The sequence below is a fragment of the Heterodontus francisci genome, chromosome 6 (genome assembly GCF_036365525.1).
Source record: "Heterodontus francisci isolate sHetFra1 chromosome 6, sHetFra1.hap1, whole genome shotgun sequence".
NCBI lineage: Eukaryota > Metazoa > Chordata > Chondrichthyes > Heterodontiformes > Heterodontidae > Heterodontus > Heterodontus francisci.
Genome location: NC_090376.1, coordinates 33442555 through 33586733, shown reverse-complemented (window position 1 = coordinate 33586733; position 144179 = coordinate 33442555). Strand labels below are relative to the sequence as shown.

General features: G+C 42.6%; 1 protein-coding gene across 3 annotated transcripts; it reads left to right on the top strand.

Moving 5' to 3' along the window:
* Positions 1-64354: 64354 nt before the first annotated feature.
* ufm1 (ubiquitin-fold modifier 1) lies at positions 64355-130488 on the top strand. 3 transcript variants are annotated; one of them, XR_010975195.1, is made up of 7 exons: positions 64355-64430; positions 65474-65530; positions 68456-68513; positions 85905-85944; positions 86741-86773; positions 100095-100212; positions 109657-110216. XR_010975195.1 is itself a non-coding variant. In XM_068033446.1 (6 exons), coding segments are annotated over exons 1-6 (417 nt in total). In that variant the 5' UTR covers positions 64355-64428; the 3' UTR covers positions 128397-130488. The 3 variants fall into 3 exon arrangements, 2 of the variants coding, with proteins under 2 accessions (XP_067889547.1, XP_067889548.1); XM_068033446.1 differs by lacking the exons at positions 100095-100212; positions 109657-110216 and adding an exon at positions 128170-130488; XM_068033447.1 differs by lacking the exon at positions 100095-100212.
* Positions 130489-144179: the final 13691 nt, after the last annotated feature.

Here is a 144179-nt window from a genome sequence, read left to right as displayed (position 1 = left end):
TCTGTGGTTTTTCTGAGTGACATTACCAATTATTGCCAAATTAGGGCCTGAAATTATGGCCATTCACCACTGATTGGAAAGAAACATTTCTGGTAATAAAACTATTTTTTCACAAACACAAACTACACCCTTTCAGAGAGTTAAAATTTGAGAGGGCCAGACTCCAGTCTTTGTCACAATCATCCTAGTTTGGAACAGAATTGACAGAAGCCTGGAGTAGGTTCTTCCAGCTACATGTCACGTGTTGCCTACACAAATTAAAAAGATTTGATATCCTCGTAAAAAAACAACAGCCTTTACGGTAGTATATGTTCTGAGACGCTTCACAGAGGAAAAACAGATGGCAAGCAGTACCAGAAGAATTTGGCAAGACAAGCACAGTCAAGAATATAGGGAGTAGTTTTAACCCCTGTAGGTGGATTGGGTACAGATGGGAAGTAGCAATTTTAAAAAATCTCCTACCTGCTCACTTCTGGTTTTAACGGAGGCAGGTCAGGAAACCCAGGAGGTAAAAGGAGGCAGGAAGGGCCGGATCGATGAGATAAGTGTATTTACAGCACTGCTTGTGGACCAGGAAGAGCAACAGTGTTTCCTCCAGGGCCAACAACCTAGCACATCCCGCATTCTCTGATTCCCCACACAACCCTGCGATGTCCGAGCGCTCAAACCCCCATTTGCGATTTCCCTTGTGCTCTCTGACTCTGCCTCCCCTCATCACTGAACCCCCCCCCCCCCTCCCGTTATCTCCTCCTCCCCCATCTCCCCCCCCCCCTTCAGCAATTAGCTGACACACCCCACCACTACTGCCCCCTCCTGATCTGCTACATACCTGGCATCTTCTCCTTGGCTGCTTTCTGGCCCAATCAGGTCAACTGTTAGATGGGAAACCCACTGAAAATATACAAAAGATGTCCTCCTGTTAATGCCAGCAGGATGTCTAGGAAACCTTTACTTCCAGGTCTCACATCACCCACCATGCCCCCAGATTTTCTTCATGGCCTGCAGCAATTATCGGGGCCATAGGTTTTAAGGAGATTTTTGAAGATGGGGAAAGTGGTAACGAGACAGAAAGGTTTAGGAAGAGCATTACAAAGATTAGGGCTGAGAAAACTGAACACTGTTGCTGCTAGTAGAATGAGAGAAGGGCAGGTGTGCAGGAGGCCCGAGTCAAAACACTGAGTGGGTGGGGGGTGGGGGGTCAGGGGGGGGGGTGGAATATTGGATAGCACCCTGAAACAGGTGAGGGGATTGTAATGTGTGATTAACCCTCAGCTTTACAACTTATACCTAACATTCATAGCTTCACCTCACCCTCACACACTTAGCACTTCTGCAAGCCTCACACCCACATCTCACAGCTTGCACAAAACAAACTGCCAGATATTTAACCATGACAGCCACAACACCCAAACACAATGCACCAAACTCACCACATATTTCCCTTTCTCTTTCAGGCAGCAGCATCTAACTGGTGGGAGACCAGCATGGCTGATGAAGGAATCAGTGCTTGCCATTATTGGAGTAGACATTACTGAGGCCACGGCCAGCATCAGAGCTGAAAGCATCAAAGATGACAGTATACTCATACCTAATCATCCTCTCACATTCCACTTCCCCCACATCCCACAATCTCTGCTGATTTACAAACTTCAGATGCTGTAGCATGAACCTCTTGTTTTTCACCTCTCCCCTCACCACAACCCTATCCTTTGAGATGCCCAAGTACAGCAACCTGGCCAGGTAGTGGTGCAGGAGGAGTCTGGCACCAACTTGGCATAGGGCTTTGCACAGAGCTTGAAGCCCATTCTTTCCAGGGTAGAAGTGGTGGATAGCTCCATGAGAACACTGGTGGACCCAACCATGATGAAGCATCTGGTGGCCAATATCTCAGCTTCCACTACAGCACAAGCAGAAGCCACTAGGTGCTGCAGTGGAAGCTCAAACTGAAGTTATGCATGCTCAGCTTGTTGCCATCATAGCTGCGAATCTCAGTGTGTAGAAGAATTTTCAGGGTCTTACAGCAGTCCAACAATCTGTCCTCCAACATATTGCTAGGATTGCTGAGGCAGTGCCCTGTAAAAGTGCTCTGTGCTCAGGATGATAGCATTTGTCCTGTCACCACTGCCACTCCCCCAAGTGCCCTTGTTGTTGCCTGTCAGTTAGCCAGCCCAGACTGCTGCCACCCATGCGAAGGTGGTGCAGTCCGAAGCCGAGCCTTCTAGGACCAGACCTGCTCGAGGTCATTATGCAAGGCCATCTGCAGTCTCCCCCACTGAAAGTCAGCAGCTTTCCACCAACTATGCTGCAGCCATTGGGGTAGCACTGCATTGGAGCACTAGGACAGGCAAAGGTACACAGAAGACAGGAACTAAAGAATTTCAGGCAGTGAGTTTCAGATCCCCACCACCCTCTGAGTGAAAAAATTCCTCTTCAACTCCCATCATATCCTGCTGCCTATTAATTTAAAGAAGTTTTCCCCCAGTTGTTGATTTTTCTGCCAATGGAAATAGGTCCTTCCTATCCACTCTTACTTAGGTCCCTCATAATCTTATATACCTCAATTAGATCTCCCGTCAGCCTCCTCTGTTTCAAAGAAAACAATCACAGCCTATCCAGTCTTTCCTCATAGCTTAAACTCTCCATTCTTGGCAACTTCCTTGTAAATCTCTTTTGTACCTGCTGTAGTGTGATCACACTCTTCTTGTAATGCGGTGACCACAATTGTATGCAATACTGCAACTGTGGACGAACTAGTGTTCTATACATTTCTGGCATAACCTTCCTGCTCTTACACTCTATGCCCCAGCCAATAAATGATAGTAGCCTGTGTCCCTTCTTTACCACTTTAGCTATCTTGCCTTCTACCTTCAGGGATCTGTAGACATACACTCCAAGGTCCCAATGCTCCTACATGTCTCAGTATTGTGATGCTGTACAGCTTGTGTTTGCATTTTGAGATGGTCCCTGATTTGTGGCTGGGGATTTCCAGGATGGAAATCAAACCCAGGTTAGACAAACAGTTGTTTTTCTTTGCCAAGGGCATGTGACTGGGAGGTTAAGTTTCAGTTTCAAGAAAACTCTACAGAGTGTTGGAGCCAGCTAAAAAGCAGTGTGTGCTTTTAAAAGAAGGCTTTCAGAGTGGTGAATTTTGACTTGGAGCTGAAGCAGACTACAAGACAACATTTTGTCTACAGGTAAAGAATCCTGGACTGAGGGTTGACCATTGGTGAATGACTTACAGCTACTGTCTTTGTTGACCAAAAGAGTTACCCATGATACCACACCATCGGGACAGTAGTGGACAAGGCTGAGGTTCTTCGTGAGGTGACAAGACCGAACCATTATAGGGGAGATTGCATCACTCGCTATCGGCGGGATCTCATTACTTCTGTATCCGCATCCTGGAGGACTGAACTTGAAAAACTACCTGAGGAAAATACAGATTTTGCTGTACTGTGGCACTGTGCAGCGCCAACTTGCTGATAAGACTGTTCAGCCAATCTGTAAGGACTATCTTGTTGCATTGTTAAGATATATATCGACCATGATTTAACTGTTAGTTAATGTTTAATATATATTGGTTTTGTTGGAGTGTTAAAGCAAAGTTTACAAAAGTGAAATCTTGTCTGTTTGTTTTTTTTTGTTTCCTAAATTGAGGTCATTTGGTGGATTTGATTGTTTTCATTTATTGGTGGTCTCCACGGGGATCATAACTGTATTTATTTGTCCTCCCCAAATGCATTACCTCATACTTCTCCAGATTGAATTCCATTTGCCATTTTCTGTCCATCTGACAAGTCCACTGATATTTTCCTGTGGTCTACAGCTTTCTTCCTCACTGTCAACTACACAGTCAACTAATTATGTTATTATATCAATTCATATCTTTCCATTCGTCAGCAAGCAACTGAAAATGTGAGTTGTCAGTTACAGTCAGAAATGGGCAACACGGGAAAGTGGTGCAATGTAATAAATGTTATGTCATTCTACTAAACAATGGAAACTTAACACCATAACATTTTCTCAGACACCCCTGTGCATGCTCTTGTGCAACTACAAAGCTTTACTCTTCCTTTTTCTATGGCTGCTACATGGTGCAACCCCTATGTTTTCAGCAGAGGTAGAGGCAGGTTCTCAGATCCTTGCTCTGACTGCTGAGATGTTCTTGGCCAATGGCCACTAGATTTTGGAGCCAATGAGGGCCCTGTCAAAGACTGCTCACCTGCACCATTGAAAACCTGGCCATCGGGAGAGGAGGCAGCATGTCAGGTACTGGCTGGTGTCAGGGCAACAGGTGAGAAGTGGGAGCTCTTTGAGTGGAGCTCTCATTTCCACGTTCCCTTTTGCCATCGTCCCTCTCATGGATCAGCTGCACTTCACTCCTATCACAATGCTGGACAGCAGCTTGCTGCAGATCAGTGTGGCTCTGTAGGCCAAGGCCAGACATGTTGGCATCCAGAGTCTGCAAGGTTGTGGTCAATGTGTGCATGCACTCATTTGATTGCCGCATTTGATGTTCCACAGAGTTGGCTACTCTCTCCATGCAAGAAGACATCATTGTAATGCCCTGTGACATCAACCTACTCATGCTTGAGCTGGACTCCATTTCCTCTGTAATCATGGGCAGTATGCATGGAAGGCCTACCAGTATGCTGCAGATTTTCTGATGCTGCTCAATAGTGGTCAGGGATACTGAAATGCCAGTGCTTCCTCCTACGCAGTTGACCACCGTGAGATCTGAGGAGGCCCACATCTGGTTCTCTCCTTTGTGTTTTGCAGTCTCTTATCCTGCAAACAGGAAAGAACAGACCTATGGATGGTTCAGCTGATGGATGCAGTGCATTTGGTGAAGGTAACTATTAGGGAGAGTATCAAATTGCATAAGGATGAGGGTGAGTGGCAATCATAGATGGATAGATGTGGATCTGAGGAAGTGCATAAAAAGAGAATGATGGATGCACTTAAAACGTAAGTGGGTGTGAGGAGTGATGTGATGGAATAGACTTGAGAAGGTAGAGTGGGCATTGGGACTAAGGGTGATGTAGACAATAGGATGTAGGTGAACGTGCAATTGGACACACCTTTTCTGACCTGGCTAGTGTTGTGTTATTGGGTTCTAACACATGTACCGACACTATCACAATGATTGGTAAATTAAACAAAAGGTTCTTTATTACAGAGTAACAGGATTCTCGGAGAACTCTTCAATATACGTGCTACCTGTTGACAAACACTACTCCAACTTCTGGATCACATGTTAGCTTTCATTACTTCCTGTGATGATGTAAACTAAACTATTTACATATTCAGCAGTATGTTAATTAGTATTAAAGCAGTTAAGAAAATATCACAACAGTTAGGTCATTAAAGTGCTTCCTCCACTGAATCCAGAAAAATGACACAGTGCTGCTGCTTCTGACGTCCCATCCCACCTCAAAGTTTCTTCCTGCCATTGCTGGGGAAGAGTATTTCTCTATGACTCATCACAGCTCCCAACTGTACATCATCAATGCATTGTTAATTCAAAGCACAGTTCTTGACCATCCTGAATCTATCATGAAACTTCTTGCACTCTTTATTCAAACACCTAACTCTTTTAAATTCCATCTTTCGATTGGCCCTTTAAATACTCCAGTGGAGATATCATCAGCACTACACCTACATTCATTGCCAAACTGACAAGTAATATTATGATGAAATTGCTCCATTAAAATACAGCAGACTGACACATTGAAACTTCTTCTTGGCTTCCCATCTGATAGTCCTTTACTCCCCACCCACCTACTCCAAATGCGCCTTGGAGTTATTATCAGGACTGTAGGCACTTCCATTTTTCTCTCAAGGATTGTATATTTCCATTTGTACATAGATTACTTGCTGGAAATCCTAAACTCATGATATCCAAATACACTGGAACATCTGCATCTGGAACTGTCAGTCAATACACCAACTATGTTTCTTCATCATGACAGTCATAGAATCATAAAATCATACAGTACAGAAGGAGGCCATTTGGCCCCACTCTCCTGCTCGTTCTACATAACCTTGCATATGCTTCATAAATAGAGGTATTGAGTACAAAAGCAGAGAGGTTATGCTAAACCTTCATAAAGCTCTAGTTAGGCCACAAGTAGAGTATTGCATCCAGTTCTGGTCACCACACTTTAGGAAGGATGTGAAAGCCCTTGAGAAGGTGTAAAAGAGATTTAGCAGAATGGTTCCAGGGATGAAGAATTGTAGCTACATGGTTAGGTTGGAGAAGCTGGGGTTGTTCTTCTTGGAGCAAATGAGATTGAAGGGCGATTTGATAGAGGTGTACAAGATTATGACAAGTTTAGATAAAGTGAACAAAAAAAAGCTGTTCCCATTATTTGATCTCACAAGGACTAGGGGACACAGATTTAAGGTTTTGGGCAATAAATGCAGGGGAAATGTGAGGAAAAACATTTTACGTGGAAAGTGGTAATGACCTAGAACTCACTGCCTTCAAGGCTCGTGGAAGCAGAAATGATGAATGATTTCAAAAGGAAATTGGACGGGCACTTGAGGGAAATAAACTTGCAGGGCTATGGAGGTACAGCAGGAGAATGGGACTGACTGGATTGCTCGATAGAGAGCTGGCATGGTCTCGATGGGCCAAATGCCCTCTTTCTTTGGTGTAATGTCTCTATGACTCTATGACATGCTGACTTTATCTCGTGAATGATGAAACGATAGGAAGTCTGAGTATGATGATTGCCAAGATTGTTACTTTGCCAGGAATATTTAATAACTGTTTCTTTTCTTTTCAAGGGCTTTCAAGAATAGAGTAACAGTCTGTGGATATGCATGACAATGATTTCTCAGAGGACCTATTTCCTTTTGAAGGTGCACCATCACAGGATGTACAGCCATAGACCAGCACAGATAATCACACTCGGTGAATCCACTTAGACAGTTCGGTTTTCACCTGGTGATTGCAGGGACAACAGTGAAGAGTTCGAATTGTGGCAGGGTGGGGGAGGGGGAACCGCAATTCTCTCCAAGCTCTGCTCAGCTGAACACAGATGCTGAACCTTGGGAGGCCATCGTTGAGAAGAAGAGTTATAGCAGTATGGCAGCAGTTTTGTGAGGTACTGACCGTCATGCTATTGCTCATTATCCTTGTCCTTTTCTTCAATATTCTCATCATCAGAAGATGATTGAAGAATGCCTTGGTCATCCTCCACCTCAAATCCACTCTGCTGCACACCACTGTCATTCATACCCCGCTGGTGGGTACTAAAGAATACATTCAGACATATCTGGGCAGCAGAAGCAAATGTTCAACATACCGATGGCTTGCTCTTTGACACACCTGGTTGTCACGTAGCTCTTGTTGCAGCACCCAAGCGCTGCATGGGTGGAGTTCCTCACAGGTATTTCAAGCCAAATTTGGAGGAGTATCCCTTGTTTCTTATGAGTCAGCCCTTAATTCTGGTTTCTGGTACAAAGAGATTTGGAATGGTGGACTGCCACAGTATAAAAGCATCATAACCGCTCCAAGGGAAACTGGTGCCCACCTGCGTGAACCTCTTTTTGTGGTTGCACACCAGTTGTACATTGATGGAATGAAATCCCTTGTGGTTGATAATAATCCTCTGTTGATCTGGTGGTCCTTGGATTGCCACATGTGCGCAATCAATGGCACCCTGTGGGAATCCAACCAAAGATACAAATCCAACAGCCTCCATATTCTGGCTATTGCTGTCATAGGGAAAATTGCCATAAGTTGACACCCTGACAAACAACCCATCCACTACCTGCCTTATTCGTTTATGTACAGCTGACTGAAAGAAACCTCGAGACGTCTCTGGTGGCGCACTAGAAGGAAAGAAAGGTCAAAGAAATTGAGGGCAATGCCGAGCCACCAGGTCCAGCAGGGACCAGCTCTTCCTGAAGGAGGCTGCAGAAGTCTGCGACCACCTGCCGTGTCAATTTGAGCCTGTGCAAGCACTGCTTTTCAGGTAGGTCAAGGAAGCTGAGCCTCTGTCTGCAGACCCTCTCACCTTCGTAGTGCCTCCTGCGAACTCAGTTTCTGTTGCTCTCCTCTCTGCTGTTCTCCACTCTGTTCTCCTCTATGCTTTTGTCCATTCTATTGTCCAGATTTGTGTTGTGCGCCTCTCGTGCGCCTGCAGATTCCACCACAACATGACTTTATTGCCGCAGATGGTGACATGTCTTTCTCGTTCAGCGTCCTATCAGAAACATCCATGTTGCGCACACTCCCGCCACCCCACTCATCCTGATGTTGTTTGTTGAAAGTCTCCAAATTTCTGAAACATGTCTACGATCATAAGAACATTCTGCATTACATTTGCCAGAGGGAACTGAGAAAGCAGCTGTAAGCACTGAGTCTTAATTCATATCGGGCAATCACAACTTTAAACACCCGCATGAATTGCCATTCAGTCCCACCTCCATTTCACTGGCGAGTTTCCCGAAACCCGTGCTGGAGGTGTTAAGTTCAATTCCCTGTTGAAATCTCTTCAAATGTGCCTCATTAGCATGGGATATGATGGACCTGCCTGTGAGAATGATTGATCCACCTTCAGCAAGCTGGTTACTTGAAGGTAGACTAATGTGCTGCCATTAAACCCAGAAGTGGGCACATTGGAGATGGTCTGGGGTTGGGTTCGAGAATTTTACTATTTACTGGCTCAACCTTGGAGGTTAAAATTCCTCAAATCGTTTCCGAGGACTCAGGGGTCTAGAATGAGGGGACGTAGATATAAGATTAAATATAAGAGATTTAGGACAGAAAGCATGAGGGCTTTATAGAGGCATTCTAGAGCAGATCAGGATCTTTGCTTGACTCAGTTAGTAGCAATCTACACCTGAAGTAGATGGTTGTAGATTCAAAGCTTCTTTATAAGCCTAAGCATGCAATCTAGGTTGATATAGAATTCTACAGTATAAAAGGAGACCATTTGGCCCACTATACTTCGAAAAAGATATCCGCAGTCTCATTTCCCATATTGTGGTGCAGCTCTGATGGAGTGCTACATTGTCTTTTGAATGAAATATGAAACTAAGGTCTTGTCTGCCTAGTCAGGGGAATATCACTATTTGAATGGGAAAATGTGCATGGTTATGAGGAAAGGGCAGTGAACTAATTGGATAGCTGTAGGATTCTATTATTGTATAGGGAGTTTGACTGGTGCCCTGACAATTAGACCTTCATCCATCTTTAGAATGCCTGCTCATTCATATATTTATTGTTTGTGAGACCATAATTTGTGCAAAGATAGTCTTCCATGTTCGCCTACATAACACCAGTGACTACACTTCAAAAAAGTAATCCAACATTTCTAATCTGCTTTGAGACTTTGAGGTAAAAACAAGGAATGCTGGAACCACTCAGCATTTCTTGTTTTTATTTCAGATTTCCAGCATCCGCAGTATTTTGCTTTTATTGAGACTTTGAGGCCCTGATACAAAATGTTACAAATGCTTGCCCTGTGAAGACATAGGAGGGACAAACATAAAGGCAAAGGCATTAGGTGAATGAGTTCCGAAGAAGGGTCACTGACCCGAAACGTTAACTCTGCTTCTCTTTCCACAGATGCTGCCAGACCTGCTGAGTGAATCCAGCATTTCTTGTTTTTGTTTCAGATTTCCAGCATCCGCAGTATTTTGCTTTTATTTAGGTGAATGTGTACTAATGGGCTTCATCATGATTCTCATTTACAGAGGAAAATCTAGCAAGTTTTCATTTTTCGGCGCATTATCTAGGACTGGGAGGAAAGGAAAGGCTGATAACAATGATCCTGAGTGGGGACATGTCCATTTACTACACCATCTGCTTCCACTTCTCTCAAGTTAATGCTGGAGCTCTATTGCCCTTTTCCTCACATGGGTAACTTTTGGAACAGCCCTCCTTCAGTAGCTATGGTCTGCCTTCAGTTCAATGCTGCTGAGATATTCATACAGCAGCTTTTGTCATAGAATCATAAAGTTATACAGCAGAGAAACAGGCCCTTTGGCCCATTGTGTCTGTGCTGGCCATTAAGTACCTAACTATTCTAATCCCATTTTCCAGCACTTGGCCCGTAGCCTTGTATGCTTTGGCATTTCAAGTGCTCATCTAAATACTTCTTAAATGTTGTGAGGGTTCCTGCCTCTACCACCCCTTCAGGTAGTGTGTTCCAGAATCCAACCACCCTCTGGGTGAAAATTTTTTCCTCAAATCCCCTCTAAACCGTCTGCCCCTTATCTTAAATCTATGCCCCCTGGTTATTGACACCTCCACTAAGGGAAAAAGTTTCTTCCTATCTATCCTATCAATGCCCCTCATAATTTTGTATACCTCAATCAGGTCCCCCCTCAGCCTTCTCTGCTCTAAGGAAAACAACCCTAGCCTATCCAGTCTCTCTTTATAGCAGAAATGCTCCAGCTCAGGCACCATCCTGGTGAATCTCCTCTGCACCCTCTCCAGTGCAATCACATCCTTCCTATTGTGTTGTGCCCAGAACTGTACACAGTATTTCAGCTGTGGCCTAACTAGCATTTTATACAGCTCTATCATAACCTTCCTGCTCTTATATTCTATGCCTCGGCTAATAAAGGCAAGTATCCCATATGCCTTCCTAACCACCTTATCTACCTGTGCTGCTGCCTTCAGTGATCTATGGACAAGGATACCCAGGTCCCTTTGACTGTCTGTACTTCCTAGGGTCCTACCATCCATTGTATATTCCTTTGCCTTGTGAGTCCTCCCAAAATGCATCATCTCACACTTTGAGAAGGAACTCTTCAGAAAGCTTCTCAGTGAGGACCCATGCTGCCTGTAAATTATTTTGAGAGTAATATTGGTAGGTTGCATTCTTTAGAATACTGGCTAATTCTCCTTACTTCCAACTGGTGCTGTTCTTCCTTTTCCACAATAATAATGATATGGAGAGCAATGCCCAGGGTCAAAGCTACACCTGCTGCTTTCATTTCATCAGCCCCTACAGTCTCTCCTTCACACAGAGAGTCTATTTCCATCCCTATAGTAACACTGCTTCCATCCTCTACAGCTGTCAGCCTCAATTGCTGAGTGTAGGGGCTTCGAGCAGTCTGACCCAGTATCATCAAGTGCAGGGTTCAGTAGAAAATTTTTAAAAAAGAAAAGAATGCGATGGAAAAACATCTTCAAACAGCATAAATCAGGGAACAAGTGTGCAGACACTTGAACAGGTTCCATACTTTTATATAATTAACAGAGTGCAATATTAGGGAGGACAGGTGGGGAGGTAAATCCAGGAATTTGCATCAACGTCACCACTGGATGATCAGCCCATCTATGTAATTAAGCTCAGTGGGGACTCAGGAGGGACTAAAAAGATCAAGCAAATCCAGGGGCAGTGATTTAAAGTATCCAAGTAATACATATCACATAATACTGAGTTTCCTCACTTAAAATCCTTCCTATAACATTCTAGTGCTGTTAATGCTGCCCCTTGGCAATATCATCTGAAGACATTGAATTAACTTCCACAAGTATGCTAATACAACCCAGCTTCAGCTTTCCACCACCTGTCACAACTCTCCACTGCCTCTGTGTTGTCTGACATCCAATCTTGGATAAGCCACAATTATCACCAATTAAGCATTGGTAAACCATCATCTTCAGCTCCCAACACCAGCTCTGTATCCTTGTCACTAATTTCATCCCATACTTGACCACTTTCTCAGACTTCCCAATCTCAGCATCCTGTGAACCTGAGCTAAGTTAGACCCTACATCCTCTGCTTTGAAAAGGCAGCCTACTACCACCTTCATAACATCACTGCCCTCATTCCCTATCTCAGTCCATCGCTGCTGAAGTTTCATTCATACTTTTTCATCTCCTGACTCAACAATTCAAATACTACAACTCTATTGGGAGAATGGGGACCTCCCCACAAGGAAATAGAATTAACAGAGAGTTGCACTTTTTTCCAGGGGTTTATAGCGATCTGCAAGCAGACCAAAGTTTTTTTGGCTTGGACGAACATGATTGTAAATCCTGAGGGTGTTTGTGTTGGCCCTTCCCCATGGAGAAAGACTATGCCAAACTTAGTAAAGTATTGGCACACAAAAAACAAGGGAGGGCAATGAACATTAAGATCTGAACATAATTATTTAGACATTATTTTTGACATGTATATTACAGTGTGAGTTTATGATCTTGTAATTGCATTGTGTATTTTTGCATCCAAAAGAAATTACAATTATTTTACAGATTTCACAGCAGCTTCAGAAGAGTTGAAATATCCTTACAAAGATTTTCTCCAATCTTGTCAATAACTTTCTTAGTTGCCTTTTATAGACAGATGGTATATTTTGACGATTCTGCTGTATTCTAATCTACATTTTTTCAGAACGTTGGAGGCTGTTACTTCTTGCTTGACAGTTGTAGGTACTTATAGAGACTTTAAAATAATGAGTCATTCTTGTCACCCTTCTAACACTGCTGGCCCACGCACCAGAGCTGCATGTGGTGCTTCTAGAGAAGTTTTGCTGCCTATTATAGCTTGTTCTATATTTAATAACCTACGATTGATTTTCTTGAATCACAGCCTCCTACTGTGTTTCTTTCCTGTTATTCTGCACATTTGCTGCCACCAATTTTCCTGGATATTTTACCCCAGGAGGCACACCAACCAAAAATATTGACAGAGACTCCTAATTCCCATCAAGCTGGCAATCACAGCAGGTTTCAGGCGAAGCAGGATTGAAGATTGGATCAGATAAGTGAGGAAGGAAGTGATGGGGTTAGGAAGTGGGTTGGGAGAGATTACGATGGCTGAGGAGCAGAGGTAGTGGGGGGACCGCCAGTGATTGAGGGGAGCGGTGGCAGTAGGAAGGAGCAGTGGCCAGCAATGGTTAGAGTTCATTGAATGTGGGGTCAGGAAGAGTACTCCTGCTCCACTTGCTTCTACATTTAGGTAAGTAAATTTTAAATACAAATCCTATTGGTTGTGGTCTAATGAGCAGTTCCTTTAAGGACTACATGTAGACCTGGTTTCCTTGAGTGCAGCCAGTATCAGTCCAGACTGCCTCAGGATAAACCAATCTCGCAGTGGAGGCCTCAAACAGATATTAGGCCCCTTGTTTGCACATGCAAAAGGCCTCATGCCTGATTTAGGTGTGGGCAATGCAAGCCATTTTTTGTGTTACTCCAAGTTGGCGACCAAAGTACTTCTGGCATACTGAGCATGTGCTCCCTGTCCGCCATATTGGAGGCTTAGGAGCTTGTTTGGCACTGAAGAAACAGGCGCTACATGGCTGAATTTCTAGGGTATAGCGTTGTCCCTGAATTTCCTGTGCTCATTTCAGAAGTCCCCGCCCCCTGCATCACCTTAAGCAAGCGCTAGAATGTAACTTTTCAGCACATTTGTGATATCAGTACAATTTGAAGTCTGATTTTTTAATGCTAGTTTCAGGTTGCATGCAAGTTACCTTGATAAAAAAGGTCCTTAGAAAATTCAAAAAAGCATGTTGCATGCTGTATGGACTGCAAGTTCCTGATTGTGAAGTTAAAGTTACTGAGATATTTGTTAACACAGTTCTCTGCACATTGATCATGATTTCTTTGTTATGAACACACAATAGGCCAATTTTCCTCTGTGTTTGGAATGAGACTTACCTCTGTGGTAGTATCGCCACCTCCGAGCCGGAAGGCTAAGTTGTAAAAGCCTGCTACCTGACCTGAACCCGACGGGACCCGATGACATGTGTCAGGTTCGGGCTGAGTCACACTTCCGGTTCCGGCATTCGTGCTCGGGTCGGGTTGGATCAGACACGCTCTATCACCACCTCAGATAAGTGACTTTAATGTTAATTTACTTTTTGGACTTTAAAGGTGGTTTTGCTACAATTATCTTAAGCTTGTGCAGGTAAGGAACAAAGTGAAAAACGGGAGGTAGGTTAACTGATGGTTGGGTCGGGTCGGGCGCGAGAACAAATGGAAGGACTCGGGCCGGGTCGGGCTCAGGGTCGGATTGGGTTCTGTCGGGCTCGGGTCGGGTCTCATTTGCAGACCCAAGCAGGCCTTTACTATGTTGTTCAAGACATTGCTGGCAAACTGACCAAGAGCTTCGGTCTCTCAATACTTGATTGACAACCAGCAGTGTTGAATTTGAAGGGAATGCAGGGGTCCCTCTCCTCCACGGTGGCTCTGGTGAGCTTTGACATCTGAATACTGGGTTGGCATCCCGTCCTTCGGGAGTGCGGTAGCAACAGTTCTATTGTATCTAGTCCACCCTACTAATAGGGAGTTTTGAGTCATGCGAACAACCTGTTCACATAAAAAGTATCTCAGTTAGGGAAACAACATACAGCATGATCTGCTAGATGTAAAAGCAATGTATGAAATGGATTGTCTTACATGTTAGCAGAGATGGAATAGAAAAAGGAAGCCAACACTGTAGATCATTAAAAATGAGGCAGTATGGGGACCAAAATCACACTGAGGATTTATTGCCGACTTACTGTTGGTTCATTACCCATTTTAATTTCTGTGCAGACCTCGATTTAGGAGGCTGGAGCTCCCACTGGAAACAGGCCTCATTAATATTAGGGGAATATAGGGACAGGTGGGGATGTGGTAGGATTAGTATAGATGGGTGGTTGATGGTCGGCACAGACTTGGTGGGCCAAAGGGCCTGTTTCAGTGCTGTATCTAAAATCGGTTCAAATGAGATAAAAGCCTTAAAAAGGGCGGCACAGTGGCGCAGTGGTTAGCACCACAGCCTCACAGCTCCAGCGACCCGGGTTCAATTCTGGGTACTGCCTGTGGGGAGTTTGCAAGTTCTCCCTGTGTCTGCGTGGGTTTTCACTGGGTGCTCCGGTTTCCTCCCACAGCCAAAGACTTGCAGGTTGATAGGTAAATTGGCCATTATATAAATTGTCCCTAGTATAGGTAGGTGGTAGGGGAATATAAGGACAGGTGGGGATGTGGTGGGAATATGGGATTAATGTAGGATTAGTATAGATGGGTGGTTGATGGTCGGCACAGACTCGGTGGGCCAAAGGGCCTGTTTCAGTGCTGTATCTCTAAATAAATAAAAATAAATATATGGAAAACAGAGTCAAATGGTACAGTTAAAATGCTGATGTATTTACTTCTGGACCTGTGATGCTCCCACCAGTTCTTTAACAGGCCCACAAACCACAAATAGTAGAAGTTAAGAGGCAGCCAATGATGGTGGTAATTATAGGGATCCTAAGCTTCAGTGGGGGATAGTTGGAAGCAGGTTTGTCTTTTAATTTTTATTGCAATCACTTGTGTATTTTGAACTTTAAAGGCTTCCCTTATTTAATAAGAGAATGGTGGTGGATTAGTAATCTAGTATACCTAGGCTAATGATCTGGAGATATAGGTTCAAATCCCACCACAGTAACTGGGGGATTTAAATTCTCTAATTAAATAAATCTGGAATTAAAAAGCTAGTATTGGTAATAGTGGCCATCTAATTACCAGATTGTTGTAAAATCCCATCTGGGTTCACTAATTTCCTTTAGGGAAAGAAATCTGCCATCCTTACCCAGCCTGGCCTATATGTGATTGCAATCCCAAACCAATGTGGTTGACTCTTAACTGCCCTCTGAAGTGGCCTAGCAAGCCATTCAGTTAAGGGCACTTGGGGATAGGTGATAAATGCTGGCCTTGCCAGCAAACCTGCATCCTGTGAGGAAATAAAAAAAATCCTTGTTACTGCAGGCACTGCTAAATTTTTCTATATCACTATAAACCACTGCCCCCTTAATGCTTCCATCCCTCCCCTTTAAGACGTTGCTGCAGACCCATTAATATTGACCACCCTGCCTGATTTCCTGCCCTCCCAATCACCAAATACTTGCATCTGTCATAACTCAGGCTGCAGTTTTATTAATATTTCAGAAATTTGTGATATATCTACAGCTGATATGTGTATAGTACAGTTATAGTCTTGCCACTGGATGCAATATCTATCTAGTGGGCAATCCAAAAGCATAACACACCTCTGTTTATTCTTGCTTAAGCATTTATCAATTTGATCTAACAATTGGGTAAGCTCTGAGTTTAATGTGTCCTCTGTGGTGAAATGGGAAGAGCAAGTTATAAAAACCATAACTCCCAAGAGAATTGTTGAACAAATGTGTTTTTAAGCTTTACCAATGGCTGGGGATGCTGAACTGTGTTGCATAATTACATTATTATCATTTGAGATTCATACACTTGCTGTTTTACAAAAACCAGTGACGTTCAATAGTAGATTAGCAGATGATGTGCAACCTGCCTACACAATGTGAATCAAAAACTGCCTTGATTTTGTATCACACATGACTCATACAAAAATGCTGTGATAATATAGTTTGTTCTTAGTTTAACAAAATACGTTAATGCATTCTTCATGAATCCTTGTTCAACTATACATGATTTCTCCCTCTGCTCCCTTCAACAAAATAGCAGATTTCCAGCATATGCAAAAGCGGTCAGTTTAAGTGAACATATTCTACTATTGTTATAATTAGAGTTTGGGCTTTCTCTCGCTACTCTTTAGTTTTAGTCACTGAAAAATGCAGTTTCCGTAAATAGACCATTGTCTCCTATCATGTAAAATGTGCAAGCATATGTTTGCCATGAATAGTAGTAGCATGGCACAGGATGAAAAATTACAGAGACTTGAGCACATATGAACATACGAATTAGGAGCAGAAGGCGGCCATTCGGCCCCTCGAACCTGCTCCGCCATTCAATAAGATCATGGCTGATCTGTTTGTGTCTCGAATTCCACACTCCCATCTACCCCCAATAACCCTTGAGTCCCTTGCCTAACAAGAATCTATCTTTTTCCACCTCAGAAATATTCAATGACCCCCCTCCTCCACCACCTTCTGAGGCAGAGAGGTCCAAAGTCGCAGAACCCTCTGAGAGAAAAAATGTTTCCTCATCTCTGTCCTAAAAGGGTGACCCCTAATTTTAAAACAGTGTCCCCTAGTTCTGGACTCGCCCACAAGAGGAAACATCCTTGTCAAGATCGTTCAGGATCTTATATACTTCAATCAAGTCTCCCCTCACTCTTCTAAACTCCAGTGAAAACAAGCCCAGCCTTTCCTCGTAAGACAACCTGCTCATTCCAGGTATCAATCTAATAAACCTCCTCTGAACCGCCTCCAATGGATTCACATCCTTCCTTAAATAAGGAGACCAAAACTGCACACAGTATTTGAGATGTGGTCTCACCAAAACTGAAGCGTGACATTCTTACTTTTATTTTCAATTCCTCTCATAATAAAGAATAGCATTCCTTTAGCCTTCTTTATAACTTGCTGTACCTTTTGTGACTCATGCACTAGAACACCTCGATCCCTCTGCACCCCGGAATTTTGCAGTCGTTCTCCGCTTAAGTAATACTCAGCTTTTTTATTCTTCCTGCCAAAGTGAACAACTTCACATTTTCCCACATTATACTCCATCTGCCAGATTTTTGCCCACTAACCCAATCTATCTGTATCAGTCTGCAAGCTCCTTATGTCCTCTTCACAACATACTTTCCTATCTATCTTTGTGTCATTTGCAAATTTAGCTACCACACCATCGCTCCCCTCATCTAAGTCACAAAATCTAGACTGACACTCTGCTGCAGTACAGAGGGAGTTCTGCACTGTTGGAGGTGCCATCGTTCCAGTGAGACATTAAGTCTCCCAAGTGGATGTAAAAAATCATATTTGCACTATTTTGAAGAAAAGCTGGGGAATTCTCCCCAGCATTCCGGCCAATATTATCCCTTAACCAGTATCACTAAAAACAGATTATCTGAACATTGTCTCACTGCTGTTTGTGGGAGCTTGCTTTGTACAAATTGGCTGCCAGATTACAACAGTGACTACACTTTTACAGTACTCCATTGCTGTAAAACGCTTTGAGATGTCCAGAAGTTATGAAAGGCATTATATAAATGCAAGGCTTTCTTTAAAAATTACTCAGTTTGCCTCAGCATTTTGGTCAGAGTTTGTGAGGGTAATTTTAACTTTTCGTGCTGGGAAAACAGCAGGTGTTAGTGATGCAGCAGCCTGTTTACACCTCACCCAGTTTTCTTTTCTATTTAAGTCTTCACCTGATGTCATGGAAGGTCTGGGGCCAAATTGAAAGGTTGCAAATTTAACATTAGAGCAGCTGCATATGAGCAGATTGCATTCATGCTCAATTATTTCAAAGTTGCTGCTAGTGATCTGAACTGACCTTCCAACTATAACTAATGGTTTGTGATCGTCTCCAGATTTACTTCTGCTGTGTTTGAAATCTATATCAAAAAAATACTCTATGTGCTTTCTGCTATTTTGTTCCTGTTCTCTTGGCAACTGACATTGAAAAGTAAAAGACTGTGCATATCTGGGGATAGGTAAGTGTATTTGGATTTTATTATTGGCCAAAGCTGGAAATAGAAAAAAGTTCAATAGTGTCACTGCCTTGGGTCTATATTAACAAAACAGAGATAAGCCCTTTTGCAACACATTTTGCTGGATACCATTGAAAGGAATCTGGTAAATTAGGTTGATTTGTTTCATAATTGCATTGGTTTTAAATCACTTTTCCATGACAGACAATGACAGATGCTGTAGTGAATGATGGTGCTTTTAATGAGTTGAATTCATAGTTGAGTGAATGGAACCAGCACACAGGGAAAATAAATAATGCAAAGGCCATCAGTTTAGACAGTTTAGTATTGTGAACTACTGTGCAGCAGTGCATCAGATTAAAATTCAGAGAAGGTCATAAAGTCCCATTGATGCTTCTTATATAAAGGTTATCCAAAAAATAGCAACTTAGGTAAGAATTAACAATATTTGTGTTTTGTGAGTCAAAAGAAAAACCATTGAATGCAGCAGATGCAGAAGTATTGTGGCAAACATGGGGCAAAGACTAGAAAGTTGGGAGTATGAAAGTGCTATTATAAGTGACTTGGGATGAGTTTTTTCCAGAGGTGACTGCAGAGGAGGTACAGCTGGAAAGGGAATTTGAGTGGTAAAATACTACATAAGTAAATAAATAGAAGATAAGTATGGCAAAAACTTTCTTCCATTCCTTTTGTCTTTCCTTTAAAATCCTCGTTCTCTACTGCTCACCCAAGTTTTTCATTGAGATACTCTCTCTCCTTTCTTCCCTCAGCCTCTGCACTGATCAATGTCTCATCTTTGGTGATTTCAACCTCTTTCTCCACTCATTTGACTTCTCCTAGCTTCGCTGTTCTCCTGCCATCCCTTAACCTCTCTTGCATGATAAAGTCTTCATCCCATATTCACATGCACCCTCTTAATCTTGTAATCTCACATGGCCTCTCAATTTCCATTGGCTCAATCACAGGCAAGGCCATCTCTAACCATTTCCTTTTCTCCCTTACCACTCAAGTTCCCTTTCCAGCCCTACCTCCTGCTGCATTCAACCCTGGGAAAAACTCATCCCAAGTCTTTCATACTTGCATAGCACTTTCATACTCCCAACTTTCAAGCCTTTGCCCCATGTTGCCACTAAACTTCTGCATCTGCTGCAGCTGATGCTCTTATCCCCAGTAAAAGTCTTACTCTCTCCCACATGGCTTTACTGTAGTATAAGGGCTTGAAAGGGTTAATCTTGAGAGAGTATCAAGGATACCACCCACCATGATCATGTAAGAGATCATGTGGGAGGACAGATACAGTGTGACTTTTGAAGGAGCCACACAAGCTAGTTTGGAATGTATATACTTTCAATACAATGGCAGCATACAGAACCAAACATATAAGTTACTCTTGGTATGATGCTCATCTGCACTCCCTTAAGTCCAAGAGGGTACAGCTTTAATGTACATGGGGCACCTTTGGTTTAACCACTCATTACTAGATCTGCCTGGACCACACCAAGTACTATCGGTTCCTGATCTCCTCTGTCAAAACTGCCGCTACTCCAGGATTATCCTGGAATGTAAAGATAACTTCTGGCTTTTTTTCTCCAATACCACCCCATCTCTCCTGCTCCCATCAACTTCAGCTCCAATGAAAGCTTGTGGACTTCTTTGTTACTAAGATTGAGACCATCCATTCAGCTGTCTCTGCTGTGTCACTCCCTTCCCTTTGTCCACCAAGCTATGCTTCGCCCAAGGTTCGTCCCGGCTTAGTCGTGTAGCCTCACCTTTCTCTGTTACCTCCCCTCATGCCCTCTCCAAGATCATCTTGTCCATGAGATCCACTTCCTACTCTCAATGATATTCTCACTAAACTGATGACCATTCAACTTCCCTTCCTGGTCCCATGCTAGCTGATATCTTACGTAGTTCCTTCTTCTCAGGTACTATCCCTCTCACGTTAAAATCCAGAATCATTAACCCCTCTTCAAAACATCCTTAACCCCTCAATCGTTGCAAACTACCACCTGTAACCTCCTTTTCCACTCCAAAGTTCTTGAATGTGTTGTTACCTGCCAAATCTGTCCAGCATTGTCATCTTTCACACAAATCCATATTTGAACCGCTCCATCCCTGGTTTCCATTCCTGCCACAACACTGATTGGCCCTAATGAAAATCACACAAGGTCATCTGTTATATCTCTTACCTTCCGGGAGCAGAGCGGAGAGGAGCGGAGTGGACCTGTGGGGAGAACGCCGAGAGCGGAGCCTATCAGTCGAGCCCAAGGATCGAGGCCCAGTCTCTTACCTTCCGGGAGCGGAGAGGAGCAGAGTGGACCTGTGGGGAGAACGCCGAGAGCGGAGCCTATAAATTGAACCCGAGGATCAAGGCCCAGTCTCTTACCTTCCGGGAGCAGAGAGCAGTCGGACCTCTTCCAGCGCACTGGAGCTTTGAAAAAAAAGCCAACAGTGAAGTCACAGGAGATCTGCAAGGTGATTGGTTGATGAGTCACTGCTGTTAGGGAATAGCTCTAAATAGCTGGATAAGTATCTAAGGTAAGAAAAGTTTAAAGTTTATTTCAAATATAGTAAGTAGTGTTTTTTTTTAGGGAGTTCTGTAGTAACGGGACCAGGGAAGAAGGGCCCTACAGTAACTGATAGTATTGGACATTAAGATCTTCCAGAAGGTTTAATTTAATTTAAAGGGTTAAGTCATGGCAGGAGAGCTCAAAGCCATGGTGTGCTCCTCGTGCTCCATTTTGGAAGCCGGGAACATTTCCAGTGCCTGGGACTAGCACGTGTGCAGGAAGCGTCTTCAGCTGCAGCTCCTGGAAGCCTGGGTTTCGGAGCTGGAGCGGCAGCTGAGGACACTGTGGAGCATCTACAAGGCGGAGCGTATCCTACTCTCTGGAATTCTCTCCCTAGGGCGGTGCAGTGGCGCAGTGGTTAGCACTGCAGCCTCACAGCTCCAGGAACCTGGGTTCGATTCCGGGTACTGCCTGTGTGGAGTTTGCAAGTTCTCCCTGTGTCTGCGTGGGTTTTCTCCGGGTGCTCCGGTTTCCTCCCACAAGCCAAAAGACTTGCAGGTTGATAGGTAAATTGGCCATTATAAATTGTCACTAGTATAGGTAGGTGGTAGGGAAATATAGGGACAGGTGGGGATGTTTGGTAGGAATATGGGATTAGTGTAGGATTGGTATAAATGGGTGGTTGATGTTCGGCACAGACTCGGTGGGCCGAAGGGCCTGTTTCAGTGCTGTATCTCTAATCTAATCTACACCTCTCTGCCTCCCTACTTCACTTTCTCCCTTTCAAACACTCCTTAAAATATATCTCTTTGACCAGACTTTTGGCTATCTGACTGAATATCTCTGTATGTGGCTCGGTGTCAAATTTTGTTCTATCATGCCTCTGTGAAGTGCCTTGGGACATTTTGTTATGTTAAATGTGCTATATAAATACAAGTTCTTCTTCTTGTTGTTGTTGTTGTTGTAAGACATGACCAAAACAAGGTTACTTGCAAGGAGGAAACTTAATTTTCCAAATTTTTCCCATTGAAACTCCTCTCATATTAGGATGGGGGGAGGGTGAAGATCATTGACACTTGAGTTGCTCCCCGACTAGGCTGATTACTTACACAGTAGTTGTGAGCAGCCTTGACCTGCAAACAGAAGACAGTGAAGAATGTTAGTAGACTTTACACAGAACTCAAAACCTTTCTCCAAGGTATATCTTGGACTTTCTAATGGATGCAGTGAGTGGCAATAGAACTTACGTGTTCAGATGGTCCACTGCAAAGGAGAACTGTACCTTGTGTGGTGTGAAGGATTGCTGGGCAAAGGCACCTATGCAGGTTGACTATTAAACCTTCCTTAAAAGAGAGAGAAAACATCAGTGCGAAGGAGAATGATCTTACCTTGGTACTTTGGCCAGAAAATTTCTGCATCTGCTCCCTGGTTTTCTGTCCCTGTATTGACCACTGCATCTGCCTACTTCCATGCAGCTTGATCAATGGCTTTTACAAGATACTGCTCCTATGTTTCAATATTTCATCCTCCTTTGATGTAAACCCAATAGTAATGACCCAGAACAAGAAATACTGATGCTTCTATCCAGCATCAGGGTAGGTGGGGAAGCAGGAAAATTGGTCCCAATAAACCCCAAGCTGTAACACAGCAGCAAATGTTAACATTTGCATTTTAGTTAATAAATTACCTGGTTTAAGTACAAATGTTGTTAACTTTGAGTGTTCTAATTATATAAGTAGGAGTCAATGTTCGTAATGAAGTAAAACTGATCATGTAATTTGGTAGAAACTATACATGGTTCCAATCTGTTACTGTGCTGCAGTGCAGAATTTAATATAATGGCCTCTTCTCTTAATGAGGTCTAATGGTACTCTGAGGTGGACAAAATAAATCCAGCTGAAATGCTTATTGATTCTGGAAAGCAAAGAAAGGATTAACAAATTACCTACAAATTAGTAATTTATCACTGAACCTAAGCTCCTTTTTTTAACTCAATTGATATTTGCTGCATTTTCTGATGGACATCCTTTTTTTGCAATTCAAAGAAATGGTGACTGCAGCATCAAATGGAGAGTATAAATAATCGTGAATGCTGTGGAGACGTCAAACTGCAGCTTCCAATTACTTTAGTGGAGGCTTGAGATGGCCACAAGAACATACATTGGAATCAAACAGCAAATAAAATCGGTAACAATGTGGCTGCACAATTAATTTTGCAGCCAGGGCTGGTACCCTTTGGTTTTCAAGAACAATTTTCTGTGCCATTGGGCATTGTGATTTATTGTCACATAAACATCATTATGGAGAATCTGGCCAAAGGCAGTTGAAATATTCTAGTAAAAGCAGTTTAAAGCTGAACTCAATTTTACATGCATTGGCAGATTACGGTTATTTATGTAGACAAGGGTAGGTCTTTCCACAGATGCTGCCAGACCTGCTGAGAGGTTCCAGCATTTCTTGTTTTTATTTCAGATTTCCAGCATCCGCAGTATTTTGCTTTTATTTAAAGGTAGGGCTATGTTAACTCCACATTTAAAGAGGAAAGTGTCTCTATTTTAAATATGTATTTCAATAATGATTTTAAAATCGGAATCCTCTGCCAAGTATACCTTGTACGAAATCAGTATGTTCCGTTGCTTACAATGAAGGATGCAGTGCTAGATCTGGTTTAGTGTAACCAGAAGATAGAACACTTGGGAAATAATGACCATTAACTAATTAGGTTGGTGAATCATCTGCTTCCATTGCAGCTAGTGGGTCTGGATTGTCAGAATCTCTCTGATTTAGAGTTTGACTGAATGGTTTCACTATTCTTTAAGAAACAATGAAGGGAGTGGTGAAAGGGTTAACGAGGACTGTTAATGCTGAGGGCCTTTTAGTTACTTTTCAGGTGTGAATCAAGTGATTGCCAGCATCTCTCGCTCCTCACTGCCTCACCGCTGTGCTCTAACAGGCTCTGCTGCCGCTCCTCTTCTTCTGTCGGTTCCTGCAAACATAGTACAGTTGAGTATATAGCACAAAATACAAGAAACCTTCAATGATACTATCATTAGGCACCAAAGATCATATTATAGGGAACCATTAAATATTTCATGGCTTAGTGAATATTGTAGATTGTTATTTAGAGAATTTCGCTATTAATTATGAATGAGCCATAAACTATATAATCCATCAGAGATCTACAGGGGTTAATCAAGTCATGTTTTTGATTTTAATCAGATAAAGCTGGTAATTAAATTGTGGGGTTTGTATTATTTTTGAATTCTATTCATAAATATCAGCAGCAGAAAGATACAAAAATTAGTTATAGTTGATTTTGTGCAAGAAGGATCTTTAAAATGCAATTTTAGGTCCTCAAAAGAAATGATATATTGGGAAATCATGGTGGATACTAACAGACAAGACAGCTTTCCCATAGCCGAGTAAATATTCCAGCAGCCCTGGTTCAGCAAGTGATGGTTAACTTTATGTTTGAATTTATGCATACAAGAGACAGATGCTGCAAAATACAACACCAAAGCACCCAATTGTTTGGTACTATTGGTGAATTTTGCCTCGAAAGTGGTGTTCACGGTGCACACACTCTTCTGGTGCTAGCCATGCTGGACGCCATTTTGTTGAGGTTGTTAGCATGCATGCAGGAAGCTGCCACCAGAAGTGTACTGCTGATATGATGCCAGCACTGCCATTTTGGAGCTCAATGCTCCAGCCTACGCCCTCTCTTAAGTATGCACAGTTGACCATGTGTTCAGCAGCAGGAAGGACCCCTCCCACCACCAATGCTCTTAAAAGGGATCGTTAACTACTTTCAGGTTAGTTGCTGATTGATTTCTACTGGCTGCTGCTAAGTTAGGAGAAGAATTTGGTAGTTTCCGGTGTTGCTTAAAGTTCCTTAATCAACAGGGGGTGGTGCAGCACATGCTGAAGGACTTCATCCTGACTTCAAGGATCCTGCACAAACCATTTGCTCCCAGACATGGCTGCAGTAGTTTGCATCCCCCTTGGAATACAACATGGCTCCAGAAATGAGCAGAGGTGACACAGAGCAGGACTAGAAGAGGGATGAGGAGGGGAGAAAGGCTCTCAACAGGAAACTATATCCACCCATCGTTGCCAGGGAGCAATACGTTTACCTGAACCTTAGCGAGGAACAGTGTGTTCGATGTCTCTGCTTTTTTAAGGATGTCCTCTCTGCAACCTGCTGCAGCCACATCTGCAGCCTCAGAGCAGGGCAGGGATGGCATTGCCATTGGATGTGAAGGAGACCATGGCCATGAAGTTTTTTGCATCTGGCTCATTTCAGGCTGGAGCAGGCGATATTTGCAACATCTCCCAGTTTGCCATCCACTGTTGCATAAGGGCAGTCACTGATGCTCTGTATCCCAAGAGAGCTGAATGCATCTCATTCTCTCTGTCAGAGAGAAGTAGGCGGAGAAAGCGTGCAGCTTCACAAGGATTGCAGGCTTCCCCATGGTGCAGAGTGCCATTGACTGCACAAACATCGCTTTGTTGGCATTGCATGTCAACTCTGAGATGTACTGCAACCTAAAGGACTGCCCCATCTCAGCATGAGTGGCAGCAGGCTGAGCTGGCTGGCTGAACAGCAACAGCAAGGGCACTAGTAATGGTGGGAGGATGAATGCTACCATCCTGAGAGAGGACAGCAGCTCTGTGCTCCAGGGTGCCATTGCCACTCTTCCAGGCCAATGCCTCAGTTCTAGCATTCTTTTGGAGCACAGATTGCTGGACTGCTGTGAGATGCTGCAAGCTCCTTTGAACACTGGTAACCCCAAGCATGATAGCAGCAGTCTGAACTTGCCTAGCAACAAGAAGGGATTGCATGAGAGTAGCCTAAGTTTCCATGGCAGCAAGCTGACCTTGCATGACTTCTGTCTGAGCTTCCACTGCAGCAGCCAGACATTGGGTGACTTTTGTTTGTGCTGCAATGGAAGCTGAGACGTCAGCCATCAGACAATGCATCCTGATTGGGTTCACAAGTGTGCTAATGGAGTTGGCCATCACTTTCATGCTGGAAAGGATGGGCTCAAGCTCTGTGTCAAGTTGGTGCCAGGCTCCTCCATGTTATTTGACATCATCCACAGGCTTTCTGGCAGGCCAATGCACCAAGCATTTGAATGTACATATCCATTAGCCTTTTCAGTAGGCCGCCCCATCAAAGTGCTATGCAACAGAACCTGTGTGCAACCTCACCATCCAACGAGCTGGCACCTGCACCACCCTTGTTTCCTGCTCTGGCTGCAGGCTACTTATGCCCGGTGTCTCAAGAAATGCAGATCCCATTGCTATGCTATCCTCTAAAGTTCACGCAGTGTCAGTATCTGAGCTCATTGCTCAGAATGTGAGAGTGAGTGATGGTGTTTCTTCTTCATCACTATCTTCCTGCTCTTCCAGTTATTCCTCCTCCACCACTGCCTGGCCAGATTGCAGTTCTTGGGTATCTGAAAATTGACAGGCACAAGGGTAGTGCTGTGGTGAGGGAACGGGGGAAAGCCAGGGTGCAAAATTACCCCATCTGGAGCTTCTAAATCAGAAGAGATTGTGGGATGAGGCAGGAGAAATGGGATGTGAGAAGGAGGATTAGGTATCAGGATACTGTCATCTTCGATTGTTTCAGCCCTGCCATTGGCCACGGCCTCAGCGATGGCCGCACCAATGCTGGCAAGCACCATCTCCTCCATCAGGGTTAGGACATGCAGCCAAGCCTGTCCCTAACTGGTTAGGTACTGCCACCTCCCGTTATGTACCACCTTGTCCTGCAAGAGAGAGGGAAGTGCATCAGTGAGTGTGGTGTAATGTGTTTGGGTGATGTGGCTGTCATAGTTGGCTAGCTGGCAATGTCTATAGGCTATGAGATTGGTGAGTGTGAAACTTGTAGCAGTGCTAAGTGTTTGAGGGTGAGGTGAAGATATGAATATTATGTATGAGTCATGATTGATAGGGATTGTCTGGTAGTTGAGTGATGGGTGTGTGGTGAATTGAGCAGTGGTAGGATATGGCATTTCAAGATACAGTCACTGATTTTGACCACTCGTACGGGGTTAATGAACTTCTTGCGGCACTTGGAGCTAAACTCCTGACATTGACCACCACAACTATCTGCTGCCGTTGCCTTTGCACAGTATATCTTGAGGGCCTCTTGGCCCTCTGTGGATTGAGGACCTCCCTAACCTCCTGTCTACTTCCTCCACCAAGGCATCCAGCACAGTCTCAGCGAATTTTGGAGCGTGCTTTCTGCCCTGTTACACCAGAATTCAATGTTACTCTTTCTCACACTCTCTTCTGGATCCAATTGCTCCAGACAGATTGCACCTCCCCTTTAAAAATTGCAGATTGGGCTTTAAATAGTGCAGGCTAACTTTAAGTTTTGTTAGTGTCACACAAACGTGGGCTCCATGTTACGACGTGCAGCCACTTAGCAGCACATTTAGCACTGGCTGCACACAGCTATCATGCAAATCAGTAGGCAGCACAAAGTTTACATGCTGCCTGCATTCGAAGTAATGGGAGCAGGTTAATTTCACATTGTGATACCCAGGCCCATTTTTGGGTCCTGTCCAATTCCATATCCAGAGTTCCAGAGAATAAACCTCTCTAACAATGAGTTCTACCACAGAAGTAATGTAGAAGTAATTCAGTGGCAGGACAGGCGCTCCAATATCAGTGTCGTCTCTCAGGCCAACTCCCAAAACAAGCTTTCTACTCCGAGCTCCATCACGGCAAGAGGCTACCGGGAGGGCAGAGGAAACACTACAAGGATGTCTTTAAAGCCTCCCTGAAAAAATGTGACATCTCCACTGATTCATGGGAATCTTTTGCCCAAGACCGCCCAAATGGCGAAGAAGCATCCGTGAAGGTGCCAGCCAGTTCAAACAATGTCGACATGCCCAGGCAGCGACCAAGTGCAAACAGCAGAAAGAGCGTTTGGAAATTCGAGCATCCCTTCAGCTCACCTCACCAAACACCACCTGCCCCACCTGTAGCAGAGTGCGTGGATCCAGAATTGGACTATTCAGTCACCTAAGGACCCACAACCCTGGAATGGACGAAAGTCATCCTCGTTCCCGAGAGACTGCCGAAGAAGAAAAGAAGAAGAATGGAGGGAGCATTACTTGCTGGTATCGTGTTCAGAGGTTCAGAATTGATGGAGAAGACCGCAGCAGGTGCAGCAACCCTTTTGTTTCTGGCATAAACAGAAACAGTTTGTCTTTCCAGCCAGGTCCCTCTGTGGAGGTTGGAATAGATCAGAATTATCCATTCCAACTGCTTTCATGACTTTTGCCTGTTGAATACAGACGCAAGAAATTGATGTCTGTAGCCTGCCAAATAGAGTTTTAATATTCTAGTTGATGTAGACATCGTAGAATGCTGAAAAACTTGACAATGCCAAGTAAAATATTTGATGTTTCAGCAATGTTCTGGTTATATCAGTATGGTTACCTAGCCTTAGAGCTGAAGATTTTTAAATCAAGCCCATTGCAGAACCCATCCAACTTTCATTTCATTGATTTGGGCATGAACGTAGTTCACTTAAGTGGAGAAAATATGTGGGAAATAAAGGGAAAATAAAATGCAGAGGGCTAGAAATTGGATTTTTTTAAAATTCATTCATGGGATGTGGGCGACGCTGGCCAGGCCAGCATTTATTGCCCATCCCTAATTGCCCTTGAGAAGGTGGTGGTGAGCTGCCTTCTTGAACCGTTACAGTCCATTTGGGGTAGGTATTCCCACAGTGCTGTTAGGAAGGGAGTTCCAGGATTTTGACCCAGTGATAATGAAGGAACAGCGATGTGTGGCGCGAAAGTTATTTGCCACTTATCAGCCCAAGCCTGGATATTGTCCAGGTTTTGCGGCATTTCTACACGGACTGTTTCAGTATCTGAGGAGTCACGAATGGTGCTGAACATTGTGCAATCATCAGCGAACATCCCCACTTCTGACCTTATGATTGAAGGAAGGTCATTGATGAAGCAGCTGAAGATGGTTGAGCCTAGGACACTACCCTGAGGAACTCCTGCAGTGACGTCCTGGAGCTCAGATGATTGACCTCCAACAACCACAACCATCTTCCTTTGCACTAGGTATGACTCCAGCCAGCGGAGGGTTTTCCCCCTGATTCCCATTGACTCCAGTTTTGCTAGGGCTCCTTGATGCCATACTCGGTCAAATGCTGCCTTGATGTCAAGGGCAGTCACTCTCACCTCACCTCTTGAGTTCAGCTCTTTTGTCCATGTTTGAACCAAGGCTGTAATGAGGTCAGGAGCTGAGTGGCCCTGGCGGAACCCAAACTGAGAGTCACTGAGCAGGTTATTGCTAAGGAATGCCACTTGATGGCACTGTTGATGACACCTTCCATCACTTTACTGATGATTGAGAGTAGGATGATGGAGTGGTAATTGGCCAGGTTGGACTTGTCCTGCTTTTTGTGTACAAGACATAACTGGGCAATTTTCCATATTGCAGGGTAGATGCCAGTGTTGTAGCTGTACTGGAACAGCTTGGCTAGGGGCGCGGCAAGTTCTGGAGCACAGGTCTTCAGTACTATTGCCGGAATATTGTCAGGGCCCATAGCTTTTGTAGTATCCAGTGCCTTCAGTCGTTTCTTGATATCACGCGGAGTGAATTGAATTGGCTGAAGTCTGGCATCTGTGATGCTGAGGACTTCAAGAGGAGGCTGAGATGGATCATCAACTCGGCACTTCTGGCTGAAGATTGTTGCAAATGCTTCAGCTTTATCTTTCCCACTGATGTGCTGGGCTCCCCCATCATTAAGGATGGGGATATTTGTGGAGCCACCTCCTCCAGTTAGTTGTTTAATTGTCCACCACCATTCACGGCTGGATGTGGCAGGACTGCAGAGCTTAGATCTGATCCGTTGGTTATGGGATTGCTTAGCTCTGTCTATCGCATGCTGCTTACGCAGTTTGGCACGCAGATAGTCCTGTGTTGTAGCTTCACCAGGTTGACACCTCATTTTGAGGTATGCCTGATGCTGCTCCTGGCATGCCCTCCTGCACTCTTCATTGAACCAGGGTTGGTCTCCTGGCTTGATGGTAATGGTAGAGTGGGGCATATGCCAGGCTATGAGGTTACAGATTGTGGTTGAGTACAATTCTGCTGCTGCTGATGGCCCACAGCGCCTCATGGATGCCCAGTTTTGCATTGCTATATCTGTTCCAAATCTATCCCATTTAGCACGGTGATAGTGCCACACAACACAATGGACAGTATCCTCAATGTGAAGGCGGGACTTCGTCTCCACAATGACTGTGCGGTGGTCACTCCTACCAATACAGTCATGGACAGAAGCATCTGCAGCAGGCAGATTGGTGAGGACGAGGTCAAGTATGTTTTTCCCTCGTGTTGGTTCCCCCACCACTTGCCGCGGACCCAGTCTAGCAGCTATGTCCTTTAGGAATCGGCTAGCTCAGTCAGTAGTGGTGCTACCGAGCCACTCATGGTGATGGACATTGAAGTCCCCCGCCCAGAGTACATTTTGTGCCCTTGCCACCCTCAGTGCTTCCTCCAAGTGTTGTTTAACATAGAGGAGTACAGAGTCATCAGCTGAGGGAGGGCGGTAGGTGGTAATCAATAGGAGGTTACCTTGCCCATGTTTGACCTGATGCCATGAGACTTCATGGGGTCCGGAGTCGATTTTGAGGACTCCCGGGGCAACTCCCTTCCTACTGTATACCACTGTGCCATCACCTCTGGTGGGTCTGTCATGCTGGTGGGACAGGACATACCCAGGCATAGTGATTGCAGTGTCTGGGACATTGTCTGTAAGGTATGATTCCGTGAGTATGACTATGTCAGGCTGTTGCTTGACTAGTCTGTGCGACAGCTCTCCCAACTTTGGCACAACCCCCAGATGTTAGTAAGGAGGACTTTGCAGGGTCGACAGGGCTGGGTTTGCCGTTGTCGTTTCCAGTGCCTAGGTCGATGCCGGGTGGTCCGTCCGGTTTCATTCCTTTTTATTAACTTCGTAGCAGTTAGGTACAACTGAGTGGCTTGTTAGGCCATTTCAGAGGGCATGTAAGAGTTAACCACATTGCTGTGGGTCTGGAGTCACATATAGGCCAGACCAGGTAAGGACAGCAGATTTCCTTCCCTAAAGGACATTAGTGAACCAGATGGGTTTTTACAACAATAAACAATGGTTTCATGGCTATCATTAGACTAGCTTTTAATTCCAGATTTATTAATTAAATTCAAATTCCACCTTCTGCTGTGGTGGGTTTCGAACCCATGTCCCCAGAGAAATACCCTGGGTCTCTTTTGGTTACTAGTCCAGTGATAATACCATTACACCACCGCCTACCCTTAATCAACCCATTTTTTGAGTTGAGGCAGGGGTTTGGGGGCGGTGGGGGGCGGGGGGGTGGGCGCGGGGGTGGTCGCAATGTGCGACCTCCCAGTGCTGGTTTCAAATAAAGTGGGCAGCATATAAAATTGGTGCACCCACCTCATTTGCAGGATTGTAGCATGGCCCTGTTTCGCTTCCATGCTGAACTGCTCTCTGTAGTGCTGCTGACGGTCTCTGTGCACTTCAGGGGCCGATGTAGCATTCTGAAATAACCACGTGTCCAGGCATCCTTCCTTTTTTAAAGGCACAATCCCTATAAAAGGGAAGCTGCAGCAATGCACTGCAGGCTGCTGGATAATCACCTTGGAATGCTCAGGGAGAAGAGGGTGTCACACCACACCAGTGAAAATGCTCCCCACGATGCCCTGGTCAGACAGGTAGAGGACAGGAGATCGGCCATGGTTCTTGCAAGGGGCAGGAAACCTTCCAGACAGAGCCTCAGAAGGGAATTGCAGCTGGTGGAAGGGTGGTTAATGCCAGAGTGTTGCACCCAGGACATAGCAGCAATGCCGCAAGGAGTTTAATGACCTCACTCAGGTGGATAAGGTGAGTGAATGCATCTGCACATAACAGGCGGAATCTTATACCCGTTGACAAACCATTGCTGAGGCAGGCAGGAGACTGCAAGGGCACCTCAAAATGGGCAGTTCAGCAACGTTAAAAATAAAGAATGGCCACAGCTAGCAGGCCATCATTGTCGTGGGGGAACCCTTTCACAGGATTGTTTGTGGCTGTGGCTATGGCCTTCTGATCTCTGCGTTCCCGGGATGGGGCGACTTTGAGAAAGCCTCACTGCCGCCCACCGACCCCGCCTGTCACTGGGCGGACACCACCAAACATCTGCCAGGTTTTGGCCTCAGTGTGGGGCCTGTCTGACGCCAGAAAGCTCCTGGTGGCTTCAGCAATTTGCCCAAGTGGGCACTTAATTATCTTAATTGGCTATCCGCTCCTTCTCCAGCAAGATGGCTCGGAGGCGGGAACATAATGCACTAGTTTCTCATTTTCCTCCTGATCTCGCCTGCAGACCCATCATCACGGGATCAAAAAGATTCTGCCCTCCCCCATCTCAGACCCACCACACCACTCACCTCACACACTGTTTAATGCACCACACCTCCATCAGTCAGCCAGCAGCACTTCCTGACACTCAGGACTGTGTGGGTGGGCCCTCAGAATTGCAAGGCTGTGGAGACACCACCACAAACATGGACATCCTCTCGGGCATGTATTGCAGAGATCCTCCTGGTAGATAGGCTATGGCTAGTATTTAAAGAATTAATGCATGGTTTTCAAAAAACAAACATTCCTTTAAGGTAAAAGAACCCAATAGGGAAAGCAAATCAGCTGTTGCTAACAAAGGAAGTTAAAGATAGTATTATATCATAGGGGGAGGCTTATAAAGTTACAAAAAATAAGTCGTAAGCCGGAGGATTGGGAGAATTTTAGAATCCAGAAAAGGAGGACCAAGAAATTGATAAAGAAAGAGAGAATAGAATATGAATGTAAACGAGCAAGAAATATAAATACAGATTGTAAAAGCTTCTATAGGTATGTAAAAAAGAAAAAATTAGCCAAGACAATGTGGGTCCATTACAGGCAGGGACAAGAGAATTTATATAAAAGCAAAATACTGCGGATGCTGGAAATCTGAAACAAAAACAAGAAATGCTGGATTCACTCAGCAGGTCTGGCAGCATCTGTGGAAAGAGAATTTATATTGGGAAATAGAGAAATAACAGAGAAGCTAAATAATTACTTTGTGTCTGTCTTCACGGAGGAAGATACAAGAAGTCTCCCTGAAATAATTGAGATCCAAGGGTCTAGTGGGAATGAAGAATTGAAAGAAATTAGGATTAGTAAAAAAGTAGTATTGGAGAAATTAATGGGACTGAAAGTTGACAAATCCCTGGGACCCAATAATCTTCACCCAAGAGTGGTGAAAGAGATGGCTACAGAGATAATGGATGCATTGGTGATCATCTTTCAAATTTCTATAAATTCTGCATTGGTGCCTGCAGATTGGAAGGTTGCAAATGTATCCCCACTGTTTAAGAAAAGAGGGAGAGAGAAAACGGGGAACTACAGATCTGTTAGTCTGACGTCGGTAGTAGGGAAAATGCTAGAATCTATTATAAAGGATGTGACCACTGAACACTTAGAAAATAATGGTCTGATTGGGCAGAGTCAACATGGATTTATGAAGGGGAAATTATATTTGACAAACTTGTTAAAGTTTTTTGAGGATGTTACCAGCAGAATGGATAAGGGGGAACCAGTGGATGTGGTGTATTTGGACTTTCAGAAGGCTTTTGATAATGTCCCACATATTAGGTTACAAAGCAAAATTAAAGCACATGGGATTGGGGGTAATATACTCGCATGGATTGAGGATTGGGTAACAGGCTGAAAATAGAGAGGAGGAATAAATGGGTAATTCTCAGTTTGGCAGGCTGTGACCAGTGGGTTATCACAAGGATCAGTGTTTTGGCCCCAGCTGTTCACAATATATATCAATGATTTGGATGTGGGGACCAACTGTAATATTTCCAAGTTTGCAGATTACACAAAACTAGGAGTTGTGAGGAGGATGCAAAGAGGCTTCAAGGAGATTTGGACAGACTGAGTGAGCGGGCAAGAAAATGGCATTATATGGAATATAATGTGGATAAGTGTGAGGTTATCCACTTTGGTAGGATGAACAGAGGTACAGAGTATTTCTTAAATGGTGAGAAATTGGAAAGTGTTGATGTCCAAAGGGACCTAGGTGTCCTTCTTCATACATCACTGAAAGCTACCATGCAGATGCAGCAAGCAATTAGGAAGGCAAAAGGTATGTTAGCCTTTATCACAAGAGGATTTGAATACAGGAGCAAAGAAGTCTTGCTTCAATTGTATAGACCACTGTTGAGGCCGCACCTGGAATATTGTGTGCAGTTCTGGTCCCCTTGCCGGAGGAAGGATATATTTGCCAGAGAGGGAGTGTAGTGAAAGTTCACCAGACTGATTCCTGGGATGGTGGGATTGTCCTATGAGGAGAGATTTAGGAGATTGTGCCTGTATTCTCTGCAGTTTAGAAGAATGAGAGGTGATCTCATAGAAACTTACAAAATTCTTAAAGGGCTAGACAACTTAAATGCAGAAAGGATGTTTCCCCTGGCTGGGGGGTCTTAGAACCAGGGGACACAATCTCAGAATAAAGGGCAAGCCATTTAGGACTGAGATGAGGAGGAACTTCTTCACTCAGAGAGTGATGAATCTTTGGAATTCTCTGCCCCAGAGGGTGATGGAAGCTTAGTCACTGAGTAAGTTCAAGACAGGGATTGATAGATTTCTAGTTGCTAATGACAACAAGGGGTTGCACCTGAACTGGAAGGAGACCACTATCCTTGCGGGAGGGTTTAAACTAGTCTGGCAGGGGGGTGGGACCCAAAGTAGTAGTCTCTCCGATAAGATAGTTGAGGCAAATGTAGAGGTTAAAGCAAGCAAATCCAGTAAGCAGGCTGGGCAGGGGCAGGACAGGGGGCGTGGAAGGTCTGGTAGGCTAAACTGCATTTACTTCAATGCAAGAAGCCATACAGGCAAGGCAGATGAAGTCAGAGCATGGATCGGTACATGGGATTGTGATATTACAGCCATTACGGAAACGTGGTTGAGGGATGGGCAGGACTGACAGCTCAATGTTCCGGGGTACTGATGCTTCCGGTGTTACAGAGGTGGAGGTAAGAGATGAGGGGGAGTTGCACTATTGATTATGGAGAACATCATGGCAGTACTTAGAGAGGATATCCCGGGGGGAACGTCCAGCGAGGCCATATAGGTAGAACTTAGAAATAAGAAAGGGGTGATCACTCTGATGGGATTATACTATAGGCCCCCCAATAGTCAGAGGGAATTGGAGGAGTATATATATATATATATATATATATATATATATATATATGTAACATATATATATGCAGATATATATGTTGCCCGTCTAGGAGCGAACACCAAAGTATGGAAAGTCCTCATCAGGGAACTCCTCTTTGCTGATGATGCTGCTTTAACATATAACACTGAAGTGTGTCTGCAGAGTCTCCGACAGGTTTGCGGCTGCCTGCAACGAATTTGGCCTAACCATCAGCCTCAAGAAAACGAACATCATGGGACAGGACGTCAGAAATGCTCCATCCATCAATATCAGCGACCACGCTCTGGAAGTGGTTCAAGGGTTCACCTACCTAGGCTCAACTATCACCAGTAACCTGTCTCTAGATGCAGAAATCAACAAGCGCATGGGAAAGGCTTCCACTGCTATGTCCAGACTGGCCAAGAGAGTGTGGGAAAATGGCGGACTGACACGAAACACAGAAGTCCGAGTGTATCAAGCCTGTGTCCTCAGTACCTTGCTCTATGGCAGCGAGGCCTGGACAACGTATGTCAGCCAAGAGCGACGTCTCAATTCATTCCATCTTCGCTGCCTCTGGAGAATACTTGGCATCAGGTGGCAGGACCATATCTCCAACACAGAAGTCCTTGAGGCGGCCAACATCCCCAGCTTATACACACTACTGAGTCAGCGGCGCTTGAGATAGCTTGGCCATGTGAGCCGCATGGAAGATGGCAGGATCCCCAAAGACACATTGTACAGCGAGCTCGCCACTGGTATCAGACCCACCGGCCGTCCATGTCTCTGCTTCAAAGACGTCTGCAAACGCGACATGAAGTCCTGTGACATTGATCACAAGTCGTGGGAGTCAGTTGCCAGCGATCGCCAGAACTGGCGGGCAGCCATAAAGGCGGGGCTAAAGTGTGGCCTCCCTAATATTGACTGCGACTGCCTTAGTGCTAAGGGATCAGATGGGGAAGAATTTGTTAAGTGTGTCCAGGATAGTTTTCTGAAGCAGTATGTGGATGGCCCTACTAGAGAAGGGGCTACACTCGACCTCCTCTTAGGAAATGAGGGTGGGCAGGTGGTTGATGTGTCAGTGGGGGAGCACTTTGGGACCAGTGGCCATAACTCTATTAGCTTCAAGATAGTTATGGAAAAGGATAGGACTGGTCCTCAAGTTGAAGTCCTAAATTGGAGGAAGGCTAATTTCGATGGCATCAGACAGGAACTCTCAAAAGTTGATTGGGAGAGGCTGTTAACAGGTAAAGAGACGTTTGGCAACTGGGAGGCTTTTAAAAGTGAGATAGGAAGAGCTCAGGGCCGGCATGTTCCTGTTAGATTGAAGGGCAAGGCTGGCAAGTTTAGGGAACCTTGGTTGATGAGGGATATTGAGGGTCTGGTCAGGACAAAGAAGGAGGCATATGTCAGGTATAGGCAGCTGGGATCAAGCGAGTCCCTCGAGGAGTATAGGGGATGTAGGACTAGACTTAAGAAGGAAATTAGGAGGGTGAAAAGGGGCCATGAGATTGCCCTGGCAGATAAGATAAAGGAGAATCCTAAAAGATTCTATAAGTATATTAAGAATAAAAGGGTAGCTAGCAAGAGAGTAGGTCCCCTTAAGGATCAGTGTGGTAATCTATGTGTGGAGCCACGGGAAATGGGCGAGGTCTTAAATGAATACTTCCCATCTGTATTTACTGTGGAGAAGGTCATGGAAGCTAATGAGTTCAAGGGAGGGAACAGCGATATCCTGGAGCATATCAACATTACAAAGGAGGAGGTGTTGGAGGTTTTGAAGCACATTAAGGTGGATAAATCCCCAGGGCCTGACCAGGTGTATCCTGGGATGCTATGGGAAGCAAGGGAGGAGATTGCTGGGGCCCAGGCAGAGATTTTTGTATCATCGTTAACCACGGATGAGGTACCGGAAGACTGGAGGATAGTTAATGTTGTGCCTTTATTTAAGAAGGGCAGCAGGGATAAGCCAGGGAACTACAGGCCGGTGAGCCTTACATCAGTGGTGGGAAAGTTATTGGAAGGGATTCTGAGACACAGGATTTATATGCATTTGGAAAGGCAAGGTCTGATTAGGGAGAGTCAGCATGGCTTTGTGCGTGGGAAATCATGTCTCATGAATTTGATTGAGTTTTTTGAGGAGGTGACCAAGAGGATTGACGAGGGCAAGGCGGTGAACATTGTCTACATGGACTTTAGCAAGGCCTTTGACAAGGTCCCGCATGGTAGGCTGTTTCGGATGGTTCGCACACATGGGATCCAGGGTGAGCTAGCCAATTGGATACAAAATTGGCTTGGTAATAGGAGGCAGAGGGTGGTAGTGGAGGGTTGTTTTTCAGATTAGAGGCCGGTGACCAGTGGTGTGCCGCCGGGATCGGTGCTGGGCCCTCTGTTGTTTGTCATATATATTAATGACTTGGTTGAGAATGTAGGGGGCATGATTAGTAAGTTTGCAGATGACACCAAAATTGGTGGTATAGTGGACAGTGAAGAAGGTTGTCTAAGGTTACAACAGGATATAGATCAACTGGGAAAGTGGGCAAGGGATTGGCAAATGGAATTTAATGCAGACAAGTGCGAAGTGATGCATTTTGGGAAGTTAAAGCAGGGCAGGACATATACAGTGAATAGCAGGGCCCTGGGGAGTGTTGTTGAGCAGAGAGACCTTGGGGTGCAAGTACATAGTTCCCTGAAAGTGGCAGCACAGGTAGACAGGGTGGTGAAGAAAGCATATGGCATGCTTGCCTTCATCGGCCGAGGCATTGAGTACAAGAGTTGAGACGTCATGTTACAGTTGTACATAATGTTGGTTAGGCCGCATTTGGAGTACTGTGTGCAGTTCTGGTCGCTGCACTACAGGAAAGATGTGATTAAGCTAGACAGGGCACAGAAAAGATTCACAAGGATGTTGCCTGCTTTGGAGGGCTTGAGTTATAAAAAGAGATTGGATCGGCTCGGTCTGTTTTCCCTGGAGTGAAGGAGGCTGAGAGGGGACATGATAGAGGTATATAAAATTATGAGAGGCATAGATAGAGTAGATAACCAGAGTCTGTTTCCCATGGTAGGGGTGACTAAAACTAAAGGACATAGATTTAAGGTGAGAGGGAGGAGGTTTCAAGGGGATCAAAGGGGTAAATTTTTCACACAAAGAATAGTGGGTATCTGGAATGAGCTGCCAGAGGAGGTGGTGGAGGCAGGAACAATAGCAACATTTAAGAGGCATCTGGATAGATACTTGAATGAGCAAGGCATAGAGGGATATGGAATTAATGCAGGCAGGTGGGATTAGTATAGATAGGCATTATGGTCAGCATGGTGGGCCGAAGGGCCTGTTTCTATGCTGTACGACTCTATGACTATATGGGGATAGTGTGGGAATATGGCATTGAGGTAGACGATCAGCCATGATCTAGAATGGCGGAGCAGGCTTGAAGGGCTGAATGACGTACTCCTACTCCTATGTTCCTATGTTCCCCATTCCAAGCAAACTAAGCATTAAACCTTTGCTTCTAATTTCCACCCTTCTCTCACCTTCACATGGTCCATCTCCGACACTTCCCTTCCCTTCCTCAACTTCTCTGTCTCCATCTCTGGGGATAGGCTGTCCACTGATATTCATTACAAGCCCACCAACTCCCACAGCTACCTTGGCTATACTTCCTCACACCCTGCCTCCTGTAAGGACTCCATTCCATTCTCCCAGTTTCTCTGTCTCCGACGCATCTGCTCTGATGATGCTACCTTCCATGACAGTGCTTCTGATATGTCTTCCTTTATCCTCAACCGAGGATTCCCCCCCCCACTGTGGTTGACAGGGCCCTCAACCGTGTCTGTCCCATTTCCCGCACCTCTACGCTCCCTCCCAGAACCACGACAGGGTTCCCCTTGTCCTCACTTTCCACCCCATTAGCCTCCATACCCAAAGGATTATCCTTCGCCATTTCCGCCACCTCCAGCATGATGCCACTACCGAAGGCATCTTCCCCTCCCTTTCCCTGTCAGCATTCCAAAGGGATCATTCCCTCCGCGACACCCTGGTCCACTCCTCCATTACCCCGACCACCTCGTCCCCTTCCCACAGCACCTTCTCCTGTAATCACAGGAGGTGTAATACCTGCCCATTTACCTCCTCTCTCCTCACTATCCAAGGCCCCAAACACTCCTTTCAGGTGAAGCAGCGATTTACTTGTACTTCTTTCAATGTAGTATACTGTATTCACTGCACACAATGTGGTCTCCTCTACATTGGGGAGACCAAACGCAGACTGGGTGATCGCTTTGCGGAGCACTTCCGCTCAGTCTGAAAGCATAACCCCGAGCTTCCGGTTGCTTGCCATTTCAACACACATCCCTGCTCTCGTGCTCACATCTCTGTCCTGAGATTGCTGCAGTGTTCCAGTGAACATCAATGCAAGCTCAAGGAACAGAATCTCATTTACTGATTAGGCATGCCCCAGTCTGCCAGACTGAAAATTGAGTTCAATAATTTCAGAGCATGATGGGTCCCTCATTTTACTTTTATTTGTAGTTATTTTTTCTTTTCTTTTCTTTTTTGTGTTTATTTTATTTTAGTTTGTTCAGTTTGTTTCCACTGTGCCTACCCACTGTGTTTTTCATGTTTGTGCTTGTGGCTGTTCAGTTTTCAGTCTGTTAATACCCTATCTGTACTAATGCTTTGTCTTTCAACACACCATTAACATATTGTTTGCTTTTGCTCCAGGACCTTCTGGTCAGCTATTCTGTGATCTTGTCCTATCAATACTTTCTCTTTTGTTATCTCTTGCCCCACCCCCGCTTTACTTGCTTAAAATCTTATACATTTTTTATATCTGCCAATTCTGAAGAAGGGTCACTGACCTGAAACATTGGCCAGAATATTACTGGCATTAAACGTGTCTCTTCGGAGGCGTCCGGATGGTAAAATGAAGCGCGATGACGTCGGGCCGTGTCTCCGGCGTCATTATGCGCAGACGTCATTTTACCAACGTCGGAAATCAGGCGTGAGCGAGTCTGCGCTCGCCGCCCGACGACAAGTAATTGAAAGGCAATTGAGGTCGTTTACAAAGCAATTGACTACCATTTTACATCTGAGGTCTGACTTAACGTCCGTAAATTGGCTCGTGGGGCGTGTCGGCCATCCAGCAGGTACATAAGGGCAGCAGGCATTGATTCAGGAGGAAGTTGGAAGTACAATTTTCAGTTTTACTCTGAAATAATTCTAATGCTATTTGTATATCCTGACAAGGTGTGTGACTTGCAACTAGTGCTAAAGGATTCATCTGAATGTTCTGCACTGCTGATGGGGACCCATCAACTTTGATTTATGTGGTGATAGGAAGGGGATCTCGTGAGCCAGTCCTAACTCCTGGAAGCTAATACCTGTGGTCAGAGCATCTGGTGAGTAGTACAGCAATGGGAATTGTTCAATGTGGAGGTGGATCATCAGATGAGGAAGAGCTTGCTCCTATGAGGGACAGAAGGACAAATGGGCAGGGGAACGTGCAACAAACTGACCCAGTGCAACATCGTGATGTGGGAGGGAGAGCAGGTGGCAGAGTCACCTGGTAGCGAACACATGTCAGGATACGTGCCTACCCACCAGGAGGGGCATACCAGCTGCGTCTGAGCTACCTGCAGCTGTCAGATCGCCAGTGCAGAAGAAGACTGGGGCTGTCACAGGAGACTGTCACATCTCTTTGTGAGATGTTGGCAGTGGATGTTTCCTCAAACTGTATCGGAGGCCATCCAATTCAGGTTGCTCTAAAGCTAACAATATCTCTTGACTTCGCACAATTGGGATTACCGTATGACAAGACTAATTGTGAGACTCTGAAAGGGCAAATTCACTCACCTTCACAGGGAGAGAGAATGCGACGATGCAATCCTTCACATCATGTGGAACGCCACCCAAGTGTGAGACCTCACATGTTGAACTACTTTTGTTGAGCAGCGATGTTGGAATTGACTTCAGGAAAGCCATGACAAAATCTCAGAGAACCCGATTTATTACAATATTTTATAACGCATTCAAATAAAAAACCTTTCAATTCACCCTGTGAACCATTAGTGATGTTAAATTGATTTCTTAAATCTTTTCCGAGTGCTCTTTTGGGTGCATGATCCCTCGCCACCAGACACACCAGAGACAGGTGGCTGAACTGTTTGCTGCCCTGCTTGTGATGACTTTGGCGGACATCCTCTGCTTGCTCGCGGCCGTGAGGGCCCTGGCATCTCAGGGTTCTCCTGAGAAATCTCATGAGTACCTTGTAACACCCTGGGATTTTGCTGATCACATGTCCCTGGCAGCGGGTGCAAGGAGCTGCAGGATGCATCAGAGGCGTCCTGAGAGGAGCTCCCATATGCGACCTGCTGCCCCTGTGCCCTCGTGAGGCTCTGACTATCCTCAATGGTGACATCAGATTCTGCTCTCTGGTGCTCTGGTCCAGGGAGGCAACAATTGATCTGACGTCACGAAGTGCATCCAGAACTGGCCCTTCCACTGCAGCCGCCAATCTGTCAATGGGGGAAGCCAGATGTTCAATTGCCTGAGGGTGAGCAGAACTCATACTCTGGATGGATGTAGCCAGAGTTTGATTAATTGCGCGCATTGTCTCAGGCAGCTCCGCCAGATTTTCAAGGACCGCTTGCTGCACCTGCAACATCTCCCGCTGAATGGATGTTCTCAAAGGCATGTCATCAGCTTGCTGCTCTGCACTGGCCTGGCCTCCCACACTCCTCCGACTGTGTGAGGCATCGGCCGATTCTGCCTCCGGTGGCTGGCCCGGCACCTGTGCTGTGCTGACACCTGGATGTGAAATCGAATCCACGGAGACGCAAATCCCAACCGAGGTGTCTGTATCTGCGCTGGTGCTTGGTGCGTCACGAGGATGTGACGGTGCACCCTCTGAGGCTCCCTCCTCAACCTCAGAGGTGGATGGTGGTACAACTGAGACGCTTCCTGTTCCATGCAGTCGTTCACCTGCTGGGAAAATCATATTGATCAGTTTGATCAGAAAGCCAGAGTGGAGAACATGTATTTGAGTCCATTATGGTCACATCAGTGTGATGTGACTTTTGAGGGACTAATTATGTTCATTAGTAAGTCATAACAACATTGGCCCAACAACCTCCCCCACCCTGCCCCCTCCCCCCCGAAATGCACTAATCACCACTTTCCGGATCACTCACTCTAATGGCCATGTCCACCGGCCTCGCTATCTGCTACGGCTCGTCCTCCTTCCTCCCCTGCTATCATCAATGCGTCCTCCTCCATTCTACTGAGGAATGCTGGACAGGCCACGCCACCACCTGTCCGGGACCTCTCTCGGGTGTTGTGTGCCCTCTTTTCCTAATAAAAGAAAAAAATTAGGTCAAACATTGTTGTGCACATTTCACGCAATCACCCAAATAGGGTGATTGGGCATTTAACTGCTGTGCCATTGCTGAGCGTGCCCTCATCAATCCCTCCTTAACATTCATCTCACATATGCCCATCTTGCATCCCAATGCAAGGAGGCAGCCAGGCAATGATCACACAGGGGTTCCATATTGCATCATGAATACAAATACACCTTCCCTTGACAAAATAACAATTAGATGAATGAGGAATGCCCCTTACCCGGGCAGAGCGAAGCAGGTCATTGAGGCGCTTGTGGCACTGTATCCACGTGCGCCGAACGATACCACGGCTGCTGACCTCCTCTGTGACCTCCCGCCAGGCCCTCTTTGTCACTGTCGACGGTCACTTTCTACCATCTGGGTTGAAGAGGATATCACGCCTCTCCTCAACCGCCTGAAGGAGGACCTGTAGTGAATCATCTGAAAAACGGAGGGCTGAGCGAGTGCTTCTCCCCTCCATGACTTCCTCCACCTCTGGTTAAATCTCTAACTCCTTCTGCACTAACAGAACTGTAGCCTCTCAGTGAACCGCAACTACTACTGCAGATTTTTAAACAATGAATGAGTACCTGGTCAATTTCATTGAGGGAAACATTTTTCAAGGGTTTACGTCAGACATTCCCGGATGTGGCTCCGCCCCCAATGATGTATATCTTCCCGCCCACACGAGCTGATTCAGGTCTCAGTTACACCGCGGGGCCGCTAATTGGCTGCCCCGCGTGTGATGCCGGTGGACAGGAGGCGCAGCGTGGGAACGGAGGCCACATCCGTTTGAGTTCCACCCGTACCGGAGCCAGCGATTAAGGTAAAATTCAGGCCATTAACTCTGCTTCTCTCTCCACAGCTGCTGCCAGACCTGCTGAGTATTTCCAGCATTTCTTGTTTTTATTTAAGCAGCAAACTGTTGCTTGAGGAGGCCAATGGCTTGCGTCACGGTGTTGTGGGTGGCTCGATGTCTCTCTATGTGATCAGCAAAAACCTCCAAATAGCTCCAGCAACTCAGCACAATGCTTCCACTATGCCTCAGCATAAGTCAAAAGCACCTCAGATGTTGAGTGACCTTTTAAATACCCCCAGAATCTTGCTTCATAACACTTGTTGTTTCAGGACTGATTAATGAACAGGGATAGGCAACGACATGTTGCACCATGGAAATTTGTCAAAATAAGTTACTCGGCCACAAGGGGCACTTAATCTGTATATAGCCAACCTAATGCCATCAAAACACAGTCCGATTTAAAACACATTTCTTCCTATAAATAAAGTTTCTAAGCATACAAACATCATTGAAGAGAACAACGACGCTGCCTGCACATGCGTTGACCAAATTTGGTATCCTGACTTTGCGTCAGCCCGTTCGGGTCACTAACATCATGTCCATTCAATGTCTTCAGGCGCTAAGCAACTAAATTTCATGCCCAGAAAATCTGAAATAATGACAGTAAATTCTGGAAAAACACAATAGGCCTACGAGAATACAAAAAATGAAAATACAGGCCAACTGTTTTAATGAATGTTCAGCCCCACATGCCACCTGCCTTCCCAATCTGACACTGATGGAACCTCTTCTGCCTCCCGAGCATTCCTGCTCCCAAGAAAACGGACAAGATAGTTAAGCAATAGGTGTACAGGAACCAAATGAGACACGGGGCTACATTTCATTCTGGCGACAGGGTCCCGGCAGCAAGCTGGAAGGCAGGGAAAGATCCCGCCTCAGCCCTCCATCAGACCCCTAAAGCCCGTTGGAGGCCCTGCAGTACCAAAGAGTCCAGAGACCCCGAGAGAGATGAGTGGGGTCAGGGTCACCGAGGCCATTCAGGCAGGCACTGGCGATGGGGTGGGGGAGGGGGTGACGTTAGTGAGGGTGGTCTTCCTGGGGGGAGGTGGGGGGGAGGGTGGTGATCGCTGCTGGGTTCCCTCCGGGGGCCCTTGATTGCCACCAAAGGAGGGACACCCTGACACCACTAGGAGACGTCTCCCTGCAGAGGCAGGCCCCTCCACCTCACATGGCTTGGGGCAGGAAGGCTGTCCTTGGCTTTCCCCATCCTGGACAAACTGGCAAGGGGGCCGGGCAACGTCAGGAACGGTGCCCCTGCCATTTTTTTTGTTACCCACACCTCCTGCCTCCATGCCCTCCTACAAGGACAGAATAAAATTCTGCCCATGGAAAGGCTAGAGTGGGAATGGAAGGGACGAGTAGAATTGGTGAGCCACATAGAGATTGAACTTGCTGATAGAACTGCAGTGTTCAGCAAAGCGATCACCTGATCTGCATTTGCTCTCTCATTCTGCATTTTGGGTGGCGCAGTGGTTAGCACTGCAGCCTCACAGCTCCAGTGACCTGGGTTCGGTTCTGGGTACTGCCTGTGTAGAGTTTGCAAGTTCTCCCTGTGACCGCATGGGTTTCCGCCGGGTGCTCCGGTTTCCTCCCACAGCCAAAGACTTGCAGGTTGATAAGGTAAATTGGCCATTGTAAATTGCCCCTAGTGTAGGTAGGTGGTAGGAGAATGGTGGGGATGTGGTAGGGAATATGGGATTAATGTAGGATTAGTATAAATGGGTGGTTGTTGGTTGGCACAGACTTGGTGGGCCGAAGGGCCTGTTTCAGTGCTGTATCACTCTATGACCAAATTGTGAGCAGAAAATAGAATATACTAAATTGCAGGAGGTATATATGACTTGCCATCTCAAACAGAAGGACTGCTTGGAGCCCTAGAAGAGAATGTGGGAAGAGATGAATGCAAAGATAAATTTAACATTATTGCATTCATTTTATGTGCCGACAACAGATACAACAATAGCCAAGTTAGCAGTCCAGAGGCCTCCACTTGATCTACACAGGCGCTTGGGCTACTGCTAAATTTTACAGTGCCTCTTTTTAGGCGGCCCTGGCGACTACCTGAAAAGAGCACTGGACCTCATTTCAATATTGAAATGAATCTCCTGCACTCATTTCAAACCTGTATTCATAAATTTGCTTGCCATAGTCATAGCTTGTTATCATTTAATCTCTGTTTACATAAGATCTATTTTCGATCGGGCAGGGCTGGGTGAAATTCTAATTATTTCCTGTTCAGTGGAAAATCCCAGAAGATGTGCAAGCTAATTTTTTTGCATGTTAATTTGGTAACAATATAAGCCACTTTGTTGCTTCCAGGGTTTTACTAAAAAGAAGTATTTTGGGGCCTCTTTATTCAGGTAGACAATGTTATTTAAGATAATTTCTAGACGTGTTTATGATTGACAGAAAGACTGGCCATTCACAGTGGATGTTGCTTGGAAGCCCTGTCCCCTTCCCATGTTCCAAAAGATGCAAAAATTGAATCTTAATTTTGCTGGTTCAAAGTACAAATTTTATTAAAGCAGCCATGTGCACATTAACATTTCCATAGAGAGAGACACAGAGAGTGGAATCTGAATATTTATTTATGTAGCTGTGCTGTTCACTTAACAAAGGAAAGCAATATTTTTCTGGGAACAAATCAAAAAATAATTAATTCAATGTTTGCAGAGATTTATTAGAAACTTAGAGTCTGGTGGTGCGCTGACGCAGGACCTTATCTACTACTGTTGATAGATTGCAATAATCCACAAATAACACAGATGCACATTACATTGCTAGCAGTTGTGCCATACTCTCGAGTTCCCACTGCAGTGTCATCAAACCCCAGCACTACCATCCAGTGCTCTAATATTCCAGAGCCCTGTAGACCCAGTAAAAACACATATAGTAAAAACACATAAGAACTTAGTTGAAACAAAGGGGCTAGTCACACAACAATGAACAGTGTGTTAAAGCATAGGGGGGCTGGGTAGAAAGGGGCCAGAGCACACGGATGGCCGAGGAATTGTATACAGTATAGAAAAGACATATTGATGATCCCAGACACTGTCCTTGCACATAGCCAATAAAGGAGTCTTCATGGACACCAGATATGATGAGACTCATAGTAGACAATGGGAAACTGTAAAATGTTGAACAGGTTCTCATAGAGCTAAATAAGGAATTATCATTATGTCATTATACCAGATCCCTAAGAGTAAGTAAGAGGGGAGGGTCTTGGAATCAAGTATTACCCGCTGACTGAAACTGGGAAAGGCACGAGAACCCTGGGGAAGAACACTCGAGAAGATACCCCTGAGCCAAGGGCTCAGAGAATAAGAGAGCAGCCGCAAGTCTGAGACTGATCACCTCGTGCCTTGGCGGGTAGTATACTGTGCAAGTAGTGAGAGCTTGTACATTGATGAGTTCTGATACTGTGCAAGTAGTGAGAGTTTGTATTTGATGATTTAATGTGTGAATAAAATATTGATATACCTTTCACCAATTGGATTCCGTGGATTCTTAAGAGTAAGTGCGTATTAAGCACAACATAATTGCTGCCCGAACAGGGACTCGGATGTAATGCTATTTAAAGTTATTTTGAATAGCCTCACTGAGTTTGAACTAAATTATAAACAAAGTTATGAGTCTGATGGATCGGATTGGTGAACCTTTGAGTAATTATGGCCCTGGCCAGGCCAGAGTGGGAATTGGAACTCTGGAAATATTTGAAGGGCAAGTGGCCCTCTTGGATAGAGTTTGCAGTTAAAAAGTACACAGGCGAGGGGTCCGTTGGGGTACTGCATTGGGAGGATATGCGAACCAACCAAGCCAAATGGGCACCGAAGTTGATGAAAGCCACTGCTTGTATGAGGGAATTAGATGAAAAAGAGAGTGAAGTTGAAAGATTGAAGCAGATGTTGCAAAAGTCAGAAAAAGAAAAGAATGAGTGGCATAATAGGGCCCTGAAGGCAGAAACAGTTAGTTCAGCACAGGTATTGCATTTAATCCAACTCCAGTCTCAGGCCGAAAAGGCTGAGTACAGTCGTAATAGGCTGAGAGGGAAGCGGACAAGGCGAAGGAACAGCTCACAGGAGCGGAACAGAAATGCTCTGACTTACAGACCGCATTGACTGTCCTGCACCGCTCACAGAAGGAGCGGGTGTACCAGCCAGGAGAACATACCAAATGTCAGCAAGAGATAAGTAAAATACAGTCTCAACTCTCAGCACAGAGGGGCCTAATATGCACTTTTGCGGATAGGGAGGATGATGACAATGACGATTTTAAGCGGGCCAACTTGGCAGATAAGGCCAGTAAGAACCATTGTGATGGTTACAGTCCTTGGGATGACCACCCCCCGAAACGCCCGAACTCCCAATCGAGCCTTCAGCCCACACCCTGGCCTTATCTAGGGCCCATTAATAACTGGGGACCAGACTGTTCCATGACAAAGTTTATCTCAGAGTGACATAAAAAGACCATGTTTTAGTGAAATTTCAAGTGAGTAAAAACAAGTTACTGTGTCTTTTGATTCAAATGTGTGAATGTTGGAAACTTCCACAAATGAAATGAATGTCCTTGGGATTTGCAGCTTGTATTCTGTGGAATTAAGCATCATTAACTCTTTGTTGTCTGGCTTTGATGATTAAAGAATGAGTCTGTTACTTTTTCTATTTTTACATGTGTAAATTTTGTGGGAACCTATTTTGGTTGTGAACTAGTGGAACCTGTGTGTTCCTGGGCATCAGGACAGAGAATTTGTCAGAGATTTTGGTACTTTGAATTCATAACCCATGACAGGAATCAATTTTCTAAGTTATTTGGAATTGAATGAGTGTGAAAAATGATTGTTGAGTTTATTCATTTCAGTTTAAGATTGTGCACCCAGGAATGGGATATAAAATTGAATTATATTTTAAGTTAAATTTTATATTTATTTTATAAATTGGTTTTGCAACTGTGAAAAGGCAATGAACAATTTTCGAGGAGATAAACTTCAGCCTTGAAACGCTGAAGATGTTTGGCAGAAATCCAATTTGAAGTTTACAACACTGCTTTAATTGGAGTTCCAGTTTAAAATCTGTTCTTGTTTTTTTTGGAGTTTAAATTAAAGACAAGTTTTACTGATTGTTTAAAGTAGCAAATGTCAGGAATTGGATATTGGTTTAAGGGAGAGAAGGATAAACAAAGGAGTTATGGGAAAGATGCTATCTGTTTAAAGTTTGTTTAAGAAGCTGGTGTTAAATCTTTTGTTTTAAGAATGTTAAATAACTTTTTCTTTGGTTTTTGGTTTTATTACAGTCATTTGAAAAGGAGCCTGAAGAAAGATCAAGAAAAATGACGTAAATTACCTATCTTTTAAAAAAGCACGTGCTATTCTGTTCTGTGTGTAGTTAATAAGTATTATAAGTTAATAAGTCTGAATTAAGTTTATACTATTAAGGTTAACTGACCTGTTAAGTTGAAAAACTGGAAATTTCATTTGTGGCCACAATGAACTTTCAAGTTTATTATGTCAAGTTTTGGGGGAGTCTTCAGTTCCGGACTTGTTCATATAACATTGGCAGTTTTGATTTTTAAATATTTATTGCAGTGAATTGGAATTTGGAATCATCTTTTTTTTAAAAAGAAAATCCTTGAATTAGAAACCTCTTACAAAAGATGCTAAAAGTTTGAAAACAATTGCAGTTTAATCTAAAATACTGTTTCTCCTGGTGGAGATGCTTTCCTTTGAAGGTGATAATGTTACTAATGATTTTGTTGTTTTCAAACCCTAAGGAAACCAAAAGGATTGAAAAGAAGTTTAAAATGGAGTGTACTTCTTTTCGATCAGAAAAAAAGGTTACGTAAAGTGACGCAGCTGAGAATGTTTTGCTCCGCCCCCTTGGAGACAAACAAAGAAATTAACCCTGCTGCAGCTATTGTTTTTCCATTTAATCCACCACACAATTTTTGCATTGCTGAGAGTAAAATTTATATATATTGGACATTATTAAATCTTAAATTTCTAAATTGACAGATATAATTGGACAAATTCACCCATTGGGCTCAGGGGCACAGCCACAATTGATTCTTTGTGTTTTTTTTAAGCAGGTGATGGTAGGTTCCAAGGCCACATGAGAACTGATGCCACAGCAAGAGATCCAGCAGCTTTAAGAATTTAAGAACTTAATTGCAGACATCAAATGTCACAGCATCTTTATCAATAAGACAAAGTGCTTGAGAAGGAGAGATAGTTGCAACCACTTCTGTCTTTAATGTAAAAAAAATGCAATACCACCAAGTCTGAAATTAGAATTGATAAACAAAATTTAATTGATATTAGTGGTAATTTAAAGCACTCAAAGAGAAATTTATCTGACATTGAAGAGGACAAACAAAGTTTGAGAAAACAAAAAAAAACAAAAACAGTCGAAATGGTTTACTGTGTTGGACATTAACAATGGGTTCTGGTCCATACCGCTGGCAAAAGAGTGTCAATATAAATTTGCGTTTATATTCCAGGGACAACAGTACACCTGGACGTGTCTCCCCCAGGGATTTCATAATAGTCCATCGATATTCCACCTTCCTCTGGAAGGTCGGAGTGAAAGTTAACCCTAAAAAGGCACAGATAATGAAGGAAAAGGTTTCCTATTTGAGAATAGTAATAATACAGGGAAAGCATGAGATAGAGCAGATGCGAGTCCAGACAATCCTCAAACTCACCCTACCACAAGATATTAAGGCTCTGAGATCATTTTTGGGCCTCGTTGGGTATTGCAGGAACCATATGGATGGATGTGCCTTAAAGGGCAGCCCCTTTATATAATCTCCTGAAAAAGAACTACTACATGCCTGGCGGACAATTTAATCTGCTGAGTATTTCCAGCATTTCTTGATTTATTTCAGATTTCCCTGAAATACTGCATCCGCAGTATTTTGATTTTATTTTAGTGGACAATTTAATCTACCAGGGCGACCTCCATGAGTGTCAGGTTTTGACAGCAAAGGTCCTCAAGGGACCTCTTGTGTCAAAATCACTGGGGGGTGTACAAGGGAAGAAACCAGCAATTAAACAAGCTCTCAAAATTTTTTAGTTGATCGTTCCTCTACAGTGGAGGATGGGATTGGACAGACAGGATACGGATTACATGTACAGGAAGATGGAAGTCCCAGACTCAGACGGATTGCGGTGGGTCTTGTAAATTTTACTATCGGACTGTGGGTATGTGTCGAATGCCCAAAAGGAACCCACCAGGGGTCCCCAAGTTCCCTGTATGGCAGTGCGATGATAAAGACTGTAAAAAATGATCAATATGTGTGAAACTACACAACGATAGGGGCTATTGGCTCTATTGTGTTGGGGAAAATAAATAAGGACAGTTCCTATTCCAGGTCGTGAGATTAAACAGACAAGAAGCACCAACCCCATGGTTACCTCCACATCCGAATTACCAATGAGTAAGGTTACGATCCAGTAGCCACAAGTGACTGATCTCCCTTGCCCAGCCTTAACTGCAGGATCAGAAAATGGACCTGCAATATTACAAGCGAATTAAATTGTATATGATAATATACAGCTTGAGTTGGTACCGGTAATATTGAATATCTCAGATATCCAGCTACCTGACTGGTGCCCTGTGAAGACCCGAGAGTTGTACAAGGTACTACTGCCATAATTGCTGAGACAAGAATTTGGTGATGAGGGAATAATAAAGGGAAAGAGTCATAAACGTAGTTTAGTAAATGACGCAGCCACAGTCTTTAATATGGGAACTTCAATTGTCAGTACTATAGATTTGGAAATGTGGACCTGAAGGTTAGAACTCTCAGTCAGATAGTAAAGGATATTTTGAAAAAAGAACAAAAGGAACAGAGTGGTGTAGCTAAAGTAGGACAGAATTTGACGAACGCAGTGACAGGACTGGTGAGAGTACTGGAAGGTCATGTTCATACTATTAATGATATCACAGAAAAGATAAAGGAGGTTCATGACATTTCAGATAATGAAAGTGTTTGTAGTATATACGGTTCGTGGATGTTAGAACAAACTCGAGAAAACTTGAGGGAAATTGATGAGGGAAAGGTGACAGTTTGGATAAATGACACCCAGTTGGAATACTTAGCTAGTCACACAAATGATAAAATTACCAGGTGCCACCTCAGAAAACTTAAGGTATGGAAAGATCAGGAGTGTATAAATACAAGATCAATGAGTATTGGAGTAGTATTGGGAATACCTGTAATTCTGAGAGATAAGTTAGGGATGCAATGATATGAAGTAGAAAATATAGGGGTGATAAGGGGAAAGGATTACATAAAATACTAGGATATATTACCCTATGTTGTGAAAATTGGAAAAGAGATAGTTGGAATAACATTGTCTGAGTGTAGTCTGGAAAACCAGGTGGTCATATGTCCTCATCCTATATATAAAACAGCGGAGTCAAAATGTGGATTTAATGCCATTGTAAATTGCACCACGGAAACTAAGAAAGCGCTGTCAGAGCTAACCCATGTGGCCTATATGGGAAAGGGGAAATATTGCTTAACCACCATGGTGAAGGAATACCAGTATGGACATAACCGGACTTGTTCGGTGAGCAACAGTACATTTTGTTTCAACCCAAAAATACCAACCAGAGTAGGGAAGATGGAGTTGGTAGACATACATAAACAAAAGACAGAAATGATAACTGCGACAGAAAGTATTAAAGAGAACTTGATTAATTACTTCCAGGAATACGAATATACTATTCAGCCATTGCCCACGCGCTCAGGTAAAGAGAGACAGCAGCTAGAAGCCATTGCTGTAGTGTACTACAATCTGGAACAACAATTGAAGAAGCTACAAGATGAGATTGACGAGATAAACGATTCTACTTGGTGGGAGGACTTATGGAACTGGGGGCCAAACGTGCAGATACACCCCCGGTTTAGAATTATTTCCCATGTCCTGATAGTGGTTTTGGATATTATGGTGTTATATTTGACGTACTTAATTTGGAAACTTAAGAAATTGATTAAGAAATGTGAGAGGATGTGTGGACGCAGGTTAGACAGCTACCTTAAAGTCAATAGATAGTTAAAATGAAATAGCGACTGTATTAAGTTTGCACAAGTGATTGATTATGCAATAGTGATGCTTAAATTGTGCTTTCTTTAACATTACACTGCGTTTGCTTTTGCTTTTGAAATTGTAATTACACAAGTGTACTACCTAAGAGACATGACAGTGTGATCCCTTGGGCATAGCCCTGCAGGATCAAAGGGGGGACTGTAGACCCAGTAAAAACACATAGTAAAAACACATAAGAACTTAGTTGAAACAAAGGGGCTAGTCACACAACAATGAACAGTCTGTTAAAGCATAGGTGGGTTGGGTAGAAAGGGGTCACAGCACACAGATGGCCGAGGAATTGTAGACAGTATAGAAAAGACAAAGAACAAACAAAGAACAAAGAACAGTACGGCACAGGAACAGGACATTCGGCCCTCCAAGCCTGCGCCGATCTTGATGCTTGCCTAAACTAAAACCTTCTGCACTTCCGGTGTCCGTATCCCTCTATTCCCATTCTATTCATGTATTTGTCAAGATGCCTCTTTAACGTCTCTATGGTACCTGCTTCCACGCGACATATTGATGATCCCAGACACTGTCCTTGCACGTAGCAGATAAAGGAGTCGTCATGGACACCAATTATGATTAGACTCATAGTAGACAATGGAAACTGTAAAAATCTGAACAGTTTCTTACTGAGCCAAATAAGGAATTATCATTATGTCATTATACCAGATCCCTATGCGTGAGTAAGAGGGGAGGGTCTTGGAAACAAGATTTAACCCCTGACTGAAACTGGGAAAGGCATGAGAACCCTGGGGAAGAACACTCGAGAAAATACCCCTGAGCCAAGGGCTCAGAGAACAGAAGAGCAGCTGCAGGTCTGAGACTGATCACCTCGTGCCTTGGCGGGTAGTATACTGTGCAAGTAGTGAGGGCTTGTACTTGATGATTCTTGATACTGTGCAAGTAGTAAGAGCTTGTGCTTTGGTGAGTTTTGATACTGTGCAAGTAGTAAGAGCTTGTACTTTGGTGAATTTGATACTGTGCAAGTAGTGAGAGCTTGTACTTTGGTGAATTTGATACTGTGCAAGTAGTAAGAGCTTGTACTTTGGTGAATTTGATACTGTGCAAGTAGTGAGAGCTTGTACTTTGGTGAATTTGATACTGTGCAAGTAGTAAGAGCTTGTGCTTTGGTGAGTTTGATACTGTGCAAGTAGTAAGAGCTTGTACTTTGGTGAATTTGATACTGTGCAAGTAGTAAGAGCTTGTACTTTGGTGAATTTGATACTGTGCAAGTAGTGAGAGCTTGTGCTTTGGTGAGTTTTGATACTGTGCAAGTAGTAAGAGCTTGTACTTTGGTGAATTTGATACTGTGCAAGTAGTAAGAGCTTGTACTTTGGTGAATTTGATACTGTGCAAGTAGTAAGAGCTTGTACTTTGGTGAATTTGATACTGTGCAAGTAGTAAGAGCTTGTGCTTTGGTGAGTTTTGATACTGTGCAAGTAGTAAGAGCTTGTACTTTGGTGAATTTGATACTGTGCAAGTAGTAAGAGCTTGTACTTTGGTGAATTTGATACTGTGCAAATAGTGAGAGCTTGTACTTTGGTGAATTTGATACTGTGCAAGTAGTGAGAGCTTGTACTTTGGTGAGTTTTGATACTGTGCAAGTGGTGAGAGCTTGTACTTTGGTGAGTTTTGATACTGTGCAAGTAGTAAGAGCTTGTGCTTTGGTGAGTTTTGATACTGTGCAAGTTAGTGAGAGCTTGTATTTGATGAGTTAGTGTGTGAATAAAATATTGATATGCCTTTCACCAATCGGATTCCGCAGATTCTTTAAGAGTAAGTGCGTATTAGTCACAACACCCCGCACTTTAGTAATCCCAAATTAGGGACCCCACCCCAGTGCCGCCAAAGCCCAGTATTTCTAGACTACATGACCTCCCTCCCTGCTAAATGCTGTTAAGCCCAAGTAACTAACTGTAACTTAGTATATCTTGTGTATAATCTTCTGGTTCTCCTGAGCTTTAAAACAGTGAAGGGTAAAAACTAAATATATAGGCAATTGGATCTATTTAAAATCAATTCCATCCATTTATGAATATAAAAATCAAGGCAACTGATTTTATCTTTCACAGAAAGATTTGGACAAATGTGAGCCCTAAACAACTGATTTAAAATCGCAGAATGTTTTTTAATGTAAACAGAATTTTCAATCACTGTAAATCAGAGTGCCCGATAAGCATATCGCATTGCATAGCATCCTCTTGTTAAAAGACAACATACGCTCTGACTCTTCATGAGCAACATTACGGGGGATATGCTAGTAATATATTAAAAGTCTTGTTATGCACACATTTCCTATCAAGTGGCAATTACTTTCTGTAACATCCACCCCTGCCTTAGCTCATCTGCTGTTGAAATCCTCATCTGGCCCTTTGTTACCTCTAGTTTTGACTATTCCACTGCTCTCCTGGCTGGCCTCCCATCTTCCACCCTACATAAATTTGAGCTCGCCCAAAACTCTGCTGCCTGTAACCTAACTCACACCAAGGCTAATTCACCCATTTCTCTTGTTCTCACTGACCTACATTGTTTCCCTGTCTGGCAACTCCTTAATTTTAATATTCTCATCCTTGTTTTCAAATCCCACCATGGCCTCGTCCCTGCCTATTGCTTGTAAGATGATTTACAAATGCTGAAACAGATGTGCTGTGTAGAAACAGGTTTTAGTGTGACCATGCATGCAACAAGCGGGAGGCGTGAACTGTGGAACATCGAGATTGGAGAAGGTATCGGACCAAAGAACTTACGAGAGCCACAGATGCAGTAACAAGTTGAAGCCTGCAACAAACTGGGTTGATCTAAAGAGCGTTGAGACAAAGGAAGGCGCAGTCAGTAGAGTCTGGCCTGTGATGGACAATTAAATGATTGAAAGCCAATCAGGTGAGCTGAAATTTGCTTTTGGCCGAATATGGTCAGAGACAGCAGACATGCTGACATCATGGAAACTGGAATGCAGCCAAGAATTTAAAAGTCAGAGCGGGAGAAGATCTGTACTGCAGTCGGGAAGGAGTGACCTGGTCAGTCACTGGAAAACGTGTGAGGAGAAGTCAGCGGCGGACTGACCACCCAGGGCGAACTCCAGATCACAGGGGTACTAAGCAACTGGTAATTATTGCTTTCTGTAACTTGAAAATATGTCTTAGTAAAGGCGACACCGCGTTTAAGTGGAAATAATACTCCCCAGTGTCTGTCATTATTCTAAGAATAGGGGTCCAACCCAAAGAATTGTCCCATAATCTCCTCCAGCCTTACTACCTTTTGAAACGTGCGCTCTTCCAATTCTAGCCTGTTGCACATCCCCAATTTTAATCGCTCCACCATTGGCAGCCATGCCTTCAGTTGTCTAACCCAATAATTCCCTCACTCAACCCCTCTACCTCTCTACCTCACTTTCCTCCTTTACGACACTCCTTAAAACCTAGCTCTGACTAAGCTTTTGGTCATCTGTTTTCTTATTTTCTTATGTGGGTCAGTGTCAAATTTAGCTTGATAACACTCCTGTGAAGCACCTTGGGATGTTTTACTATGGTAATGCCACTATGTAAATACAAGTTGTTGTTGTCACATTTTCCTGTTACACCTATTTCTGACATACTACCTCCTGTTACCTGTCAGAGTTCCCACTCGGTTTCACACCCAACCACCCATATCATTCTCCCTACTCCCAACCCAATCTCAAAAATCCCCTACACCCAACCTGCTTGTTGGTACCCCAACACCCAGAAACCATCCCCCTTCCAGTACTGCTACATCCAAGTGCTATTCGCAGGACCCTCTTATGGCATCTCCACACCTTAGTCACTCTTCTCCCACTCCTCCCCACACCTACAAAGCCCTCAGCATTGCCATTTTTTGACAGTCCCGCCTTTCTTCTACCAGACCCTAATAACCTTTCTCCAGTACTCTCAAATGCGATCACTGCTACTCCTGGTGCTTCTACTTCTCACAACTCCCTTCTGGATCTCTAACATTCTTGCAACCCTGGCAATGTCCCATAACCCATGACTCCCACTCCCAAACCCCTGTATCACTCCCCAACACTAACAATCCTTTTACGTTCACACCACTGTTGCATGCAGTTCTTACAGCTTAGCTCCTATGTACTTATACAATATCTCTACCACCTCCCTCTATACTTAAAAAAGTAAAATATCAAAATTATCAATATAGTTCAACTAACATTTAAGGTAATGAAACCTGCTGATTTAATGATTCCATGAAAATGTGCACTTAATCACAGAATTTGAGCTTGAAAGTATAATCTACAATAGTTTGTAATAGAAATGCAATATGGCTTATTCAATCTCCATAAACTAATGCCCTTGATAGTATAATGTGCATTCCGAAGCATAAAGTACCATATCCTCCAACTAACTGTGATTAATGCCATGGGTGATCCACTATTAAACTATGTCATGGACTATCTAATTGCAATGTAATTTTTAAATTTGCAATTCAGCTCAATTTAATAGGTGTTATTGGGTTAATTCTTTACATATTAGCGTACCTGGCATGGAGCCTGGCTCAATAGAAAGACACTAAAATAAAAGCAAAATACTGCGGATGCTGGAAATCTGAAACAAAAACAAGAAATGCTGGAATCACTCAGCAGGTCTGGCAGCATCTGTGGAAAGAGAAGCAGAGTTAACGTTTCGGGTCAGTGACCCTTCGGAACTGACAAATATTAGAAAAGTCACAGATTATAAGCAAGTGAGGTGGGGGTGGGGCAAGAGATAACAAAGGAGAAGGTGCAGATTGGACCTGGCCACATAGCTGACCAAAAGGTCACGGAGCAAAGGCAAACAATATCATCTACTGATTAAGCACACTACAGCCTGCCGGACTGAACATTGAGTTCAATAATTTCAGAGCATGACAGCCCCCCATTTTACTTTCATTTTTAGTTATTTTTTCTTCCTTTTTTTTACATTCATTTTTACATTTTTTACTATCTTTTTTTGCATTTATTTCATTTCATCTTAGTTTGTTCAGTTTGCTTACCCACTGTTTTTCTCAGGTTTTTCTTCAGGTTTGCACTTGCTGCTGTTCAATATTCAGTGTATTCACACCTAATCTGTACTAATGCTTTGTCTTTCAACACACCATTAACATATTGTTTGCCTTTGCTCCGTGACCTTTTGGTCAGCTATGTGGCCAGGTCCAATCTGCACCTTCTCCTTTGTTATCTCTTGCCCCACCCCCACCTTACTTGCTTATAATCTGTGACTTTTCTAATATTTGTCAGTTCCGAAGAAGGGTCACTGACCCGAAACGTTAACTCTGCTTCTCTTTCCACAGATGCTGCCAGACCTGCTGAGTGATTCCAGCATTTCTTGTTTTTGTGTCAATAGAAAGACAGATTGGACATTTAGGACATGGGGCAGTGGACCAATTTGCAGCCCTCTGGCCATTAAAATTAAGAGAAAGGACTAAATCTCTCTCTATCTTTCTGCAGATTTCCCTAACCTCAAAAGTATTTATTTATCTGTCAATGATCTGGTCCTTATGGGTCACCAACATGGAATTGTTCAGTGTATAATTCAGTTTGAAAGCTATCATCATTTTAATTAGTTAGTCTTCCTTTGCAATAGAGCTGGTAATCTGGCATGGAGTATATTTGAATAAGTGGTTTCCATACTATCTGTTAACACTCGGATATATTTAAGTGCAGCTGTTGAATTTCCTTTCAGGACCAATTGAGCAGAGCATTGCCCTATTTCTGTAAATGCAGAAACCGTCTGCTATTCCCTAAATTGGTTGATCAACTAACTCTTAAGAATGCATTTGGTCAATTATGCCATTTTGATAGACCACACCTCACTTGTACTTGAGCTGCATTTTACAGTACTGTTTCTGGGTTATGATATTGGATTGTCATCAATGTTGAGTTGAAAATTGATTTTATTGTTGTTGACCGTGAGCTCCTGGCCTCTGCACACAGCAGGGGTTCTGCTCCACCAGTAGCATAATGCTGGCGAGGCTGCAAAAGCGCCCTTGATTGGGGCCTTAACCAGCGCAATTGGCTGCCCACCTCTGGGGACTGGGTAGCCGATCAGATTCCCAGTCTGCCCATGGGAAAGTTCAATGGAGGTGGGAATGCTTTGGGGAATTGTCCTGTTTCCCCCCTATTTTCTTGGCTCATCTGCTTCCAAGCCAGCCATCATGGGACCAGGAAAATGCAGCCCAAAGTATTTAGCATTGACGACAGGGTAGGTCTCGCTGGTGTGCAGCAAATGAACATATCTCCTACACTTGCTGGTACTATCATCCTTGTGATTGAAATTCTATACTTGTCTGTGTGCTTGATTGCATTCATGGTTGCTTCAGTTTGTGATAGGACAACCTGATGCTGAGATGTTATTGGAGTGTTGTGGTTATGTTACTGTTGAGTAATCCAGTAAACCCAGACAATATGAGTTCAAATCTTACCATAGCGGTTTGAGAAAATAATTCAGTTTTAAAAACAGCTGGTATGAGTAAAGATGACCAAGCTTTATGCTGAACTGCCAACCAAACTTCTCATCATTTTGCTTTTTAGTTTCACCATGTAAATACACATGTGTTCACTAATGTCTTTTAGGGAAGAAAATCTACCTTCCTTACCCAGTATGGTCTATATTTGATGCCAGTCCCATACCAATATGGTTGACTTTTAACTTCCCTCTGAAGTGGCCCAGCAACCACTCAGTTGTATCAAGCTGCTACGAAGATTCCACATGCACTGCAGTGATCAAGAAGGTGTCCAGCCGTTACCTTCTCAGGGCAGCTAGGGATAGACAATAAATGGAGGTCTTGGCAGTGATTCCCCCCACCTTCAGAATGAATGAAAAAAAGACAAGGCTTATGGAAGGTGGTGTTATGGCTCCATTCACTCCTGGGCATGTCGGAGGGGGGAATTGGATCCTTAAAGCAAACCCAAGAGACAGAGAAGAAGAGAGAGAATCATTGTACTAGTTTATTCTTAAATACATACTGTGTTTCGACCAAATCTGGAAGAAGTTGAAGATTCTTTTATCTGGTGTAGTATCTGTGGCTCTTCACATTTGAAAGACCTGAGAATATCATTGCTTTTTCATTTATTTCATAAATTTATGTGATTACTTGTCTAATTTGTGCTATGTTTGCTAGTTGCTAATGCAATATGACACTCAGCGAGATTTTCTTGTCAGAAAATTATGAGCTGATGGTGCAGAGGTTCCTAATATGCCCTCGTCATGTGCCGAATGCACTGAAGCGATGTATCTCCCCTACAGTACCAAATGTTTTTTTCCAGCTTGTCGATTCCTCAAGCTTGGAAAAGGTACATGTATCTGGAGGAGCTATAACACTAAGACCTTCTGTCATATTTAATTTCACTTAGCAATCAACTCCTGTTTCAGAATATCCCAACAATGTTTCTCCGAAGCACATATGGATTTAACTTTTCTGCTTGATGTTTGCCTTGATTTGTATTTATTTTCATTTTTTCTTGTTGAAAACATTTTAAGCCGCTCAGGTTATCAGCTTCCTTTTGTTTATAGTTGATGGGAGCTAAATTCTGACACCTTGTAAGATTGTTCAAGATCTTTATGTAGATGGATTCCACATTCAAGAAACAGGAAATAATCGATAAAAATCTGTGCCTTCATTACAAGAAAATTTAAGTGATTGGAGACAGGTAAGTCTTGTGGATCACAGACCAATTGATACAGATAGATCCATTGGAGCTGCATAGTGGCTAAAAGACAACTGCAGATTGTGGAGGTAGGGATAGCTGGAGTAGCGAACTTAGGTAGGCTGGCTAGTGAATTTGAGAACAAAAGTTTGAAATCAACTTGTTGAGACTCAGGCAGCCAGTTGAGCTTAGCAAGGACTTGAGTGATTGGGAATGTGTGATCCCCAATGTTGTGAATGAATTATAATTTGTGAAGGATGGAAGTGGGAAGACTAGGAAGGAGACAATTGAAGTTGCATCTTGAAATAACAAAGGCATGCATTAGGATTTGGACAATTTTGAGGGTGAGGGTGAGCCATTTCTTAGAGGTGGATGAAATAAGTTTTGCTAACAGTTTGGATGCGTGGGGAGGGGCTGGTCAAAACCATAGGAATGCGGGTGCTGGCAGCAAGCAAAGGATGGGTTCAGCTTTTCCAATATTTAGCTGAAGGAAATTTTGGTTCATTCAACTCTTAATATCACAAGCAATCGAAGAATGTAGCAATGGCCTTAGGACTGATACAGAGAGGCAAAATTTTCAGCATACATGAGGAAGCTAACCCCTGGATTTCAGAATGTTAGCATATAAACAGAAAAGGACAAAAGGATGGAATTGTTACGATCTAGAATGCACGACCTGAAAGGGTGGTGGAAGCAGATTCAGTAGCAACCTTCAAGAATAGAATAAATACTTGAAGGGGAAAATTTTTGAAGAGCTATGGGGAAGGAGCAAGGGTGTGGATATATCTTCCAAAGAGCCAGCACAGGCATGATGTGTCTAATGGCCTCCTCTGTATTGTATCATTCTATGATTTAGGAATACTAGATGTGTGCAGCAAAGGGCCACCAAAAAGATGATAAGAAGGGAAAAATAGAATATGAGAGTAAACTAGCCTGCAATATAAAAACAGATTGTAAGAGCTGCTGTAAGTACATAAAAAGGAAGAGAGTAGCTAAAGTAGACGTTGGTTCCTTAGAGGCAGAGACAGGAGAAATCATCATGGGGAATGAGGAAATGGCAGAGGCATTGAACAAGTATTTTGTGTCTGTCTTCACAGTAGAAGACATATATTTCATACCAGAAATAGGCAGTAACCTAGGGGCTAAAAAGAGTGCCAGCTCCATGAGGGGTCCCAGTGAGCTCTTGTCACAGGAGCCCTTGGAGCAGGCTTTCAGCTATTCCTTCAAGAACACACTGACGCAGATCCACACGACCTGCATTCGAGCTTGCCAGCTGGACATGCTGGTCATGTATATGTATTAGTTCCCATCCATGCAGCAGAGCCTGGTCTCCAATCGTCTCGGACATCCCTGCCAATGGACAAAGACCTTGCTTTGCTCGGACCATGTGGTAGTTGGTGTGCAACGGCCACCCCACATTAAAAGAACCCACGCACAGGTATCTTCCACCCACTCCCAGTTCGAACAATGTCGAAATGCCCTGGCGGCGACCAAGTGCAAACAGCAGAAGGAGCGTTCAGAAATTTGAGCATCCCATTCACTTGCCTCACCAAACACCACCTGCCCCACCTGTGACAGAGTGTGTGGATCCAGAATTAGACTATTCATTCACCTAAGGACCCACAACCCTGGAGCAGAAGAAAGTCATCCTCGTTCCCGAGGGACTGCCTAAGAAGAAGAAAAAAAGAATGAGGAAATGAAGGAAATTGATATCAGCCAAGAAAAAGTATTGGAGAGACTTGAGGGACTAAAATATGACAAGTTCCCAGGACCAGATGGCCTACACCCTAGGGTTCTAAAAAAGATAGCTGCAGAGATAGTGGATGTGCTGGCTATGATTTTTCAGAATTCTTTATATTCAGGAATGGTCCCATCAGATTGGAAATTGGCAAATGCCACACCACTTTTCAAGAAAAGAAGTAGAGAGAAAACTGGGAACTACAAGCCAGTTAGCCTAACATCAGTCATTGGGAAAGTGTTGGAAACTATTATTAAATAAGTCTTAACAATGCACTTGGAAAAGCATAGTATAAAGGGAAATCCTGTTTTTCAAACTTATTAGAGTTTTTTGAGGATGTAACTAGTAGTGTAGATAAAGGGGAACCAGTAGATGTAGTATACCTGGATTTCCAAAAGGCATTTGATACAGTGCCACATAAAAAATTAATAGGCAAGATAAGGGCTCATGGTGTTGGGGGTAATATATTAGCTTGGATAGAGGAATGGTTAACAGACAGGAAGCAGAGAGTGGGTATAAATGGGGTATTTTCTAGTTGGCAGGCAGTGAATAGTGGGGTGCCACAAGGATCAGTGCTGGAGCCTCAGCTATTTACACTCTATATTAATGACTTGGATGAAGAGACAGAGAGTGATGTATCTAAGTTTGCTGATGATACAAAGCTCAATGGAAAGGTAAGCTGCGGGGAGGATGTAGAGAGGCTACAAAGAGATATAGACAGGTTAAGTGAGTGGGCAACAAGATGGCAAATGGAGTATAATGTAGGTAAGTGTCACGTTGTTCACTGTGGTCATAAAAATAGAAAAGCAGAGTATTTTTTAAAAGGTGTGAAACTGGTAAGTATTGATGTTCAGAGAAACTTGAGGGTACTTGTACAAGGAATGCACAGAGTTAACATGCAGGTGCAGCAGGCTATTAGGAAGGCAAATGGCATGTTGGCTTTTATTGCAAGGGGATTGGAGTACAGGAATAAAGAAGTCTTATCAGAATTGCACAGGGCTTTGGTGAGACCGCACATGGAATACTGAGTGCAGTTTTGGTCTCCACATTTAAGAAAGGATATACTTGCACTGGAGATGCTGCAGCGAAGATTTACTAAATTGGTTCCTGAGATGAGGGAGTTGCCCTATGATGAGATGCTGAGTAAATTGGACCTATATTCTCTGGAGCTTAGAAGAATGAGAGGCGATCTAATTGAGACATACAAAATTCTGAAAGGACTTCAGAGGGTAGAAGCTGAGAGATTGTTTCCACTGGTTGGGGAATCTAGAACACAGGGGCACAGTCTCAGGACAAGGCGCCGATCATTCTGGACTGAGATGAGGAGAAATTACTGCACTCAAAGGGTTGTGGTTCTTTGGAATTCTCTCTCTCAGAGGGTTGTGGATGCTCCATCATTGAATATACTTAAAGCTGGGATAGATAGATTTTTGGTCTCGTAGGGAATCAAGGGATATGGGGAGTGGGCAGGAAAGTGAAATTGAAAGTGGCGGCACAGTGGTGCAGTGGTTAGCACCGCAGCCTCACAGCTGCAAGTACCCGGGTTCGATTCCGGGTACTGCCTGTGTGGAGTTTGCAAGTTCTCCCTGTGTCTGCGTGGGTTTTCCTCCGGGTGCTCCGGTTTCCTCCCACAAGCCAAAAGACTTGCAGGTTGATAGGTAAATTGGCCATTATAAATTGTCACCAGTATAGGTAGGGAAATATAGGGACAGGTGGAGATGTTTGTTGGGAATATGGGATTAGTGTAGGATCAGAATAAATGGGTGGTTGATGTTCGGCACAGACTCGGTGGGCCTGTTTCAGTGCTGTATCTCTAATCTAAAAAAAAAGCATGATCATATTGAGTGGTGGAGCAGGCTCGATGGGCCATATAGTCGAGTTCTGCTCCTATTTCTTGTGTCTTGTGTTATTGGAGAAGGTATACTTTCTATCACGTAAATTGTATGAAAAAGACAAGGGAGCTGGACTGTAGAAGAGAAACATTGGAAAAGGATTGAGAAGACAATGTGTCAAAGAAAACAGAAAACCCAATAATGAAGAACAGCAAGCTACAATCACATCACGCATTGATTAGTGCAGATGACAGGAGGGGGGGGGGGAGTTGAAGCAGGAATGTAGGTCCTTGATTTTACAGAAAGAAAACACTTTCAAACAGGTGATGCAAAAGCTAGAGTGTATTAAAATAAGCAAATTAAATATTCCTACAAAGCAAGTGAACAAGTGTTACAATGAAAAATTATTCAAATTCCTTAATTTTCTCTTAACTGAAAGCTTCCAACCAAGGGCCATTAGTACTAGCTGTCTGAAAGCATGCCTGCTCAATATGGGGGCTGTGAGAGGAAAAGGCCAACACAGTAAAATAAACCAAAATAAAAAAAAAAGTTAGTCTGATCGGTAAGTTCGATTTCACTGTAAGTATTATTATTTTTCAATCCACACAATTCTTTAGGGAGATGTGTAGGCAGCTAAAGGATGATCCTTTCGGTGTACGGTGACGTGTGAGTGTGTCGGCTTCCGGGTTAATCAGCGCCCAGGAGCGGCTCGGAGGGACAATGTGAGTAGAAGGGTCTCGCGGGGGGCGGGGGTTGGGGGATCGGGGAAAGGCCGTGTGCAGGCGGCCAGACGGGGAGTGGAGATGGTGCTTTAGCTGTCCTGACATTTCTGAGTGTTTAATATTAAACAGTAATTCGTAGTTACAATGATGTATACAGTCATAACCTTATTAAAACCATGTTAATCACAGGAGCAATAAAGTGTCAGCAGCCTGCCTCATTGATGCCCTGTCCTACAACCCGTGTCCCATTCTATTTTCCCATCTCTGAGTTCATCTGGTCCATGAGATCCATCTCCTGCTCTTTCGGTACTATTTCCACCCGACCTCCCTTCCTGGTCTCCTTGCCAGCTGATATTGTAACGGTTCCCTCCTCTCTCTCTGGTCTGTCCTTTAAATTTACTGTTCGAGAAGGTGGTTCAAGCAGGCAGCTCACCATCACCTTCTCAAGGGCAGTTAAGGATGGGCATCGCTCACATCCCCTGAATGAATAAAAAAAAAACTGTCATCACCCACTCCGTCCTTGCAAATTACCAGCCTCTCTCCATATTTCCTTCTCTTTAATATTGCCTACTGCTGTTCTTACATAACCTGTTTGTTGAAACTCTGACCTGTCACCTCCAGATTCAAGTATTCCACGATCTACAAAAGCAAAATACTGTGAATACTGGAAATCTGAAATAAAACAGAAAATGTTGATACTTATGCCATTGTGGTAATAGTAATTTAAATGCCAACAGAGATATAGAGATTAAAACATTAATTTTAGTATTAATAATAAAAATAATTTAAGAAAGCTTGCAACAAAAAATATTGACGTGGGATAATGTTATTGTTGTGTTAACAGTAAGTGTTAAAAAAAAAGGGAATGGGCATAAATAGTAATAGTTATAGGAAAGCACTAATAATAGCAACCGAACATAAATAACTCAGATTTGTAAAAGTGACTTTAAAAATAATATGAATAATACCTTGGTCAATGCGACCAATATTGTGACTTGCAGAAGCTGGTGGAGGCTAACTAATTCTGTACTAATTTTTTTTAGGTCAAAAGTTACATTTAAAATCACGCTGACATCGGATCCAAAGTTGCCCTACAAAGTGTAAGTGAGTGCAGCTGAGAATAGTCCATGGGAGCTGCTGTTCTGTAGCCTGGAATACTTTCATCCTCTAAGTGAATGTTAATCTGTCACTGATTAATATGACTTTTGGAGCTGTTTTAAAAATAATTTTCACTGGCAATTATATGGGGGAGGAGGTTAATCTTTTTAGTTGCTTTTTTAAAATAAAATATAACATTATTAGAAACTTTCATCTCTTTCAAAGTATTTATCTTGGTAAATGTGCGGTCGAAATGATTTTGTATTTTGAACGTGCAAGTGCTGTTGGTTATTTTGAGCACATTGTTATCATGTTTTGGTTTAATTTGGAGGACAAGCTTTTAATTTACAAGTATGGCTTGTGTTTCAATAAGACTGGTCATAAATTTTATCAGTGTTCGATGGGTTATTGTGTCTATTTTATGCACTTCATGTATTGGATTAAGTGTACAGGCAATAGGAAACTTATATAGAGGTTGCAATGTATGCAAGAAGGACACTTAATTCTAACTTGAAGTTTTAAATTATTATTTTTCATCTGTGTTCACTATGGAGAAGGACGATTGTAGGCGTAGAGATCAGGGAGGGGGATTATGATATACTTGAACAAATTAGCATTAAAAGGGAGGAGGTATTAGTGGTTTTAGCAGGCTTAAAAGTAGATAAATCCCCAGGCCCAGATGAGATGTATTCCAGGCTGCTATGTGAGGCAAGGGAGGAGATTGCAGGGGCTCTGACACAAATTTTTAAATCCTCTCTGGCCACAGGAGAAGTGCCAGAGGACTGGAGGACAGTGAATGTGGTACCATTATTCAAGAAGGGTAGTAGGGATAAACCAGGTTAATTACAGGCCAGCGAGTCTAACATCAGTGGTAGGGAAACTATTGGAAAAAATACTGAGAGACAGGATTAATCTCCACTTGGAGAGGCAGGGATTAATCAAGGATAGTCAGCATAGCTTTGTCAGGGGGAGATCATGTCTAACAAATTTGATTGAATTTTTCGAGGAGATGACTAGGTGTGTAGATGAGCGTAAAAGAGTTGATGTAGTCTACATGGACTTCAGTAAGGCTTTTGATAAGGTCCTGCATGGGAGATTGGTCAAGAAGGTAAGAGCCCTTGGGATCCAGGGCATTTTGGCAAATTGGATCCAAAATTGGCTTAGTGGCAAGAGGCAGGGCAGAGGGTGATGGTCGAGGGTTGTTTTTGTGATTGGAAGTCTGTGAGCAGTGGCGTACTGCAGGGATTGGTGCTGGGACCCTTACTGTTTGTAGTGTACATTAATGATTTGGAAGTGAATATAGGAGGTATGATCAGTAAGTTCACAGATGACACGAAAATTGGTAATGTCGTAAATAGTGAGGAGGATAGCCTTAGATTACAGAGCGGCTGGTAAGATGGGCAGAGCAATGGCAAATGGAATTTAATTCTGAGAAGTGTGAGGTGATGCATTTTGGGAGGACTAACAAGGCAAGGGAATATACAATGGATGGTAGGACCCTAGGAGGTACAGGACCTTGGTGTACTTGTCCATAGATGACTGAAGGCAGCAACACAGGTAGATAAGGTGGTTAGGAAGGCATATGGGATATTTGCCTTTATTAGCCGAGGCATAGAATATAAGAGCAGGGAGGTTATGATGGAGCTGTATAAAACACTAGTTCGGCCACAGCTGGAGTACTGTGTACAGTTCTGGTTTCCACACTATAGGAAGGATGTGATTGCACTGGAGAGGGTGCAGAGGAGATTCACCAGGATGTTGCCGGGGCTGGATCATTTCAGTTATGAAGAGAGACTGGATAGGCTAGGGTTGTTTTCCTTAGAACAGAGAAGGCTGGGAGGGGACCTGATTGAGGTATACAAAATTATGAGGGGCATAGATAGGGTTGATGGGGAAAAAGCTTTTTCCCTTAGCGGAGGTGTCAATAACCAGGGGGCATAGATTTAAGGTAAGGGGCAGGAGGTTTAGAGTGGATTTGAGGAAAACATTTTTCACCCAGAGGGTAGTTGGAATCTGGAACACACTACCTGAAGGGGTGGTAGAGGCAGGAACCCTCACAACATTTAAGAAGCATTTAGATGAACACTTGAAATGCCATAGCATACAAGGCTACGGGCCAAGTGCTGGAAAATGCGATTAGAATAGATAGGCTGGATGGCAGGCGCGGACATGATGGGCCGAAGGGCCTGTTTCTGTGCTGTATAACTCTGTGACTCTATACTATAAACTTGTATACCCTGGCGTGGCCATGTTTGGTATAATTTTCTCTGTGCTATTTATAATACTATCAGAAATTAATAATAAAGGACTGTTTTAAGATTTTATTACACATGCACTACATAGGAAATCTCCATTCCTTTACTGCTCCCCCCCCCACCACCACTGGCTTTAGTTTTGCCATTCTACTTTCAGAGGTGCATAGAAAATGTTTAGTGAGTAACAGGTAATTCCAGGACTTTGCTCTTACACGAGGAAGAGAGCTGTAAATTTGAACATATTTATTGTAGAAATGAAGAAATAATAGAGATGTGAAGCAGGTCTTTAAAATGCTCCGAGGCATGGAAATTGTAGATGTAAGTTGGTTATTTTGTTTAGATTGTCCGTGTAAAGCTGAATGATACGGTATGTGAGTAGTTTGAGACATGGTATATGCTAAGAGTAGCATGATTGGGTGCAACAGCTGATTTTGGGCCTCTGGTTCCCAGAGCTTTTCACCATTGGTTTGTTTTTCTTGCCGAATGTCTTAGTCGGTTGTAAACTAATTGATAGAGATTGATATCATTGGTCAACAACTGCATTATTGTAATCCTTTCCTCCTCTTTCATTTCCATCCATAAAGAGTATTAGTCCTGGGTCTTGAATAAAAAACATTGAATTTTAGTCACATTTTGGTAGTAAGACTTTATTAATGATTGGTTGTGTTTCAGATTGAGTGTACCTGAAGTCACACCTTTCACAGCAGTTTTGAAGTTTGCAGCAGAAGAGGTAAGCATGTCAGTACGCGTGATAGAATCGTGCAGCACAGAAGGAGGTCATTTGTGCCATTGTGCCTGTGCCGGCTCTTTTAAAAAGCTACGCAGTTAGTCTCAGTCTTTCCCCATTTGTCTGCAAATTTTTTCTTTTTGAAGTATATATCTAATTCCCCTTTAAAAGTTCTTATTGAATCTTCTTCCACCACCCTTTCAAGCATGATGACTATGGGTTGTCAGATTCCTGTTGTAGTTTATTTACAGAAGGAGGACACTGCCTGGTCCTTTTACGCACTGTATAATTTTGTGTGGGGAAAAGCACACGCTTTCATTACGTTTCAATTAATGAAAATATGCTGTCTGGGCCACTGCAGTATTATGCCTATATTTCTGATGTATAGTTTCAAATCATCTAAATATTTTTTCTGATTGCATAACCTTTAGGAATTCCTTGTCTTTCACCTGTAACCACCCCCTCCCATCTTTCCTCCTTTTCTCCCCTGAAAGGATTAACTGTTGCTGATTGATTTAAATATTTAAATCAGGGTACAGTGCAAGTGTGTAATCTTACAAAGTGTAATTATACAAAATATATCTTGCATTGTGCAACATGGCTCTTCTGCAAGGTAGTCTGTAGTTGCAATTCATTTTAGAATGACCTTGTGAGGTTAGTTAATGTCATGAGTTCGAACGCTACCCTTTCATATGTAGGACTTGGGTTTGAATCCTTCCCAGATAGATGAACAGACGCTTTTCCTTGGTTGTAACATTCCAATACATAGAGTTCAAGCACCTCATGTGCAGTCCTGGATAGGATACAAGATAAAACTTGTCAACGGATGGGTAGTTTCTCTCTCACCTCCAACCCCTTCATCACAAGCTCTCTATTTTATCACTCCCAGTGTTCCTCTAAATTTCATCTGATTCCTTCTAAGCTCCAAATATACCATTCTATAGCTCCTCCTCTTCCTTACATTCCTAGTGTGGTAGTAATCAAGATTCATTGCCTGCAGTGGTAACACTTTTGCCTGATCCAGAAGTCATGGGTTCAAGCACTCCTCCAAAAACTTGAGTACATTATCTAGGCTGGCATTCGTGCATACTGAGAAATTGCTGCATGGTTGGAGGTTCTGTCTTGCAGATGAAACCTGAAACTGAGGCCCCACTTCCCCACTCGGGCGGATGTAAAAAGTTATGTGGCTCTGTTTGAAGAAGAGCAGGGGCGTTTTCGTGATGTCTTGGCCAACGTTAATCCTTCAACCAACATCATGAAAATAAATTATCAGATGATTTATCTCATTGCTGTTTGCGGGACTTTTGCTGTGTACAATTTGGTTGCTAAAAGCCTTACAACAGTGTGGACACGTCAGAAGTACTTCACTGGCTGTCAGAGGTCATGAAAGGTATGTAGGGAATACATCTTTGTCCAACCATTCTATTAAAACTGTCATTTCTTATAACTAGGATCCTTCTTCACTCATTCTTTCCTCCTAGGGTCTTCAGATTTTCACCTAATTGCCACTTTCTGAATACATGTTTCATTTTTTTTTAAATCAACAAAGTAAAGCCTTTATTACTAAAGGATTGGAGTATAAGAGTGAAGCAGTCTGACTGCAATTGTGTTGGACCTTGGTGAGACAACACCTGCAGTACTGTGTACAGTTTTGATCTCCTTAGCTGAGGAAGAATATAGTAGCCCACAAGTGAGTGCAACAAAGGGTTCACTAAAATAAAAGCAAATTACTGCAGATGCTGGAAATCTGAAACAAAACAAAAAGTGCAGATTCTTGGGATGAGGGGATTGTCCTATGAGGAGAGAAATAGACTAGGCCTATATTCCCTAGAATTTAGAAGAATGAAATACTATTTAATTGAAACATGTCCAATTCTCAGGGGCTTGATAGAGTAATAGCTGGGAGGATGTTTCCCCGCCTGGGGAGTCTAGAACTATGCGCCACAATCTCAAAATAAGGGGTCGGCCATTTAAGGCTGCGATGAGGAAAAATTTATTCACTCAAAAGAATGGATCTTTTGAATTCTCTACCTCAGCGGGCTGTGGCTGCTCAGTCTTGAATATAGTCAAGATGGAGATCGATAGTTTTTTGAATTAAGGGATAGTGGAATAGTACCGGAAGGTGGAATTGAGATACAAGATTAGCCATGATCGTATGGAATGGTCGAGCAGCCTTAAAGGGCTGAATGGCCTTGTCTTGCTCCTGTTTCTTATGTTCTTACGGTGTTCTGTAGTATAGGCCTCAGACCTTCACCTTAGTTTCTAAACAAAATAAACATTTTTAGGATTTCACCTGTTTAAGAATTGCTCCTATAAAGGGAGTTTTTGCTGCCTCTGAACTTATGTGCCCTTATATGCTCAATATCTAGAAATGTAGCATAGTCAAGGATCAAATAGACTACCATTATTACTATAATTTGTTAACTCATGCTTGTATAGCCTTTGGATAACAGAAGAATGATCCCTCTATCACCTTGTGGCATATATTGGATGAAAAAATAAAACAGTAGCAAAAGATTGATAAGCTGATTTCACCTGATTACAGAATATTTAACTTTTGCCTTCTCAACACAAATAATAAAGGTCTTAACACTTTATTATCTCTTCTAATAACTCTACTCTGGACCAGAATTCATAACACAAAACTTAGAAGTGAAGTTGAGTCTCCATCCACAGACTCAATACATGTTCATTTCTACATGGGATGTGGTAAAGTGTGAGGGAAAGAACCAATGAATTGACCAAAAGTTGCTGAATATGTTTCTTGGCTCAGACATGCACCTATCCATCAACCCCTACCTCCAGAGACACCCTGAGGAACTTGATCTTAATGCAGTTGGGTATGTTAATCAACAACCAAAAGATAGAGTGCTAATTAGCTGCCTGTTACACCGATTACAGCAAATTTTGATAACCCAACCATTAGGAATGATGATGTCTGTTACCAAGCTTGTAGCGTTTTGTAATGTGCCTGAGGGGATTAAGTAACAAGATCAGAATGCTTTCAGTTATCCATTCTATAAAGAAGGCAGGCTGACCCCATATATGTAGGCTGAGCCCATATAGTACTTCGAGCCATACACGAGAAATGCAGCTTCTCTCCCAACCCTAAGAACTCAAGGCTTTAGCAAGCAACACTAAAGAGAGTACCAACTGCCATACATAGATATTAAGAGTTTTTCTCTTGATTTGAAATATGGTGGAATTCTGCAGTTTATAGCCCTTCAACGTATTTCCTAAATGAAGCAAAGACATTAGTGAACAACACAAAGCTTCATTCAACAGTTGATTAAATTATTAGTGCCAGAAGCTACAAGGATAGAGGGTCCAATTGCCATTCCTCTGAGGTGAGCTTAAAGAATATTGTAAAAAGGGTAAAATTGGAACTGGAATTACATTACATTAGTAACATTATGGGGAGATGGTGGTGTATTGGTAATGTCACTGAGCTAGTAATCCAGAGACCTAGGCTAATGCCCTGGGGACACAGGTTCAGATCCCACAGTGGCAGCTGGTGGAATTTAAATTTAATTGCTTAATTAAAAAAAAAATCTGAAATTGAAAGCTAGTCTCAGTAATGGTGCCATGAAACTACCATCGATTGGTGTAAAAACCCATCTGGTACACTACTGTCCTTTAGGGAAGGAAATCTGCCGTCCTTAGCTGGTCTGGCCTACATGTGACTTCAGACCCACAGCAATGTGGTTGACACTGAAGTGGCCTTGCAAGCCACTCAGTTGTCAAGAGCAGTTAGGGATGGGCAACAAATGTTGGCCATGCAGCGACACCAACATCCCATAAAAGAATACAAAAAAAAGTGCTGTGTGAAAATGAAAGTGGAAATACTAAATCCATGATTTTTAGCATTGTTTTACAAGAGGTACATTTTTCAGTCTAAATTTTAACATCTTATTTAAAAAAGACCAGATTGTACAACTTGTAGAGTTGGGAAAGATTGGACAAACTGCAGGTACAGCATAGAGGACAGCAATTTTTTTTTTAAATTTTGGGGCACCCATAGTGTTGTGCTGGGATAGGGAAAATAGAAGATCATGTGCACTGTTGTTTACTGGAGAACGCAGTATGTCTTGCATAGTGATTTGTGCTGCTTTACAGGTTGATGATGTGGCCACTTTGATGCAGTTTTTTTTCTTGAGGTGACAGGCCAAACAGATTGCTATAGTGAGAGATTGTACATTAATGTTGCTCATTGAACTGTAATCCATAAGGTATTGTAAATTTTCCATAAATATTTAGTTGCGTAGCTTGGTAAACATATCTAATCCAAACTGGAGCAAAGAGATTGTGGGCAAAACAAGTTGAAGAGTAGAAATATCTGCACTACTTGTTACAGTTGCATCTTCGTTCTGTAAATTTTGCATAGAATGTTTAATATTTTGTTTTATACATCTGTCCTGGTGTGGAACTCTCTACTAGATAAAATAGTTATTTGTGCAGGGAACTGACCATTATTGAATTAATTACAAAAGCCTGCCACAAGGCTATGAAATATATTGCCTCTTAATACCCTGATGGTGTGAAATTTTTCTATTAATAATGTACAAAAACAATGCTGGGGAGCCTTTGTTACTGTTTAAGGAGCTGTATATTTAAGACTGCATGTATGGACATTTGGTCTAATGGGATTGGGAGGTTGCCAATTGTACGTTATAAGGGTTGTTTTGTTGTTAAAAGTCTTGAAGCACCAATATTGAGATGCAACAGGCAGGACTTGTATGTGTAAGTATAACGTCCCTGAGTTTATAGTCATTCAAAAATAACTTCCACAATACTCTGACATCTAGGATGTGACATTTCTAAATTTTATTTCATACAGTTTGGAAGTAGCTCAAGTTAAAATGAAACCATACTTTCTTTACCCAATTTTAAAATGGAACCCTGGAGTCACATTGTCTGTGGAACCAGGCCAGGAAGATTCATCTCAAATATATTTAGAATTTGGGGACTTTGTTCTAGATGTTAAATTGTGAATCATCAAGGCATTAGCACGGCATTAGAAACTCGAACATTTCTGAGCACTTGCTCATCATTCTATGCTATGATTCATTTATCATGCCTGATTGAACGTTTCTGAAGTCCAAGTAGTTAAACTGTTTTTGAAATTCTCCCGCATTCTTTAGTGTGACAAAAATTTTGACATCCGTTTATTTTTTATTTTATTTATTTAGAGATACAGCTCTGAAACAGGCCTTTCGGCCCACCGAGTCTGTGCCGACCAACAACCACCCATTTATACTAATCCTACATTAATCCCATATTCCCTACCACGTCCCCACCATTCACCTACCTTATCTATCAACCTGCAAGTCTTTGGCTGTGGGAGGAAACCGGAGCATCCGGCGGAAACCCACGCGGTCACAGGGAGAACTTGCAAACTCCGCACAGGCAGTACCCAGAACTGAACCCGGGTCGCTGGAGCTGTGAGGCTGCAGTGCTAACCACTGCACCACTGTGTCGCCCTGATTTATATGATCAATAAATTTGTATCATCTATATTTAATTGTATGAAGTTTACAAACGACTTTATCACTATCAAACTCTTCAGAACACATTCTTAAAAAGTTATTTGGATCTTTATGGAGTATCTTCAGTTTTGTTGGTAAGTATTGTGTTGATTCAGTATTTTGCTATATCTCAGCTTCTATGTATAAATAAATCTACTAAATCATTTTAGCCTTCTGCATTGGAGAGTCAGTGTTGCACTTTCCACCTTTCAGCAGGGACAGGAAATGTATTGGACAACCTGCATTTCTCCTCTGTTACAAGCCACAGTTAAAGGGCAATTATTCCTGGACATGTTAACCATAACACAACTGCAAGCATAAGTTTTGGATCAGAAGGAACTTTTGTTTTCTTAAGGCAATCATCTTTTTTGCCCTGTCCAGAAAGCAGAGTTGTTGGAAAAAGCACAATCATGACTTAAGATTCATTACCCTCTTGTGAAAGCTGTATTTAAGCTTGTCCAGAGTCTGTTTATAAACACCAGGATTCTGTAAACAAAATATTAGTTATTGTTCACCTCTGATAACATGCTGATTCAGAGACCTGGAATAATGATCCAGACATGAGTTCAAATCGCGTCACAGCAGCTGGGGAATTTAAATTCAATTCATCAAATCTGGAGTGAAAAGCTCGTATCAGTAATGGTGATCGTGAAATTACCAGATTGTTGTAAAAAACCCATCTAGTTCACTAATGTCCTTCTAAGGGAGGAAATCTGCCATCCTTAGCCGGTTGGCCTGATGTGACTCCAGATTCTTAACTGCCCGCTGAAATGGCCTGGCAAGCCACTCATCTGCCAAGTAGGTAGCTCACTGCTACCTGCTCAAGGGTGGATAGGGATAGGCAATAAAGGCTGGCCCGACCAGTGCCGCCCACATCCTGTTAATGAATAAAAAATTGTGACAAACAGGAATTGGCCACCAATAAGATTGTCCCTTTTACATGTATTTGGAAATTCAAAATCCTGCGCTTAATTAATTAGAATGTTGAGAACAGAAACACGAAGTTAAGATTATCTTTTAAACAAAGATATGTTGGATCATTTTTAAAAAGAAACTTTACTTGTTCTCTGCTTCACTTGTCCAAGTAAGTCGATTAAAGCGTGGCTTAAATAAAATCAAACTGCTGACTTCAAAATCAGTTGGGATGGCCTGAGCAGTAAACGTTTCGGAGATAAACATACAGTCCAGTGGCTATTAATTAAAAATAAATCAAAACACATATAGTTAGCAACATGCATAATAAGAGTGTAGAGGAAATTCAGTAAAGTAAAATGAAGCATATTACTTCAAAATTCTATTACATTGAGGAATATGTCTGAAGACGCTTTGATGAATGTGAATTAAATATAAAACATAGAATTTCAATCAAAAAAGCAATAGCTGTACTTTCAAAAGTGGGTCTGCAAAGTTTAAAATCAGATGTGAATTGAATTTCAGGTGTCTTTAATAATAAACCTCAAAATACTCTAAATGTAGTCATTTTACATCCAAAGTGAATGCTGCACCTGTAATATAGATAGCCTTATTGCATGGTAACCATTAAAGATCTATTCTTTCACTTTATTAGTGCGATAGTCTCTAGATTCTTGATCTCTTCTGTGATGAGCTACCTGAATTAATCTTGTGTTCTGTGTAACCCCAAAATACATTGAAATTATCTTGAGCAACATTTTTAAGTTTAAGCAAAATATGTTAAGATTTTGAATGGCAGCTGGAAGCAAGCAGTCGAGCAGAGCTTGGGTAGGACCTACAGGGGACTGTAAATAGCGTTGCAACTGGGGAGGGGAAAGAGAGGGAGGGAGCAGAAGTTTGGAAATCTTGACCGCTGTGGAGCAGGCTTCTGGCTTATAACTGCCACAACTTTTGGCTTTAATAGGTGCCACGGGAAAAATTAATTGAAGCCGCCTTATCCCTGAAGAAATCTTCCAAAACTACAGCCAGTTATTTTCTAAGATTATCTTCCTTTGCTCCATGACTCCTCAGAACTATATTATTTGTGCAAGAAAGTAACTATTTTAATCGATGGTGAAAGACTTTGCAGGCATAGCTAACTTTAAGATATTAAATAGTGATGTCAGTCCACCTCTGTTAGTCATTTCATCTTGAAGTTCATGTGCTTCTGTATAGTGTTAGGACCGAGGCAGGAGGAGTGCATTGTTTATTCTAGTTCCACTCTCCATGGGTCACATATATTTAAATTTTTTCCCCACTTACCGATACGGTCAATCATAAAATGCACCAACCAGGTTTATTTATTAAAAAATTATCAATTTATTATAAAACAAGTCTTAACCAGTAATGAAGTAAAGCATAAACACGCAGAATGAAATATTAAGTTCCCTTTTTACTTTAGCCACTCACACGCACACACACCTTCACATACACTGGTTAATTGGAAAAATGAAGGGATTTTTATTTTTAGAGCTCTATTACAGACATAAAACACTTGGGCTGAATAGTTGCTCATTCTTAAAGAAACAGCAGATGAGGTAGGTTGTGTTCCAAAACAGTCTGGCCTCTGAGTACGTGTAGACGGGTCACTAGGATCTTTTAGAACAGTTCTTTTCAGGTGGCGTTGAGAATTAATTTAGTAGGCTTTTTTTTTAGAGGCAGGAGACAAGTTGACACAGTGGACTTCTCAGGGTCTTTTAGGGAGGTGCTGGAAAGCTGAGCTGGGTTGTGGTCTTCCTTGCAAGTTCTCTTCTTTTGACCTCCATCAATCTTGGCCTATCACTTCTTTGTAAACAACTTCTCCAGGTGTCCAACGTTCTGTTGTTTATTGAGCTGGAAGTCAGGTGGTTTCCCGGAAAGCCTTGTTTTTTCAGTGCCCCTTTTAAAAAAAAAAAAACATTTCCAGGGACTGTTTTTCAAAGTCAACTGGCCTTTACATGACACTCTTTGAAAACCCCAAAGTTTAACATTTCTTCAATCTTTCAAAAATGAATCCTCAAAAAATATATTTAACAAAACAGATGTACTTTCGTAACAGTAGAAACCATTGTTGTTCCTTTTAAGCAGTACTTCTTAAAAAATACTTCAAGTTAACTGATTATTGAGTCCAATTTTTGCACCAGTGAATGCAAAAGTAAATGTCATTCTGTCTGACAGTCATGAGTCTTCTATTCCAAAAAGATGATCATTCCCAGAACTGCATTGCTTTTGCTGCCAGGGAGGAGGTCTAAGAAAAATTAAAATTCCTAATAATTCGAGGATCCTAATAATGTAGGAAATGTAGAAAGGGTTCATGAGCAACTTAATAGCTCATGTTTTCAAAGAATTGGATCATTTGTGAATAATTTTTCTTTTAAATTTTATGACTTTGAGTTGAAATTGTTGAGGTGTCTTTAGCCTGGACAAGGTTCTGGAAAAACTTGATGTGATCTGATAGCATTGGAACAAGAAGTGGGAAGTTGCAGATTTGAATTTGTAACTGTATGTGTTGTTGAAGACATGTAATGAATAGTCTAATTTTTCACCTAAATAATTCCCACTTCGATTTACATGTTAACATTTACCTAGTTACTGTGACAGACTGCAGCTGAGATTTTGTTTAACTTAATGTCAAAATGAGCAGTATGTTTCTTCTATCAAAATACATACATTAAGTAGAATATACTGTAAAGATCAACAAATCTATTGACCATAATAGACATAGTTGAAAAGGTGGGTACATCATTAATGTGATCTCAAAATTATTAATTGGTATAATCGAATTTCAGAAGATACTGCGTTTGTGTTTAGAGGGTATGCATTTCGAAAACAACTAATCAATAATAAGGACTCATTTTTTGTTAATGGTGCCTTGATTTTGTTTCTTGGAATTATTTTACCTTAAATGTGCACTACCTGATTAAATGGTTTTGAGAAAAAGGTCAAGTATTTTGCCAGCATGACGACTGATTCTGGATTAATTTGAGCTTTTCCTTATCTGTGATGGTGCAGGCTTATTTCGAGCTGACAGCAGTGACCTTATCAAAAAGTAATGTAGTCAGACCTGGATTAAATTCCATTTTTGCTGGTAGAGTACAGTATTTGTATAGATGCATAGTAAGCTTCTCTAACAGCAAAAAATTTTAAGCTTAAAAGATGGGTTTTCTCTGTAATTGAAGAATGTGTACGCCAGGAATGCTTTTGGTATGAGGAAAGTCTTTCAGATTTGTTTGAATTTGGTTCACTTTTTCCTTTCTACACGTGGAGAATGAAATTTATTTTTTGAAATTTGAAGATTTGTTGCTGCGTTAGTAATACTGAGCTCTAGTCTGCTGTAGTGCCAAACCTTAAGCTCAAGTTCTGAAGCTTTTCACTGAAGGGATTATTTGTAGCAAAAAATTCAGCAAGGAGACCCATCGCAATTTAATTCAGAAAAATAATATATGTAAAATCCATAAAAAGCTAAGTGAGAAAATTGTGTTCATGCCATAATTTCAATAAATATTGTATAAGGTTTGAACATTGCCACTTTTTCATCATTGTTTATAAAGCAACTGGTGAGATTGATTTCCACTTTGACTTTTCTAATTAGTTATGGAGCTTCGAGCATTTTTGCAAATGAAGAATTCCGTTTAATTTGTGGAGCTTATTTATTGCATTTGCATAAATTTAAAGTCAAGCATATTAATTTAAATGTTCGACCCATTAAATAGTTGAGTTGAAGGACATTGCAACTTTGTGGCCTATGTTTTCTAACAGGCTGCAGCAGCAAAGGAGAGTCACAACAAACCCGCATATGGTCGTTTGCAACATAGCTGGTCATTTCACATCTGGAAGGATCGATCTTTACTCACTGTGGAATGTCAAAGCCAGCGAGTTGCACTATTGGATTTGTCACTGAATAGGTTTTAGCAACATTTGATGCTTGCTCTTGCCACCTAGTATGCCACCTGGAGGTGACATCTATGCTGCTCGGGTATTGTCCAAATGGAGTACCTTGAGCTGAGATGGTGGCTTGGGGGATGAAATGCATCTTTAAACGGGGGTAAATATGGCATGTCGTGCACCTTAAGGAGCAGATTCTCTGAATTTGGCCTAGTACCAAATATATTTAATCATTGATGAAATGGAATAGTACAGCACAGAAAACAGTCATTTAGTTCATCGAACCCTGCGTAAGCTCTTTCGACGACCAACCCAGTTTGTCTGACTCCCCCCACTCTTTCCTCATTCCTGAAAATTTATCTCCTTCAAGCATTTATCCAATTCCCTTTTCGAAGGCTACTATTGCATCTGTATCTACCACCCTATCAGGCAGTGCATTTCAAATCCTAACCACCTGTTGCATAAACAAGTTTTTCCTCCTGTCTAATTCTTTTGCCAATCAGCTTAAGTCTGTGCCACCTTTTCACTTGAGCTTGAGCATAAGATCCGTTCATTTTCATACAAATTTTAATTTGGTTCTATAGCTGGCAACAGACCCTGGTTTGCATATGCAAAGCACTGAACTCCTGTTTCAGGCAGTACCCTGGACACACAAATGGCAAATCACAGAGCTAAGTTCTGCCAGTGTGAGGGAAGACGGAAAGAGAAATAAAAATGAACAGTATCTCTTTAGATCTTGTAGTAGAGCATTCAATTCCAATCCACAAAACTGCAAAACTCCTTATATGTATGTTAAAATAAGCATGCATTATCCATTTTCTCAGGCCAGCAACACCACCAAATAAAACTATATTTTGTTATTTAAATCTGCAATTAGATTACTGGATGCAATATTTGAAAACTTAAGGATTAACATTTTGGTAACAATTCTTTTTGCACCTTCTTTAAGATGCAGATCTGCAAACAGAATGTGCTCAACTGCACTTTATCACCAGCTCCATAAGTAGTTGTAACTCATGATATAACAGCAATGTCAGTCTGATCTGTAAACGGTGCATAGAAGCAGGTGCACGCACTTTTTATCTCATGGAAAATTTTAATACATCAGCTTTATAATTCACAATTTTTCCAAATCAACTAATTGTATTATTTAAAGGAGATGGTGATTGAAATCAGTGAAGCTTTATTCCCGCTTCACCAAATTTGAAAGGAAGAAAAGAACTTGCATTTTTATAGTGCCTTTTCAGGATGTCCTAAAGCACTTTACAGCTAATGAAGTAATGTTGAAGTGTAGTCGGTGTTGTAAGGGGGCCGACCAATTTTAGTACCCATGTTGCTGCCCCAGTAGGGATCAGCGAGCTCAACACAAGCCAATAATTCAACATTTTTGTGAATTTGCTGAATTCAGGACAGATTCCAGAAGACTTGGAACTGGCTCACAAAACTTCATTTCTTGAAATGAGATCTAGTAGGTAAACACTTGGAAAAAAAACAGTGGTTCATAAACAAACAGAAGTTTTTTCAAAGGCATTAATGACATAGTGGAAGAGAAAATGCGGTTAATATTACGCATGTGTTCAGAAAGCTATCCACAAATAATCTAGCAGCATCGCCACAAATCCAAGTATCATGATAAATAGAAGTGGATGGTATCCAACACACCCATTCAAGAGCACGGACTGAGGAAATCTAACCTTAAACGAGGTATTCCTTGTGGTTTGCAGCGAGTTAATACTGTATATATCTACTTGTGCCCTGTAGAGTCCCATTCCACACTTTTTCTCTGATTTGAAGAGTTTGGATTTTAGATTGATGGCTTGTTTCTTTTGTTATATAACTATAAGCATACTTTACAGACCCTGTCTGTCAAAATAAGTTGGAGATTGGTATGTGAACATAGCTTAATGCAATTTGGGATTGATGGTCACATGACTCTCGTATTGTTTCAAAGTAATACAAAAATCAAACCTTTGGAGCCATTTGCTCAATGATATCATCTTGCTTCTGATTGGCCCAGATTTTGCAGTAGTAATGACGATGAAACTTGTCAGCGTGGGCCATCATTGCTCTGCTGAAACTGCCAACAGCTTTGGAAGTCATGAAGTCTGCACATGCACTAAATAACGCCAGTGGTTTGACGCTCCTTCAGAGGGTGCGCTACTGAAGTTGCCTCGCCATGCAATCAGTGAATTGATGAGAATGTCCACTTTAATGTTTTTAGTCTCAATGTAAAAAAAAAACATGGAAAATGTTGCATCTTGTTGAATGAGGTACCTGCAGTGATGTTCTGGGACTGAGATCATTGACTTCCAACAACCACAGCCACCTTCCTTTGTGCTAGGTATGACTCCAATCAGGGTAGAGTTTTCTCCCTGATTCCCATTGACTCCAGTTTTGCTGGGGCTCCTTGATGCCATACTCAGTCAAATGCTGCCTTGATGTCAAGGGCAGTCACTCTCGCCTCACCTCTGGAGTACAGCTCTTTTCTCCATGTTTGGACCAAGGCTGTAATGAGGTCATGACTGCTGATCACTGTTTAACATTGATTCCAACTCAGCAAGTTGTCCATCTCTATACCTTTTGAAATGGTTTAAAGTTCACTAGCAGCTTGTGTCCTGAATAATACATATTGAACAGCAGATGTTCCCACTTCATTACAGAGTCTACATGTTTTTATTGATTTTTATTTTAGTTGCTGGTCTAAAATGTGTGTGAGGAGCTCGTGGACGACTTTGTCACAAAGATTGAAACCAACCATTCAGCTGTCTTTGCTGCAATACCTCAATTTTAAAATTCGTATCCTTGTTTTAAAATTTCTCCATGGCCTTGTCCCTTCCCTCTCTAACCTCCTACAAGCCTTCAAGATCTCTGTACTCCTCTAATTCTGACCTCTTGCACATCCTACTTTAATTGTTCCATCATTGACATCTATGCCAACAGCTGCTTGGGCCCTAAACTCTGGAATTCCCTCCTTAAACCTCTCCATCTCTACTTCACACTCTTAAATACCTGCTTCTTTGACTAAGTTTCTTGGTAATATGTTCCAATATCTCCTTATGTGGCTCAGTGCAAACTTTGATTAATACGCCCCTGTGAAGTGGCTTGGGACATTTTACTACAGTAATGGCACTATATAGATACAAGTTGTTGATGTGTACATTCTTGTAAAGGTTGTTGATTACATTTTATGGCAGATTTCCACATCTTAGATGTATGTTTGTCTTATAAACTGGGAGCAAAGAAGTATGGTTTCAGTACATCCTTTATTATGACCACAGTTGGGCTAATATTAGTATTGAGCACTAACGCTTTGAAGGGAAACAGTGAAATGCTAACCACAGTTGAACCTCCATCATCTATCCTGAAGGAAGCTTAACCCTGTTCCCAACCCACTAGATTGAGGTTAAATTATGAGGAAATTTTGCATAAAAGAGGCTTGTATTTTCTTAGATTCTCTTTCAATCTTCTAAATTTAACTGAGGTGTTTGAATTGATAAAAAGTAATCAATAGCGTAAATACAGGGAAACTATTTCCTCTCTGGTGGGGTAATAGAGAAGAAGGGGGCATGATCTTAAAATTAGAGCCAGGCCATTCAGGAGTGAAATCAGGAATCACTTTTTTCACACAATAGTGGAAATCTAGAATTTGCTCCCACAGAAGACTGTGCATGCTGCTGTTTGAAGTTTTCAAAACTTGATCAACAGATTTTTATGGACAGCAATAATAACTTGTATTTATATAGTGCCTTTAATGTAATAAAATGCCCCAAGGCGCTTCACCCAGAGGCATTATAAAACAAAATATGCCACCGAAGCAAATGAAATATTAGGGCAGATGGCTAAAAGTTTGGTCAAAGAGGTAGGTTTTAAGGAGTGTCTTAAAGGAGGAAAGCGAGGTAGAGGGCTTTTGGGGGGGAATTGTAGAGCTTAATGCCTAAGCAACTGAAGGCATGGCCACCAGTGGTGGAGCAATTAAAATCAGGTGACGCTCAAAAGACCAGAGCTGGAGAAGCGCAGATATCTCCGGTTGTAGGCTGGAGGAGATTATGGAGATAGTGAGGAGCCAGGCCATGGAGGGAACTGAAAGCAAGGATGAGAATTTTAACATTGAGGTGTTGCTTAACCAGGAGCCACTGTATGTCAGCGAGCACAGAGGTGAAGGGTGAATGGGACTTGGTGCGAGTTGGGACATGGACAGCAGAATTTTGGATGACCCCAAGGGTATTCTGCCTTCCTAAATCCCTACCCTTCAGTACTCCTCAACTTTCCTGCTCTCTTGCCATTGTCCCAGGATTAACGTCCATTAGATAAGCCAGCAGCTTCCTTCAGTATTTCTGTTGATATCCTCTGAAGGGCCCATCGAGGCACTTGTCGTCTCCTTATGAGCAGCAACCCAACTGCCCCCTTTTTTAATACTGATTCAAGCACAGTTAGTTTGTGCAGCTTTTTATCTTTTGAAAATTGTTTAAAGTTCACTCACAGCTTGTGTCATGAATCATAAGTATTGAACAGCAGATGTTCCCACTTTAATGCAGAGTCAACATTTTATATTGATTTTTGAATAGGGGTGTTTTCTGAAGTTGAGTTTGAGAAGTTCATGGACTTCTTTGTCACACAGATTGGGTCCAGTCATTCAGCTGCCTCTGCCATATCGCAGGTTTTTCAATGAGCTGAAGTTTATGGAGAATGGGAGATCAGCCAGGACAACTGTAGAATAGTCGAGTCTGGCGGTGGCAAAGATGTGATGAGGGTTTCAGCAGCTGAGGCAGAGATGAAAGCAGGCAATGCTACAGAGGTGGAAGTAGGCAGCCTAAGTGATGGAGAGGGTATTTGCTTTATTTTTCCCTTCTCTTACCAACCCCTTTCTGTCCCCATCATGAGCTTGATGTGCAATTTTTAAAGAAAACTATTGAAAAAGTGAACTGAATAAAAGATTTTCTTATTGTAACTGATAGTCTTTTTGCTGGTCTTAAATTGCAGATTTTTGCTAACACAGCAGCTCCACTTCTCCAGTGTTTTCCTCATTCCTGTAGCATCTTTGAACTTTATAGAGATCTGCATTCCTCATTTTTATTTTCTATTTTGATTTTTTAAAAATTAGTTGATCGGGAAATCAATCCAAATATCTCTCTGGTATATTAAGCAGTAAGTCAAGTGGAGCTGATGCTGATCACTAGCTGAGAAAACAAATGCCGAACTATATGGGGCTCAAGCATGCTGGAAAAACTCGGAGAACAGGAAGTGGTTAATAAAGGCTCACTCTTAAGACCAGGACATAAGATTGTTGAGATTGCATAATACCAAAAAGGTTAACAAAGTAACTTGAGCTCAGCAAAGGTCATGGAGAAAAATTCTGGGAAAGATGAGGAAACAAGAAATATATCAGGAAAACATCCCATGTGAGTGGACAGAAGTTAGTTTTCCAGTATCCATCAATATAGAACTCTGTTTGTTTAAAGCACAAAAACAATGGCAGTCATTTCATGCCAGCTTCTGACCAGGAGCACTTGCTAATCTGCAAGCTTCCCTACCAACATCAATTTAATCTGAGTGACCAGAGCAACAGTTGACATGGCCATAAAAGGGACAGACTAAGGTAAACCCAGCTATGTCTTAGTAGTAAAATAGTGCATTTTTTATTACATGGTATATGCTCTGTCTTTCTAAAACAGTGTATCTTTTAATTTACCATGAGCAATGCTAGTTTATTGAAAAATAATGAACAGTTAACAGGGTAGTTTATTTTTACCTGTGCGTTCTTGTCTCAAATCATCCCATTTATTGAGACCGGATGTTGGTCAACTTACATTGTGGAGTTGATCATACATCGAATGTGTCATGAGATCAGTGTCCCTGATGCTAGATCCTGTAGATATATCTCCTTTCTGTCCAGTATGTAGTCTTATTATCTCAGTATCAAAATTTCATGAGGTCTTTTCCCATTTGGGACACACATTACCACCTTGGGTTATTAATCTTCAGTTATATGGTGCAGATGTCAATCTTAACATTCTGTTACTACTGCTGGCCCTTTCTCAATACTTCAGCATTCAACTATGGTTAAAGAATTTTCTTAGCGTATATACAAAATATTTCTCCTTGGAAGAGTAGTTTAGTTTAGAGATACAGCACTGAAACAGGCCCTTCGGCCCACCGAGTCTGTGCCAACCATCAACCACCCATTTATACTAATCCTACACTAATCCCATATTCCTTACCACATCCCCACCTGTCCCTATATTTCCCTACCACCTACCTATACTAGGGGCAATTTATAATGGCCAATTAACCTATCAACCTGCAAGTCTTTGGCATGTGGGAGGAAACCGGAGCACCCGGAGGAAACCCACGCAGACACAGGGAGAGCTTGCAAACTCCACACAGGCAGTACCCAGAATTGAACCCGGGTCGCTAGAGCTGTGAGGCTGCGGTGGTAACCACTGCGCCACTGTGCCAGTAGTCAGCATTTTTGGGTATTGAGACTTCAAAATTAATTTTGCTTGGATGTGTTTTATGGCAAATTAGGTTTGGGGTGATCACCCTTGTGTTTTATAGTAGGTGGAAGAAAAAGGATACAGATATGAAGTGACAGATTTATAGCTTATTTTTGCATCAAGTAAACATTTTGCTCAGAATAACAATCCTGATATTTAGATATTTAACAGATGCAGGTACTGTCAGAGATCCTGGCTGTCTACAGCTGTTATCCCAGGCTAGAGATTGAGCGTGATAGTGAGAGACATGAAGGGGCAAAGAGGTTTGAATATGTTCTGTTTGTCATTTTAAGTATTTGAAAGTAAATGTGTTAAATTAGAGAGAACAATATGTTTAACATTGCTGTGTTGCTTTAGTGTCAGTAACAGTGACATTGCTGCAACATTTTGGCTCCTACTCAAGGTATTAAACCGTACTGACAGTCACACCTTACTCATACCCAATATTGCATGGTCTCCAGCAACCACATTAGAGGAATTCATTATTTCACTGTTTAAAAAGAAAAGTTCTTATTGAATTTCAAATGTTTAATTATTTCAATGTTTTCCTTTATTTTCAGTTTAAAGTACCTGCAGCAAGTAGTGCTATCATAACAAATGGTAAGAAAATAATTAAGGATTTTATTACGGTATCATTAAAGATGGGTGTTTATTTGCCACATAGCTCCTCATTGGATCAGTGTTTTATTGCCAGATGCATGCAGATCCTAAACCCAGAATAATTACAATATAGTGAATGCTCAACCGTCTGAAATGTGATTGTGCAGCATTTGAAAATTCAGGTTGCAAGCTAACATTGATGTCAATATTTTTATTGCTATAGTTTTTCATTAGATGCTGAATATACATTACAGTTGTGTGGGTTGCATTGAGAAAGATAGCTTTAATGCATGAGAATTTTTTTTAAAGGTAGATATCTTTGGGAAACTGATATAATGTGACATTCCTTTGAAATACACCAAATAGAAATATATTAATGCAGGCATTAAAACTATTTTGAAAATGTTTTGATTGCACAAAATATGCCTATTGAATTGCTGGATAATCTTAAATGTTAAATCTAAATAACAGAATACTCGCGTTTTCTGTCATCTCTCAAGATTGTCCTGATGTTTGTTTCCAGCATTTTACAGATATCATTGGAGTAAATGTAGGTTTTCAAAAAAGAAAATTATAAGGGTCTTGAAACTGATTTGCTGAATTGCTATCTAAATATGGCAGTTTTATCAAAGACAGGTGTGCTAATTTTGCAGATGTTGTATCATTTCAATATGTACGCTCTCGAAGTGTAACTACAAGTGTAATTCAATTATATTACCATGTATTATTGTTTCAGAAGGCAGGTTGTCTTTCTCCTGGAGTTATGTTAATTTAAAGTGAACTTGTTTCATTGCAGATGGAATAGGGATCAACCCTGCTCAAACTGCAGGTGAGTAAAATTATTTAAATTGGCAATCTTTGGAGCATCATAGTTGATTCCATCAATTTTACAGTAGTCAATTTTATGATTTTTGAGTGGTTTCCAAACCACTACATTAATAATTTAATAATTATACATATCACAATAATTGTTTAATAAGTATAATTGGGTGGTTGTTGGTCGGCACAGACTCGGTGGGCCGAAGGGCCTGTTTCAGTGCTGTATCTCTAAATAAGAAAAATAAAAAAATAATCGCATGATCCTACTCTAACACTGAGTCTAACTCTGGAGACACTCCTAAGAATATTATTTACAATGTTTTCCTGAGAGTTGTACTGTGCATGTCAGTTGTACTTTTAATAAAATATCAATATCATTACTTCATAGATATCAGTAAGTTATAGAATTTTTGTAGTTTTATGTATTCTATTTGACCAATTAAAATTTGAAGTAAACTTTGTGTGCAAAATAGATTTTGTGTACATGAAGCCAGTGGTCACATCTGAAATTATGGCATCATTTTCTTTGAGATCTTTAAAATCATCTCAGCAGAGTTAAATTGTGAAATTAATTTGACTGTCTCAACACAAGATAGAATTTAGTGCAGTAGTCATTTTGCGGCATTATCAATTCGGGGTGTCTCCTGACAATGCAGAGCATGCGCAGAGCGATCGCGGATATCATCAGTGTGTCCGAATATTTTCCAGTATGGGACTGGGCATGTGCGTGTCAACGACATCATATAATGACGTAAAACATAATGACATCTGAGTGTTGCTTCACCCCTCAATGGCCACGATTGCCACCTCCATCCTCTCCAACAGTACCCCGCTTCCTCCCACAATCGGCGCCTCAATCACTGCTTCTCTTCTCCGCTCCCTCCCGCTATTCTCTCCCATGCCCACCAAGTCAAGACTGCTCCCGCCTGCCTGCCGTTCCATCCCACTGTGCCTGACTCTTCGCTCCCTCCTGCTGCTCCCGACTCTTGCGTCGCTCCATCACACTGCTCCCCATTCTTCACCACTCGCTTCCTGCCTCACTCTTAGTACCCCGCTCCCTGTCGCTTCTCTGGGTGGTGAGGTGGGGAGCGGATGGCGGGAGAGAACAACGGGATGGAGCTGTAAGCAGTCTGAAGCAGCGGGGGGGGAGCGGTGAAAAGACGTGCGCGGAGGGACTGGGGAAGAGAAGAGGCGATTGCAGGAGGGAGCGGGGAGCTGTTGGGGGTGGGGTGTGTGTGTGGAGGCGGTGATTGTGGCCAGTGAGGGGTGAGTGAGTTTGGGTTCAGTTTGTTTGTTCTGTCAAATTGAGCAGCGCCATTTTTATTACTGGCAGATGTCACAGATGTGACATTTCAGTCGATGAGACTGCATTTGAGGATGTGTCAGTACTGCGCCACCTAATGGTTGCACTGTCAGCAAACACAGCCTGATCAATTACACAGCCCTGCTCAAACCACAGTCCAATCCAGAGGAAACATAGACAATAGGAGCAGGAGTAGGCCATTCGGCCCTTCGAGCCTGTTCCACCATTCATTATGATCATGGCTGATATCCAACTCAGTAACCTGTTCAGGTAGAGTTAAGCTCACCTGCCTGTGATTTCCGGTGACATTTCTGGACTTTTGACTTGGGTTGGAAATGGTTTGGCGGTGTATAACATTGGAATTTATAGATGACATTCCTGGGCGTTTTTTCACCTTTAACAGTATAACTGCAACCTGTGCATAGATGAAAGTACTGTGAGGCTGTTTGTATCCTCCAAATGGTCTCACATTTGATACTGTTTTAGCCGTAGTTATGCTACTTATTTCATCATGGCAATGACAGAAAATGCACTATACTGCAATACTTTTAGTTTTGGCTTTATAGACAGGTTATTCTAATCATTTGCCGTCAAATTATTAACCCTTGGCTTTGATAATCAAACTAAGAGATCTGTCATGACATTGTTGCACCATTCATTTCGATCATGGCTGATCTGCTGCTCAACTCCATTTATCCAGCACCTTTGCTCCATATCCTGAGATCAGTCTCAGTCTTGCAAATTACAACTGTCTGCAGCCTTTTGGAAGAGAGAAGTCCTAATTTCTACTATGCTATGTATCTGCTGGTGGAGGAGTCTAAGACAAGGGGCTTTAAATCAGGAACAGGCCATTTAGGAGAGAAGACAGGAAACACATCTTTGTACTACGTGTGGTAGAAGTTTGGAACTCTCTCCAATTAAATGCAGGAGACGCTAGCTTAGTTAATAATTTAAAATCTAGATAACCACGGGTATTTAGGGATATGGAGCCAAAGCGGGTAAATGGAGTTGGGATGCACATCAGTTATGATAAAATTGAATGGCAGAATAAGCTTGAGGAGATGAATGGCCTACTCCTGTTCCTAGGTTCTGACAGAAAAAAATTCTTCCCTCACCTTAAGTGCCTTTTTATTGTACCTGCTTACTAGCTTTTAATGATTTGTATACTTAATCTCCCAAATCTCTTTGCTCCTTTACAGCTTCTAGCTCCTTGCCATTTAAGAAAATATGCAGATTATCTTTCTTGGGTTCAAAGTGATGACCTCACACTTCCCCAAATTGAGCTCATCTGCCACAGTTTTGCCAACTCACTTAATGTGTCTGTCACTTTGCAACTCCCTACTCCCCTCTGCACCACTTACTGTCTCTTCTAACTTAGTGTCAGCTGCAAACTTGGATATGTAACTATTCCTTCATTCCAAGTCATTAATAAACATGGTGAAAAGTTGAGCTGTGGAACACCACCTGTCACATCCTGCCAATCTGAATACATACTGCTGCTTCAGCATAGAGTCATAGAGTTATACAGCACAGAAACAGACACTTCGGCCCATCGTGTCTATGCTGGCCATCAAACACCTACCTATTCTAATCCCATTTTCCAGTACTTGGCCCGTAGCCCTGTATGCTCATCTAAATACTTCTTAAATGTTGTGAGGGTTCCTGCCTCTACCACCCCTTCAGGCAGTGTGTTCCAGATTCCAACCACCCTCTGGGTGCAAACATTTTTCCTCAAACCTCCTGCCCTTTACCTTAAATCTATGCCCCCTGATTATTGACCCCTCCGCAAAGGGAAAAAGTTTCTTCCTATCTGTCCTATCAATGCCCCTCATAATTTTGTATACCTAAATCAATGACATTCCCTCCATCATAAGGTCAGAAGTGGGGATGTTTGCTGATTGTGCAATGTTCACCATTCATGACTCTTCAGGTAATGAAGCAGCACGTGTCCAGATGCAGCAAGACCTGGACAATATCCAGGCTTGGGCCGATAAGTGGCAATTAACATTTGCGTCACACAGTGCCAGGCAATGACCATTTCAAACAGAGAATCTCCCCTTGATGTTTAATGGCACTACCATCGCTGAATCCCCCACTCTCAACATCCTGGGGTCAGCATTGACCAGAAACTGAACTGGACCAGCCACATAAATGCTGTGGCTACAAGAGTAGGTCAGAGACTGGGAATTCTGCAGCGTGTAACCCGCCTCCTGTCTCCCCAATGCCTGTCCACTGTCTACAAGGCACAAGTCAGGAGTGTGATAGAATACTGTCCACCTGTCTGGAAGGGTGCAGCTCCAACAACCCTCAAGAAGCTCAACACCATCCAGGACAATGCAGCCCGTTGATTGGCACCCCAACCACCACCTTCAATATTCACTCCCTTCACCACCGACGCACAATGGCAGTTGTGTGTACCATCTCCAAGTTGCACTGCAGCAACGCACCAAGACTCTTTCAACAGCACCTTCCAAACCTGCGACCTCTGCCACCTAGAAGGACAAAGGCAGCAGATGCATGGGAACACCACACCTGCACGTTCCCATCCAAGCCACATGCCATCCTGTCTTGGAACCATATTTCCGTTCCTTCACTGTCGCTGGGTCAAAATCCTGGAACTCCCTTCCTAACAGCACTGTAGGTGTACCTACACCCCAAGGACTGTAGCAGTTCAAGAAGGCAGCTCACCACCACCTTCTCAAGGGCAATTAGGGATGGGCAATAAATGCTGGCCTAGCCAGCGAAACCCACATCCCATGAACGAATAAAAAAAATACCCTTAATCCCCATTCTCTGTCTCCTACCTCCCAACAAACTTCCAACCCAAGTCGAAGGGCTGCCTCTTTTCTTACTTTTTTGTATCAGCTTTAGTTTTTTCATCATTATTATTATAGTTCTCAATTGCCCTGTTCTTGAATTTTACTTGGTTTCTAACCTCTTAATTTTCCATGGCATCCTAAAACTACCAGTCGTCGTTGGCTGTCTGTCAACTCGAGGATGATGTCGACTCAAGGTCGCGAGTTTCTGCCTTGGGTCTTCAGGTGACTGAACAGGTCGATTCCTGAACTGCAGATTTTTGGGCACATGCGGCAGGATGTCTCACGAAGTAGTGGGATCTGGAGTGCAGGACTTGCTTCCTTTTCTTTCCTTCTGTGCCGCCGCTCTGCCTCATCATTAAGGCATTTGGACTCAAAACATGATGCAGCTTGATGGACATGTTGTCACCATTTTGAACGATTGGTAGCAAGCTCCTCCCAGTCATCAATGTCAATGCTCCCGTGCTTCAAAGAGAGCTTCAGAGAGTCTTTTAAGCGTTTTCTTTGTCCTCCCCTGGAACTCTGGCCATTTGAGAATTGAGAAAACAGAACCTGGTGGGGAGACTGTTTATGGCCATCCAAACAGTGTCCAGTCCATTGAAGTTGGTTTTGTAGGAGTTTTGCCTGAATGCAGTGGAGCCGGCTTCTAGAAGGACACTCGTGTTTGTTCGACGGTCATCCCATTGAATCTGGAGGATGCAGCAAGACATTGCTGATGGAATTTCACTTGCACTCTTGTGTATCGCTGATACACAGTCCAGGTCTCCTTACAGTACAGGTGACAACAACTACTGTGTACACTAGGACTTTTATTGACTTGCAGAAGTCTTTGTTGTCAAACACTCGCTGCCATAGTTTGTAGAAGGCTGAGCTGGCGAAGCTGATTTAATGTTGGATCTCCTCGTCAATGGTGGCCTTTTGAGAGAGGTGCTTGCCCAGCTGACAACCAATCTGGAAAATCTTCACGCATCCAACTCAATTTCAGAACAGTGGGAACAACTAAAGTCAGCTGTACTAGACTCCTGTGTCCAGACCGTTGGGTTTGAGCATTGTCGTCCCCAGGACTGGTTCGATGAAAGTGATGCTGGAATATGTGATCTCCTGGAAGAAAATGAGCAGCCTTTGTTGCCTGGCAGAACAGCCCAAGGCCACAAGTCAAGAAGGCAGCATTCCAACAGCTCAAGGCTGACATCCAACGACACATCTGGAAGATAAAAGGACAATTGGTAGGAAGAGAAAGCCCGGGAGATCTCACAATATACTGACCATCGTGAAATGCAAAGTTTTTTGAAGCCACCAGGACCATCTATAGACGAAGGTCAAATGGACAAAACTGCTAGCTGATTCCTTTTTTAATGGAACATCTTATTCACTACCTTTGCAATCTCTTTTCAAAGAAATATCCCACTATTTTACAGTCATGTGTACCGGTGTCTCAGGTCATTGCTTGGGCTGTGCACCCAATGTTGTGGGTAGTGCCGTCCTCCCCTTGCAGCTCCCTGCTGTGCTCCTCTGGCCTCCTACTGTCCAGGAGGTTGCATCTGCTGAAGCCCATCCTGGCTGCTCTGTCCATTGCCAGAGTGGCCTGTCCCTATCTGAACTCCCTCAGCTTGGCTCTGTGCATTCACCAGGCCTCCTGCCAATCCCAGCTACCCATGTGATGCCAGCAGCCTCACGTCCCTCTCCGGATTCCTGCCACTCATTACTGAGGAAAGCAAGTCTTACAGCTGCAGGATTGGCTACTTAGTGGCACTTTTGAAGCAGCTAAGCTTTGCTTTGCCCCTCTACCGTATTTTAATCAGCCCTTCCCATAGCCCTCATGGCCCCCCCGCTGTGGTCACGACTTGAACACCCAGTCGTGTTCCCCACAATGAAAAGTAAAAACTTCAGCATAATTACAACCTCGACAGATTGCTAACATAGAATGTTGATGGTGTACGGAATACAAAAATTAGAACTTTGGCTATCACCTCATGCTTTTGACTAGTTTGGGCCCAGATCCTAGTTCAGACTAGTTACCCTCCCATCTTGTAACCTCTACAATAGCCACCATAGTTAATCAAGTCATGGGACAATCTATTGAAGAGATACCAAGTCTATTGCCTGCCATTAAGATGATACTGAGAATTCCAAAAAATTCCCCACAACATGTTATCCACCTTCCCAGCCTTTGAAAATTAAAACCTGCTGCTGATAAACTTGTTAATGAGCTCAACAATTGGAGGTGTGCACCTGACCCATTCCCTCCCTCCCGACGGCCCTTTTAAAATGGTGTTGCATTCCGGTGGCAGCAGGAACCAGTGCCTACCTCCGAGAACACGACCTTCAAATCGCGCTTGCCTCCACACCCGCACTCAGCGAGCTTTAAAACTCCGGCCCCACACCTTTAGCTGTGCATTGATTGCCCTAATGGTCCTGTCCTTTCCTAGCTTGGCTGAGGAAATAATCCTGAGATTACCATCTGTGAAGTGCTGCTCCTAAACTTATTAACTCTAATCTCCTAAACTTATTTTGCCGGACTTTAAGCCTTTCTTCACCCATATCATTTGCTCTCACACTGACACCAGTAACTAGTTGCTCTTCCTTCCCTTGCACAATCTTTTCCACTCTATTTAATATGTCACTTATTCTTGAATTAAAGGGAAAAAATGCAGTTGGAGTGATTTTAGTTGATTCATCAACAACCATGACAAAATGGTTGTTGTTTTGCCTATTACCAATGTTTTGATAGGATGTTTCCAATATAAATGTTGAAATAAAAAGTGTTACATGAAGTATTGTTTGTAGGCATGAAGTGCACGTCATACTGTGATGGAAACCACACCTGCCAAATGGAAACATATTAATTTCGCCATATGGAACACTATTATTTGAACGTTTACTGGACATTGAAATAATTAGTTTAAAAAGACCACAGAGCATTAGCTGAAAATATGGCTGCACATTTGCATTCTGAAAGCCTGTTGCATGGAGAGACAATGGGAGCACTCCCTGATTCAGTTAGCCAGATAAGTTTTTTAATCAAGAGACATTAAGAGTCATTGAATGTGTAAGAGCCAGCATTGCACCGCCCCTCCCCAACCCTGAGTGTATCTGGTAAGCTTGAAGGAATCCACAAAGCTCAAAGGCAAGGCTGTTCCAAACAAGAATTTAGTCACATAACTAACCTGCTGGTCAACTTGGAGTTGATTGAACTGTGCTCAAAGAAAAGTTTTGAGGCAGACTGCTTTTGGAAGACAAACAGAGAAGCAAGCTCTCTCTCTCTCTCTGCCTCTCCCTGTCTCTCACGCAAAATTCCAGAGACCCACGGAAGTAACTTAAGCTTCAAGACAGAAGACGCTGCCGCCTTCTGGTACCAGCAAAACAAGTTTGAAAGTGTGCACTGGGTCCCAATGAGAACTGCAAGATTTAACTCAATCAAAGACTTTACATCCAACCCAAAACCAGTAACTGAAATCCATCTACTACTTCAAACCTGTCCCCTTTAATTCTTTCTCCTCCTCTGTCTCTATTTGGATGTGTGTTCAGCACATATTCATGCTAGCATGGTTGCGTTGCATATTCTTAGTAGTTTTGACTGAGTTAAGAATTTTAAGGTTAATAAACTTGCACCTTTCTTGTTTAAATCTGAGAAAACCTGTCTGGTTGATTTCTTTAAAATTAGAGAGCAGTGAGCAAGGACGCATTGAGGGGAAGCTAAAAACACTTTTAAAAGTTAAACCCTGTTACAACCAAACCAGGAAAAGGCCAAGAGGGGAGCCCTAGATCCTGGTTGTAACAATACATGCATAGGTTGAATGTCTTTATTTAATCTTTCGGCAATAAAATGATTACTACAATAATATGGTTATTTACGAGAGATTTTGCAATCTGCCATTTGTTTTGAAACCGTGAACTGTTAATGGAGCACTAAAGGTGAGATCTTGTTATCTAGACTATAATTATATTGATAGAATAATAGGTTTCCATTTCTCCTGAAAATTTGATGGAATGCAGATGTGAATGAGAACCAATGTTCAGTGGCCTGGATGTAAAACCTCCAGAGAAATTAATGAGGTGATGTGTACCGTCTAGTTTCAAGTAAATTTGATCAGTGAGAAGGAACGTGAGTTTTTTTTCCCTAATAAATATTGGAGTAGAGAAAACAGGATGAGTGTGCTCCTCTACTATATCCTCAGGATGCTTCATTACTCTTCCACATTTTGCTTGTGCATATGCATAATTTGGTGCCAATTTTGTTAGCTGCAACTTTCCCAATTTCCACCTGTGCCATAAGAGGCATTAGGGTAAATTTTCCAGCTGATAGTCTGTATTTGATGGGGAACATAAGGAGTTGCTTATGCCGGTTTGGCGATGCATTAGTGTGTCTGATGGAGTTTTTAACTGGTACTGGAAGTGCTTGCCAATTTCCCGGTTGGAGCATTTAAATGATGTCCAGATGATATCATTTGCATTTCCACAGAATTTCCAACAGTTTATGCTGCAATAACATCGAGTTATAAACCCACCCATATAAAATGGTTTGCTAGCTTTAACATAAAATATCAGGATTGCTAGCAACTGTGTTGTATATGGAAATGGATTTAAATAGGCCTGCAAGGTAGCACTGCTGTATTTTGCAGCTCCTTTTCCAGTTTTATCAGTTTTTTAAATTTCCCTGTCAGTATTTAGTTCCACAGTATTGGCACAAAGAATTTGCCCTAGGCAATCGTCCTTTCTGTTTTTTCAGATCAACGAACACCTTTAGTCACATGAAGCAGCAGAATGATTTTGCATTTTATGTTCTGCAGCGTTTGAAATTCTGAGCACATTTTATTAAAAGTAGCATTTCATCATCGACAATACTCCTGATTTTGTGTAAAAGTACAAGAATTGTCTCAACAGATTTTTGTATTCAAATTTTAAGCATGGAATGAACTTCAGTGGGTGTTGTGCAACCTATTTTAAAAATAAGTAATCAGTTATTTCGGTATCATTTTAATTTGAATTTTGTGCTTGTAGCATTTAAGAACAAAATAACATAAGAAATAGTAATTGGCGTAGGCCATTCGGCCCTTTGAGCCTGCTCCGCCATTCAGTACGATTACTGTTGCTCTTCCACCTCAACTCCACCTTCCTGCACCATCCCCATATCCCTTAATATCCAAAAATCTAATCCTTTGAGTGAGGAAATTTCTCCTCATCTCAGTTCTAAATGGCTGACCCCTTATTCTGAGACTGTGACTCCTAGTTCTAGACTCCCCAGCCAGGGGAACTATCCTCCCAACTACCCTATCAAGCCATTCTTATAGGTTTCAATGAGATTACTTCTCATTCTTCCGAACTTAGATTTAGTCTACTCGATTTCTCGTCATAAGCCTCGTCCCAGGAATCAGTCTCATGAACCTTCGTTGCTGTCTTTCCAAGGCTAGTATATCCTTCCTCAGCTAAGGAGACCAAAACTGTACAAAGTACTCCAGGTGTGGATCATCAAGGCCCTATGCAATTGTAGTAAGACTTAGTCACTTTTATACTCCAATACCTTTGTAATAAAGGCTAACATAGCAATTTGTTTCCTAATTGCATGCTGTACCTGCATGTTAACTTTGTTATTTGTGTACAATGAGACCCAGATCCTTCTAAATACCAATGTTTCCCAATCTCTCATCATTTAAAAAATATTCTGCTTTTCTATTTTTCCTTCCAAAGTGATTAAGTGCACACTTACTCATATTATATTCCATCTGCCATGTTCTTGCTCAATTATTTAACCTGTCTATATCCCTTTGTAGACGTTTTGCATCCTCCTCGCAGCTTGCTTTCCCACCTTAACTTTGTGCTATCAGAAAACTTGGTCCCCTCAACTAAGTCATTGATATAGATTAATAGCTGAGATCCAAGCACTGATCTTGCAGTACCCTACCAGTTACAACTTTCTAACCTGTTGATTCCTTTTCTTTGTTTTCTCTCCATCCTAATATATTACCCCCATTCCCATGAGCACTCATGGGATAAATTGTGTAATAAACATTTGTGTGGCACCTTATTGAATGCTTTTTGATAATCTAAATATACTATTACTGCTCATTTCCCTTATCCACCCTGTTAGTTACAACCTCAAAAAACTTAACAGATTTGTTAAACACAATTTCCCTTTCATAAATCTGTTGACTCTGCTTAATCATATTATTATTCTCGAAGTGCTCTGTTACCACGTCCCTAATTAATTCTAGCATTTTCCCTACTACTGATGTCAGGCGAAGTGTAATTCCCTGTTTTCTCTCTCCCTTCTTTCTTGAATAGAATTCAAGTGTATTGATGCTGTCATTAGGTAGCAGTATAGAAATGCAACTCATAGCTGCAAATAAACTATAGCAATATAACCCAGTTCTCCCACTGACTGTGCTTACGTTATAGTGTTTGTTTTAGCTTGCCTTGCAGTTATAAAAGTTAAAACATCTGCATTTTCTAAAAGACTGTGTTGCATTATGGGCACACACATCCTTTAGTATTTATAACCATAATGTATTCAGTGTGCGAGAGATAAATTTATCTGGTTGTTGCGTGCACAGGGCTTTGGGTTTAATATGCAATTTTGACAGTGTGCATGCAATTCAGCTGCAAGAAAAATAAATGTACAGGCTAGACATTTTTGTTAAAGGCATGCAAATAAGTTATGCAACCCTTGATGCACAGATAAAAGCCCAACTGGTCAATAAATGAAGACTAAAATGTCACAAGTGTAATCCTTTTTTCATTAAATTTTAACCTGGCTTTGATTTTACATTAGTGCAAATTGGGAGGATGAGAATTTGTAGGTGTAGGAGCAGCAAATGGGCATAGATGTCAGATTGCTTCAAATTTCCATGCTTTACTACAGGCTGTCTTCAAGCAGTGAAGAGCACAACTGTCTGAGGCAATAGCTTGAAAAATAGTTCAGAGCCCATACTTCAAAGAAGAACATTTTTGAAATGTGTCTGTTGTTATGACTGACTGCTCCAGTCAAAGCCCCCAATCAAAATATACAATTCTGATTGTGGTGGGAGAAATGCACTGTTAATTCAATCCCATCCCTCCACAGATCGCCTAACATATTGTTTTTAAACTTTCCAAATTAAAGGAAGACCCAGCCAGATTGTACCCTCCATTAATCCCCGAATGAGGCAAACCAAATCAGGTGTCTTTAAATCAACAAATTAACTGTTTAATTAGGAAATCTAAATTATTAAACACTAAGATACAAACAACATTTTAAAATAGAAAAAGTTAAGAGCCCTTGCAGATTTACGCTCCTGCCGGATGTGGAACAGACCAAGGTTGTTTGAAGTCTTCACAGCCGTCCAATGGGGGGGGAAAAAAGGTTCTTCAACAGTAGAACAGTCCGTAGTCTAATTCAAAAGTTGAAATTGATGCTTTCCATCTCCAGCGATGAATTTCCACTATTAACAACTTCCAAACACTTTTTAATGAATCAATTTGGCTTTAGAATTTTTGAGGAACAAAAGATTGTCACAGTCTAACCTCCCTTCCTTCAGTTTAAAATCTCAGAGATCTCTGTTTTGGCTTGACTTTTTAGAATTTTGAGAGAGAATAAACAAACACGCTAAATTCTCTTCCTTCAGTTAAAATGGTCTGAAAGCACTCCTTTTAGGTGCTAACACACAGCTGTCTATTTGTTTCTCCGTTAGAACAGTCTGTTTCCACTATAAGCCAGTTCAAAATTAAATTGCAACAATGTATCTCTTGATCTCTGGTCCTGAATGGCTGTATCCTGGGAAACAAGAATGCACATTTTGAATCATTGTCTCCGAGTGGCTGTATCCCGAGCAACGAGAATGCATTCTTTGACTCAGTCTTTGGAGCTTGCTGCCTTAAAGCAGTACTGCTTTACCAGGATGTTGCCTGGTCTGGAGGGCATTAGCTATGAGGAGAGGTTGGATAAACTCGGATTGTTTTCACTGGAATGATGGAGGTGGAGGGGCGACTTGATAGAGGTTTACAAAGTTATGAGCGGCATGGACAGAGTGGATAGTCAGAAGCTTTTTCCCAGGGTGGAAGAGTCAGTTACTCGGGGATATAGGTTTAAGGTGAGAGGGGCAAAGTTTAGAGGGGATGTGCGAGGCAAGTTCTTTACACAGAGAGTGGTGAGGGCCTGGAACTTGCTGCCGGGGGAGGTGGTGGAAGCAGGTACGATAGCGACGTTTAAGAGGCATCTTGATAAATACATGAATAGGATGGGAATAGAGGGATACGGTCCCCGGAAGTGCAGAAGTTGTTAGTTTAGGCAGGCATCAAGATCGGCGCAGGCTTGGAGGGCCGAATGGCCTGTTCCTGTGCTGTACTGTTCTTTGTTCTCTTTCCAGCCTTAAAGGCACACTGCATTCTTCCCCCCCCAAAAAAACTACAGGGTCGTAACACTGTATAACTGTCATGATAAAGTAGCACAAACTTTAAATAACGAACTAACTTGGGGATTGCCTAGGGATAATTGACATGCAACAGTAATTCTGGGAATGTACTAATCATGAATACCAGAAGCCAGAAAATTGGGAGTCCAATTGAAAGTTGTGCCGCATCACTCAATTTGCTAAAAGTCAGCAGCAAATTTGGAATGCAAACTTTACATTTAATATTTATAAGAATGTACAGAGCAACTAAAACTGGTATATTTTAACTGGGTTTCACCTCAATATTGGTTTATTTTTATAGTGATATACTGTATTCTTAAACTATTTGTCATTGGTATTATATTATTCATGATATCATGAGGTGTGTTTTTTTTAAGTTAAGCATTACAAGTCATTTAAGATTATACATATCCCAATAATGCTCACTCTTTTAGCATCACAATCTCTGCTATCATCAAGCTATGGGTGTGGATGCATTTTATAGTTGTGTATAAATTTTGCTGTAGTTTTTATCTGCAAATTAATGAACTTCATTAGGTGGAACAAATAAAAATATTTTCCAAATGCAATTCAACAAAATTTTTCTCCCAGTAATTAATATGCTTGGTACTGAACATTTTAATAACTATCTTAAGTATACCAATATGTTTAATGGGCTGCAGCATATTAAAGGTACTAAGTTATTGGTTTCTCCAATGAGATATTAATACTGAAGATTAAAGCTTTCAGTAGCAGCTTCTGATTCTTCAGTCTTGCAGTTCCTAACTGTATTAATGTCTTTCTCTCTCCTATTGTATTCTGTGTAAATGATGTTCATCCTTCGAGGCAAAGATTACCATGTCCATCATCTAAGGTGTTTGGTAGGGTGGATACGTAGGTGACTGCTAAGGCTGATTTACACCCGGAAGGTTCTGCTGCAAATAGGGCACGATATTGCATACAAGTGAGTTTTGGACAAGCTGCTGGCTCGGGATTTCCTCTCCTTGCATTTTCTCTCTGCCTCTGATTTATGCTTTCTGTCAAAGGAGGCCTCAGCCTTTTTATTTGATTGTGCCAGGTGCAGTGATCCTGGGCGAGCTTCTCCCAGGACTCGGGATCAATATCAAAATTAAATGTCCTTGTGCGTGTCCTTTGACCACCATGAGAGTGCATTCCAGACTCGAGCTCCCCATAGAAGATTTGCTTTGGTAAGCGAGTGTCAGGCATTCTGGTTACATCAGCAGCCCAACTCAGTTGTGACTGTCTCAATATAGTGTGGATGCTTGGCATGTCAGCTCAGGTGAGCACTTCAGTGTCTGGTATTTTGTCCTGCCATCTGCTCTTCAGAAGCTACCAACAGCAGCTCAAATGAAAGTGGTTGAGCTTCTGAGAGTAGGGTGGGCAGGACTATTGCTGTATAGACTTTGTTTGGTAAGCAGACTTACTCCTCAGACTGATGTTCGAAGTCTGATGAAGGCTACCCTTGTTTTGCAATTCTTGTATGTGTCTTGTCATTGATATAGACAGCTCTCGAGTGTGCTGCCGAGATAGCTGAACCTATCCGCTGCTGACAGGTTCTGGTCATGGACTGAAGCCTTGGGCTCAAGATAAGGCATTCCTGGAGTAGGTTGGTACATTATTTTTCTTTGTGCTTATCATAAGGCCAAAGTTGTTGCATGAGTTGGAGAACAAGTCCAAGTTACATTGCATGCTCAGCTCTGAACCAGCCACTAGTGCACAGGAATCAGCAAAGAGGAAATAGCGAAGTCTATCCTTGGAAATCTTGTATTTTGGCTGGAGTTGTCCCATTGAGTAGCTTCCCATCCATGCAATATCTGATTTTGATGCCAGGGTCACCATCATGGAAGGCATCGAGAGCATGGTGCGAAAAAACATACAGAATAGGGTTGGTGCTAGCATGCAGCCTTGCTTAACTCCATTAGTGACTGGAAATGGGTCAGAAGACTCACCATCACTCAGGGCACGCGCGAGCATGCCGTCATGGAACTGTTGAACCATTGTGATGGATTTCTCAGGGCAGCTGAATTTCTCCGTTACCCTCCAAAGGCCGTTACGACTAACTGTGTCAAAGGCCTTGGTCAGGTCAACAAACATGGTGTAGAGGTCTATTTTCTGTTCTTGGCATTTCTCCTGGAGCTGTCTAACTTCAAACGCCATTTCAGTGGTTCCTCAAACAGTTCTGAAACCGCACTGCCTCTCTGGCAGCAGGTCCTGGTTGACATGTTGTACTAAGCAGTTCAGAATGATTATGGCAAAGATTTTGTTGGCCATGGAGAGAAGTGAGATTCCTCTGTGATTGTCAAGCTCCTTTCCGTTTGTACAGATAACAAAAGGGTGCAGCCTCCGCTTGTACAGGTGTTTTTTTTTTAATTTATTCTTCCATGGGACATGGACATTGCTAGCAAGGCCAGCATTTGTTGCCCATCCCTAATTACCCTTGACAACTGAGCAGCTTGCTTTCAGAGGGCAGTTAAGAGTCAACCACATTGCTGTGGGTCTGGCGTCACATGTAGGCGAGACCAGGTAAGGATGGCAAATTTTCTTCCCGAAAGGACATTAGTGAACCAGGATGGGTTTTACACCCATTGATGATTGTTTTATGGCACTATAACTGTGACTTCCTTTCAATTCCAGATTTTTGTTAATTAATTGAATTTAAATTTTACCAGCTGCCTTGCTGTGATTTGAACTCATGTCCCCCAGACGCTAGCTCAAGCCTCTGGATTGCTAGTTCAGTGACATTAACGCTATACCAGCGTCTCCCCTTGGGCAATGGAGACATCTTTGTATTCTTGCGTGACGGTTCCTTGCTCCCAGTTAGACTGAAGGAGTTCAGTGAGATTCTTTGACCAGGCATTGATCTCCAGCCTTGTAGATCTCAGCTAGGATAGCATCAGCTCCTGGACCTCTAGAGTAGTAAAGTACACTATATCTCTGAGTGTTGTCCAGTTATCCTCTATGCAGTGAGTGTCCATTTTCATTGTGCACAGGCGACTCTCAAGTTTCTCCGAGAGAGATCCTTTTCATGCCTGCCTGTTTCGGCCTTGAGACATTGACATACTTGTGGACCTTCATGCCCTGGGGCCATCTAGGGGGATGGATCTTGATGTTTAGCTTTGAGATGATATATCGATGGTCAATCCAGCAGTCATGGCTTTCATTACATGCACATCCTGCCTATCCCTCTGCCTGGCGATGATATGGCTGATTAGATGCCAATGTATGGAACGGTGGTGCATCCAAGATGTCTTGTGGTTAGGGAGGTGATTAGGAAGTCATGCTCAGCACACACCTTCAGCAAGCGGAGACCATTGCTATTACAACTGCTAACCCCATTTTTTTCAATGATCCCTTCCCATGCTTGGTGATCCGCACCAACTCTTGCATTCAAGTTACCAGGAATGATTAACTTGTCTGACTTTGGCAGAGCTGCAGTCAAGGAGTGGAGGTCATTATAAAATTTATCCTGGACTTCAGGGGTGGTAATGATAGGGGTATACACATGGAAGAAAATTGCTTGTCTGTTCCTGTGCAGGGGGTGTTTATGCATTATTAAGACTATCATTACCACGCTTGAGAAGACAAGTCAACTTACTGCCGAGGTAGTTCAAGACAAAAAAGCCTACGCCAGCTTTGTGCAGTTCTTTTCCACGCCCATTCCAAACGAATGTGTAACCTGTGTCGATTTCCTTGCGCTGACCCTCCTCAGGTAGACGAGTCACGCTGAGGGTGGCGTTCTGGATGTTGTACCTAGCCAACTCTCTACCGATGAGCAGTTCTCCTGTCTGGTCTGTCGGCTGTGGTGTTATTCATGAGGATGCGCACATTCCATGCGTGACTGGTGTCACCCTTACATTATTTTTTGAGATTGACTTATAACCGCATTGATGTGCTCCCCGATAGCTGCGTCCTGCTGACCCTTGCTTGAGCAGACAATGTTGAGGTCACCTTTTCTAGCCTCTTCCTCATTTTAGGGAGGTAAGCAGCGTGGTCCTGGAAAGGGCTGCTCAGTCGCTCAAGGGACAGCCAAGTTCCACTGCTGCTTCCTTCGAGTGAAAAATAACCCAATGCTTTGAGCTGCCTGTGTGCAGGTTCGTGGCTACAGCTCCCAGTGAATCCACGTCTGCAGCTACATCACTCGCCCATCACCACAGGACTTGTGACAAATGGATAATAAAATCGGATCCGTTAACTCTGTTCCTTACTCTAGAGATGCTGCCAAATCCAGTGCTGATTATTGGCCATATTTTAGGATGATTCCTTCACTGACATCAGAAAATTGTTTTTAGGCAAAAAAAAAGTAAATGTAGTTAGCTCTTCTGTTGAAATTTGCTTACTATTTTGGTACAAAGGTGTATCTTTACATTGGAAGCCAAGCTTTCTGCTGTTTCCTATACATAATCTTCTCTTGTTTTTTGTCTTAAAATTGGGCCTGATCTCAGAGCCTCAGAACTAGTTAGGAACCTGGGAACAAAAGTAGACCATTTGGTCCTTCAAACCTGTTCTGCCACTCAGTGAGATCATGGCTGCTCTGTCACTAAACTCCATATGAAATGAGGTGGACCAAGTGTCTGGCAGCGAGCACTTGGGTAAGAGTGATCATCATAAGTTAAGGTTTAGAATAGTAATGCATAAAAGCAAGGAACAAATAAGGTAGAATATCTAGATTGGAAGAGGGCTAATTTCAGCGTGATGAAAAGGGATCTATCCAGGGTAGAATGGAACGAAGACTGAAAGGAAGAGCTGTATCAGAACCATGAGCTATCTTTAGGGAAGTGATGCTTCAGATACAGTCTAGGTATTTTCCAACAAGGGCACAAGGTAGGGGGACCAACAACAGGGCTCCTTGGATGGCGAGGGAGATTAAGATGAAACAAAAAAGAGGGCGTATGATGCATGTCAGGTGAACTCATCAAGTGACAGGCCATGTACAATAAGTTAAGAGGGGAGGTGAAAAGGAAAGCAAGACTGGCAAAGAGAGAACATGAGAGTAGAATTGCAGGGAACCCGATCTTCTACTGGCATGTAAATAGTAAGCAAGTAGTAAGAGGTGGAGTGAGGCCTATTAGGGACAAAGAAGGTAATATATGCTTGGAGGCACAGGGCAAGGCTAATATATTTAATGAGTGCTTTGTATTCGTGTTCACGAAGGAAATGGAATCTGACAAAATATCAGTAGAAGTAGAGATAGTAGAGGCAATGGATAGGATAAAAATTGAGAGTGGGGAAGTACTAAAAAGGCTGCCTATGCTCAGGGTAGATATGTCACTTGGTCCAGATGACTTGCATCCCAGGTTGCTAAAGAAAGTGAGGATGGAGATAGTGGAAGGGCTTGCCATAATCTTCCATTTTTCCCTGGATACAGGGGAGGTGCCAAAGGATTGGAGAGTAGCAAATGTGACACCCTTATTCAAGAAAGGGTGTAAGGACAGTACTAGCAACTACAGGACAGTTAGTTTAACATCAGTGGTAGGTAAGATTTTAGAAACAATCAGGGAAAATATCAACAGACACTTAGAGAGGGTCAAGTTAAAGATAGGCAGCACGGATTTGTAAAGCAGATCATGCTTGACTAGTCTAATTGAATTTTTTGATGAAGTAACAGAGAAAATTGATGAAGGGAATGTGGTGGATATTGTTTATATGGATATTAAGAAAGTGTTTGATAAAGTAGCACATGAGACTGGTTAACAAAATTGAGGCTCATGGAATAGGAGGGTCAGTGTACAATTGGATAAAAAGTTGGCTTAAGGATAGAAAGCAGTGAGACTTGGTAAATGATTGTTTTTCAGACTGGAGGATGGTAGACAGTGGTGTTCCAAGGGTCAGTGCTAGGGCCAATGCTTTTTTTGATATGTATAAATGACTTGGATCTTGGAAAATAGAGTAAAATCTCAATTTGCCATGACCTCAAACTTGGAGGTGTGGCAAACAGTGAGGATGATATGAACTGCCTGCAACAGGACATAGATAGGCCCGTGGAGTGGGCAGACAGGTGGCAGATGGAATTTAATACAGAGAAGTGTGAGGTGATGCATTTTAGCAGAAGAAATAGGGAGAGGCAATAAATACTTAATGGCACAGTTCTAAAGAGTGTGTAGGAACAGAGGGAGCTGGGGGTGCATGTGCATTGATCTTTGAAGGTAGCAGGGAGAGTGTGTTTAGTAAAGCGTATGGAATCTTGGACCTCTTAAATAGAGACAGTACAAAAGCAGGGAAGTTATGCTGAACCTTTACAATGCTCTGGTTAGGCCCCAACTGGAGTAGTGTGTCCAGTTCTGGTCACCACACTTTAGGAAGGATGTGAGGGTCCTTGAGAGGGTGCAGAGGAGATTTATCAGAATGGTCCAGGGATGAGGGATTGTAGTTACAAGGTTAGGTTGGGAAAACTGTGGTTGTTCTCCTTAGAACAAAGGAGATTGAGGGAAGATTTAATAGAAATGTACAAGATTATGACAGGCTTAGATAAGTTAGACAAGGAAAAACTGTTCCCATTAACTAATGGACTAGGGGAGACAGATTGAAGATTTTGGGCAAGAGATGCAGAGAGAATGAGGAAGAACTTTTTGATGTAACAGTTGGTAATGACCTGAAACTCGCTGCCCACAAGGGTGGTGGAAGTGGAGACAATCAATGACTTTAAGAGAAAGCTGGATGGCCACTTGAGGGAACAGACTTGCAGGGCTATGGGAATTGAGCAGGGGAGTGGGACTGACTGGAACTGACTGCATAGTTCCGTGGAGAGCTGGCATGGACTTGATGGGCCAAATGGCCTCCTCCTGTGCCTTAGATGACTCTGACTATGACCTGCCTTTTCCCCATATCCTTTAATACTTTGACTAACAAAAATCTATCGGTCACATTTTTAAAATTAACAATTGATCTAATAGTCCCAAACTACTTCTGCCCTTTGAGTGAAGAAGTGTTTCCTAATTTCACTTCACCTAATTCCCTTTTGAAAGCCACAATTGAAACTGCCTCCCGACGCACTCAGGCAGTACATTCCAGATCCTAACTGTAAAAAATGTTCTTCCTCATGTCGCTATTGCTTCTTTTGCCAATCACCTTAAATCAGTGTCCTCTGTTTAGTAGCCCTTTTGCGAACAGGAACAGTCTCTCCCTATCTGTGTCCAGATCCTTCATGATTTTGAATACCTCTATTAAATCTCTTCTCAACCTTCTCATTTCTAAGGAAAACAACCCCAGCTTCTCCAATCTATCCATGTAACTGAAGATCCTCATCTCTGGAACCATTCTCATAAACCTTTTCGGCATCCTCTCTAAAACCTTCGCAGCCTTCCTAAAGTGTGGTGTCCACTACTCCAGTTGAAGACAAATCAGCGTTTTATAAAGGTTCATCATAACTTCCTTGCTTTTGTACTCTCTCTCGATTTATAATGCCTAGGATCCTGTATATCTTTTTAACTACTTTCTCAACCTGCCCTGCCATCTTCAGTGATTTGTGCACATATATACCTAGATCTCTCTGTTCCTGCGCCCTCTATAGAATTGTACAATTTCATATTGTCTCTTCTCATTCTTCCTAACAAGATGTATTATTTCACACTTCTCCGCATTAAATTTCATCTGCAATTTGTCCGCCCAGTCCTCTTGAAGTCTATCACTACCCTCCTCACACTTCACAATACTTCCAAGTTTTGTCTCATCTGTATATTTTGAAATTGTGCCCTGTACACCCAAATCTGGTCATTAATGTGGATCGAGCAAAACAGTGATCCTAGTACTGACCCCTGGGGAACCCTACAGTCTCTAAAACAACCATTCACCACCAGTCTTTTTCCTGTCACTCAGCCAACTTCGTTTCCATGCTGCCACTGTTCCTTTTATTTCATGGACTTCAACTATGCTGGCAAACCTATTAAGTGGCATTTTATCAAATGTCTTTTGGAGGTCCATGTACATCACATCAATCGCATTACCCTCATCAACCCTCTGTTACCTCATCAAAAAACTCCATCAAGCTTTTAACAAATCTGTGCTGGCTTTCCTTAATCCATACTTGTGCAAATGACTATTAATTTTGTTCCAAATTATTGTTTCTAAAAGCTTTCCCACCACCGAGGTTAAATTGACTGGCTTGTAGTTGCTGGGTTTATCCTTAAACCCTTTTTTGAACAAGGGTGTAACATTTGCAAATCTCCAGTCCTCTGGCACCCCCCCCCATCTAAGGAGGATTGGAAGATTGTGACCAGTGTCTCTGTAAATGCCAACTTTACTTCACTCAGTTTAAAATGGGGCTGAATCACAAATCTGCAGCATCTGACATGATTTTTGCTTAGCCCCTATTTTAAATTTGGTAAGAACGTTTCATCAGTTTTCTTTATCTTTTATAATTCATTATTTATGCACTTTTTTTTCTCCCTTACACTATTCTTTGGATATGTGAACCTCAGCATATAATTTGATACATGCACTGCAGACTGACGAGCAATACAACAGCAGGAAATATTTCAGCATTCTTGGTGCAATATGTATCAATTGATATGCTTTTTAAAATGTTTGTATGTGAGCAATGCCACAGGTTTTTCATGCAAAAATATTGCTTTATATCAGTTGTATAGATGGGAGCTGGAAGTTTCAAAGGGACTTTGACAGGTTAAGTGATTGGACATAACTGTAGCTGATGGAGTTCAGTTCAGTGCGACGAAGTGTGAGGTCATCCACTTTGGGTCCAAAATAGACAAATCAGAATATTTTCTTAATGGCAAGAAACTAGGAACTTTAGAGGAGCAAAGGGATTTGGGTGTTCAGGTACACTAATCACAGAAAGCTAGTGCACAGGTACAAAAATTAATCAAAAATTCTAATGTCATGTTGGCCTTTATTTTAAAGTAGCTGAAATATAAAAGGAAGGAGGTGATGGCCGTACCCTCATCTGGAGCGCTTCCTTCAGTTTTGGGCACTGCACCTCAGGAAGGATATTTTGGACTTGGATGGGGTACAGCACAGATTCACCACAATTGTATTGGGACTTAAAGTGTTAACTTATGAAGACAAGTTGCTTAAATTTGGCTTGTATAGTCTTGTGTTTAGAAGGTTGAGGGTTGATGTAATTGAGGTGTTTAAAATTCTAAAAGGATTTGGCAAGATTGATATAGAGTATTGATGTTTAGCTGAGGAATCTAGAACAAGGGAGGTACAATTTAAAGTTAGAACTAGGCTTTCAAGAACAAAATCAGGAAGCACTTTTTCATTGAGTAGTGTAAATCTGGAATTCGCTCCTCCAAAAGGTTGTGGATGCTGGGTCAGTTGACATTTTCAGGACAGCTTTTTATTAGATAAGTGTAGGAGGGATATGGAACAAAGGTGGGTAAATGGAGTTGGTGTACAGATCAGCCATGACCTAATTGATTCAAGTTCAAGAGGATGAATGGCGTACTTCTGTTTCTGTGTACTTTTCTTTTCTTTCCTGTTCTTTTCTCTCTGCCGCAGCAGTATTTCTTCACCTAACCTGAGAAAAGCACCACATACTATACCGGTGTGAATTGTCCACCTCCCTCACCAACCATCATTATGCCTTTTCGAAGTGAGCTCTTTATTTTAGAGATGATGATATGCTGTGGACATTCCAGACACATTTCATGTATGACCTACACAGCCTGCAGGAAAGGCAATTGTCATCCAATTTGGCTGGTTATGAATTGCAATGCAAAGGGTGAAAGGTCTTTATTCTAAAACTACTGGATACCCAGTTTCCTCATTCGGTTGGATTTACTATTACCGTGAAGTAATAAAAAAAGACTAAATCGCAGTCTTCCATCTTCATTATTTAGATAAATTATAGTAATTGGAATCTAGGGAAGTTTTAATGCCCCTAGTTTTTGAACTGAATAAAATGGTTATTGAACAGAATTATGTAGGTAGCATTCAGTGATTCATGTACTATCAAGTTTAATAATTGGTTCCTTTATCAGATTTTGAGACACAATCAGACGTTTTCTCTGACAAAATAGATAAGAGGGGGAAAAACAGCCACAGCTAATGCTCAGTGTTAGGATATTTTGTGCATATTTATATTGGAAAATAGTTACATGGGTTTTGAAATTACAGCAAATGGGTTAATGTATCCTATAAACTCACAGAAGACATTATTTTCTACAGGTGAATTTGTATGCTCGTATCACATATTATAGGTTCATAACCATAGCAGATTCAAGTTATTTAACACGTTTAGAATAGGAAAACACAAGCGTTTCTGAAATGACTAGCTGCTTTATTTACATTGTGATTTTTTTCAGGATACACAAAATATTGCATAAATGTAAGAAGCATAAACAGTTTAGACAGTCATGTCAGATGAATACTTTTAAGAACATTCCGTATGCTTTTACTAACCAGTTTTGTTGTAATGACTATTTTATTGCAGGAAATATTTTCCTAAAGCATGGATCAGAACTGCGACTTATTCCCAGGGACCGGGTTGGAGGTCATTAACCATTTGTCACCCAGAGCACCAACTCCTGCAGAAGAAAACAATATTTATTTTTGGATTTTTTTTACCCATATGTCCTTGCTGCTTTTAATATGCATTCCTATAAAAAAATGTTCTGGTAGGACTCCAAGGGTTTAATGAAATGACAGGTGTTTAGCAGAGAAAGTCTAAAAAGATGCATGTTGGAAATTCTCAGAATAATACTGCCTAAAATGATGTGTGCTATAATGCAATTTAAAAAAGTACCCAGCTCAAAATAAATAATCCTTAAGTAGGAAGTGCTAATACCTTGAGTGTAGCCTTTTTTTTAAGTGTATAGCATTATACCTACACAAGGAATTTATCATGAAGTATTAGACAAAGCTTTTGTAAAATGCTTGATAAGTTCCTGCTGCTTAGATTTCAACAGATTTTAACCTTGTACCATCTATGCTTTCTGTATTGAGAAGGTATGAATCCCGAAATTCATTAAAATAAAAATGAACTGCAGAAGATACTTTATCTCTGACACTACAACCTATGTTGAACTGTAAGTTTTCAAATAGAGCTTATTTTGATAGATTATTCATTTGGGTCAGTGTATCTCCTTTGGAGAAAATGATCTGAACCAAATATTGTTAAGGTTATCTTTTTATGTTACATAAGGAATCCTTTCGTTTTCATAACATTCATCTGAGTTTCATGAATTAACTGTGAATTGTGTGTGTGTATCCAACTGACTCACTTCCACTTGCAAAAGTTATACCTCAGTTAACAGTTTTCCTCCAGCTTGAGGCCAACTGCTTTCTACCACAAATGATCAAACTTGATACCTTCCTTGTCTTTATATCACACCACCACACAGCTGGCTCATTTACCCAGAAGTCAATAGGGTTAGAGCAACACACTACTTTTAAAGATTTCCTCAGTCTTCCTCAAAATGCAGAATATTATCTTGGAAGTTTGGTTCTCCAAAAAGAAAAACAGAAAAGAATGTATGGCGTGTGTTGGAGAAATGGCAGGCACACTTGAGTTATGAATGCCTTAATACGACCCTGCATCAGAGTAATAAATCTAGTATTAATCTGGATTTAAATGATTTATTCTGTGGGCATATGTTCAATTAATAAACTGGACCAAAGCCCGAAAACATCAGCGATATTTTTTAACCTGGTGTTCCACTGTATTATAAACTACTATTGAGGTTATTTCATCCTTCGCAAATTTCAGAAGTGATATATGTTCTTGTTGTTTGCTTCCTGGCCATGAACAAGTTGGAAAACGTTAACCTTGTGCTAAATTGAACAGTAATGAGTATAATAAATCTGAAAGATAAATTTTAAAATACAGGAAACCGCAGCTGAAGTGGAAAGACAATTAAGTATTTCAGATGGGACCCTTCATCAAAGCGCCATGCATTTGTTAGAATTTCATACATTTCCAATTTTGAGCCTGTGACCTCCTACAGCTAATGTTTTTTCCTTGATTTAATCTCGACCAGAAGAGTCAGTGAGCTGCAAGCTCAAATACCCCATTGTCTTGTCAATATTTGGCATAAGAAGAAAAGAGCCCCACACATTTACAAAAAGTTTGAGTTCCATGTGGCATTGGGAAAGCCAACTTTGCAGTTGTGATTTCATTTTTTATCTCACTGATTTAGGAAAGGATTTATCTCCTTAAATCAGTTCATTCAATCATTAAACTTCTGACATTTGTGTACATATATTCTTGATCAAAATGACTACTAATTTCCATGCATCTACATATATTTAAGATTTGGATATGTTTGATGACCAGCAAATAACACACCAATATGAGCAGGATGCAGATTTTTGGCTGGTCTGGAAACATAAGGGGAACAAGCTTACATTATCAGTTCTGGATTTCAACCATGCCTTGGTGGAGGGGCATTAACCAGATGAAAGGCACTTTCCCTCAGAGAGAAAAGGAAAATTAGCAGTCTATTCATTCCAGCCCATTCTTGTGGGCATTCAACTTGTGGGAGTTGAATATCTGATCATAATATAAATGGTAACCCATTAATTATAAAAGAGTTACTGTTTACAATTATGTTCAGATCTAGAGCCACATGCAAAGGATTGCTAACTTCAGCCTGGGCATAGCCTTTCAAAACTATGCTGAAAAATACCAAAGATGCGCTTTTTTTTTTCCAATGCCTTTCTCTACAGTTATTGGTTCAGTGTGCAGCATATAAGATGTGACCAAACAGTTGCCCTTCATAGTTCAGAACTGCAAACCACAGAATGATCAGACTTCCTTCAGCCCATATGTGAGAGCTAGCCACAAGTTGTCATGTGAATTGTGCCAAATAAAGGGAAATGGAGAAGTTCGGGTCTTTAGTGACCTTCAGTTTAACCTGTAGTATCCTGGAGAAGTCAGCTTTACAACAGCACATCTCTGTCAAAGCATAAGGAGCTGGGCTATGCAGTTGGCGACCAGTGACAAAGCTGCATGATCAGTAGCCTATCCACCATCTTAAACATCTACTCCCTGCACCAATGGTGCACCATGGCTTCAGTTTGTACTACCTACAGGATGAACTGGAAGCATACCACCTTCAGGTTCCCCTCCAAGTCTCTCACCATCCTGACTGTTCCTTCATTGTTGCTGGGTCAAAATCCTAGAACTCCCTGCCTAACAGTACCTCCACCACACAGGCTGTAGCAGTTTAAGACATTGTCTCAAGGGCAACTGGAGATGAGAAATGAATGCTGGTCTTGCCAGTGACACCCATCCTCCAAGAATGTTATTTTTCTTTAGAAGGCTGATACATGACATATTTACAGCATCAAAAGTATGTATGTATTTGTTCCTAGGTAAATCCTTCCAGTAAGCTGAAGGAGGATGCTCATTCTCTAGCTAAGACGAATTTGAAAATTGGGACAACAGCTGTTAAAAGACATTGCATGGACCCAGGTGTAAAAATATAAACTTGTATTTGCAGGTTTCAGTTTCTACTCTGATTGGGTTCTGAAAGACAAGCTGCTGGAAAAGTTCCACACCTCAAATTTGTAGAACCACTGTTGGATTCAATGTGGTGTATCTCCACACTATGCTCAGAGGGTTAGCATTCTGTGCTGTTGGTTCCTGGTACCTGCTAACTCCTTATTGAGTGCTGCAACCCTAAGGAGGATGAAAAGGGGATGCATCAAAGAACAGAGTTCCATTAATATTCTAATTATTAATAGATTAAAATAAACTGAAGCATAAAAGCTAAACTAAAATTTAAAATCTGATGAAATTAGGGTTTACAATATTAAAGAAAACTGAAAAATATAGAAAACACAGTGGGGAGTTGGAAAGGGAGATTAAAAGTCCTGACAGATAATATAAAAATATTAAGTAAGGAATTTGTAAATGAATAAAGAACAAAAGAGTATTTAAAGTGAGAGTAGAACTGTTCAGGAATAAAGAAGGCAATCCAATTATAGAATACGACCTTATAGTGGAGATGCTGAATAAATATGTTGCATTGGTTTTTGGTGTATGGCACAAGTGGAAATGTAGGGGTTTCCAATTTGGTGAGGCAAGGCCTCAGTGTTGCCACAGGAAGATTTTTTTTAATTCTTTCATGGGATGTGGGCAACACGGGCAAGGCTAATATTTGTTGCCCATCCCTAGACAACTGAGTGGCTTGCAAGGCCACTTGAGAGGGCAGTTAAGAGTTAACTATGTGGCTGTGGGTCTGAAGTCATGTGTAGGCCAGACCAGGTAAGGATGGCAGATTTCCTTCCCTAAAGGACATCAGTGAACCAAATGTTTTTTTACGACAAATGAAAGTTTCATGGCACCATTACTGAGACTAGCTTTCAATTCCAGACATTTTTTTTAATGAATTGTTAATTGAATTTAAATTTCACCAGCTGCTATGGTGAGATTTGAACCCATATCCCTAGGACATTAGCCAGGGCCTCTGGATTACTAGTCCAGTGACATTACCACTGCATCACCATCTCCCCATGTGTGTTGGATGAATGCAGGAAGGTCGAACAGAGGGTGCAGCAGCCATTATCCAATACCAGTGCAACCCTCAGGGCAAGAGTGGGAGCAGAGGTTTTCCAGCCCTCACAGCAAGAGTGGTCTTCGTCTCAGGTGGTTGGCTGTCTGCAAGGCTGGGCGCTGAAGGAAATGAGGCTTTGTTCAGAGGGGAGTGGCAAGGGGAAGGTTCCAAAAGCAAGGTCCTCTCTCCAGGGAGCAGGCACAGGAGCGGGAGAGAGCAGCTGGCATAGGTCCCATACGCTGAGTCTCTGTAGATCACTACTGTGCAGCAGAGACTGAGAGGGAGGCAGGGCTAGGCAGTGGCTGGGCAAGCTGGTGAAGATTGACTTGGGGAGCCAGAGCAGCCAGCCACAGCAGAGAGTGTACCAGACTCACCTCAGTTACCTCCAGATGTCTGAGCGACAGTGTCAGCAAAGACGGTGGCCCTCCAGGCAGGCCATCACTGACTCATATGCCATGCTGCAGGATGAGCTACGACCCATGGGCTTTGGTGAACATTCAATGCCCGTGGTCTTGAAGATCACCGTGACACTCAACATTTACACCTCCAGCTCTTCCCAGGGATCCACTAGGGGCATGTGGGGATCTCCCTGGCAGCAGCCCATCACTGCATCAAGAGGTGACCAGTGCCCTGTTCAAGAGAGCCAGCAACTATGTGCACTACTGGACCGACCCTGACAGTAAGGCAAAGAGGGCAATCAGATTCGCAGCCATCGCTGGATTTCCCCAGGTTCAAGGTGTTATCAACTGCATGCATGTGGCCATCAAGGCTCCAATGGAGCACAGGTGAATGCATCTGACAGGCATCAGGGAAAACATGAGAGATTCTCAGCGATGAAAGTGACCTCCATCAATTTAAACAATCACAATACCCAATAACAGAACCAAGTTGCACACACCTGTGTAAACCAAAAGTGTGTCTAGGTGCTCTTCATGGGCTTCCGTGAGCTTCTACAAAGTGTTTCCCCTGTGCTGGCAGCTGAGGTGAAGGCAGACTGCTGAACATGCTGCTCTCTGGCCTGGGATGACTTTGTGGTGGGCGTCCTCTGGCTGTCTGAGGCATGGAGGGCCCTGGTAGGCTGAGGGTTTCCCGCACAAGTGCAGAAGCCTTCTCAGTCCTCGCAGTTACTGGAGCTGAGGAGCTACTGTCCACACAGAGCACCCTGAGGGGAGTCCTCAGATGTGGAGGTCAGCCTCTCCTCCTCCCTTTCAAGGCTCACTTGAACCTCCCAACTGACCATAGAAGAAGACCTGGAGAAGGATCCAGGCTCCTCATCCCCCTCTCGCCTTGCCACTGCTGCTTTGATCTCATGGCCAATGCGAGTGTATGCAGGTTTGCACACGTCTCCAGGATCTGGCTCTCCATGAGGGTCGCCAACCTCTCAATGGAGGAAGCCATGAGCTCACATGCCTGAGACATGGTAGCACTCATGGCATGGTGGACTTTTCTATCATCTTCACGTGACTGCGCATTGCCTCTGACAGCTCTGACAAGTGTTGCCTTACCTCTCTGCAGCTCCAACATGCTCTGTGCTGTCATCAGCCGAGGGCTCAGCATGGGTTTGGCCACCTACAGCCCTTTGAATCTCAGTGGCCATGCCTGTCATGGCCTCTGTCAGCTGCTTAGACACCTGTGTGGTTCTGTCACCTGCTTGTGACCCTGCATCTAAGCCCGATCACATTCCCACCAAGGTGAGAGTATCTGTGCTGGTGGAGGGTGCAGGGGAATAGTGTGACGATGCACCCTCTGAGGATTCTTCCTCCTCATTCTCAGAGCACAATGGGATTCCAGAGGCATCAGCAGACGATCTTCCCTCCAATGTCCCATGACCCGCATGAGAAACACAAAAATTTAGGAGCTCTGCTGCATGGATCTGACCATTCCATTCATGCATGATGTGGATTTCTAGAAGGACATTGGTCAGCACATGAACACAATGCCTCCTCACTCTCTTGGGTGGAAACTCCAGTCTCTCTGTCTGCTATGGAACGGCCACCCTGGGAGCCTGCTAGTTCCAGGGCCGCCTCCTCTGCCGGGGTCAGTTCTTGGATGTCTGGGATCCCACGTCCAGTCTTTGCCCTTTCCCTAGTCTTGTGGGCTATTTTCTGTTGTGAGCAGAAAGAGGGACACTGTTAGCCTTCCCACGGAGACCAGCAGGACACTTGTCCTGGTGGCAGCCCTTTGACCCCTGATGGGGGCTCCTGAATGCCCCTCCTCACGTCCATTCTCAAGGGACGTCCAGGGGGCAGGCAATGACAGAAGGCCGGCTGTCTTGGAGATGCAGCCATGCATCTGAAATGATCTGCTGTTGCCTCAGCCCCTCGACACCCTCTTTGCAGTCACTCCCTGATCATGTCACGCTCCCTCCTGTGTGGCCACATGCAAGCCCCAAAGGTGAGATGCTTCTGGAGCATTCACCTTGGCGGAGCGAAGAAGGTCTTGTGGCACTGAACCCAGTTTCAGAGGGTGATCCCATGGCTGCTGACATCATCTGCGACCTCTGACCAGGCTTGCTTGGAAAGGCAGGAGGATCTCTTCCTGCTCTCCCTTGGGAAGAGGAGTTCCTGCATTTTCCTTACAGCCTGGAGGAGAATCCACGAGGAGTCATCGCTGAACTGTGGGGCCACCTGGTATCTTCCACCTGACATCCTCCCTTTTGATTCCCGGTCAGCTACTTATGAGACCTTGGACAGCGGCACAGAGTCTCCAGCTGGGGTGGGTGGGGGAGCTTTGGGGTCAGCAGCACAGCTGAGGGTCTCCAGCCAGTGGGTGGGGGGTTTCAGCAGCTCAACAGTACAGGACCTTCAGCCAGGGGGACAGCAGCACAGGATCCCCAGTCAGCATCACGGCAGCCCAAAGGCAAAACAGTAGCAAACTCATGAAGTGAAGCAGTAGTTCAAGCAGGATTGGCAGCATTTTAAATATGTCATCTTAGCTGACAAAGCCATCAGCGTTTTGTCGCCCATCCCTGTCCTCCAATGGTACGGGCCCTGTGCCTCCTGCATTCAAATTGGCTAGCCGCTGTGTGATCGTGGTTGGCCTGCCACCCACGTGACATGTGGCAACGCCACCCTCATCTGGTGCTGGTGCCAGGACACATGACGGGCTGATAAAATTCAGCCCCAGGTGTCTACCTGTGCCCTCAGCTCATCTGCTTTATTCATGAGATACCTTGCACAGAAATAGATATCATTAAGCACTGGCAAACTCCTTTGTTGTCTATTTCTAGTCTTTGTTTCCCATGCCTTTCACACTTGCTTACTAATTTTCTACCTTCCATTTCCAGCTTTGCTACTCTCCTGAATCTATGCCCACATTCCCAACCCCTGCCAAGCTAGTTGAAACACTCTCAAACAGCCCCAAAAAAGCTTCCCATGATAATATTGGTCCTGGTCCTATTGAAAGCGCAAACCATCCGGCCTGTACAGATCTCATCTCCCCCAGGACTGATCCCAATGTCCCAGGAATCTAATGCCCTCCTTCCTGCACCATCTCTCCAGCAACGCATTCATCTACACTATCCTCCTATTTCTATATTCACTAGTGCGTGGCACCAGGAGTAATCTGGAGATTACTACCTTTGAGGTCCTGCTTATTAATTTTTTTCCTAGATCCCTAAAACCTGCCTGCAGGACCTCATCCCTCTTTCTACCTATGTTTTTGGAACTGATATGGACTACGATCGCTGGCTGTTCACACTACCCCTTCAGAAAGTTCTGTAGCCACTCAGTGACATCCTAGACCCTGGCACCAGGGAGGCAACATACAATCCTGGAATCACATCTGCGACCCCAGAAATGCTTGATTGTCCCCCTAACAATTGAATCTCCTATCACTATTGTTTTTCTGACCTTCGTTCTGCCCCACTGTACAGCATGGTGCCATGGTCTTGGCTCTGGCTGTAATCCCCAAAGGAATCATCACCCTCACCAGTATTCAGAACTGAATACCAGTTAGAAAGCAAGACGCACTTGGACTCCAGCACTACCTGCATCTTATTCCTTGTCTGTCGTGGTTGCCCATTCCCTCTCTGCATGCACATTCTTAAGCTGCGGGCTAACCACCTCCTGAAATGTACTATCACTGTTGTTCTCAGAAGGGGAGTTGAGCACTTGTCACTGGCAAAAGAACCAAAGGGGAGATGAACACCGGTCACTGTATGAAAAACTTGTGGGGAATGGACACAGGTCCCTGGTAAAAGAACCCCAGGAGAAATGAACATCGGGCCTTGGCTAGAGAACCAGGGGAAATGAACACGGGCAATGGTAAAAGAACTGGGGAGAGCTGTTACGATGTAGAATTCTGCTTGAAAGGCTGGTGGAAGCAGATTCAATAGTAACTTTCAAAAAGGAATTTGATAAAGGAAGGATGTCCAGTGCTAAAGCGAAAGAACAAGAGAGTGGAACTTATTGGATTGCTCTTTCAAAGAACTGCCACAGGTACAATGGGCCAAATGATCTCCTTGAATGCTGTCTGATTCTGTAATTGAAAATAAATATTACTGTTGGTAAAGTAGAGAAGTCAATAATGTACTCAGTTTAATAGTTGCTTGATCTGGAGATTAGGAAGCCCTGTTCTGTGTTATAGTCCTCATTCATGAAATATTGAAATTCTAAGGTCATAATAAATTATTAGAGAAGATTTTGTTTGAATATAGTGCTGCTATGAATAATAGATATACAGCTAGGAAACAATTTGAAACTAATCACAATCTTAATCTAACCCTTCAATGGAAAATAAAATCGGGTGGCGTGCAAAATGGACAGCCAATCTGACCCAGTCATTTCCCTGCCAGCCAAGATATGTTTAAAATACCCCTAAATAAGATGGTCTGATGAAAGGACAGTGATGCTTTAGAATGCAAATGCTGGACAGATTTACCTCTGCTTCATGCCCATGGAAACTGACACACAAAGGAGGAAAATATACTGGAGCTCTTTTGGGGGTAACTGTAACCAAACTCGTCCAACACGAAACTGATGGATTGATCGGCCAACTGTTTTACTCCCCGCCTGATTTTACCTTCCATTCATAAAATGGAAAATAAAATCAGGTGCGTTATAAAATGGGCATCTAATCCCATCCCATCAATTTCTGATCGGGCAAGTTAGGTTAAAATTATCCCCTTTATGTCCTTTCTCTGCCACTGCTACACTGACCCAGGAATTTGTGGAGTTTCCCCAACAAAATAGGCTTTTGTGTCTGTTGTAGGTGCAGGCACAAAATGCATTTTCTCTGGAGATGAAGTGGATGTTTCTGTCTCGTTTTCTGATGATTCTGTTCATTCAAGTTGGATGCATGTAATAAACTGATGCATTGGCCTGCTCCTGGACTCATGAACTCAAGGGTCCACAGTGGTCTTGGGGGCAGACTGGACAATTTACCAATTTTTTGTATTACATCCCCGTAAGACAACTTAAAACAGTGAGAACCTTCTGCCTGCTGCTCACCAAACCTGGCAGCCCAGAATGTAGCTGTAAGTCTGAGAGGCCTTGAGCCCTGCTCACATTTCCTACCAGATATTTTTGCCGCAAAGCCCAACCTGGGGGAGGGGAGAAACATAGGCAGCTTCTTCATTCTGAGTTGTGCTGTGCTTGTTGAACACACAATGTGTGATCCTTATAATTCTTGCTATAGTACAATAACCTTATTTACACTTAATGAGTGCTAGTGTGCATTAATGGGCTCAATATTGCTCCATGTTCTTTTCAAAAATGATTAAAAAGCTCATGTCTTGGCTATTAAAAATGATGTGATATTTTAATCGATTTACATTGGCTTATATCATTGAATTCAGTAAAATGAATAAGCTTTCCTGAGTTATGGTGCATTACAGGTTATATTATATGCAGAGCTAAACATTAAGGATCTTACATAGCTCTGTATATTTCAGTAGCAATGAAGCATGAAGGATAGCTCCTTCCTTAGTACAGTCCAAATGACACCAAGAAGGGGTTGTGGATAAGTGTCTCAAATTAAATTTTGCTTTTGAAGTGTTGCCATTCTTATTTTGTAAAGTGTTCTGAGTGTTTGGGCCATCTTCAGCACTTTATATGTAGTTTTGTGCGTGTGAGAGGCAATACAAAACAAGAAGAGCAAAAAAAAAGCCTTAGGTTAAATAGGGCAAATTCTGAAAGGACAACACGATTATTCACATGTGGAATTTAGAATAAAGGTCCCGAATTTAAACATTATATAAACAGAATCTTTCAATAATGTTCCAAAACTTTAAGAAGACAGGATGCAAATTTATTTAAATAAAAGCAAAAAAATGCAGATGCTGGAAATCTGAAATAAAAACAAGAAATGCTGAAAATACTCAGCAGGTCTGGCAGCATCTGTGGAGAGAGAAGCAGAATTAACGTTTCAGGTCAGTGATCTGATGCTGCCAGTCCTGCTGAGTATTTCCAGCATTTCTTGTGCAAATTAATTTAAGCTTTTAAGTTTTATGAGTCTTTGCTCTTTCTATAAAAACCAAGCCATAAGCCGACAGAATGGCTGCTTATTTAATATTTGTAGCTGAAGCCTGCTTAATTCAATCTGCCTCATTCTTAACTATTGAAGGTATTTATAATTCTTCTTATTATTAACATTGTATTTTGTAGGGGAGATAGTCCGTAGGTTTAAAAATTCAAATAGCATTGTACAATGGGTGCTTTGTACAGGAATAAAAGGTGCTAATCCTTTGCCCCCATTCTGCAACTAAATAGTACTCGAGCTGGATTTTCTGAATTTCAACCATTGCACCTCACTCTGTCTGAAGAGGGTTCAGCAATGTAAATTGTATTTAAGTGAATGCTGTCAGATTTCCTGCTTTACTGCTGGGTGCAGTACAAGGGCAAGTGCTCTCCAAACAAACAGGTGCTACCGCCTACGGAGCTGCCATTTATATTTTTTGGGTATTTGAATAGAAAAACACTTTTTTCCACTTCAGAACACTAATTCCTTTTTGCTCTTTGATTGATGCCATTTTGGTACACTGGTTCCCTCTCCAACCCATTTTGTGAAGTGACTTATTTAGAGAAGACTAGGATCAACAGCGAGAAGCCACCTTGACAGCTGTTGAAGATATTATCCTGGTCCTCTCCAGAGCCATGGACACTTGCTTCATTAGAAAAGGTCAGGAATCCTCCTTCCATCATTCTGCACAATCGCACAATCCCCCAATACAAAAAGAACCCTGAATGTCAAACCTGTTCTCTCTTCCTATTCCCATATCTTCCCTGTACATGCTCACTCTTGTTTTTCCTGTATATAGTCACAATAAAACAGTGATCAAATTTTTGATTTATTACAGTGCAGTAATTTGCATTGTTTATCATTGTGGTGCTTTACTTTCACTTGTTTTTTCCATGGTAATCTTCTGGGTGCATGCCTATCTATCCTGTTGTTCCTTCAATGTGAACTCCCACTGGCAGAAGAATGGGACATCAAGCTAAACTGTGTCTCTGGAGCTGGGAATGAGGTGGCCATTAAGCATGGACTCTAGATGATCGAGCTGCTGACTGTGAACTCATCTCAGCTGCAGGACAACTTGCTCAGCTAGCTTCAGGCTTTTAGAAAGTCATGCATGGTGGCTGGAGGAGCAGTGTGGAATTGCTGTCATCCTTGTCTTCCATGGCCATATCTGTCATGATGCTACTTGGAGTCTCCATGTCATTGTGCCTTCTTGTTCATGAATGCACAGATCTAATGGGCTGAATTTTCATGCCCACTGTGTTTTGATGGCATTTGATTAGCTGTATACTTTATATACAGATAAACTGTCCTCGTGTCCTTGGCTGAGTCAATAATTTTATCAAATATCCGTATTGCAACATGTTGATATCTTTACCTGCGCAACATCCTCTGCAGGAAGGATGGAACCCTGAGCAGCAGGAGGGCATGAGAGAGGAAAGAGGGGCAGGAAGGCAACAGGGCCGTACCCTCAACACAGGATCTACTGCCGAAGAATGAGCTACCTGGAGATGACCAAGACCCAGTGCCACAGGAGACTGCGACTCTCCAGGCAATTGGACCTCATCACCGAAGACCTCATCTTGCAGCACTTCTTGCCATGCTCTGCCAGCAGCCGTCAAAGTCACTGTGAATTTGAATTTCTTCGCTTCTGGCTCCTTCCAAGGATCAGCTGCGGACCTTGGTGGCATCTTGCAAATCATTGCATCTCGCTGGTCACTGATGCCCTATTTGCCAGAGCTGAACAGCATTCATTTCATGAGTGATGCGGCCTCGTAGGGACAGAGGGCATTTGATTTCCCTGCCATCACTGGATTCCCCCAGGTGCAGGGCATCATTGATTGCACTTATATGACCATCAAGGCACCCAGTGGCTGGCCACTTCGATCCATCAACAGGAAGGGATTCCACTCTCTCAACGTCTAACTAGTCTGTGAGCACAAGAAATTCCTCCTTGTGTGTGCTCGCTTTCCTGGCAGCTGCCACGACTCCTTCATCCTCCGCCAGTCCAGGATGCCTCAGATCTTCACTCCAACCCCCAAATTGCATGAATGGATCCTGAGGGACAAGGGATATCCCTTGAAGACATGGGTACGGACGCCTCTATGGGAGCCCCAGACAGAGGCACAGAGATGATATAACCAACACGACCTGCTCGCTAGGACCACCATTAAGTCATCAAGCTGTTGAAGATGTGCTTCCAGTGCCTGGACCAATCGGGTGGTGCCCTCCAGTACCCTCCTGCATGTGTCTCGATCATTGTGGTGGTCTGCTGCGTTCTCCATAACATGGGGACTTCTGGAGGAGGCTGAGATGGATCATCCACTCGGCACTTCTGGCTGAAGAAATGCTTCAGCCTTGTCTTTTGCACTTGTCTTTGAGGATGGGGATATTTGTAGGGCCACCTCCTCCAGTTAGTTGTTTAATTGTCCACCACCATGCATGACTTGGATGTGGCAAACTGCAGAGCTTAGATCTAATCCGTTGGTTGTGGGATCGCTTAGCTCTGTCTATCGCATGCTGTTTACACTGTTTGGCATGCAAGTAGTTCTGGGTTGTAGCTTCAGCAGGATGACACCTCAAATTGAGATATGTCTGGTGCTGCTCCTGGCTTGCCCTCCTGCACTCTTCATTGAACCAGGGTTGATCCCCCAGCTTGGTTGTAATGGTAGAGTGGGGGATATACATGGCCACGAGGTTACACATTTGTGGTTGAGTATAATTCTGCTCCTGCTGATGGCCCACATGAACAGGTACTCTAATTGGCAGAAGGTGACTAGTGGTGTCCCACAAGGATCTGTGTTGGGGCTTCAACTATTTACTGTATTCATTACCAACTTAGATGATGGCATAGAAAGCCACAGATCCAAATTTGCCAATGACACAAAGATAGACGGTATTGTAAGCAGTGTAGATGGAAGCATAAAATTATAACGAGATATTAACAGATTAATTGAATGGGCAAAATTGCAGCAAATGGATTTCAATGTAGGTAAATGTGAGGTTATCCAACTTGGACCTAAAAAGGATAGAATATGGTACTTTCTAAATGTTGAAAAGCTAGAAGCAGTGGCAGTCCAAAGAGACTTGGGGCTCCAAGTGTACAGATCAGTAAAATGTCATGAATAGATACAGAAAATAGTCAAAAAGACGAATTGAATGCTGACCTTTATATCTAGAGGAATAGAAAACAAAGAATTAGAAGTCATGCTTCAGCCATACAAAGCCCTTGGTTAGACCACACCTGGAGCACTGTGAGCAGTTCTTGACACCACACCTCAGGAAGGATATATTGGCCTTGGAGGGAGTGCAGTGTATGTTTACTAGAACAATACCTGGACTCCAAGAATTAAGCTATGAAGAGAGATTAAACAAACTAGAGTTTTATTCCCTGCAAGTTAGAAGGTTAAGGGGTGATTTGATTGAAATTTTCAAGGTATTAAGCTCAATAGATATGGTAAATTGGGAGAAGCTAGTTCTTCTGGTTTGGGGATCTAGGACTAGGGTGCATGGTCTAAAAAATTAGAACCAGACTTCTCAGAGTGAAATTAAGAAATACTTCTTCATGCAAAGGGTGGTAGAGGTTTAGAACTCTCTTCTGTAAATGGCAATTGATGCCAGATCAATTGTTAATGTTAAAACTGAGATTGCTAGATTTTTGTTAACCAAGGGTATTAAGGGATTATGAGGCAAAGGCGGGCATATGGGGTTAGGTCGCAGATAGCATTGATCTCATTGAATGGCAGAACAGGCTGGAGGACTAAATGGCCTACTCCTGTTCCTATGTTCCTAAAATTGAGAATTAGATCCCTAATATATTAACAATAGAAACACATAGCAAACAAAAGATTTTCTATATTCTATATAGGTTGTGAAGAAACAGTAGTTTTCAAGTGCACAGTTACAGGAACTAGAGCAATATGAAGAAGTAACTAAAGAATATAGTTGTGCAGTCTTTTCACACAGGCACTCTATTGGCTCATTAACATAAAGCACGCTGATGAGCAGCCTGCCTTTCTGTTGACTATCATTATTAGATACTTATAGCTTGTGCCGATGAAGCATATAATGCATGCATGTATGGTTGCATCAAGTCTGTGAAAATTACTTCACTTTGCAGAGGCTGTATCATCTTGAAGGAATCTAGCAAAACAGAAACTCCAAGGAATGATCTTGAGTTATTTCGCCGGGCAGAACTCATTTAAAAATAAATCCCCACATTTTTTATTAACCCTGCTTTATGCAGGGTTTATGCAGCTTAACAATCCAGTTTGCTTTTTTAATAATCCATTTATTTCCATTGTGTATCCAATGCCCATGACAGATATTGTCCTGGAACATTTCTATATAATTTCTATGCATCAAGCCTCAACAAGTTCTTTCACAATGAAGAAGTTTATCTATTTATATTACAAAGGGAGGCAGGGCAAACTCACATTAGAATACAATTCACTGCAGAACAATGATTGTGCTATTTAATAAGTTTAATAAACGTATCAGTTTATTAAAAAGTTTTACAGAATTATTCTAGGCATCAGTCAAGTAAATAACTATTAGCTATACTGCACAGAGTACTTAATGTAAGACTGCGAGACTATTTGCTGCTTGACAACAAGAGACCTGACCAATTTATCCATCATGCTCGGCAGTCGAGTTGAACTGAAATTTGAGTAAGGTTGCAGAACAAGATCAGCAAGAACAAACTATGAAAACATCTACCAGATCCAAGGAGGTTGAACCAATGGCCAAGAGTTGCAAACAAAAGCCTGCATGACAAACTTGGGGCAGCTGGAATGTTGTACGGGCATTTGGGTCAGATTCTGAGAACTCCTCTCTCTCTCTCTCTCTCTCTATGACTCCTCTACAACAGTGGATGTATCAAACAATCATTAGCCGAAGCCTCTTCCTCGCCCTATCTGTTAACTCTATATAAGCCTGAAGAACCTAAGTAACTTTGCTGCAGTTGAATGGGACGAGTGACCTGGCTAGTCACTAAGAAGATTATAATCAACGTAGGCTTGACTACTCACGGGTGATTGTTGGTATACTGTCTGCATACCTATTTAATGGATAAAGAGTTCGTTAAGTTTCAATCGTGTAACTTATAGTTGAAGTACATTAAATCTTGACAGTGTAGCATTATGTCAAAGTGCATTAACACTTGATAATGTAGTTGAAGTACATCCAAATAAATGATTGCGATTTGATTTCTGTCTGACTGGTTTAGTCATGTCCTTAGTAAACCTTGGCCAGAAGTTTTCGCATGACAGACAGGAGCCGTCCACTGAACAAAAAGTCGGTGGCGATTCCGGCAGGCCTGGGGATCCAGTTTGGTTTTTACAGTCCCCAGGCCCTTAATTGGTCTTAGGCGGGACTTCCACCTCATTGAGGCAGGAAGTCCCGCCTAATGGAGCTGCCGGCCAATCAGTAGGCTGACAGCTCTTAGTCCCAGCAGCGTCATCAGGAGCGGTGGCCACTGCTGGGACTGCCACCCAGCTTCTACATGAAGAGGAAGGATGGCCCCGGAAAAATTAAGGTTTTTGGGACCTCGCCAGGGGTGATTGGTCAGGCCCCGGCGAGGCAAGGGGGGATCAATTGGAAGGGGTGAGGGGCGTGCTGTGCGTTGAGGGTGGTTGGGGCATCAGGGGCGGCCCTCCATCAGGCACAGGATGCCCAATCAGGAGGGCGACCGACCAAGCCTTCAGAAAGCCACCTACTTTTGTTAGGCGGCTTTTCTTAGGCCTGGGCTACCTGCCTGCCAATGGTAAAATCCCCGTGGCAGTGGGCGGAGGCCCTTAAGTGGCCGTTAATTGGCCACTTAAGGGCCTTGATTGGACTGGGTGGGCGTTTCCCGCGATCACCACCCCGGGTAAAATGGCGGTGGAGGCGGGAGCAGGTTGAGAAGGGCCCCCAGAGCCTTCCACTCCATTTTACGCACTGCACTCCGCCCCCCTCCCTCCACAGCCAGCCTGCTCTTTGTGGGGGGGGGGGGGGGGGGGAGCATAAAATTTCGACTATAGTGTCCAAACTGAGTAACAAGTACGAGCTACAGATTGGCAAACCAGATGGGACATAAGTTGAGTGACATGGCTCAGTCTGATAGAAAAACAAACGTGGAGAGTAAAACAATGGATGAACTTGTTACGAAGTGTGTTGCAGGCAGATTACCCCTGAATGAGGGATAAATCAAATATACTTGATTTTCCTGGGTCCATAAGGCCGAAGATTAGACAGAGGGGTCCACGTGTAAACCGGGCATTTTGAAGGCAGTCTGGTCTATCAGAAACAATTAAGAAAAGAGATCGAGGAGTTGAAGCCTAAAGCAAACGGTAGATAAGCACAGGTTGTTGAAAGTGAATGGAGTGAAACAGGAGAAATATTAGAGAGCGAGAGATAGTGTACAAAAAAACAGTATCTAGAAAGTCAGTGTAATGATTTGAGGACAGAGAGAGATAGTTGGGAGGATGTCACTGAAGGGCAGGAGTGGCAAAAAGGAAGGTAGAAATGGAAAATTAAGATTAAAAGGCTGCAATCAGGGTAGTACAGAAGCAAGCAGCCACCTGAAGTGGGCACTTAGACCACGCGGAAGTTTGCCGGTTAACCCCGGAAGAGGGGTGGGTCCAAAAGTGACCAGTCTGCAAAGCAGAAAGGTATATGCAGAGATCCACTTGTGTGCCAGGAAAAAACCGAGGTATCATTGGATAATAATGAAGGAGAAGAGTCAGATGAAGAGTCAGAAAGGGGTCCACCTGCTAATAACGGACCCCCACGTGAGAAAAGAAGTGTTGAAGGCAATTGCCTGAGGAATGAAATAAGTTAAAAGGACCCACAGCAGAAGTTAAAACTACTGTGAGAAAAAGAAACAGGCAAAAAGGTAATTGGATTTTGTTTGTTCGCTAAATGCTAATGCTATAAGAAAGGAACATACAGACTAAACGAAAAGGGAACATTCGGAACTAGTATTTAATTTAGATTACCCCAGAGAGAGACATACTTGCACAGTAGAGGGTGCATGGGAACCAGAGGGAGGATTTCGGTCTGGGATACATCATAATGGGCAAGATATTTATGTAGACGGATCTAACTCTGTGGTTGAGGGAAAGAAAGAACAGGACACTTAAGTTAGGCCTCAGAAAGACGCGAGACAACCACCCAGACAAATGGGATGAGGTGCTTCCCCTAAAGTTAATGGGTATCCGAAGAAGTGAGTCAAAGGTAACGGGCTACTTGCCTCACGAGTTGATGATAGGAAGACCAATGAGGACCCCAACTCATTTATTAGTTCCCATATTGACAGAAAAGAAGCAAAAAGGGGTAACTAAGGATAGATTTTGAAGGGATCTATTGAACCTTGAAAGGACTGTATTTAAATTCCGCACATCAGAGCTCAGCAGAAGAATAACTTGTTGCTAGCTTCCAATAAAACACAGGAATGGGAGGTAGGCCAACAAGTGATGGTTAAATATTATGCACAAGAAGGAGTGTTTGAACCCTTGTATAAAGGACCATATAAAATTGTGGACAAGGCCAGTCTGATGGTCTACACTATAAAGTTACCCAAAGTAGTTAAATGAAGCTTTATGAGCCCTCAGAAAGGCAGATGAAACCCCAAGGAACAGTGTGAACCACAAAAAGTGTCCCACTGAGCTTTTGGGATGAAGATGATCCCGCACCTCTGGACCATCCGGTAGTTCCAGTTTAACAGGTACAGTATAAAACAGAGGAAGGGGACAGTGAGGACACTGACCATACAACCTCTCCTCAGCAAAAGGCTCTTAATAACTGACAGAAAAAAGGATTCGTAAAAAGGAAAATGATAAGCGAAAGAAGGAGGAAGCAAAAGCTACTCCAAACCCAATTCCCCCAAAACCAAAGAAGCCAGTCAGACAAACAAAACCCCCTAAGAGATATAGGCCTTAGAACAGATAAGACGCCATGGGGAGGAGGAAAAGCTGGAAGTAATGCTCTGCCTTTGTTCCCTTCTCTTACAGGTATGAACGAAATCAGGAGAAATGGAGGAGTTATTGTGCCTATTGCAATGTGGGATGCTATGTTTCACAAAGATGGAGGCAGAAGTAATGATGTTAATCAGAATGTAGTACGAAAACAATCAGATGATCCTTGTAAAAAGACAACAGCCTCCATCACAGTTGGCCCGGCTCAACCTCATGGAAACACTCGAGAAGTTTCTCTCTCAAGTGTCAAGGACAATGTTTGACAAACTGGAATACCACAGTATAGGTGGCCATATTCGGGGCACGATACGGAAAATGAGTATGTCTGAAATGTACTGCAGGGGGAGAGCCCTCAAGGGATTAGTGGCTCCGGAGTAGTAACAGTGACAGCACAAGTTACCACCAAATAGGAACACCAGACAGCGAGTTTATTTATTTTTTTTTATTTAGAGATACAGTACTGAAACAGGCCCTTTGGCCCACCGAGTCTGTGCCGACCAACAACCACCCATTTATACTAACCCTGCAGTAATCCCATATTCCCTACCACCTACCTACACTAGTGGGCAATTTACAATGGCCAATTTACCTATCAACCTGCACGTCTTTGGCTGTGGGAGGAAACCGGAGCACCCGGCGAAAACCCACGGTCACAGGAAAAACTTGCAAACTCCGCACAGGCTTATGCTGGGAGTCATGGTAGAAGGAGAATAAGGGAACATTTGTGTGTGTTAATCCACAAAAGGGCCAGTCGTAGACCTTTTACTGATGCGTGTACATTTGGGTCTAGAGCCAAAGGGGGAAATAGCACCCAAATTCCCCTCATGATTAGGGATGACGGTGATCGGAATTACAAAAACGTTCCACACCAATGGTTCATGGAGCAATGCCTACCACATTTGTGAGTGTATGGGAGGAACAATGCAGGCTCTGGAACTGAAAGCTCATCCCAAATTGCCCCGACCCAATAAGACTCGTTCTGATGGTGAATGTCTAATCTACACTGAGGGACCGAATAATGGGTTAGTGGTTATCCCTACTAAAATGGTATTGTACCATGATGTCTATCAAGAGGTAGTCCTGGTAATGTTAAATTTGACTGACATGGGGTTGCCTGAGTGGTGCAAAGGAAAAATAACCCTTCTATTTCACAAATTGTTACAACAAGTAATGGATGAGTTTTGGTCCAGGAATGGGTAAAGTTGTGGAAGTGAACACCGTGACATGATCTGTTCTCCAAAAGCCCTAGAATGTACTGTTTAGTTTAGTTATACAGCACTGAAACAGGCCCTTCGGCCCACCGAGTCTGTGCCGACCATCAACCAACCATTTATACTAATCCTACACTAATTCCATATTCCTACCACATCCCCACCTGTCCCTATATTTCCCTACCACCTACCTATACTAGGGGCAATTTATAAAGGCCAATTAACCTATCAACCAGCAAGTCTTTGGCATGTGGGAGGAAACCAGAGCACCCGGAGGAAACCCACGCAGACACAGGGAGAACTTGCAAACTCCATAAATGGGCAGGAAGCAAAGAGATACAGACCCTTAGAAAATAGGCGACATGTTTAGATAGAGGATCTGGATTGGCACAGGCTTGGAGGGCCGAAGGGCCTGTTCCTGTGCTGTAATTTTCTTTGTTCTTTGTTCCACACAGGCAGTACCCAGAATTGAACCCGGGTCGCTGGAGCTGTGAGGCTGCAGTGCTAACCACTGCACCACTGTGCTGTGCTGTGTTTAACTTGGGAACCTCACTTGTAAAAAGCTTAAATTTAACTGCCTTAGATAACAAGATCAAAGATCTCAAGTCACAACTGAAGAAAACTTTGCAAGAATTCAATACTAATCGGGATCTCGAACAGCAAGAGGCTCCAGTAATGGCTGTACATCTACAAGATGTAGAGAAAGAATTGGAATTGCATGTGAACACAGTTAATCTATTAATTAAAGAGGATAGAAATGCCTCCGATGAGGCTGCATGTAATGATGTGTGCAGAATGTACGGATCCTGGTTGGTAGAGGAAGCATGGGAAAATTTAAGATTAATAGAAAAGGGTAGTGTCCTCATGCAGGTGAAAAACAATCATCTTGATGCATCAGGGATATATTATATCAACGTCTCCACGGGCTGAATTTAATGTGGCCGTCGAAGGCGGGTATGCTGGCATAGGGGACAGAGAATCACATCGGAACCATCCGCCTGGAAATCCAACATTGTGATGTCGGTTCTGGATTTTGTCAGTGGAAGGAAAACACCGTGGCAGCATTGCTGCCCCAGCATGACAAGAAGCTATTTTAAATTGTTGAACTGCTGTTTTAAATGCTTTTAAATGTAATTTATTCTTATTTAATGATTGGCCATCGATTTTGTGAATGGCGGGCGGCACCCTGTGCGTTCACGACCATTAAAACTGGGCAGCACTGAGGTGAGAGCCCACATTGCCGAAAGGAAAGCCATCTTAAGCATTGCTGCCTAGGGGAAGAGGGGTGCTTAGCGGCCATTGTGGGACTGCGTTACTGTGTGCTCTGCAAGGGGGTCCGAGGTCTCAAGGCTCTGCAAGGGTTCAGTCTGGGTTCGTAGGGGGTGGGTGCTGAACTGGTTTACCAAACTGCTGTGTGATGTGTTTGATCACTTATGCTGCTGGAACAGAGGGTGAGGTTCATCAGCGACACGGCCAAGAGAATTGTCAAAACCTCAGTTGCCAAGGCAGGGTTGTATCTGCATCGACAACATTCTGCAGGCCCACAGGTCACCTGGCATGGAGCTTACACACCCTATATTTCTGAACCCCACTGGTGTGATGTGGCACCTCCGATGAAAAGGGGGAGGGGAGGGCAACAGGCTGCTGGGCCTGTCTATGAAACTGCACGACGAGAGCAACAGCAGCCAGCCATGTAAAGAAGGGCCCACATTTCACACAGAGCCTACAGGACTCATATCAGCTACACCCAAATGTTCAAGCGCCACTGTCAGTGAAGATACGGCTCTCCAGGGAGGCTGTACAAAATTGTGGGGGGCCCTCACCAGCTCCCAACTTATGCGGCCTGCTGCAGGATGAGTTACGACCTCTGGGATTTGGGGGTCATCCTAGGCCAGTGGCCCTGAAAATTACAGTGGCACTAAACCTCAATGCATCTTGATCTTTCCAGGGATCCACTGGGGACATGTGTGGGGTGTCCCAGGCAGCAGCCCATCACTGCATCAAGGAGGTGACCACTGCCCTGTTCAAGAAGGCCAGTGACTATGTGCACTACTGGACGACCCTGACAGTCCGGTCGAGAGGGTTATCAGATTCGAGGCCATCACTGGATTCCCGCAGCTGCAAGGTGTGATAGATTGCACACATAGAATCATAGAATGGTTACGACTCAGAAAAAGGCCAGTTGGCTCATTGAGTCTGCACTGGCCCAAAAATGAGCTACCCAGCCTAATCCCACTTTCCAGTATTTGGTCCGTAGCCCTGCAAGTTACGGCACTTGAGGTGCATATCCAAAGATGATGAGTTGAGGGTTTCTGCATCTACTACCCTTACAGGCAGTGAGTTCCAGACCCCCACCACCCTTTGGGTAAAAATAAACCATTTCTCATCTCCCTTCTAATCTTTCTACCAATAACTTTAAATCTATTCCCCCTAGTCATTGACCTCTCTGCTAAGGTAAATAGGCCCTCCCCATCCACTCTACCTGGGCCCCTCACAATTTTGTACATCTCAATTAAGTCTCCCCTCAACCTTTCTGTTCCAAGGAGAACAACTCCAGCCTATCCAATCTTTCCTCATAGCTGTATTTTTTCAGTCCTGGCAACATTCTTGTCAATCTCCTCTGTACCCTCTCTAGTGTGATTAAAAATAAAAACAAGAAATACAGGAACCACTCAGCAGATCTGGCAGCATCTGGGGAAAGAGAAGCAGAGTTAACATTTCGGATCAGTGACCCTTCTTCAGAACTAGCAAATATTAGAAATGTCAAAGGTTATAAGCAAGTGAGCCGGAGGTCGAGCAAGAGATAACAAAGGAGAAGGTGTAGATTGGACAAGGCCACATAGCTGACCAAAAGGTCATGGAGCAAAGGCAAACAATATGTTAATGGTGTGTTGAAAGACAAAGCATTAGCACAGATAGGGTGTTAACGAACTGAAGATTGAACAGCAGCAAGTACAACATGTAAAAAAAAAGTGGGTAAGCAAACTGAACAAACTACGATGAAATGAAATAAACAAAAGAAAAAAATTGTAAAAAGTAAAAAAATAACTAAAAATAAAAGTAAAATGGGGGGCCCGTCATGCTCTGAAATTATTGAACTCAATGTTCAGTCTGGCAGGCTGTAGTGTGCCTAATTGGAAAATGAGATGCTGTTCCTCGAGCTTGCGTTGATGTTCAGTGGAATACTGCAGCAAGCCCAGGATAGAGATGTGAGCATGAGAGCAGGGAGGAGTGTTGAAATGGCAAGCAACAGGAAGCTCAGGGTCCTGCTTGCGGACTGAGTGGAGGTGTTCCGTAAAGCAGTCACCCAGTCTGCGTTTGGTCTCCCCAATGTAGAGGAGACCACATTGTGAGCAGCGAATACAGTATACTACATTGAAAGAAGTACAAATAAATCACTGCTTCACCTGAAAGGAGTGTTTGGGGCCTTGGATAGTGAGGAGCGAGGAGGTAAATGGACAGGTATTACAACTCCTGTGATAGCAGGGGAAGGTGCCATGGGACGGGGACGAGGTGGTGGGGGTAATGGAGGAGTGGACCAGGGTGTCACGGAGGGAACGATCCCTTTGGAATGCTGACAGGGGAAGGGAGGGGAAGATGCGTTTGGTAGTGGCATCACGCTGGAGGTGGCGGAAATGGTGGAGGATGATCCTTTGGATATGGAGGCTGATGGGGTGGAAAGTGAGGACAAGGGGAACCCTATCACGGTTCTGGGAGGGAGGGGAAGGGGTAAGGGTAGAGGTGCGGGAAATGGGCCGGACACGGTTGAGGGCCCTGTCAACAACAGTGGGGGGGAATCCTCGGTTGAGGAAAAAGGAGGTCATATCAGAAGCACCATCATGGAAGGTAGCATCATCAGAGCAGATGCGTCGAAGACGGAGAAACTGCGAGAATGGAATGGAGTCCTTACAGGAAGTAGGGTGTGAAGATGTGTAGTCCAGGTAACTGTGGGAGTCGATGGGCTTATAATGGATATTAGTAGACAACCTATCCCCAGAGATGGAGACAGAGAAGTCGAGGAAGGGAAGGGAAGTGTCAGAGATGGACCATGTAAAGGTGAGAGAAGGGTGGAAATTGGAAGCAAAGTTGATAAAGTTTTCCAGTTTGGGGCGGGAGCAGGAAACGGCACTGATACAGTCACCAATGTACCGGAAAAAGAGATGTGGCGGGGGGGGGGGGGGGCGCCTGAGTAGGACTGGAACAAAGAATGCTCGACATATCCCACAAAAAGACAGGCATAACTAGGACCCATGCGGGGACCCATAGCAACACCTTTGCCAGCCCTCTGATTGATCGGGGACTGAAACGGACAGGGACCCCAGCGCTGGGCACTTAAGTGCCTCAGCGCCGTTAAATTCTCTGGGGGTGGGGGCAAGGGTGGCTCCAAAAGGCCAAGACGGGGTTCCCTTTGCCTTTTCGGCCCAGCACCAGGAATCCTGCAGGCCCGACTAAATCCAGCCCAACTTTACTGAATTTTTCCAGGTAACTGACTCATTAAAGCACAACTTGTATAGGTTGTGGAGAACTTCAGTTAAGATATCCCATCTTTGCCAGAGCATTTGGAAAAGCTAAAAAGGTGATTGAACAATTGAAAAAACATTAACAGATGCAATAACATAACCACCTGTTTTGGAAGGAAATTAACAATATTACGACAACTACACATTGGTGGGTTAATGGATCAAATGTACAGATACTGCCATTGGTGAGAATAAGTTTTCATATACTGGCTGTTGTACAGTTTTTGATTGTGGTGTACTTGCTGACTGACCTGATCCAATGGTGGAAACGAAAGAAGAATAAGCGACTTATTAAACAATGACAGATGCGAAAGAAGGACAAAAACTATTGGAAGTATTTAATTAATGTAATCACTAAGACACTGGAGGAAGGACTTGTAAGACTGAGAGACTATTTTCTGCTTGACAACAAGAGACTTGACCAATTTACCCATCATGCTCTGCGGTTGATTTGAACTAAAGTTTAAGTGTGTTTGCAGAACAAGGAGGTTAGCATAAGGGATTGTTGACAAAACAAGAAGATCAGCAAGAACAAACTGTGAAAACATCTACCAGATACAAGAAGGTTGAACCAATGACCAAGAGTTGCAAACAAAAGCTTACATGACAGACCTGGGGTACCTGGAGTGTTGCTAGGGCTTCAGGGTCAGATTCCGAGAATTCCTCTACAACAGTGGATGTGTCAAACAATAATGGGCAAAGCCCCTTCCTCACCCCATCTTTTAGCTCTATATAAGCCTGAAGAACCTGAATAACTTTGCTGCAGTCGAAGGGAGGAATAACCTGGTCAGTCACTAAGAAGACCAATTAACGTGGGCTTGACTAATCACGGATAATTGTAGGTATACTGCCTGCATATCTGTTTAATGGATAAAAAGCTTGTTAAGTTTTGACAGTATAACTTATAGTTGAAATGCATTAAGTCTTAACAGTGTAATTTGTAGTTGGAGCACATCCAAATAAGCAGTTGTGGTTTGACTTCTGTCTAACTGGTTAAGTCATGTCCATAGTAAACCCTGAGTCCAAACTGAGTAACAAGTATGAGCTACACAATCAAGCAAGCAGGCAAATATAATTCAACAAGGATTCTGTCGTGCAGAATAATGAAGAGAACTATTATTTTTTTTGAATAGAATTTTTTTTCTTACTATCAAGTTCAACCTGTGTCACTGGTACCAGCATTTTGAAGTATCATGACAATTGCATTGTGCACTGTGACATGTCAAACCACAGTGGACTTTCCCAGGAACTTGGATAATGTCTCAAGACAATTGAGCCCTGGGCAACATTTGCTTCCTAAGAAAAGTGGCTTTTATAGCAACTGCTTGTCAGCTCAGCCATTGACTCTAAGTCTGAGAGCTCTTTTGATCAGAAATGGTAACAGAATTTAACTCACTGAAAATTGACTTTATAAGTTTGTATATAGCAAAGCTTCATGTAAAGATTATAAACACCATTTGTGTCAATTAACATATTAGCTTTATTTCATATTTTGCATCAAAATTGCTTTTATACCAAAAATAATTAATAGTTCTTTTCACTATTTTACACGTACGAAGTATCGTTGAAAATCAAATTACATTTGGGTGTTTACGGGTTGTTAAGTGCTGTATTGTAGCAAATGTGTTAATTGATGCATGTGGTGCTTATGATCATTATGTGAAGTTGTTTTTCCATTGGTTAATGTCTGTTTAGAGTCATTAATAGGTCATAACAAGGGACCCATCTGCATTGAGGTCAGAAAAACTGGTAGAGTAGAAGCCCTAAATAAATTATTTTAATGGGTGGTAGGTTATCAGGTACAAACAATGTTAAACTTTAAATTCCTGAAAACTGCTCAACACAAGGTGGCAAGTAATGGGGAAATAGCAATGGTCTTGGTGAACAGTGGCAGGAAGCACCAGCCTAGCTTGGGCTGCTTGAGGCAGGATAGGATTCTGAAGGAGACATATTCTTGGTGTTCCAAAGTACAGTTGTAGTTTCTATCTATGAGGCAAAAGGAATGGGGACATCCAGCTACAAATCACAGGGATCGCTGATTTCCACAGTCGGAATGGATAGTCAAATTTTTTACCTGGGATGTGTTCCTCATCTGCGAAATCTATATGATTGGAGATGAGTCAACCTATCTCTCTGGGAAGAGAAGTGAGGCAAGGTTCTCTGTTGACACCTATGCTATTAGTTGTTTTCAGCAGTGGATGGCATAAAGAATTGACTGGAAAGTCTGTTCCAGGCATTTCTGAAAGTTCTTGCAACATTTCTTTTTATAGATGATATACTCACCTGAGGATCCTGTGTGCTCTACTCATCATCAAAATGCTGAAATTCCCCAACACCATTGTGAGAGCATCTTCATACAAGAACTGTCACGCTTCTCGAAGAAGGAAACTAGGGATGGACATATTTGGAACAACCAGGGCAACTTAATTCCATTCTATGCCTTTTAACATATTGGCCTGGATTCTCCTGGATCGGCATAACCGAACATAATTCTGGACTTGTACCACATCAACCTTGCCATCAGGGTCTTCCATTGAAAATACCAGAGAAACTCTCGAATCTGCCACAGCATATGAATGGCATAAAACAAGGAGCTTGTTTGCAGCATACCTAAAGACAGGCCCCAGGATTCACGGGCATGCAGTATAAAAGCTTAGAACAGATCCCATTTCTGAGTGAGGTTTGGGGGTTGCAAATAAGTGACAGCTCACTTTTCCCGCTTCAATCTCCTTCGATAAAGGTAACTGTAAAGTTGTTTCCAGAATCTCAACAATGCCTCCCTTTTCACAGATATGTCCTCTGAGGAAATATAGGTGTCAGTTTTGGCTCAGTGGTAGCATTTTCACCTGAGTTGGGTCCAAGCCCCATTCTAGAGACTTGAGCACATAATCCAGTCTGACACTTCATTACAGTACTGAGGGAGTGCTGCACTGTCAGAGGTGCTGTCTTTCGATGATGCGTTAAACTGAGGCCCTGTCTACCACCTCAGGTGGACACAAAAGTTCCCCTGGCACAATTTGAAGAAGAGCAGGGGAGTTCTCCTGGTGTCTTGGTCATCATTTATCTCTCAACCAACATCATCAAAACAGATTATCTAGTCATATGCATAATGTTGTAACTGCTGAATTTATATCTGTCAGTAAAGCCAGAGCAGGAAGGATAACAAGAATGAACACTCACATGAGAGCAGCAATTGCATCAAGTTTTCTGAAGGACCATAAATAAAGAACAAAGCCAGCAGATTTTATAAATGTATCATTAACAATGTTATGTAACTGTACTGATAGAAAAGAACATTTTGTGCTGAGGCGCCACATCTTGAATCTTATTACCCATGACTTAAAAAGATAAGTGCCACTGGGCCTTTTTAACGTGGCAGTGGGAAAGCAATTCTACAGCTGCACAGGAAGAATATTCAAGCCCAGAAGGCAGTACAGAGATGAGTAACAGCATTTATCTCTAGTGTTAAAGGACTGGGAATCTGCGATTTTCATCTTAGAAAGGTAATTGAAAGTTGCTCTTCGGGAGGTGTATAAGGTAGTAACGATACAGAAAGGTAGATGTGAAACACTACTTCAAATTAAACCATGCCATTAGGAAAATGGCACATGGATACAAATTAATAAATGGCAAAATTAGCATTACTGGCAGGGAATTCTTTCCTCAAAATGTGATCTGTATGTGAAATAGTCTGTCTGGGCTGGTGGATGCAAAAACCTGGAATCATTGAACAAATAACTGGACACTATCATGCGGAACTCTAGATTGTTTCTAGCTGGATAAATTTGATGAGTTAAATGGTTTTCCTCTTCTGCAACTGTCCTGCAATCTGGAAACATTGTAAAATTGCAAATGATAGGTTTGAATGGCAAGATGTGTTTAGATGCCCTTTCTCTTTCCTGTGGTTTACTTGGAGATTTTAATAACAATTAATCTTTGTTCAAGACCTTATTGTGAATGATTGTATCATGGTTATGGTCCTACCAAATTCATGGCCGTGAAAAATGTGTCACGGACTGTGAAATCACGGGTCCTCTGTCAAATTGGCATTTTGCAAGCTTTGTGTTTTTTATTCATTGACACAAGGCTAACCTTGCTGACTGCTGGACATGTTGTGAACTACACGTGTTTTCGTGATTGAATCAAGGCTCACCTTGCTGATTGCTGGGTATGTTGCGAACAGCACGCGTTTTAGTGATTGACATAAGGCTCATCTCGCTGATTGGTAGATGAGGGAGGGGTTCCAGTGCAGTTTTGAGAGAAGCAGTCTCAAGTATCAGCAGAGAAGTGAGAATGCCGAAATGAGCAAATCAAAAATGCCACAACCATTACTGCAGCACATTGAGTGAAAGAATTTGGAAGCTAAATTCTGCATGCTGATGGGAGAATACTGTTTTGTACAAGCTGCAATATTTTGTTGGATCACACACGGTGGCAAATAGTTCAGCGCCACTTACAGTCCGAAAGCCATCACAGCAGAAAGAGAGCATTCGACACGGCACTGCTGGAAAATGGGCATGCAAAAAAAAAACCAAGCAGCGATTTCATCTCTTTTTAAGACGTTGACAGAGAGCTCAGAATATCATCAGTTGTTTACAATGGAACTTGTGGATGCTTTTGCAAGTGCCAACATACCATTGGAAAAACTTGATCACCCAAAGCTGCAGATATTCATTCAACGTAATGTGCAAAATGGTGGTTGCTTGCCAAGTGCAAATAAACTATGACAGGACTACCTACCAGAAGTTTTTGCTACATATTGTGAGGCGATGACATCTTAGATTAACGCATGTGAGTCTTTTGCAATTATTTGTGATGAGTCCACTGATGAGCAAGGCAACTATGTGCAGCATGATTTGTTTGATTTCATGTCTGGTAAGGCCGAAGATGTACAGTCAGGAAAGCTAACAACAGCACTCACAACTGCGTTTCAAAATACAGTGCAGATTTTAACAAAGTCTCTGCTTTCATTAGTGGCAATGCAACTTACATGGCAATATCTTCCAAGTCTGTGTTCCAAGGTATAATGCCTAACACTGTCCATATTACATGTAATTCACAGATAATTTCTCTTGTCAGCGAGCATTGGAAAAGCGAGTTTGGTAAAGTTGACAAACTGATCAGCTACATTAAAAAGACCTTCAAACACTGCCCTAGCTGCAAGCTTCAATACAAACAACACATTACAAATGCAGCAGAAATGGCTGAAATTGGGGAACAAAAATCGGTCTTCCTCCAGAGCCAGTAATTACATGTTGGAATTCTTGGTTTCAGGCAGTACAGTATTATGCATCTTACCTGAAATACTACTCAGACTTTGTCTCAGAAGAGCTCACACTGACACTGAAAACACAGGTTTTAACAGACATTGTGAGGTGAGAGTGACTGCCCTTGACATCAAGGCAGCATTTAATCGAGTATGGCATCAAAGAGCCCTAGCAAAACTGGAGTTAATGGGAATCAGGTGGAAAACTCTCTGGTGGTTAGAGTCATTCCTGGTACAAAGGAAGATAATTGTGGTTGTTGGAGGTCAATCTTCTCAGTTCCAGGACATCACTGCAGGAGTTCCTCAGGGTAGTGTCCTAGGCCTAACATCTTCAGCTGCTTCATCAATGACCTTTCCTCCATCATAAGGTCAGAAGTAGGATGTTCACTGATATATGAAACAATGTTCAGCACCATCCATGACTCCTCAGATACTGAAGCAGTCCCTGTGCAGATGCAACAAGACCTGGACAACATCCTGACTTATGCTAATAAGTGGCAAGTAACATTCACACCACACAAGTGCCAGGCAATGACCAGCTCATCCTGACTTGGAACCATATTGCCAGTCCTTCACTGTCGCTGGGTCAAAATCCTGGAACGCCCTTCCTAACAGAAAGAACTGCAGCGGTTCAAAAAGGCAGCTCACCATCACCTTCTCAAGGGCAATTAGGGATCGGCAATAAATGCTGGCTTTGCCAGCGATGTCCACATCACATGAATGAATTTTTAAAAATTGTAATCCTTCTAAACAATGCTCAGCTTAATGAGGAGGTTCAGTTTGTTGCCAAGAATGCTACATGACTGATGGATTTAATCATTTGGTTTAAATCTTAGCTTGCCAGAATCCACAAAGCTTAAAATAAAGTAATGGATGTACTGTTCTGGACTGAAGCACAATCAAAGGAACAACACTCTGATGACACTGAATTAAATGCCTTGCTCACCAGATGCTTTCTGGCATGGCAAAAAAACTCAAATAATATTGCTGCTACGCGGAAGAGTCAAGTGGTGAAGAAAAAGCGGCTCAAAGGTTTCAACAACCTTCTGTGGTGTTCCTGAAAGTTGTGTATATCTTTGACCCTGCATAAATGCACCTGTTGATGGTGGATTTAAATTCATTCAATGCAATTCCTGGCTTTAACAGGAAATGTAGGATGGAGGTGCCTGCTTATAAAAGCATTGCAAAAGAAGCAAATTGTACTTTGCCTGTGCTGCAGTTTTGGAACCCAATGAAGTGCAGTATCCATCACCTTGCAAGACTAGCACGGCGCTGTCTGACAACTCCAACAAACTTTGTGGACACAGAGAGAGCTGTGTCTAAACACGGACAAGTGTTCACAGCATAGACAGGGAATGAAGAAAGAGATAGTTGCAGGTTACACCATGCTCACATTTAACCACTGACTTCAGTAAGTGAAGAATGTGACCTGTTTATAGTCAGCATTTTTACAATAGTTTTTGAGTACACATTAAATGCCATTTGAAACCAGATACCTTCGTTGTCTTGTTTTTTGTTTTAAATAGATCATTTTCATGGATTGTTGTGACACTGTGAAATTTACGATTTAAATGCGTGAAATCTTGAAATTCATCTCCCCTCCAGATCTTTTGCCAATGATTTTGAATCTATGGTCTCTAGTTATCATCAGAGGGAATAATTTTTCTCTATCTACTCTACGTAAACCTTTAATCATCTTGAAAACGTCTATTAGGTCACCTCTAAGATTGGTGGAGTAGCAGATAGTGAAGGGGACTGTCAGAGAATACAGCAGAATATAGATAGACTGGAGAGTTGGGCAGAGAAATGGCAGATGGAGTTCAATCAGGGCAAATGCGAGGTGATGCATTTTGGAAGATCCAATTCAAGAGTGAAGTATACAGTAAATGGAAAAGTCCTGGGGAAAATTGATGTACAGAGAGATTTGGGTGTTCAGGTCCATTGTTCCCTGAAGGTGGCAACGCAGGTCAATAGAGTGGTCAAGAAGGCATACGGCATGCTTTCCTTCATCGGACGGGGTATTGAGTACAAGGGTTGGCAGGTCATGTTACAGTTGTATAGGACTTTGGATCGGCCACATTTGGAATACTGCGTGCAGTTCTGGTCGCCACATTACCAAAAGGATGTGGATGCTTTGGAGAGGGTGCAGAGGAGGTTCACCAGGATGTTGCCTGGTATGGAGGGCGCTAGCTATGAAGAGAGGTTGAGTAGATTAGGATTATTTTCATTAGAAAGGCGGAGGTTGAGGGGGGACCTGATTGAGGTGTACAAAATCATGAGAGGTATAGACAGGGTGGATAGCAAGAAGCTTTTTCCCCAGAGTGGGGGATTCAATTACTAGGGGTCACGAGTTCAAAGTGAGAGGGGAAAAGTATAGGGGGGATATGCGTGGAAAGTTCTTTACGCAGAGGGTGGTGGGTGCCTGGAACGCGTTGCCAGCGGAGGTGGTAGACGCGGGCACGATAGCGTCTTTTAAGATGTATCTAGACAGATACATGAATGGGCAGGAAGTAAAGAGATACAGACCCTTAGAAAATAGGCGTCATGTTTAGATAGAGGATCTAGATCGGCGCAGGCTTGGAGGGCCGAAGGGCCTGTTCCTGTGCTGTAATTTTCTTTGTTCTTTGTTCTTAAGCATCTCTGTTCCAAGGAGATTATTCCTTACTTTTCCAACCATTCCTCAAGACTGAAGTCCCTCATCACTGGTAACATCCTGTTAAACCTCGTCTGTACCCTTTCTAAGGCTCCTCTTATATCTTTCCTGAAGTATGGCATCCATAATTGTCCACAATACTCCAGCTGAGGCCTAACGAGTTACTTATAAAGTTCTAGCATGATCTTTTTGCTTTTGTATTCTATTCCTTTATTTAGAATCATCGTAACCCATTGAATGCTTTTTAACCACCCTATCAACTTGCACTGCCGTCTTTCAGGATTTGTGTATATGGACTGCAGGGTTTCTCTGCAGATCTACCCTTTCAAGATCATGTCATTTATAGTATATTGTCTTTCTATATTAGTCCTACCAAAGTGTATCATTTCACACTTCTCCACATTGATCTCCTTCTGCCCATTTCACCATCCTGTCTATGTCATCCTGAAGGCTGCAACAATTCTCATCACTATCTACTACTTTGCTACATTTTGTATTATCTGAAAACTTCATCAACCCAAGTGTAGGTCATTTATAAACATTGAAAAGAGTAATGGGTCCAACACTGAACGTTGGGAAACACTACTGCACATCACCTCCCAGTTTGAAAAACATCCATGCACCACCACCCTTAGCTTCCTGTCACTGAGCCAAGTTCATAATCATACCACCACTTTCCCCTTAATTCCATGGATTTTCATCATCTTAATAAGCCTCCCGTGTGGTACATTTTCGAATGCCTTCCGAAATTCCATATATATCAAAATTTCAAAAATCACCATTTCAAAATTTGCAGATGTCACAAAACTTGGAATTATTGTGAACTGTGAGGAGCATAGTGATAAACTTCAAAAGGACATAGACAGGCCGGCGGAATGGAAATGTCTTCAGTCCCTGAGATACGAGTGGTGTTTTAGACCTCTGCATACTTACAATAACCAGCAAAGGGCTGATCCTATATTGGGTAATACAATCTCACGCAGTTAAACATGATCAGTTTGTTTTCTGAAGCCCTGACTAAGTCCTCTGGATGTTAGCCATTAGCAAAATTGTGGGAGTCCTCTGGTATTTTTAGTTACTATTAGGCAGCTCCAAGCTACATCATATAGAATAGATCGCTAGACTATTCATAAGTCACAAAAGTTTCTGCACTTTGATACAGAAATTTAAACTCTACTTGACCATGTCTGAATTATACCAGTACCTTTAGATGGTCAGAAAACTAACTACCTACTACATTTTTCAAAGGTAGCTTCTTCAGTTAACCAGAAGTTTCATTGCAGGATGACAGTGCAACAAAATATGACAACAAGAGAAAGTAGTTGAAAGGAGAAATGCCAGGTTACATAACTAATTAATTCTCCACCCAGTTTCCTGTCCCTGTCAGGCTAATGCCAGTTTATGAACACTCTCCTTACCCTCAGATTCTGTTCTTTTTTCTCTTCCAAGCCATCATAACAATAAATGACTATGTACTTTTATCTAATGGATAAAATTGTTGAACCATTTCCTTTCCTTTGGAATTAGTCTTTATTTTACTTCTGTTCAAAAGAAATAAAAGTTCGAAAAAGATCTTTTGCGTTCTTTCAGTCTCTATTTATCTTAATCAGAAGGCTAATTTGCTCTGTAGAGTGTGTATCTTTAATGCTTGAATGCTTTTAATTAAAAGTGATTTTCCCCTATTTTAACATTTCTATAGGAGTGATCATGCTGCAGTATGCATTAGTTCTAATTGTGGAGTATCTCAACTATGAATACAAAAAGAGGCTGTAGGTTTTGAAGATCTACATATTAAATGACTTTATGACTCCATTGCTTCTCAAATCAAATTTAGTGCAAGGCAATTCATATTATACCATACAGGAAAAAGAACTTTGATCAATTAGACCAATAATTTTTCGCTAGGTAATGACTACAAGAAGTACAGTATGTCAAAATATTATTTCATTAGACTGGACATTCACTATCTGCAAGTTCCCCTCCAACCACACACCATCCTGACTTGGAAATATATTGCCGTTCCTTCACTGTTTCTGGATCAAAATCCTGGAACTCCCTCCCTAACAGCACTGTGGGTGTACCTGCACCACATGGACAGCAGTTGTTCAAGAAGGCAGCTCACCACCACCTTCTCAAGGGCAATTAGGAATGGCAACAAATGCTGGCCTTTCCAGCGATGCCCACATCCCCATGAAACAAATAAAAATACATTCTTGGTAAAAGTTTGCAGAATTTAGCTCAGATAACCACAATTTGATAGGCTTGTTAATAATGATGTATTAGTTCTCTATAGAAAGTGTCAGCTGTGGCTCAGTTGGTAGCACTTTTGCCTGAGTCACAAGGTTGTGGTTCCAAGTCAAACCCAGGACTTGAGCACAAAAAGCATGGCTGACACT

Coding starts and splice junctions, on each gene's coding strand:
- ufm1 (XM_068033446.1), top strand. Junction 65,531..68,455: donor CCAAAGTTGCCCTACAAAGT/GTAAGTGAGTGC, acceptor GTTGTGTTTCAG/ATTGAGTGTACCTGAAGTCA. Junction 86,774..128,169: donor CAACCCTGCTCAAACTGCAG/GTGAGTAAAATT, acceptor CTTCTCTTACAG/GTATGAACGAAATCAGGAGA.